The sequence below is a fragment of the Lichenostomus cassidix genome, chromosome 3 (assembly GCF_008360975.1).
Source record: "Lichenostomus cassidix isolate B80296 chromosome 3, HeHo_3.0, whole genome shotgun sequence".
NCBI lineage: Eukaryota > Metazoa > Chordata > Aves > Passeriformes > Meliphagidae > Lichenostomus > Lichenostomus cassidix.
The window spans coordinates 97,375,670-97,491,659 of NC_139483.1; the positions used below are offsets into that span (position 1 = coordinate 97,375,670).

Consider the following 115,990-nt stretch of genomic DNA (forward strand, 5'->3'; position numbering starts at 1 on the left):
GGAGGGAGGGAGGGAGGGAGGGAGGAAGGGAGGAAGGGAGGAAGGGAGGAAGGGAGGAAGGAAGGAAGGAAGGAAGGAAGGAAGGAAGGAAGGAAGGAAGGAAGGAAGGAAGGAAGGAAGGAAGGAAGGAAGGAAGGAAGGAAGGAAGGAAGGAAGGAAGGAAGGAAGGAAGGAAGGAAGGAAGGAAGGAAGGAAGGAAGGAAGGAAGGAAGGAAGGAAGGAAGGCCTAGAGAAAAAATAGTAGTACCACATTCTGCACTAGCAAGCTTTGTTCACAGCTGTCTCATTGTCAAGCCATTCCCTTTCAATACTTATTCACGGGTTCAAAGAATGGGGTGTTGAAATTACGTATCACTCATAAATACCTAAAGGCCAGAGTGTATGGGTAGGTGAGCCTGAATACGATACAGGGACAAGAAAGCCTAATAATACTCTTGAATATAACAATGAGGGAGTAGAGAACCAGAAGAATAATTTATTGAGGTGTTCGAACTATAAAAATGATGGAAGGGCTGAGAAAATAGCCTTTCAGTCAGAGACACAGGACTCGCACAGACTAATAAAAGTGTTACTGCAGAGTAACGAGGTGCAATGTGTCAGCTGACTCACAGTCACCACCTGGATACTCAGGCTCGGTTTGCGGCCAATGCAAAGCAGCTCAAATTAACTCTGCCCTCTATAGAAGGGGGGAGCTGTTCAGTTTGGTATATCAAGAGATAACACTGGGAAATTATTTCATGCCTGTGTACAAGAATGCTTATGGGGAAAAAAGTCTGAGTACCAAACAGTTTGTTAACTCCTGAAAAATTGTATTAATAATAGCCGTAGATATGATTACCTGATGTTTTAAAACACAAGAGAAGCAGGGCATTCTCCAAACGGTTGAGTCTTGATATCAAGTTTCTAGATACCTTCTAGAAGTTCATCCAAGCACAAGTCTTTAGCTTCATATGGAGAGGAGCTGAGGCAAATGCACAGTCTGTCAAGCAAACAGGCCTTGCAGTTTCTTTGGGATGGCAAATTTTTGAATCTATTTAAGTTAAAGACAGAAGGAGATCAGATACCACTGCAATAATCTAACCTAACCTGCTGCACAAAATAGAATCTGTAGAATGTAAAGACTCATTGCATGATGGTACTGTCTGTCCTGTTTTCAGCTGGGATAGAGTTAATTTCCTCCTTCACAGCTGGCACAGTGCTGTGCTTTGAATTTAGTATGCGAATAATATTGATACCACACCAATCTAGTTGCTGCTAAGTAGTGCTTATTCTATATCAGGGACTTTTCAGTTTCTCATGCTCTGCCTGCAAGCAGGTGCACAAGAAGCCAGGAGAGTGCATAACTGGGACAGCTGATCTGACCAAGCCAGAGGAATATTCTGGACCATTGAACATTATGTTCAGCACATAAACTGGGGTTGGCTGGGGGAATCAGCCAGTGCTCAGGTTGGGACAGGTATCAGTCAGTGGGTGGTGAGCAACTGTCCTGGGTACTGCTTGCTTATGTTTAGTTTTAGTCTTTTCTCTTTCTCCTTCTCAATAAAATTATTATCATAATATTTTATTTTGTTTCCATTATTAAACTGTTCTTAGCTCAACCCACTATTTTTTTAACTTATTTTTTGAGTCTCCTCCCCACTGGGTGGAACAGCAGCAATGAGTGTCTGTGTGGTACTTTGTTGCTTTGTCCTGGGCTGGAATTAAACCATCTCAGTTGTATATACTCCAATATCAAATTGAGGATGCAGCCACTGGAGGCTGCATTATTATGTTGCAGATTTGGACTACATCTGATAGAAGAGCTGCTGCAAAACCTTAAAATCTAGTAGTATTAACCTTTCAGACCCCAGGTTTTTCATCCCCTTCAAAACACCTAAATAAATATGCCACACTGGACGATATGGTAGGCAGTTTAAGAATGCTAATGTTTGCTCAGTTTGGGTAATAGAGTGATAACGGTTGCTTTAAACGTACCACCATCAGCTGATGCAGATGCAGAAGTTAAAAGCAAAACAACAGCGGTGACTTTCACTGGAGAAAATAAGGAATGAGAAGGATGGAAAAACTATTAAGAATTAAAAAAAGGAAAGAACATGCGGACAGTCCCTATTCATTCATCTGATTTACTACAACCAATAAAATAAATATGGTTGACAAGCTTTATTATTTATGCTAAAGCATCTAGCAAGGATTCCAAAGGGCAGTAACATCTGGGCAGGCCTGCAGTTATTTATTTGGACATTTTACAAATGGCAGCACAAAAGTACCTGCTTACTCATCTGAATTCCCTAAAGACTTTTAAAACAGAGTAATAAAGAATCACTTATAGAAAGCTAATAACTGTATCACCAGAGGGGAGTGAAAGAGCCACAGGAGAGTTTCAGGGCCAAAATCCAGACTTCCGAAGCTTTCTGAAGGAACCAGCTAGAAGTCCTAAGGGCTTTGAGGCCAAAAGAAACCACTGCCATGGATCACATCTCTGTATTCCCAATGCAAGCAGCACCATGCTGGTTCAGTGACACCTTGCCAAGGTCCCTTCTGCCAGTGTCCCTTCTATATCAGTCACAAACTCCACTCAGCTTGGGCTGAGTTTCGCCCTTTTTGCCTCCAGTAATTCTTGTGGCTTTATATTCAAGAACAAAGCACTTCCTCTGATAGCTCTTCCTCTTTAGGTACAGAAAAAGCTTTCTAAGAATTTAGATTTAAACCTTACTTAGCCTAAAAGTATTTTTGGGTGGACCTCTTGGGAACGACAGCATTTCTCTTTAGCTCCCTCAAAACTACACAACGAACTCGTAAAACGGATTAAACTGTTGAAACATAAATCATGAGCTGTGAGGGAAGAGACTGTCCCTGCACCTGCGGGCAGTCCGCGAGGGGACAAGTGCGAAGACCTGTCCTGTGGGCTTCAACCCACTCCAGGCAGGCACCGCGGCTCACCTTCCCCTGCCCTTGTGTTTTTGTTGTTAAACACTATCCGAACCACACGGCTGGATTTGTCCTGCTTGTCGCTGGGATTACCCAGACGGCGCCTGCCATCTCCTCTCCCCTCGGGGCTCGGGAAGGACGGGCGGAGGGAGGGAATGAGGGAGGGGGCCGCCATCTTCTCAGGGCGGGCGCCGGTGGCGAGTGCGCGGCGGCAGGTCCGCTCCGGGGGCTGCAGAGGCGTCGGGCGGCCGCGCCCCCGCCCCGCGAGCGTGCGAGGGAGAGAGGGAGGAGGAGGAAAGCGAAAGGGAGAAAGCGAACGGGAGGGCGGGGTGTGGAGGCAGCTCCCGCGGCTGGGCGTGTGCCCGGCCCCCGGTGCTGCGTGACCGCGCGGGAGGAGCAGGAGGAGGAGTGTGGGTGCGGGGAATTTCCTTGTGTGGCGGCGGAGGAACAACACCGCTCCAGACGGCGGGGCTGCGAGGAGGGCGCTGCCGCCGCCGCCGGTTGCCGAGCGATGTGAGGGGGAGCCCCCCCTGCGCCCTCCCCTCCCTGCCCCTTGGAGCCGCCTGCTTTCCCCCTCCCTCCCCTCGCTCATCCCCGCCCCGCCATGCCGGACCAGATCTCCGTGTCGGAATTCGTGTCCGAGACCAATGAGGATTACAAGTCACCCACCGCCTCCAACTTCACCACCCGGATGGCCCAGTGCAGGAACACGGTGGCGGCCATCGAGGAGGTGAGCCCGGGCGGGGGGCGCGGGGCGCGCAGCCCTCTCTGGCCTGGCTGCAGAGAACAAGGCGCTACCGGTGCTGGCTCCTGCCGCTCCCTCTCCCGCCCGGCCCCGAGCAGCGCCCTCGGCTGCCGCTCAGAGGAAATGGGGCTCACCCGAGTGGAGAGGGGAAAGAAAAGGAGCGGGGGAAGGGCCGGGGCGCCGCTCCCCCGGCCCGCGGGGCTCACGCTCCGCCCGCCCCTCAGCGCACGGCGGGGCAGGGGCGCCCGCCGCCCTCAGCCAGGGGAGACCGAGCCGTCGCTTCTCGCTCCTCCTGGCGCCCGAGGAGCCCCAATCCGGGTGGTTCCGCCCGCTTTCCTCGTTCCTGGGGGGGAACTTGAACTCTGCAGTTTCCCCCGTCGGCCCCTTCCTTCACAGCGACACCTGAACCGCCTTGGCCTCGCTAGCTGCCGTGTGGGGCTTCGGCTTTCCCTGTTCGTCCTTTCCCTGAGTGTGTGTCTGCCTGCCTCCGGGCACAGGTGGGATTTAATCCGCTTTCCAGTTCGCGCGCACAGAAATTTAAACGCACTCCCCCGGGCATACGGTTTAAGGCAGCATTCCCCGGGGGTCCTCTGGCTCAGGGCCGTGCTCGCCCTTCGGTGTGCGGGATCCCGAGCTCCCTGTTCCCTGCGTCCTCTGGGACAGCCGGACTGCGGGTGCCTGGCGTGAGCCGCTTTTGTTTCGCCAACAGCCGGTTGTTTCTCCGTCTTTAAAGATACTCGGAACGTGCTGTTGAATCTGATGGTGAAAGCCCACCCTCTCTCCCACGGGGTATGTCTGCCAGCACTCGGGAGAGGGAGGCTCTTTTCCCTCCTGTTTCAAATCAGAGGGAAATCTGGGACAGGTCTGAACACAGTGAGAGCACATTCCACATCCCAGTCATACACGCACAATGAAATGAGAAGCGTCTGTGTATCTTGACTCCTCTAGCAGCTTCTCTGAAGTAACTTGTAGGAGGGGGGAATCTTGTGCTGCAGATTAATTTGCTCCATCTACCTGTTACATCAGTTCTTACAGTGTATGTTTAGTTGATTTGTTTTGTAGTAAGCATATATTTTAAAACAGCCTCTTCAGCAAAAAGAATCTTGTCAGTAGTTGATGTCCCTTCTTACAAAAGAACTGCCACTAGCAATGGATTATTAACGTGTCTTAAGTGAACAAAACCTAGGTTACGTGTTTAAACACCCTTTTCAGGATTTTCCTGTTTTGCCAGTTCCCAAAACCACTAAAGCAAGGAGTTGAATTCAAAATAATCTTGTTCCTGAGGTAATTTTCTGCCCTGCAAGCTTGCACTTAAATGCCTAGATTTAATTGTGCTATATTAACCCGATAGTCTTAAGATCAACAATTCTGTAACAAAGACAACCTCTTCTTGAATATTTATAATAATGAATCATTTTAATAGCAAGGTAGAACTGCTTAGTAATTGATTAATACAAGATTGAAGTTGGTGTAAGCATTTGGGTCAAAAGCAGTTTTGTGCAATTTAGGGATTTTTATTACAGTTCTGAAAAGGATTGTTTTTCTCGAAAATGAACTTAGTGGATTGGTGTTTGATTTTTAGTGGAACTCAATCAGAATGTTAAATCTTCCCTTGTATCGGCATATTTCTGGTATTTGATGCTGTCTTCTAGCTTAGTACAAAATTATCTTTAGTAATAATGATGATAAAGAGTGGGCCTAGTAAAGTTTGCAAGGCAGGAGGTGAGAGATTGCAGAGACTAGCAGTAGATGTTAATAGTATTGATCTATCTGGCACTTCTGGCAAAATATCAGCCGTTGCTGCCTGTTTGTGCTGCTGTCTGAAAGCACGTGTTGAAATGACTACTGAATCTTTTTCTCTGTGATTTGCCATGAACAACAAACAGATTTTCATAGTTTCAAAGTGGTGAAATCTTTTTTCAGGCTTGGACTTCTTTGGTTTGGAAATACTGAGGTCCTTTGGCATGATATGCCTGGTTTTTCAGGTTAAATGTGATCCTTGGATAAAAAGCTGTCTATAAATTGTGTAATAGAGAAATCAGGGCTCAGCACCTTTTTTTCTGGAAGGCTGGATGAGAAGTAGTTCATCAGTTTGTTATGAACTAAAGCTTATTAAATAATGCATCTAAAAATGTACAGTGAATACAAAGAACGTGTGCATTTCCAGTGGCACAGGTACTGTGAAGCATTAGTCTCCAGAGCGCACTGCTCTCTTGCAGCAGGCAGCGTAGTTCTGGAAACTGGGAAGTCTGGCTGCGTATGATTGAGGGAATGTGTTACTCAAAGCTGTTAATAGGTAAGTTGAAACTGGCTGACTGCTGACTTTGTGTATGCATTGATTTGAACAAGCGATTGTAAGAGCTAGTTTATTAACTGAAGACACATTTTTGCTTCCCAGGATATTGCATACATTTATTAAATCAACAAATTAAGTGGTTAATAGTGATACTTAGAGGATGTTGCTTTACTGTTACTCCCAGAAACTCTGGCTCTGGAATGGAGTATATAACTGCCTGCATGAAGCTGTAGCCTCCCAAGTCTGGTGTTCCCTTGGGAGCTGGGGAGGCAGTGCAGAAGCACGGGAAGGGGAGCCCATTGTGACTTGTTAGCCTGATCTCAACTCTAGCAAGCACAGATACATTTTTGCATCACACTGGGATGTCTTCTGCACTTAACATTGCTGGCTACTAGTTTCCCAATTCTGGTCTTAGTTAATTAGCAGGTATCTAATAGTGTCTTAAAAGTTTAGTTAATGAAGCTTTCCGTGGAGTGGAAGAGGCTTGTTAAGTGAGGAAATCAATAAGATGTTGGACAATTAAAAGTGTATAATTTATCTATATGTCTTTGTGGGCAGTGGTATTGCCTTAAATCAGAACTGACCTCTGTCAGTTTCACAATATGGTTGATACTTAGTTGAAAAATACTTTTAGTTTTACTGCTATATTTGATTATTTGATTATATACACTGACTATAGACCATGGATCCTGGCATTTGAGATCACCAGAAATGCCTGCATTGCAGTTTGGGAACTGGTGCCTGTTCAAACACTTGCAGAGAGAGAATCTGATTCTTTGCTGAATATGTTTCTTTGCTCTCAGTAGTGGAAAAGGGATTAGGAAAGGCATGCTTGTGGGACACAAAGTGATTTCAAAGGAAAAGAAATCATATAATTTCTGCATTGTTCTCAGATTAGGATGTTGCTTAGCAAAATGTTGGGAATCTTTGGCTTCTTCTGAAACAAAATTACAAGTGAGCAATATGTCACAGGCCTTTACAGGTTACTGTTTAATATTTACATGTGTGATAGTGACTAAAATTAAACAAGTTTTAATTGATAGAGTGCAGAGCATATTCACATGACTGGGGGAGGGGTTGCTTGAAATCAGTAACCTGGTCTGACAACTGCAGCCTTTTTAGTTGTCTGTTTCTATTAAAGGTCACAGGATCCGAAAATTTGTGATGACCATTCTTAAGCTATGAATGCTTTAAAAGCTGGTTTTAGTACTGCCGTTACTTAGAACACACACTTCTCTCCTTTATATGCTGTAAGTTAAATAAAATAGTTCCTAAACTGTAGTGAAACCTGCAAAGTGGTCCTAGTAGCTGTGATAATTTTAAAGCTTTTTAGGCATTATTTTAAAGAGTAATTTAATTACTAGAATCTAATTGTGTCACTTTTTTTTTTTTTAAGCATGGGTTAAGTTTTACAATAAAGACCAGAACTGAAGCCCATATTTCTGTTCTGACTGTTTATCAGGGTCCAGTGCTGGACCAAGTAAGTAGGACAGGGACCTGTTGTGCAGGCTAATATGTAAACAGAGTAGCAGACAGTCCCTGTGCTGAAGACATTTCCATCTAAGTCAGGACTTGAGGTACAAAGTTTACCCACCTACTTAAACTTTATTGCATGCACAGATTTCCCTGTGAAAAGAGGAGAATGGAAATATTGAGAGAAGTTTAATGGGTTACTGGAACACCTCTACAGCACAGTGGCACTTGCTGTGTGTTCTAAAAAGTAGACAGGACAAACATGTGGTGGAAATATGTGAAGTGTACAACCAATAGAAACAGTATCATGGTACCAAAGATGGTCTTAGTTCTCTGGAAATAGATGTCAGTTGTTTACAGTCTATTTGAAAAACACTCTCAAGGACTTTTTGTAAAAGCTGAAAAATTAATGTTAAAGGCATACCTTATAATTTCAAGTCTCTACTTGCCTTTGTTTTGTAGGTCCCATTCCATGATTATTATACCTCAATAATTCTCTTATTTTACACCTTTAAGAGACTTGTTTTTAAAATTACCACTCCTACAAATGCAGCATGTCATTCCAGTATCAAATGCTTTTCTTCCTCACTGTCGTTTATAATGTGAGGTACTTTATTTATAATGCAAGTATTTTCTATCAGAAACAGCAACGTCTTCTTGCCACCTAAGGTAATCCACAGTTTTCAGCTGGCTTGGAGAGGTGCAAGGGATCTATGCTTATTGAATTTGATTCTCTCTTGTATGGTACAATTCTGTAATTCCCTCTTCTGCATTTTGGTTCTGAAAAGCTAAAAAGGGTGAGATGTAATAAGAGTTTTGTAAAGTGGAGGAATGTGAGCCTGGATACGTGGATACACCTGTATGTTTACTTTTTCCTCGCTACATTTATAGGACTGGATTCTATTTTTCTATAGTTGATGATTGGCTTTTAAAAGTTACATGAAGAGGGTGTTTCTGTATAGTTTGAAAAGCACTAGGAAATATCATATACTGTAGTGCATTTTGAGAAATTTGCTACTGTTTCTTGTATATCTTTTTTTAATAAAATATATATTTATACCCACTATAGCATGCTCCTTAGTAGAACATATTTGCACACTTTTCTTACCTCATTACTAAATATGCTTCCATAAATACATGTTGTTTAAAACTCTTTGTGTTCCACTTCTACTTCCTTTCTGGAATCATGATTCTCTGTCATCAGCATCCAAAGAGGTTTCTGGAAAAGTCATTATAACACAAAAGGCATGATGATTTCAAAAGGAGTGTGGGAATTGTTTGCTTTTTGAAAGGAATATAGAGGATGAAAATTGCAGAAATACAGGAGCTAAACAGTACATCTTCAGCTGGAGCTTTGTGCATATTTTCAAATAGTCAGTTTAAACCTTAAACCTTTAAAGTCAATGTGAAGTCAGTTAAAACAATGTCAAACCACATAAATAGATTTCTGTGCACCTTATCTTGGTGCATTTGCTGATGCATCTGCTTCTTATTACCAAATGCTCCCATTCATCCTAGGAGGATCAACGAAAAAGATGTGTCTTTCTGAAGTATTTTACGAATTATGGGGTTTGTGTTTTGATTTTTCCATAGTGTTGCTGTATTTTTCAGAACCATCTTATCTGAATCTAGTGTACTTCATGCTAATATTAGAAGAAAGTAATGTAGAAGGTGGCTACTTCTGCTTAGGTTTAACCCACTTTCACTTCCTCTTCTTATCTTCCTGCGGTTCTCTGTGTACCATAGTATGCAGTAATGTTAGGTAAAGGTGAGGCCTTTATTCTGTAGGCAGTGCAAAGTCACAGGACAAGCCTAGTCCCTGCTCCAAAGTTCCTACAGTCCACGTCAGGTAGACATGGCTGATGAATACAGGTGGAGAAATGCAAGCAAACTTGGTGCACCTGACTAGTGTAGTGTGTTAGTAGCTGAACCACTGTGAAGTGCTTTGGTTTTTTTCATATGCGTTAGAGTAGTGGTTGTTAAACACTTAGTTCAACTCTTAAATCTATTATTTTTTTATAATTTCCACCTTCCATGTGTATGAGTATCTGTATGTATTACATACAGCCATTCCCTGTGTAAACTCCTGCACTGCACCCTCCGAGCCTCACTCTTGATAACCCTCATGATCTGTTTGCCCCAATTTCCCAGAAACAGCCTTTCCACCTAAAGCACCACAAAAGCTGGGTCTAGCCTTGTTTAGGTTAACTCTTCCCTCCCTTGTCTTGGATATCAAACTTCTCTAAGGTTTCTAAATGTTTACAGTCTCTTTATTGCTCTTAATTTCTTGAAATTCCTTTACTACAGCGATTATTGGTGCTTTGTCCCACCTCTGGGGAGGTCCATGCCTCGACAGGGACAGGCCCACCCCTGTCCAAGGTACTGGAGCAATGGCTGGTGCTCAGGTTGTCTTGACGCTAAGATGAAATGCCTCTCATGGATGGGCCAGTGGCAAGAGCCTTCACTTGTTCTCAGTCCTTGCTGTCTCTAAATAAATCTTAGATTCTTCGTGAAGTTGCTAGAGAGGGAAGATGCCGTATTATAGTCAGGCATCTGTGATGGCAAGCCAAGATGCTGACTTTTTTATGAGGAAACAGACAGAAGCAGGAGAGGCTGATGTGAGAATCACTGATTCAAAGGCAGGAATCAAGTGGATGTTGTGGAAACAAGTGAAGTGTTTGTTGAATAGTTGGGGCTGGATTCATTTTGTACTAAAAACAAAACAAAGAAATTAAAAGCAAAACATATATAAATAGGGAAAAAGTCATTAAACTGAGAGCTGGTGACGTTGATAGAACTGAAGAGTTTATGTACTAAAGTGTAAAAAATGTTCATTAAATATGCCAGGAAAGGGGAAAATTATGGGAAAATACACAGACTTGAAACACCCCAGGAATAATGTCACAAATGATCTGAGTCAATCACACATGGGAAGAAAAAGCCTGTCATTCACAGTAAAGTTTTGTATTAAAGAACATGTGTAAAGATAAAAGACAAATTTACAAAGGTCAAGTTTCTTTGGGAATGACAGGAGACAGAAAAGAAAACAAAAACACTCTTGAGCACATAGAGTTGTGAGGAGAAAAAGAAGAGACAATATGTAGTTAGAAAACAGTATTATTAAAGATAACGTAGGTATTGCCAAATCTAAACAAGTGCTTTGATGCAGCTGTTGAACTCAAAGTGTGGGAGAAGGTAGAATGGATAGCAACAATAGAGATGCAAGCACACAAGGCAATAAACAAAATTGTGAGCGTAAAGCACTCCCTTTGTTGAGGCTGGTTAACTTATTTTCCAGGATTCTCAAAGAACTAACATGGTAACTAGCAAATACTTCTGACAAATCATCTGAAGACTAGGATGATATCTGATGTAGCACAGAGGGTTAAAAAAGCAGGGATGGAAAGGAGAAATATTTATATTTAAAAAAAAATCATTGCCATGAATGCAGAAATGCAGACCATGACTGTTAAATTGAGGGGAGGTGTTCTTACTCAAAGATTGCAAGTATTCCTGGATGAGTGGCAGGCAAGTAACCTGTTCCTCTCCTGCTTCCAGAAATGCTTGAAAAACACTCTAAAAATGCATTTACGACAATTACCACTGCTATGCAAGACAACAGTACTTTCACGTTTGTAGCATAGTCAAATGTGCAAGAGGGTTCACATTAGGAGAAATTGTGTCTCCTTGTTTATTCTTTCATCAGTGCTGGAAGTTGTATATAGGAAAACAGAATTACTGAGAATCATACTTGTAAAGCTGTACAAAGTGGTTACATCCAGGTTTCATGTAACATTAAAATCTCTCCTTTGGTCTGTTTTAACTGAGGCAGGTTGTTTTCTTTCTTTAACCCAGCTGGAAAATGTAGTTGTAGTTATGAGACAAGCAGAAGTTTGATATTTCTAACTATTGACTTTATTGCAAATTGATGGTAGCACTTTTTCTCTTTTTTTTACTAGCCTTTTCCCCACACAGTCTCATGTTGGTTAGCACGAAGCTCAAGCTCTTCTGTATGCAAAATGCTTTCTGTGTGTAGCTGCTTTTGGTGGGGACAGAGACATGAGCTCAAGGAGTTTTGGTATTAGAGATGAGATTTTCTGGGATTAAGGTGACCACAAGCTTCTTTTGTTTGGGCTAAATCTACACTTCTTTTCTGAAGTTTACATCAGTCAAGGAATTAAATGGACAAGTAAATTTGGCTGGGAAGCAAGAAAAGGAAGACACACAAAGTAATGGGCACCTGAAAAGTTTAAAAGGTAACATGAAGATCAGTCAAATGTAAAGATGAAGAAAAGGAAATTCGAATTAAAAACAGAGATGAGAGAGTTATCCAGAAGCAGAAGTACTGTGGTGGCATATGAGGAATTGAAGGGTCAGGAATTCCCACTTGGGCAAAAGCATTGAGGAGGGGATAAGGAAATACATGAAAAGTCTGAGGAAGTTCAGGGGAATTGGAATTGACAGGAACTGCAAAGGAAGAGGGAGTGTGGCAGCGTTCACACAGGAAGTAGGGTGAAAACACAGGGCTGAGAACGTGGGGGCAGGGCTAATGTGAAAAGGATCAGCATAGCAAGGAGGCAGGCAGGAATATAGGGAAGGGATAGTGGTGGAGGACAGCAAATAATGGTGATCTCTGAACTACATCCTACAGTGTAGTTTAGGAGTGGAAGAAGAGTTCTGTATGCTCGCCAGAATACAGGATGTAATACTAAGAATTATGCAGACTGTATGAGATATTATACATATCTCAATTTTATTTGGAAAGAGAAAATAATTTACCTTACAGGGGAGAATTTTTTTGATGGAGGAACGAAGAAACAGTATTGTAACTGAATAGGCTTTTTCTTATGAGCAATGCTACTTTGCAGGAAATTAGCTCGGGTGGTGTGATTCAGTACTTTTCATCTCAAGTAGTAGGCTTTGTTTTCAAGTGAGTAGGTGTTGGACAGAATTTGAAAAATTTGCTTCTTTGTGTGTGTGAATTCTACTTCACAAAAATATTTACTATGTAAGTGACATACTGTGCAGTGAAGTGTATTTTCTTTGGAGTATATTTAAGAGGTGGCTGTAAAAGTTAACATGAAAGAAGCTATATTACAAATTCTAGCATCTGACTTGTTAAACCAAGAAGAAATAGAGAACTGAGAGAGGAGGCTGAAACTGCTCCTTGTTATCTTGGAGCAGTGTGGTGTGTAGAACCATCTGCTGTTTGTGGACCCCTCAGCTATCCCTGATTAAAGATCAGATTATCAATGTAGTTCTAGTCTGAAATCTATAATTCTGTCTAGGCATTATGCTAAGTATGCGTGTAGATAGATCAAAACAGCTGAAGTGATTAGAGCTGAACAAATTACTTTCACATTCCTGAAAGCTTTGTTCTACATTTAAAAGGCATATAGGAAAGGAAAATATTGAAGGGATGTGCATTCTTACAGATTATTTCTCATGTTTTGTAATTTCTGTTCATTGTTAGTGAAAGACTTCTTTCCTAGAATATGCAATTTCAAGGAAACTTAGGCTGTATTCTAGGGATGTCAACTCAGAAACAAATGCATTTAGTAATCATTTTAAGCCCCTTCAATCAAACAGGATTACTGTTTGGCTGTTGCAATAGGAGTAGAAATTTCCTTAGCATTTTCAAACACAGAACCCCTGCTCTGTAGTCTCATGCAAAACATGCAGTATAGAGTCTTGCAAAGCATATGTTTTTAATAATTTGTTTATTTTCCAGCACTGTAGGTGTATGTTACACAACAATGGAAAAAATGCCAGCAGAGTCCTCCTACATTCTGAGCTCCATGTAGGCTAGATGCTGATTGTGCTGATGGAAATAGCATTGAAGAAACAACAAAGTAGTAAATCTTTTGTAAGCTGCTTTTTGTTTAGTTTCATTCATTCTTCTGCTTAGTTCACTTTCTTCTGTTGCTTAAATGGTCTGGTTGAAGACGACAAGCTTTTCATGTAAGTATTTCCAGCCCAGTCAGTTCTAGGGATGGAGTGGTCATGTTTGCCACTGCCTTCCCTGTCCCCCAGGCCGTATGGATGTGGCGCTGGTGCAAGGACTCACTTGATGCTTGGTTGCATGTCGATTCAGGCGTTTGTCTCTTCAGCTTCAGTCAGTTGATTCAGGAGCTGTTTCCTATTTCATTTAAGAACAACAAAAGTTCTCATTGGCCTGGACGTGCTTCTGTGTTCTAAATTGCTTCAATTTGAAATGCAGAAGTTCTTTGTCTTAGGTAGTGTTTTGTCTTAGGTAGCAGCTGTGTATGCATTTACCTTCCAAATGCTTCATTGATGATACAGGGAAGTTCCGTCTGTTCTATTTGATAGATGCCTTTTATGGCATGAACTCTAATTATTTTGGAGAAGTCCACTCTGGGGATAAAGCTTTTATTTTTGCATCAATATTATGTAAATGAGTATTATATATCTACTGTTTGATACACTAATAATTGCGTCACTTAAGATTCGCTTACACTTTGAGGAAGCTGTCTCTAGTGACAAGAGTGTCTGAACTGTTAATTTTTGTTATACTTAAAGCTACTGAAATTCCAGTAGAATTTAAGATCATAGCTTTCAAGACTGTAATAGTGTCCTGTAGTTTCTGTGTTGGGCACATAAAATGAATGACAACATATGACAGTTCAAATGCATTCTTTCATTTGAAAACAAATTCCTAAGTGGAACTTCATAGAATATTATGTTTATGCATTTATACAAGAAGCACTTTACAGATAGCTACATCATGACAAAGCATCAACAAAATTAAATAAGTACAATTTCTTGGTTCCATTTAACGAAAATAAGAGGAAGATACTGATGTCATCAACAGTTTGATTGCCATAAGTTGCAAATCATATATTTGCATTAGCTGCTGTTAATTATACCATCATGCAGTTGCTTTTTAATGGGTTAAAATGTATTGACACTGGGAGACCGTGCAGAGATTTTCAAAGGTATAGTGAATTACAATGAAGTTGGAGTAAAAATCACAGGCTGAAGTCTGGAAGCTACTATAGAACAGAAATAATTTTGTAGTGTTTGAAGAGAAAATGAGTTTTATCATTTGGCCCTGAGTTTTATGTATAATTAATATACCATTACTATTATAGGTAGATGCTATTCATAAATATCTTCGCTAATAATAAAGAGATGGCATCCAGTGTGGCTGCTTTACCTCTGATTAACCTTATTTTGACAGCTGGTTCCGTGTTTCTCTAGGAGTAGTTGGTTCATTTGAGGTGATTTGTCTCCCTCTCCTGAAGTCCCCTCTAGACATCTCTGCCATTATTTGTAGTGGGAATATGGTGTCCTAAGAGTTTCAGGTGTATCGTAAACTAGGTAGAGTTTGTGTGCCTTCTGTTCCCTTTCAGAATGGACACCTTATATGTGTCTGCCAGAGATGTTTGTGACACCAATCTATTATTTATTTCTGTCAAGAAGCTCTCAGAGTCTTGTTAAGACTGAAGTTTCATTGTGCTGTGTTGCTATAGGCTCTTTTCTTTTCTAGGCTAATTTCTTGTCCCTGGAATTATTGGATACATAAAGAAGATAAAGTCAAAGGAGTGTTGGATGGGGAGGGATAGGTCAGTTTATGGCATCCAGTTTATGCATCCATCTGTGCACACACTACCAAGGTTTTCATTTTTAGCATAGAGTAAGTCCATCATATGTAGGGGAAAACGTCACTGTTTATTTTTTCATTGTTTTATAGAGATTGTAACAGGTGTGTCTGCCTGGTTCAAGTAGAGGTCTTGAAGACTACAAATACCAAATTAGACCATTAATATGAGAACTTTTTTGAGTATCTGGAAAGTGTTTTAATTTGTTAATTGCTCCCATAAATAACTAAAAATTCTCTTTCAGAAAGCTTGTCATATGCAGAGTAAAAGGGCATTATGTTCTGCAAAGATTAATTCTTGTTGGCTCTGATGGTGCATAAAAAGATTTAATACTAGGGAAAAGAGTGACTGAACTGAAAAATCTGTAAAAGGAAAATCCCATCAGCCCAGCTCATCATAATGCTGTTGAATGACACAGGGTGAGGATCAGCCTCTCCCAACAGCTGGACTCCAAACCATGAACGGCTTTGATGGATGCTGATAGCTGACAGAAATGCAAAAACATGAAGCTAGAGAAAAGTCTCTTGTAGGGTGAGGACTAGCGAATTTGACATGGATATTGAGTTGGCAAAGTTTTAAGACAATATTCATTGTCTTAAGACAATGTCCTTTTAAAACAATCATCAGTGGAACTTTAATCCTGTTGCCTATGTTACTTTATTTTACATAGTGATAGGATGTTGAGGCATGTAATATTAAACAAATGGAGATGGATATCAAGAATTGTCTACTGCAACTGAAAAAATAAACAACAATTAAATATTAAAGAAGGGAGTTTTATTTACACAACTTCTGTTTAAAAAAGAGTCACTGTAAAGAGTGAGTGCATCATCTATTACATTGCTTATGAGGACTGTATTTAAAGTCCACTCATCTTGCCTTTGAAAGCAGGTAGCTGCAATGTTGGGGAAGGAAAATATACTTCTCAGTGTAAGAATTGGTTAATGCAGGAGGTGGATATGTTCTGGAGAAATAGTTGGCATAAGCTGCTTCCATTCTTTCTCTTAAGCAAGAGATTTTACTTCACAAAAATGCTTCATCTCTGTCTCCCAGTTAAATATCTGTTGCATTTCTAACTTTTTGTAGTGAGGGAAGCCTGTGGAAATCAACACACAGATACAGCACCTGTTTTGTTTAGTGTGAAACAGTCTCATTTAGTGATTTAGGAATTCATGTAGTAAAATTTTGTGGCTCTGAAACTCTGATTTGGGATTTCTCTTCTGATAGAAACAGTCTGTTAGAGAATTCTGGTCTTTAGGCATCTCTTCTTTGTTTTAATAAATTCATTGTACAAAGTCATCATGCTCAGGTTTTATGCACAACATAGAGCAGTGCCAAATTCTCCCATCATTTACTTTTCAGCAGAATTACCTTGCACTTTCAAGTATTAATTTCCCAAAGCAGTGGTATTACTTTTTTCCACCATGCATATCCTTAGCTCAATAGTTTACTACATTCTTCTGCCAAATACACCAGTGCTTGTTTAAACAGATTGCCTTGGCATTGATCCCACAAGAACCAGAAACCCAGATGCTAGAGAAATAATGCTTTTGTGGAAAGGGACCTTTCTGAGACGATTCTGCCATAAACTCTGTCCTTTTTATTGCAGGTCTGTCTCTGTACCTTCAGTCTCTCTAGCTGACACGTTTCACACCAAAGAGCTCATTTATACAAATCAACTGTCATAGCTACTGTAGTTTTTCACATGCATACTCCAAGTAAAGCAATTGTCCCAAATTAAAGGTTTTTGGATTAGCATTGTTCTAGGATACATTCAGAAGCTACAATGCCTTGTCTCAGGCTCCGCCTATGCAGGTTTTTTCCCACCCTTTGTATCATTGCCTCCATGTATGTGCCAGGTGATCAGTGGAAGGAAACTGGAGAGGATTTAGAAAAGAAACTAATACATTGAAGGAGGAAATGACTTAACAGCAGGAGAATGGAAAGAGGATTCTGGAGGGGAATAACATAATTTAGGAAGTGTTTTTACCACCCTCTGTAACAGAAAAGTGGATTGAAGCCAGCAGTGTTGACAGTCCATTTCTAGTAGAAAAATAACAAACTGAGACAGAATGTCTGTGGATATCTCTGATCTTTTGAGTCAGCAAGGATTAATTACAGCAAATATCAGATTGCCTGTAAAGATACACCAGAAAAGCCAAACTATCGTGCTTCCTGGATACAAGTATAAAAAACTTGCTGTTGTTAATTTTTAAACAAGACCAGTCCAGTGAGGCACAAGAGCCGATTCTTGTTCTGCTGTCTCTACAATAAGTTCTTGATTGCCTCTCTTTTCCTTAACTGACCGAGTTTCTTCCTGTGCCCTTTTGCTTTTGGGAAGGATGTTCCTATACGTGTTCAGCGTCTGCAGCAGCCTCTGGCATTATTACTTGTTCTGAAATACTGGAATGGATGAAGTACAGGATTTATGGCTGTTAAGCAGCCTGATGTTTTAAAGCAAAGTGCTAAAGCTGAGAGTGAGATCTGATTTTGTTTTAAAGAAATGATGTTAAGGTAACTGTGTATAGTGGATCAAATGTCAGTGTGTTAATTTTTTTTGTATATTTGTCTGTTAGATGTTCAGTGTAGGGAGGAACACATAGGTTCCTGGCTCCAGGATTATTGTTCAAATGAGATGAGGATTTATTTCCCAAGACTTTGTTACTGCTTTAGCAGTACTGCCAAGCATTTGTTGTTGTTGTTCCAATGGACTCTTTATTTTACAAAAATGGTAACCTTGAGACTTTCCTCAAATTCAGATCCAGTTCTAGAAATACTTTCAACAAAACCCCATCCAAACACCTGAAAATGTGAAATAGTTACTTTTATGCTTTCCAAAAGGAAGCTGCTGTGGCTAAGAAGGAAGGAATGTGTTAGAGATTTTGAACTGTTTTAAATGCAAAATAAAGGTGGTGGCCAACTCCTTCCTCCGTCACTACTTCCCATGTAGGCTGTCAGGTTTAGTTTTTTTCTTTCCCTTGTCTGGAATTAGAAAATTTGGGCTTCTTGTTTCTCTTGAGAATAGCCTGTTGACTATGTGGTGTTTCTGGTTGAGAGTCTCTCAGTCTTTTGTTTTTAACCTCATTATTGGAAAATGGGAGATTATCCTGGGGAAGGATGTGTACGTGCTTTTCTTTGCTAGCTGCCCTCAACATCTGCTGTTGGCTGCGTCTGTTAGAGGATATCAGGTTAAATGGAGTGTTGATCTGATCCAGTATGGCTGTTTTTCTGTTCCTTCACAGATAAATAATAATTTTCTGGGCCACAAAGGAAAAAGACAGTGGTGTGAGGACACTTGTGTAAAATAAAGACCCAGACCTCTGCTGTAAGTTTGGCACAAAAGTTCTTTAATGAACCACTAGAGCCCGGAGGCTCTCCACTTATGCTGCTACTGCCCTGGTTTTCCCAGTACCCTTTGGTTCTGTAAAAGGTGACAAAATCATCTCTGGGATGTTCGGTTTCTGAGTTTCTGTCCTGCTTTTTTCCCTCCCTCAGTTAAATATGTTAATAGTAGAACAGTTTGCTTTTCCTCTGTCCACTGAAAAGGGGCAAATAACACATTCGTCTTTTGTGCCAACCATCTATATTGCACAGATCTATTTAGACAATATAGATTTGGGGATTGGTGCTAACTTTTTTCTTTTTGTTTTTTTTGGGGGTTTTTTTGGTTTTTGTTTGTTTGTTTGTTTGTTTGTTTTGGGGGAGAGGGGGCAAAGCAGCACAATTAAATGTTTGAAAATTGTATATCCTGGTTGGATTAAATCTTTCTAGTCAATGTGAAACAGACTTAAACAGCACTTTTTTTTTTTTTTTTTAATTAGATGTGGCATACAGAGTAGCATGTAGAATAACATTTCAGGACATTTCAGTGATCTCAGACTGATTTCTTCCTGATAAAATGGATTTGGTTCTAATTAGTTGACACATTTTACTGTTCAAAGTAGAAACCTTTGAAGCAGCAAAAATGGAAATTGGCCTTTGGCAAGTGTAACTGGACCTTGTTCCTGTGGAAACATGGAAAAAGGCATGTGGGCACGTGGGAAAAAGCTTTGCTACTTATCACTGGTAGCGAGTCCTCTCTCGTGTGTTCCTTTGAAAGTCTGCATTTTCTTCTGTTCATTTTGGTATGCTTGTTGCCCTCTCTAGTATACCTCTGACTAAAGTGTAATTTACGTTAAAAATGGTTTCTTCAGATTGACATCAGAAATCACATAAAAGTAAATGAACAGAAGGCGTAAATACTGTGTTTGGAAAAAGACTGCACTGACAAGGACACATTCAAGGAGGTAATTTTCAAGTTTCTGTTTCAGTTCATGTGCATAACACCACTTCCACAATAATATGACTTCTTATGTGCTGTAGAGAATTTGGCTCACCTCCCCACCCCGTTAAATCAAAGCTCTATTTACTGTTTTTAACAGTAGAGAAGTCTTGAGTGCTCATCAGTAGAAGCCAAGTGGGACTGTGAAAATTATTTATATGGCCTCATAGACTCAGTTGTACTGAAACAGGTGCTAAAATAAGCAGTCATACAGTAGGATTTTTCGAGGCAAATCTAGAAACATTACATGAGAGGACAAAATGATCCCAGCATATGAAATACATGGTCACTTTTCTTCTTGTTCATGAGTTTACTGGGTGTTTTAAGGGCATAAGAAGAAATGATAGAATATGGAACATCTGAAGCTATTTTAAAGTTCCCTGCTTCTGATACTACTGAGAATGTACAAAGAAGTTGCATTAGGGTGCATTTTGATGTATGTGTGTGCATTGGTGTAGTGTGTGTATGTTTATGAAACAAACACAGGCTTAGAAATGTAAAGTATAATAAAGCTACAGCTGGATTTAAACTGATTCCCAAGTGCTAAGATGTGGGCAACGAAAAGGACAAGGAAATATGAAGAACAGTACTAAAGAAGCTGACATTTTCAAGTTTTGTCCTGAAATGACTCCTTTGAAACACTAGCTGTGAATAAACACCAATGCTATTCAATTAAACAAATGCAACTCCTCCTCTCTGTTTTTTGGTCTGCAAGCAAGACTGAAATACACTATTAAAGATGCAAAGCTTTTCAGTATTTTGCCCATTAGTTATAGGCATACATAGCCACTCTTAAATATCACACACTACGAAAATGTTGCACCAAAGAAGGGAGGAACAGACAAAACTTCCTACAGCACGAAGTCTAGTTTTCTTACCACAATTGGAAACATAGTAATTGTATTTCATAAATGTATCCAGGTCCCTCTTAAAATGCCTAGATATTTGTTATCCTTTATTTCCTGTTTGGAAAGCTTTCCAGAACTGATTTTTCCCCCCCCCCCCCAGTTTCTAGTCACAGTTTGTTCAGGTACAGCTTTGCACTTGCACAGCTCAAAAGACAGGCAGTGGATGAAAGGAGGACCCAAGAAAGCCTGACCTGTACGGTTTCAACCCATTAAGGTTTTAGGTTTTGCTTGTTGTGTTGTCCTTGGTACTGTTTGTGGGATATTTTCCCCCTTATCCTTTGTTTTGAATTTTTATGTGGACCAGCTGTCTGAAATAGGTTGATGCTTGAGTTATCACTGGTGAATTAGGGGCATTAGCAGCCATTTCTGTTGGACTGGCTATGCTGTGCCTTGTGGGTTTGTTCCTCTACTGCCTGATCCTGCTGAAAGTGGAAGTTGGTTGAGACAAGGTTCAAACCAAAACGATGACTTTGGTTGAGGATTTGAGGTTTTTCCTTACTGGGAGTTTGTGCTTTCTGACTGAGGCAGTCTTTGGCCAAAGGATTTTATGAATCCATAAATCTGTCTGGATCCCTGCCCATAGTAGTACAATTAATCCCATTCATTTATCTTTCCAACACTTCTCTTCCTTAAGAATTATCACCCCCAGACTAAGGTGCAGAGATTTAAATATTTTCTCGGCTGCACACACAAATCTAAGACTTAGTTTAGAATTGAATTTGTAAATTTTAAGTCTCTGGCTTTTAGCATTCTCTTTGGACTGTGGCTTGTAATGCTTATAGTTGGAGACATTCCTTCCACTTTGTCGCCAAGAGGGTGATCACCCTTTGTCGCAGGCATCAATGAAATTATCATTCCTCTGTAGTCAGCTGATCAGAGGGTGCTTTTCTGAGGCTGTTTTTAGAAATCACCAAATATACAATGAGGGAGTTCACTTCATGTACTCTCATCCAAACAGGTGACTAATCTAACCTTGGAGATCACATTAGATACAGATTTGTTGTAGTGGATGCAATTCAAATTGCTGAAGAGAGTTAAAAGAGCCGGTGTGGCTTTTATGGGCTTTCTTATATTGTTTTATTTTCCCCTTCCTCTGTACTTCAGCATTCCAGGTGAAAAGGCCTCTGCACTTCTGCTAATATGTTTCAGATGTGAACGATAAAGATGCTGGAGGTAAAACCTCCAATGGATATAGCAGTACTGTGATACTGTAACATTAATGTTGGGGTATTGTCTAAATTGGTTGGTTTCCATGGAATGCTGTGAAGATTTTGTCCAGCTTTGTTGTCTAAATAGAGTCAGTTTAAGAATACTCCCAAAATCAGGGCTGCTAATATTTCTTTTTGCATTCTCTGTGTTAAAATAATTGGATAGTCCTAGGGACTGACTTTTTTGCATTATGTCTCTTACATAAATGATTAACAAAACCAATGGTAGGTCAGATGTGTAGCTGCTGCAATTAACTGAAATGTTTTGAATGAAAAATTGAATTAATTTGGTGGGGTTTTTTTGCTTTATCATGTATCATGCTAAACAGCTCTTGACCTAGTACAATTTGTAGTATTCAGTATTGTTCTTCCGTGGGGTCTAAAGACACCACCATGTCTGGAACACATATTTTCTCCAAGTTTTTTTTTTTTTTTTTTTTTAAATTAATTTGTATAGCCATAATTCTGCTTCTTCCTTCTGGAACAATTCTACATTTTTGAGTCTGCTCATGTTTCACTTCAGTAAGCAAAATGGTTGCCTGCTTCTATGTCTTTCTTTGAAACAAATTGATTATAAGTGCTTGAGCATTCTGGGCAAGATTTAAACTGGAATTTTATATAGTGTTGGGGAGAGCTTTGCGTAGTGTTAAACTGTGTGAAAGATATTTGAGAGATATGCAATTTATTTGTGCAGCATAGCAGTGAGAAAGTTCATATAGTTGGGAGTGCAATTAACTAAATTATCCAGGAAAACTGAAATTAAATTCCATTTTTAATATTCTGCCTGGGGAAGTGATATTGCTCATTTCTTCAGCAATGTCAGAACATATGATGGGTGAAAACTGTTTTAAACTTCTTTAATAATTTAACATGGAAAGATGATATTGTGTAAATCGTTTCCTGCTGAGTTTACATGATGCTGGTCACCAGCCAGAGATGGAGGATGTGGTTTTTTGGACAAGGGGACAGAATAGGTTGTATGGATAGGGGTGAAAGCAAATGGCAAGTAATTTATTAATTACAGAAATAAAGTTAACTACTGTAATAATTATAATTACTGCAGGTTTCCAGGGCAGAAGTTTGCCAGAGGACAATCCACTGTTATATATTTTTATCTTTTTTTAGGCTCTGGATGTTGACCGAACTGTTCTCTATAAAATGAAGAAATCTGTCAAAGCCATAAACTTATCTGGTCTGGGTAAGTACATGATTCCTGTTAGTTTATACTGGTGAAATTGGAAGATTTAAGCAGTCAGATGTCGTATTGAATGAGAAAGAGTTATATGGGTAACTCTGAGAAGAGAAATATATACATTTTAAATGGCAGTCTTGTGCTAGCTGCTTGATCAAGAGCTGAATAAGGATGAGATGTTGTAGGGTAGCTGAACCTCTCTTGCTGCCATACTGGTACCAAGTGGTAAATCTGTGCTGTCCTCTTTCCACTGGGTATGGGCTACCTGCTCCTTCTGTCATCTGATCTTTGCAGATCCCCAGATGAGATTTTAAGCTTGTATAAAGCTGCATATGCATTGAGATCAACTTAAGTGGGATTAGATGAGCACCTGAAGTGGTAGGGCCATGTGTATCATCAAGAGATGAGGTTGTGGGAGGGGTCAAATTACTCTTCTACGGCAATAAGAGGCTACATTGGCTCTACTGCTTTGTGAAACCTCAGCCTCCCTCGTGGCTTCCAGGTATGTATGTTAAGAATTTCATGACAAGAAAGAGCTGATGGGCTGCAACTTTTTATTGTCACAATGTAAAAAAAATCAGATATTTTTCTTACAGTGCTGAATAAAATAAAAAGAGCTATTGCTATGTGCATTTTTAAATGTGTACCAATCTCTTGGAGTTGTGTATGTTTATCTTCTTTGAAAAAAGTAACTGAAGCTTTTGTTTTTGTGGATGAGCAGCATTTTGTGAATAAGAAACAGCATTTGTTTTTGTGGATAGGAAACAGCATTTGATTGGCTTTTATTCTCACTGTGCAGATCATAGCAATTAGAGCTAACAAAACCTGTATTAAATATGAAATAGATAGACCTGTCAACCTTGGAGAGCCAGAAATATCTGACAGAACTTGTGGCTATGTTGGTGTTCAGACACAAAGTTAGAACAAGAACTGCTGTGGTGGTCTAATTCTTCTCAGCTAATTGAAAGGAAGTTCCTTGTTGTCAAATGTCGTGAAGCTGTTTTCTTTGGATTGTGGAGGGTCCAGTTTAAGATTCATCAGGAGCTGTTTCATTGATTTGGCATCCTTTTTTCTTTTTCTTGCTTGGCCTTTCTTGTTTGGCTGTTGGGGTCTTTTAAATATTCTATAGTGCTCATAATCAGAGTACCCGTTAGAGCATTGTAGCAAATCACTAGTCTTTGCATAAAATCAGTACCTTGACCACCTTTAATTTATGCTGCCCACTCAATCTTGACAAGAAATGTTTGGAGGCATTTCTCTTCCACCAGCAGAAACATCACTAACCCAGCCACTTGCCAGCCCTTGTCTTTTGACAAAACAAACCCCACGGTCCTACCCGCATAAGAGCATAGTGACTGGATTTTTAGTATAGGCTCCCAGATATTAAATATACATGTTTTGTCTTTCTTTTTTAATGTGAGAGTTTACAAACCATTATTAAGAATTACATAGTGTCTCCAAATTTGTCCATAGCTTAGGTTCTTACTTAAAGAAATCCTCTAAGCCCTCAAAATTGGATCAAGTTTCTTTTTTTGATAGATTTCATGCATTTCATTTGTAGACAAACTTTTAAAATCCATCAGGAAAAAACATGGGACAGGAAGAGTATTTTGCAGGGTTCCATGGGAGAAATAGATTTTTGTGTTCTTCAGAAGCACTTGGGGAGTACCAGCTCAGTTAGTAGTATTGCTGCAGTAAATTACCATCAGCATTCTGGGGAATGTCTCAGAATCCACAATAACAGACCTTAGGATGCTGGGGAATAGCAGACTCTTGGGGATGCTGTGTAGAATGCATGCTGTGTATGTTTCGTAAGGTAAAAAGCATTGCCCAGCTACTGATTGCCCATAATGCTGAATGATAGCAACCTTTTCACCTTGCTTTCATGCAGGGGCAGATTTCTCTTTTTGCTGTAGGAATTGTGGCCTGACCTCTTCTCTTACCTGGGTTCACATAAACTAGGCTGGGCACAGGAAGCAGCTAGAATGCAGAAAGCAGTATGGAAATAATTCACCTTACTGGGTAGATGTGAGATCTAGAGGAGTTGTGACCTGCCACTTCCTCGTTTTTCTGTCTGTGCCAGCTCGTTGAAAGCTTGTTCAGGTGTATCTATATCACACTATAGTATTAGATGAGCATCCTTACTTCATCCAACAGCAAAACTTTTGGTAAGTGCTCAGGTCTTGTTGTTGATGCTGAGGAAAATAAGTAAATATCAGTGCTAGTACTCAGTTTTTAAATTTAATAGCTATCTGCAAACTGTCTGCCGCGGGCTGCAGATTCAAGTGCTCAAGTTAAAGACTTGTAGAATTAATGCTGTTTGTGTAACTTCAATTCTGCATGTACATTATGTCAGTCTTAAATCACATGGTGTTATACCACTGCTGCATAGGGGTTTATTTTCATATATTGGAAAGTAGAGAAAATTTGTAGCTATTTCAGAACAAAGTTCTTGAATGACTGTCCAGATAGGACACATGAACAGACAGGCTTGTTTTTAGTCTGGAGCATGATAAATTTATTGAACAGGTTGTATAACTAATTCATAGAAATTTGGGTAAAGGACATCATATTAAAATCCTTTGGAAATTAAATATGTTGATGTGTACAAATGGGCTTGAAATGAAACTGGATCATTGCTTGTTTGAACAGATTAATCCTCTCTAAATAATCTTCAGGGTTTATGCTAGACTCATGTAATGACTGAGACAGTCTTTGTTCTTATTAATGCATGATTAGTTTTCTAGGGTGTAAAGGTTTTTTTCCCTGGCTTTCTTTGAAGCTTTAGAAATTATCTACAGCTAGAAATAGGCAATGTAAATTTTCTCACGTGGTCAACTTGATGTACTTTGTCCACATGCTCAAGCTTGGCCTGGTCACTAAACTTGGGTTCAGAAAAACTTTCTGGTTTATTCCACAGGTCAAATTGACTTTTGACAAAGGGACTTTTTATGCCTGTCTATATAGGCAAGTAACCTGGTGACCTAGGAGTAAATCGCTTGGGCAAAGTAGTTAAGACTGGAGCCTCTCAGATTTCCTTTATGTTTGAATCAGGGGAACTTATTTTATGCCTAGATTTCCTCTCATTTCCTGAGCTGAATAACTCCCCAACACGTGCAGCTCAACGCTTTCTGAACATCGGTGATAGGTGTGTGCTGCATGAGTTGTACTGGTGTAGCCCAGGACCACTGGGTGACTTCTAGGGCAGAGCTTCTGGTTTTGTTGTCTCAGAAAGGAATCTGGTTGTCATGAACTAGAACTGCTTTCAGAGCTCACCTGGCCTGTGATAAATGCAGATTGCTAGGATTTGCTTCAGATCCCCATTGCTGCCCTGAATCAGAGAACTAACATGGTTGTGTCCTCCTCTGTAACGTAGTTTGTAGTCCTTTTTCCTAAGATGACCCCAGAGTCTTATTTGATCTATTGCCTTCTATTACAGAGATCCAAGACTCTGCCAGCACACTTTATCTCTTCTGTTTCTTTGTTCAGCACACAGTAAAACATAACAGCACACAGTTAAAATTAGAAAGTGTTGATAAAAGACTCTAAAATCTGAAAGTTCATTATAGGAGTTGGGAGTTGTTAAGTGGTCTCTGCTATGGTGCAGAAATATTGTGGGTCCTTCTAGACTGTCAGGTGTTTTTGTTGTCTTGATGGCACATAGTCATTTGTACAACATGTGGATAGGTACATGCAAACCAGAATTAGTGAGGTATGTAATATTTCTGGCATATCAGTGTTAAAATGTAAGTAATAACTGGTTTTTGTGTCAAGTAAACATTTTTAGCAATTACTCTGAATTTTTTTTTAAACCCTCAGTTGTGATTTCAATAACCTTTTATCTACTGATGACATCTTCATGTTTTGCTCTTTTTGAAGCTCACGTGGAAAATGAAGAACAGTATACACAAGCACTGGAGAAGTTCGGTGGCAACTGTGTTTGCAGGGATGACCCAGATTTGGGAACAGCGTTTTTAAAATTTTCTGTGTTTACAAAGGAATTAACTGCACTCTTCAAAAATTTGGTAAGAATTATTTAAGAAAAACATGTTGAAATTTTAAGGCCATTACAAAGGCTGTATTTCGGAATTATAACAGCTATAACAGCTCTTCATATTGAAGACAATTTGTGTTTTAGCAACCACAGTCCTTAAAAAATTCTCAGCTTATGAAAATACCTCATGTCCCAGCCTTTCCCCTTGCGAAAGTCAAAACTCAACCCAAACCAAAGAAACCAGAAAGGAAACCACCACAGAATAGAAACATGACAAAATTGCCTCTTTCCAACACTTCTCACATCTGAAAGCTTCCCACAATAAAGTAGTTATAACATGCATTATAAAACACACATCTCGATTTACTTTAAAATTCTGAAACCAGCAAAACCCAACTTGATTTACTTATGATCATGAGGTTTAACTTTACTTTTTCCCACTTTTCATTTGTATTTGTAAAGGGAAACTTTAATTGCCCTGGAAAAGAGCATTCTTGCTTGTCAGGGAAGTGAGTCAGGGAAACAGAGTCAAGCAAAATGCTATAACAACAGTAGCGTCCATTGGAGACCAATCCTACAGCAGAAACCAGTAAGTCTGAAAAGCTCTTGGTGAGCCAAGTGGGATAGAGCCAAATGGAAGAACAGAATTTTTAATTATAAATGGAGAATTTTCAGCCTCAATTTCACATTAATCAGAGGGTACAAAAAGGTCAGATTCTGATTACACCGTACTAGCTAGAGCTTTCCCATATCTTAAGTCCTAAATTTACTTGAATTCACAGAACTCTTACACCAGGGGCTAGGAGGGGGAAATGACCCAGATTCCCAGGAGCATTTAAAAGTCTGTGTCTGCTGAAATCAGTGGCATGGAGACACATCAAATGCTTTTGTGAGTCTAGACCAAATGTCTGTAGTTTGCAGCCAGCTGGTCATAATCACTTCTTTGGGGAATGTTTCCAGTTGATGGGATTTAGGGCAGTTCCATTCGCTCTCTGATGCTGTCCTCTCTTTTTACCCAATCATGATATTGATGAATACAGCCCCAAATGTATTTATCAACAATGAAATGTATTTCATATTGGTCATATTGATTTGAACTTCTCTGGATGTACAAATATTGTCTGAGATTATGTATCAGAAGAGGCATCCTGATTCAGTATGAGTCAGTTATCCCAAGTCTCTCCTACAGAGGCAGACAGCTCCTATGGAAGGGAAAATGGAATGGATCTTCTAATTGATACCTTCTGTTGACTTAAACCCCCTCTCTATCATATATTAATTGCAGTATGATAAATTCATTAGGCAAATGGATCTGGGAAATATGATGTTTAGGTGGTTTTGAAAAGCAATCTGCTAAAAGCTACACCTCCTCCCCAGAAAAGCCTTTTAATGTATTACATTTCAAGAATACTTCTAAAAGCTAGAAGGTGTTGCTATTTTACCAAAAATCTTAGCTATTTGTTCTCTTAAAATCAGAAACTATTATTTCTACAAAATGTTTCTGGCAAGAATAACTTTTCTTCCACACTTTAAAAAGGGAAAAACACCAAAATAAATATCTATGGGAAGTTGGAATGCATGTTTTTGTTACCTTTTGTTATCCACCTAAGTGTTTTGTGTGTCTTCTCCAAGGAATATTTGTAGTTCTTTTGGCTGTATACTGTATTTTTCAGTAGCAGCTATGCACTTTTGCTTCAGTTTGTGTGTATAAGAGGATATGTCATGGGAGAGTAGCTAAGTCTTCAGTTTTTCTCAGTTTGTGGTTCTGATTTTCCCTGTTTTTGAAATGAGTAATTTTGCATAGTCATGGATGTAATTTTTTTTTAATATTGCAATAGCATAAGCACCTTCTCTCTTTAAAGTTCTGCTCCTTCCTAATATGCTTCACAATGTTGAGGTTTGAAGATTTTTTTCTCCTGACTAGCAAAGGAAACCTAATGGTCCTTGAATTTAGTGTCTCACTAGGAAAACAGTTTCCTCCAGAAGGAAATACATATGAAAAAAATATGTGAACTTCATTATTACTTTCAAATACCATATTTATAAACAAGAAATCTAGAATTATGAAAAATTATAGATTTATGCAGCTTTACCTATTAGAAGTCAATGCCACTAGAATAAATATTTAGTAACTGGTCACTTTGAAAATCTGTTCATAAATTCACTGATGGAGGTGTAGTTTTCTAACATGTTAAAAGGGTATTGGCCAGTGTACAAAGTCCTGTACAGTAATTAGAAATAATTTGGGGTGTATTTTGTTAAAGTCATAGCCATATGCGCATTCTCGCAGTGAGGTGACGTATCCAACTCTGAATGCTTTCGACATATTGACATTAAAAACATCTCTCTCCTCTGGTGTTTCCTTGTAGCATTCCACATGTTTTGGTTGTGAATATTTTCATAAAAAATACAGCCAGGGCCATGCAACCTGCTGCTGTTAAAAAAACATCCTGAAAGGTACTCTTTAAATAGGTCTGTCTCTGGAGTTTCACAGGGTGCTGAATTTCCACAGAAGATTTTAACTGAAGTGAATGGGGAATGTGCAAGGAAGTGAGAGGACATGTTCAGACTGGAACAGATGCCAAAGCTATTAACACTGGCAAAGCTTTAGGGCTACTGTCAAGTTTTGCTTTGTCATATATTTTACTTTTGTTTCTAGAAGCTGATGTGTTCTGTGAGCTCTTGGCCTGGATGGCATTTAGAGCTGTAGCTCTAAAGTACTTGTGGAAAAAGATTTTCCTTAAACTTGTCCTTAGTAAAGTAGAGGAAAGCCATTATAAAGTTGTTCTGCTTTAACAGGAGTTTTAGGTGCTTTTTTTGCCTAATAATTTTAAAAGTTGCCCAAAAGACTTTGAAGTTTTTATGGCTTTATCAAGGCATCAGTGTTTTAAAGTATTTCAGAGACAGCTGAAGTGTTTTTGGTTTTAATCCAAAAACCTGTAAACTTAAGTTAAAGTTTAGGTCTTGCGGTTTTTATAAGTTTCCTATGCTGCTTTTATGTGTGCACTTTCAAATAGTACATAAAACTCAAACCCCCCCCCCCCCAACCTTTGTAGTTTTTCTTCACTTTTGAAGTGATTTATAAATACATCTTCAAGAAATGAATTGATATTTACTGTGTACAAGATCCTTGTAGCCACTCATTTTAGCCATTCTAACACAGTTTGCATTATTTGGATCACTTTGTGGTATATACTGTACAATTCTTTTCTCTGCCCATAGCTCTGATATCAACTTACAATTTTTTCTTCAACTTCTGTTTTTTAAGAAGATTGAGCAATCAGTTTGTCATTTTGGTAGTGAAAGATCTCAAAATACTAGAGGCCATTTTCAGAGGTAACATACTACATTTTTGTAGCAAGTGCAACATTTTATCTTGATGGCAACCTTGTTACTGATTCCTAATGGAATTGGAGCATCCACTAGAGTAGTGGGAGCTCCTAGGTAGGTTAGGTCTGTATTGCATTTGCTTGCAGTGTTAATTACTCTGTCTTCCTAATTATAGTGCCAAGGAATAAAGGTGTGAGTCTTAGTATGAAAAAGATTAGGACAAGGAAAGGCTCATTACAATATGTTTGCACTTTAAATATTTTCTCCTTTAAATCCTATTAAATTGCTACACTGAAAAGAAATAAAATCTACTTGTGCATCTTTGTCAACACTCCTTGAAAAGAGGTTTGATCTGTGAAGATGAAGTAGCTGTTTAGCAAATACCATTTTCTATATTTGTTGTTTCTTGTCCTTTCTTTTTCATTTATATAAAACTTTAAAGCTAATGAAACAGGCCAGATTGAGAGGAGTGGATCTGATATTTCCACTCAGTGGAAGGTAGCTGGGAGTAAGAGATTCTATTTTCTATTAATAATCCTTGGATTTTTAGTTATAAAAAATGGAAGAACAGTAATGATATTTTTCTGACCATATGCTCTTGTTCTACTTAGTTTTTTAAATGTAAGAAGAAAGAAAATCTGCTTAACTGTAAAAGGTAACAATAAAACTGAAGGACATATATTTTCTGTATTACATAATGAACTTGAGAAATTTATGTCCAGAATTTTCTTTGTTTGAAGGAAGGTTTTAAAAACCAGTGTTTGGTGTCTGAACCTTAACAAACATATTTTTATTTAGAAGGACTCAGTTAAGCCCATGAAAAACTCTACAGGTGTACATATTTGAGATTGGAGTATTATATGTGGAGCTTAATGATTTAAGTTGTAAGCTTTCTGGTTTTCACTGGTACACTTGGGGAAAACTTGGCTAATGGTGAGAGGAAAAAAATAATGAGTACTGTTTGATGTATGCTTGTAAAGATATAAACCAAGATGTAGTAATTCCTCCTCAGCAGCATGGGTTCAGCTCCACCTGGAATCACACCTTTGTGTTTTTGCAAAGGGTATTCATCCAGCTGGAGGAAATTTGGAGGACAGTAGCAAAACATGATTAGGGCTACAATAGGTTGATTTATGAAGAAAATTTAGAAGAATTTTAAGTGTATGGTTTGCTTCACAGGTAACTGATTGTGGAGAAGGAAAATAATGAATTGCATCTCACTCTGAAAATATTAGGTGAAGTGTCCTAGAGTTCTAAGTGTTAGTAGCCTACCACTTAGGTCATTTAACCTGGGTTAGAAAATGTGTAATCTGGAATTCTCCACTGGCAAGGAAGAAAGACTAGAATAATTGCAAGTCACTTCCTTCCTTTGCTTTTGCAACTCTTCATTTTTTGCTTTTGAGGTTTCCCGTGAAATTCTTCCTAATAGAGAAGTTCCCAGCCCATAATCTGTGTATTGGTGGTGGTAATGGGACTGTGTCTAAGTGGTACATGGTGGCAGCACTTGGTATCTTGTGTGAAGGCATTTTTCCAGGCAGCTGTGCCAGCAGCTCCATGTGGGCACTTAGTGGTGCTCAGCTTCTCTTTTGCTGGAGTAATTTTCCCTGTGGCATAGTGGCTGGTGGGTGATGTCCCAGCACAGCCACACCTGTGCTGCAGGGGAGAGGGGGTGAGGGCAGCAGAAAGGCAGCATTTGTCCTTGTGTGTGTGGGGATGGCACAGTGCAAAGGTGACTGCTGGTGCCACCAGGCTTTGTTTCATGTTTTGCTGAACTCTTGGGAGTGCATGATAAAGCTTAAAGTTTAGACAAACGGTGTCTCATCCATAGTGGATGCTCTGATTTCCAGTTGCTCCCTGCTGTGTTGATTGGCCTTGTCCTACTAATGCTCACATCACTGGGAAAATTCTTAGAAATTAGTAAATCCAATAGCATTTGCCATAAAGAAAGAAAATAACTTAAACGATGATTTGTCAGCAGGCAGTACTGCCATCACCTGCCCACACCCAAGCTCGTTGATGGTTGAAAAGCCCTCAGCCAAGTACCAGGACTGCATCTAAAGTTTAGTAATGGCAATAGGAGATATATCATACTGTTCAACTGCCTGAATTTTAGTTTAAACTGAAAAGGTTTTAAGTTCTGCATGTTAAGAAAAGTATTTAATTTCTGAAGTATACTGAAAAGGTTGGTTTTTTTCCTTTCTTTTTTTTTCCTTTCTGCTTAGATTTAGAGAACAGAACCTATGGAAGTACTGCAGGCACCAGTATCCAAAGCTCATATTTAAAAGAGCTTTACTTTAAAGAAATCAGGAGGGTAATTGCTGACAAACAGCTAATTTAAATGTTTAGCCATAGACCCTTAAACCACTTGAACATCTTTCCACTTCACAAATGCTGGCTTGCTTGTTGCCTCTGCCAGCACTTCTGGCAGCTACATGTTTTGTTTATATGTTCTCTCCCCTGCCATTTCTTCTACTCTGAGCCTTCTCCAACTTAGGAAGTTTTAATTTTTTACCTTGTCATCTTGTTGGAAACTGTCAGAGGAAAACTGCAAGTGCCAAAGGTCAACTATTTTTAAAATTTTTTTTCTTGCTTTTTTTTTTTTTTCCCAATCTGGAATTTGCTAGTGTTTCTCTGAGACAGGACGAGTTTAATTTCTATGAAGCTTTCCTGCACCTTCATGCATGTTTTTATTAAAGAATATTTTAAAACATGAAGTAGTCAAAATGTAGAGGCCATTGCATACATTCTAGCTCCTTGTACTCTGCGCACAGAGTAGGAGCTGTGGCATATTAGTGCTTCTCTGCGTGCCAAAAATGGGTCTATATTTTTAGATAGTTCAGCTTAAGCTTCTCAGAAAAGAGGGGAAAAAACATGTAAAATCTTTCATCTGTATATTGCTTGCTGACTTATAGATATGAGGGTGTATGATTCATCTAACTAGGTTAATAATGACAAGTTCATGCATTATGTATGTTTACTGTTGTTACAAATAAAATAGGAGCCTAGGGAAGACAATAGACTGATAGTAATGAACAGGTGATAGCACACGGAAGGAATTAATTTGAATAGGCAAACATTCTCTAAACTTTTAAAAAGAATATAGAGTTTTTTCTCCTATTTTTTTTTAAGTTGCTTTGGACTAGAGCGACTAGAGCTTGTGGTGTGAAATTCTAGCAAATATCCGTAACTGTTTTGGAGTCTGATTGATGTTTACATGAGTACGTCTGGGATAGTACTTCAGATATTTTTTCTTTTCTGACTTGAAGTAAAAACAATTGTCTTGAGTCTGCTTTTGAGAAATACTTTGTTCTTTATTTCTGTTTACTGAATTTGAAGAATGATTAAAAGGAGGCTATGAAAGTATTGATCCTTAAGTTAGATATTTGACTACATCACACATAAAATAGAATAACAAAGCAGAAAACTTTGCATGGAATGATATCTTGGAAGAGAATTCTTATGCTTTTCCACCTGGATAACCCTTCTGGATGTGCACTTGAAACTTCTAGAAGTTTTGGGTTTTTTTTTCCTAGGTTTTGTGTAGTTTAAACTTTTTCACTTGTCTCCTGTATCTAAGACATATAATTTTATTACCTTTGGAAATGGTCATGTTGATATGCACATGTGGTAGTACTGCTGATGACTTGGGAGGTGGATGGTTTCCAGTACTGCCAGCTAAGCATGCATACATGTTGCTCATTCAATTTTTACAGGAAGTACTTAAATAAAAACCAACACAGCTGAAATTTAACTTGTTGATTCCAAAGGGCTGTGGTTGAGTCCTGCAGCTTGTTGGGGAGGAGAAAAAGTAGGGTGGAGGAGGGGAAACGTGATTTGTGTTAAGAGTTCAAAAGACCTGATTTTCTATATTTCTTTAGTCTTCCCATGCAGAGACAATCTGTGTAACCTTTAAAATTAATTAGGTTCACTTTGACTGCTGGCTGAAATTTCAAGCCCATGCAGTAAGGTAGTTTCTTTGGGGAGGAAAGGAGGGGACTTGGGGGCTTTGCTTGTTTATTTTAATAACAACTGTTACATACCACTGAGTCTATTCTAGTGAGGCCACCAAGTAACTACAGGGTGATAATATTTTGAATTTTTCGATTCTGGGGAGACTGAAGGAACCATAATTGGAAATTTTTTTTTCTTGAAATTTTAGTATTTCATCTCTGGATGGGTTATGCCAAAAGGGATTTTGATGTCCCTGACATTATTCCTGAAGAAATAGAAGCATTTGTTCCTACATGATGCTAAGGTCTTTCTGTAATTTGAACATTTGAAATCCATCTTCATATAGGGATTTTGGAGCTTCTTGAAAAAAAGGAACTCATCCAAGGGCAACTTTCATTGAACTGCTGCAAAAGTTATTGGTTGCTCCTCAGAGCAACCAATCCATTTGAATTGTTACAGTTTAAACTCTCCGCCTAGATATTATGGCCCACACCTTGAATGTTTTCCCTGAATCATAAGGGAGTGGACCTGCAGTCTTTTCCTAGCTGTATTTATGCCTACAGTCTTTCTTTGTTCTTTTCCCTTATCAAAATATTACCATACAGATACTTACCTAAAACCATGCTTATTTTACCATTGTCTTAATTTGAAATAATTGTACTTATCTTCTCTTGAATTGCTTACATACTAAAGACCTCATAAAATGCTTCTGTCAAAGTTAGCATGAGATAAATAAGGTAGATGTATTGTTTTTGAAAAATAAATGGAAAATACTGGAATGGTGGCTGTTTTGGAATATTGGAATGGCCAGTATTCTTTGTCTTTACAACTTCTGTCAGAATAGGATGGCATATGTTTTATAGAATAGGTCTGAAGAGGCTGGAAGGTAAACAAGGTTAATATAAAATATGCTCATGAACTTTAAATTATCAGTGCTAAAAAATTGTGTGATGGTTTTCATATAATTTAAACAGGGAAATAAGGCAATGTAAAAATTAGTGGTCTTATTTTTGTAGTCACTGTTGGATGAGACATTTATAATCAGCAGTAATTCTGGCGGTTTCCTGCTGGCTCGGGTCGTAGTGTTTCTGGAGTGAGTTTCATTAACTCATGTTGCTTTCATCTTTGATTACTGGCTGTGCTGATAAACATCTCCATAAGGTAGGGATAGGAAAATAATATGTGAGCTTTCCTTGTGAAACTTTCTGAAATGTGTGTATTAAGACAGTTGATGTTCTGTGTCTAAACATATTAACTAATTTAGTGTAACTTTCTTGTTACAGATTCAGAATATGAACAACATAATCACTTTTCCATTGGACAGTTTGCTGAAGGGAGATCTGAAAGGAGTAAAAGGGGTATGTTTTTCTTCCTATTTATTTATAGTATTGTTGTTGGTACAATGGATACATTTAGTGAATGTATTAATCTTATGTGTTGCAAGGCATAGGGTACTCAAGTAACATATTAGCTCAATAAACAAGACTTTGATGTTTCTGTTTGTTTTTGGGGGGTTTTTTGGTGACTCGAGTAATCCCTTCTGCTTGTGGTTTCACATACCACATGTTCTTGACTGTGTATACTAAACAACATTTGAGAAGCTTTAAAAGCAGGCCTGAGATATAAGAAGATAAGCAGCAAAAGAGGTGTGAGATTTAGATATTTACTCAGTTGAGTGATGGGTAGCGCTATATTTTAAAGGATTATTAGTAGTGTGTTTTTTAGCCTTCTAAACTTACTTGTAACTATACAGATAACTAAAAACCACACATTAGACTATATGAGCATAGGATTTTTCTTAAAGAGGCTGAAATCAGTCTGTGCCCCAAGGACATTTACTATTTGAAATAACAGCAACTTAGGACTCAAATGATGATATGTTTATAATAAATTTCAGAGCCTATGGTGAGCAAACTTACTTGGCTTATGCTTTGTTTACTAGTGAGCAAACGGGAAATGACTGGTAGCTATTGTTCTAGGACATCGAAGGAAGGAGAAAAATATGTACATAGACTAAAAATGGTTTCTGTAAATTACTGGAGGATAAATAGATCATTTAGTAAGATAGGCTTATTATCTTTGTGTTGTTTGCTTACCACATTTCACTCTTGTTTTCCTCTATGTCAGAATAAATACATATATTACAATACGGTGTTGCCCCACTGACTTGAAAATGTAAATGCTTTAGTTAATTAAATAAATGTCTAAATAACTAACTACCATGTAAGAATTAGTTCCTAATCCATAGTTGAAAAGTGTTTCTAGTGTCTGACAGCTAACTACTTTTTTTGGTAGTTATCTGATCTCTTGAACTTCATCAGAATTTCAGCTCTTGCGTTTTTAGACATCAGTGAAATAACTTTACAACTTGTTAAGGTAATTTTGTCCAAATTACCTTATTCAGATGGAAAAAGATAAAGGAATTTGGAACATAAATAATTCAAAATTCTCACAGAATTAGTTATGCTGATCTATATGGCCTATACTGTTCCCATTAAGTCAGTGGAAAATTGATTTCTTCAACTTTAGTGCGATGAATCAAATTCTTAGCCAAGGGTATGCTGCAGCCTTGGAATAGGGACTTCTTTTCAGTAGAGCCAGGGATAGAATGATGACAAAGTGACTACTTTGATTAATTGCATAGTATGGTCTTGGGATAACATGTTGTTATACCTTTTAAGGAGTAAAATGGAGCTGTAAAAATTGTAGTAAAAAGCATCCTAGAGATGCTTTAAGAAACATGACTGTATTAATTCTCTTTACAAGATTTTTTTTCCTATGTGCAAGACTGCTTTTGCACAACCTTTAGGTGAGCTGTACAAGAAGGAGTGAAGTCCCTTATTCTAGTAGGCACTGCTGATGCCTAGATGGGCTTACCTAAAACAGAGGCTAGACAAAGCTAAGAGAATAAAAAGTAGTTATATTTATTGAAGGGTCTTCAGGAACATTTAGGGCAGTCACAGCCCACCCAGGGGCTACATCCAAAGTGGGCAACAGGTCAAGGGTTTTTCATACTTTATAAGTTTTGTCCATTTGCGTATCAGGGGTTAATCCTCCAAAACAGCTTCAGGTAATGAAGTCAATTACTCCAAGTTTGCTCCCCCCAATTCACTGTTGTTTATGTGTCTTGGGGCCTGAGACAGTAAGGTGTCCTTGAGTTTTGGGCTTAGAGAGGAATTGTTTTGTCTAAAAATGAGAGAACAGTAGCTTAGCACCCTATATGGAGCCTAGAGTTATTACTAAAGAATTACAGGATTACAGATACATGAAAAATATAGAAGCTTAAATCCTAAGGCATCACTGCAAATGGCCAAAGTGTGTCTTAATTGTTAGGGCCACAGTATTTTTTATGTAAATAGCTGGCTGTAATTTTTTCTCTTTTCTTGACAGGACCTGAAAAAACCCTTTGATAAAGCTTGGAAGGACTATGAAACAAAAGTGTATGTATACTTTAAACTTTTGTTTAAGAGGGAAGTGTAACTAAAATCTGTAGTGGTTATTATTTCATGCCAAGTTTGGATGCTCTCAGCATGTGTAGCGTGTACTAGAAGTGGATGTACACCTATCTGAGGCTTGTAAGTTGTGTCTTATGTCATGTATCTAGCCCAACTTACCATAAGCCACTTTTTTGAAGTTACCAGATACACTATATAGCAGCTATAAAATAAGTTTATAAAAAGTGGAATTTTATATCCAGCTAAATAAATTGAATGAGTCAGCAAAGCTCAACACCTAATATCAGACACAATTGATTCTGGCTCCTTGTAAATCTTAAATGGTTCAGTGCCCTACATCAGGGACAGTTGTTTCCAGAGTTGGCCAGGTCAATTGTATCAGCACAGCTGACAGTTTCTGAAGTAGAATTTTGTAGTGAGTTTTATTCCACATTACAGTTTTACCTGGATTATGACTGTCAGTTTTGTCACATGTCCAGTATCTTTGTTCTTCTGAAATAATGCTGCCTTGCTTCAGACCATTTCTGATAATACAGGTCCAGAAGAATCACATATGATGACACTATTTAACACAAATAACTTGCAGATCCACAGCCAACTAGACTGGCTGAAAATCTAGCACCATTTATATATATTTTTTAATTGCACAAAATTATAATGATTCTCTGGTGCCCACTGAGTTAGTCTATCTGAAGTCTTCAGAAATTATTCCTGTAGCTGGTTTACTCACCAAAGCAACAAGTTAGTGAAATTCCATTATTCCTTTTGTGAATAACAGTGAGAATGGTCTAATTATTGCTTTCTAGCATCAAATTGTGAGGAGGACCTATGTGGCTTTTAGTTTTTGAAACTGCCTAGCTACAGCTGGATTTTCGTAACAATACCCTCTGAAATACTAAGATAAACCTCTGGTCTGACACTGTAAATCCATGGAAGATTGTGAGGGCTCCAGTGTTTTATGTTCTTGATACCAGTGAACAGTCTCATTTGGTGCCTACCAGTTATTGACTGTTGAAGTACTTAAGATTTCTGCTCATTGCCTATGGCAGTAGTTGATCTCTGAGGACAGGCCTCAAAGAATAGTCCTATAATTTAGTCTGCTTGGTTGCTAGATCTGAAAACTTGTTTACTTGTATATGACTATTCATAGTGATATCCCACAATGTTTGTGTGAAGAATTTAGAATAGATTTGTGTGTTGCTGGGACATACACCAAGAACACTATTACCACTGGACCAAGATCTCTAGTGCTTTTAGGATTTCTGATCTAATATTCGCTACGATGGGTGTGTTGAAATGGTGTAAACATTTGTACTTGCTCATCAGTTTGCTCAGAGCTGGTGTTTCAGAGTCAGATACTCCAGGGATATTATCAGTTGTTATTTGATTAGTTAAGTACTTGAGAAGTAAAAAATTCCCTTAGAAAATGCATTTATATATTTGGGGATTCTCATTTGAGGTTATGGACCTGTTGGAAATATTGCTGTGTTTGCTGTATCATTCAGGAACCTGAAAATGTGATGCTGACGATGTGGTTTCTGTCTGTGGAATTGAATCCATTGCTGGTTGTATGATATAATGAGATTTTTTTCTTTTTCTTTCAACTGGCAATCCTTTAGAAAGCCTGTTTTATGACTTCACTTTCAAGTAAGACACTTGGGTTTTGATCTGAAACGGGTTTCTTTTTCCACTTGCAGTTACCTCTACTTTCTGCAAGATTTTTTAACAAATGAAGCAGACAATGCTCATTTCTAAGCCATTTATGTGTCAGGTTATTCAACATGCAATAGCCAAAGGTAGCACATATTCATCAGGAGATTCTTTCAGATCCATGAACCATTTTTGGGGGGTTTCTAAGTTGTGAGCTGGTACAATTGCTGAGTGCTCTATTTTTTTAAGTGGTTAGATGAAGGCTCCACATCAATATTCCAGAATTTTAAGCTCTTGGTCCAGCCTGTTGAACTCCTTGACTTTGATCAAGACCAAAGGATCATCTGCTTGAAACTCAGGATAGGCAGCCTGGGAATTTTGTGTACAAGAAAATTCTTTACCACAATGAGCTGGTTTTGGTTTTTTTTTCTTTTTTTGTAGGCTGTTCTGCAACAGCAGAAATTACTTTTCATGGCTTGAGGTTGGCAGTCAGGAAATATTGTTTTTCAGTGCAAGCCATGTTGCTTATACCAAGGAGCAGACCAGTTTTCCATGTTTCTGTTGAGCGAAATTCAGAGTGGAACTTCCCTGAGACCCCTGCCCCTGCAGTAGGACTGTGCAGTTTATCAGACCTCTTGTGCATAATACGAGTTCCCAGATAGGTTGAGATGCTGCCAGCTGTCATTATGGAGCATTGGTCTTTACAAATCAGAGATGGGAAGTTTAATGATGTGATTTGGAATTTAGGATGAGAATATTAATTTGAGCCTGAAACTGTTCAGGTCAGCTTTTTTCTCATACTAATTTTTGCACATAGGAAAACAGTGAGGTTTCTCTGGGTTGCTATTATAGATGCTGCTGAGGTTTCTTAAGAAAATAATTCTTCATTCTGTGACTGTGTCAAATGGATCTAAAGTTCCTTAGAACTGTGTGTTTTGGTCATCTGTAGCAGTGGATGGATGCAGACTCACCTCAAGAAGTCTTGATTGTGCATTTTGGGGGTTTTGTTGTGGTGTCTTCACACTCTCTGCTTTAATAAAAAAGGTGAAGGAACCAGGAGAGGTAACCTCAGTCTCACCTACAGCTTGTATTGCCAGAGCAGAATGGTGGATTTAGGTGGTGATAGCGAGAGGTTTGCTCAGCCTGCTTCAGTCTGTTACTTTAGATAACTTCTTGTTTAGATTGTGCCTAAAACCAATTCTAGGTGTATGCTTAGTGAGCTTTTTGCGGGGATATTTCTTCAAATATGTGAAGAACTCTTTTTTAACTTTTTTTTTTTGTTTGTTTCTTTTTCTTGTCCCTTTGGGTTAACAAGCCATTCAAGGCTGCTAGGCTGCTCTTTTTCTGCACATGCCTTTAAGTATCATATGCTTAACATCATATCATTCATCTACATTTCCTAGTCACAAGTACACCCTGTGAAGCTATATGCCAGATAATGAAGTGCTATTTTTGTAGTCTGTGGGGAAGTGACAGTCTTCATATTGATTGCAGTCTTTATAAGGAAAAATTTAAGTTTATTTGGCACACTGCCTTGTCTCTCTTACTTGCACCTTTGTGATGACCTCTTGGGTGCAAATATACCCAAGTGCGACCTATTTGAAAAGAAATAAAATTAATTCAAAAATGTCATCTGCTTTGCTTTATTCCCATAACAATTTTTGAGCTGCTGCTTCAACCTCTGTATGTAATTAAGTGTGTTTAAAAATTACTATCTATGTAGTTCTTGTTTGCGAGACAGATATTAAGATCCATTCTGGTGCTCTTGGATCACCGTCCATCATTGTTGATTACTATGCACCTTTGCCCCGTAGCCACTGAACTTCTCAGATTATTTTCCTCAGGATCACCATAGCTGAAGTAACTGAGGGAGGCTGGATCCATATTTCTTTGTACTCTGGGGCTGCTCTTGAATAAGGTAATATGAGTAGCAAGTAACCTATAGCTTCATGCAGATGTACCTCAATCAAAAACTGGGACTATCCTGAGGTGCCATTCATGAATGATTTATCTTTTCTCACCGTCAATTGTTAACATAACTCAGTTGGAGCCATAAAGATTTTTAAATGGTTTTAAAGCTTTAAAGCAGTGCATTTCTCTTGGGACCTCAGTTACAGTTGTTGTTTCCCACATAAGATCTGGGAGATGCTGCTGGCCGCTACAGCAGCACAGTGGGACTGGTCCATGTCCTTTGGGAGAGCTGCTTCAGATTGGGCTCTTTTTGTTACGAGGCAGTTGCTCTCCCCCATGTACTTAAACACTAATGGCAGGCGTGCCGGGGGACCATATGGGGAAGGAGTACACATGTCATAAAAACTGCTCATTCTCCCAGCAGACAGATCGGATTCAGCAAGGAGCTGAGCCAGATTTCACCCACATGCTTCAGTTTAATCTGTCCTGTTGTGGTAGATTCCGAGGTAAAGACTTTGTATCTGTTTTGCACAGGAAACAGAAGCATAAACTTACTGAAGCATATTATTTACAATTTTTTTTTTTTTAGCAGCATATGTCTGTATTCAGGACTTATTGAACTTCATACCATTGGCTTTTACCTATTTATCCATCTTGTCCAGATCCCTCAGCAGAGCCTTCCTACCCTCCAGCAGATCCACATTACCCCCCAACTTAGTGTCATCTGAAGACTTATGAGGGTGCACTCGATCCTCTTTTCCAGATGATTCATAAAGATACTAATCAGGACTTGCCCCAACACTGAGCATGGGGAATACCACTAGCTACCAGTCACCAGCTGGAGTAACTCCATTCCTCTGGGCCTGACTCTCCAGACAGGTTTGTTTCCCAGTGAACAGTGCACATGGTCAAGCCATGAGCAGCCAGTTTCCCTAGGAGAATGCAGTGGGAAACAATGTCAGAGGCATTACTGAAGTCCAGGTAACCACATCCACAATGTACTGTTTCAAGTCTAAGATTTCATATTAGGTATTTTTATATTCAAAGATATTACCTACAAATTAAACGGAAAAGTCTGAATGGGTCTGCAGGTGCAGATGAAATGATGAAAATATGTGAGTACATTTTGCTCCTTCTGCCTTTTTCTCCCTTATCATCCAGATCAGGATGCATGAAAAGGAAAACCTTTCCAGCATTTCCAAAAGGAAAAGATGACTTCTCCATTGAGGATATTGAGTGATAGGAGAGACATGGTTTACTGTCAGCAATGACAGGCAAAATGGGTGAAATAAAATGGAGGCTCTTTCACCAAAAAGCTGAAGGGCCAGAGCCTGGAGAGTCACACTGAAAAGGAAGAGTAGACAAAGAAAGGATATTTGAAATGAAAATGTCTAATATTATTTTGTCAAACAAAATAGCCTTCAGAAGCACTTCTTTTTCCAAAGTGCTACCAGTTCAAGTGTGTTCCTTACAGGTGCTATTCTCATTCTCTGCATCTTCATATGCATCTACCCAGACTCACCCCAGCTTACTGCTTGGAGAAGGACAGGAAGAGTGACAAAGTTGTTCCCCAGCCAGCCAGTTCACTACTGCTGCAAGTTGTAGCAATAATGAACTGCTACAGGGTCCTCTGGTGGTTTACCCTTATTCATTGGCAGAAAATAAATACAAGTCTTTGGTGTTTATTTATACCATGATCTGAATGAAAAAAATTATTTATTTGAAATACAAATTATAATTTATATTATAAGATGGTTGATTTTCAAATTGGAGCTGAAAAAATAGTTTTATAGTGGAAACTGAATGGGTGAGACCTTTCACTTTGTATCTCTTTGACTTTACTATTGTAATTCTTCATCCTGTATTTCAGCTTTGCTTGTCTGTTACGTCTGAGCTCACTGTATATTATTTATGTGCAGCTGTGTTGTAAATGGAGTGACGCGTGCTCACATTTTAATCTTAGTCAGCAAAGTCTGTATATGTGATATGTGCTGCATGAGCTTAAAGAACAGCAGCATTACAAAACATTTGCTGCTTTCTTATTGCTTCTAGGGTATTTTTTATAGTTTTCACAATTTTCTTAGTAATTTGGGTTAATTGATCTGCCTGGAAAACCGGAATACCCTGCAACATTTGGAAATCCCACAGTGTTATGTTACAGGACTGTCTTTGCCAAAAGGATTTGGTTAATGTCACAATAGAATGACACTTGAAGCTGAGTTGATGCTTGTATTTGGATCGGACACACAGTCAGCCTTTAGCATGCAGAAGATTTACGAGCAACACAGCTGTACAGGGTTTCTTTGTTTCCCTAGAAGCAAAATGTCCTGTAGTATCAGTCAGATAGGAGGTAGCATATTACTGTAGCAAAACAGCAGGATAAATTCAGAATTACAAAGATGAAGGTGTAGTTTGATATTAGAAGCATAAACAATGGGGAAATGCAAATGTGAGATCACTGTCATGTATCTCTGATACTTGTCCCAGAGAGATGATTTGGGGTTTTTGGTAAAGTATCTTTTTGAGTTTTTGAAGACATGTAGCCTGAAGCTCCACCAAATGGCTTCAAGGATATCTTTCTCTGAATTGCATGATAGAGGTCAGTATATTTTCGTCTTGGTTTAACTATTTTTTCACCTGTGGAGTATGATTTATCTTTTAAAGAGCAGAAAGGACTCTTCCACCAAAATCTTATTTTCTTTAGGAGGAATACGATGTATGCAGTGATATTATGCATAATGTTTGACTCTTTGGCAGTGTTAGCTGTCTTTTGGTTTAACTAGCATTTAGAGATACTTTTTGGTATGCTAATAACCTCCTAAGATTTTGGAGGTGGTTTCATTATCTTATGTTTGAGTATAGTTCTCTGTAAACAATGAAAATACTATACAATAGTGATTGATAGTTACTAGCCTTCACACACTTGGTCACATGTCAGTGAGTTCTCTGGCCTCAAGAATTGTGCCGCTAATGTGGAAATTGGGAGAACTGAAGCATCCTGGATCTTTCCTCTGAGGTTTTACTGGTTTAGAGCTATCAAGTATGATGTAATGTAAACTCTTCTAGAGTGTGTGCATATTTGTAGTTTTCTGTGAATCTTTTTGTAATGGGTTATCTCTCCTGTGCAAGATTGTCTGGTTAATTCCTGTGTTTGGACTCTTGTTTTCTGTGTCTACAAAATGGCGTAATTGGCAGTAATTGAGTAGGAGTACAGACTTATTTTTCATGAAAACAGAACATTCTGGAATTGAGTTTTAATTCAGGCGACTGAAGGTTTTCAGAATATTTATTTCAAAGGAGAGGAGTTTCCTTCCAAACGTCTGTTTCTGGCGGGATGTGATGGGCTGAGGAGGAGCACAGTGCTGGCTGGATGTGCTGGCTGCTGGAATGCTGCGCAGGGCTGGCTCTGCTGTGCCTGCCTGTGCTGAGAGCACAGTGGAGCTTTTTGAATTGCTGCTCAAAGTGCTTCCCAGTGGGAATGTTGAGGGGTGGGATTAATGGAATTCATTCTTGTTTTCCCTTGCTGCTTGAGGTGTAATAGGAGGCAGTTCCTAATTCTTGAGAAGTATAAGTACAGAATATTTTGTTGATTGGAAGTCCTTAGGCCTTCTAGGACGTTTTCCCATAAGCTATTAGGGTAATGTTAACATCAGGTTAAGAGAGTACTTGAGACATATCGTGTTTTCAGAGAGAGAGCTGAGAGACTCTTGACTGCCCAAGAGGAGGTAGGACAGTTGTGTGTGTTATTTGTTCCTTTGATCTCCTTCCTGTATTCCTGTGTAATGCTTCCTCTTGTTCAAAAGCAGTATAGCATTTCCTCAGGAAGCTCTTTTCAGAATTCTGAAGTTCTAAATGGTATGAGTGGCAAACAAAAAGTCTTCAAAAAGTGAACACCCTCGTGTATTTTCTTTCCTTTATATCTTTTTTTCCCTATATTTTACGCTTGTCTAACTGGGTTGTCAAATTATGCTACTGCATTTAGGAATAATATGGAGAATAAAAATGCAGAAGTGTGCTTATGGGAATATGCCAGGCATTGGTTATTCATTTATATTCTGCAGGAGAACCTGTTTTATTCAGAGATCTTGGAAAATGTTCATGGAAACTTTTAGGGAATTAGGACAGCTGGTCTAGCAGACTTTGAAGTCTGTAACGTAGCCGGCTGGTCGGCATTCCCAGTGCCAACTGGCTCAGCAGCAAGTAGAGACAGCAACTGTGATTTTGGCTTAGGAAACCCTGTATATATAGAAGATGACTTGATGACAGGCAAGACTCAATAAATCTGGTGACATAATTGAACTTTGTTAACCAGTGTTTGCTCAGTTGGGATTAAACATCCCCTTATGTTTTCAATTAAAACTCTTTTTTTTTTTTTTTTCCCCTGTATTTTCTTTCTTTGGAGCAAGAGCTTAGTATCTTCTTCTCATTTATTGTCTCCTTTTGGAATATCTGTCAGAACATTATTTTAACAGATGATTAATTAGATTTCAGCTACTGTATGTCATTGCTGATCTTTAGTCATTGTCAAATTTCAAATGAAATGTCATCTGGAAGTAAGTCATATGCAAAGCTACAGGAGTTTGGCTCCGCATCTGTCAGTAGATTTTGTGAATAATCTGACTTCCTGAGAGGCTGTGGATTTCTCACTTCATTGACTAATTCTTTTTGCCTTATAGTACAAAAATAGAGAAGGAGAAAAAAGAGCATGCTAAGCTGCATGGGATGATTCGAACAGAAATAAGTGGAGCTGAAATTGCAGAAGAGATGGAGAAGGAAAGAAGGTTCTTCCAGTTACAGATGTGTGAGGTAAAATTCAGTGTGAAATTCATATTGTTCTGCTGCTGGTTTTAGGAAAATTTTGAAAAATGCAGTTGTTCGACAGCAGCTGTGACATTAAAGTGAAATGCCAAGTTATTTGTTGACTCCATTTGTGAAAACACATTTTTTTATTATCCTAATGGGCAAACTTTGCAGGGAATTCAGTTATTTTCTAATTTCACCGAACAGGTCAATTAATACAAAGCTCAGTAAAACACTAAGAGATTATAATAAGTAAGTCTTTACACTATTACTTCACTAAAAGTTATTTTAAGCCCTTGATCATTCTCTGAGTTGTTCCCTGTGCTGACAGCTGTTGCGTTATTATGAGGAGACGCTCTAGTCTAGCACTGCTGGGCTGGTGCAGAAAAAAAGTGCTAAGGATGGAATCCAGTTGTCTTTCAAGTTGTTTCAGAATGTTTCTCCTTTGAAATCTCTGTGATTTTGCAGTATGTTAAATCTGATGTGAATATTTTTGGTTCGAATGATTTAAGGCTATGTCTGGTTCTGTGGTTGGGAATTCAAGTTGCTGTGTTCTTTTTTAGTATGCATTAGCCCAGAAATACACCATGGGTGTTTCTACTGCTTTTACTGTAATGATGATAGCTAATTTGACTCATATGCCAACATAGCATAACTGCAGTTTTCCTGAATATCATTTTTAGTAACTGCATGCACTCATACTTAAAAGAAAAGTTCCATATTCCTGTACAGAGTCAGACTAAAATGTTCAAAACTGATAAAGGGGTTTGAGTACCAAATAAACATATGGATGTTGTCTGCTAATTGCCCATCTGTACCCTTCCTAAGAAACAACCAGGAACAGATGCTTCTCTCTTGCTGTGTCACAAGAAGAGAGAAGTAAAGGAAGAGTTCACTTTTGTCAGTTGTAGTGATAATGCAGGGTGAAGTCTGTGAAATTGGATCAAATTACCTTGAATGTGCAATAGCTGAAGTGTATCCTGTATTTCTCCTGATTTTGAGGAGAAAAGGTTTATACTCGATTACCTTTGAATAGTTGTAAAAGAGGACTTTGGTTTTGTTTTGATAGTAAGTCAGAGGGGTGACATATTGAAGTTTTATCATAAGTACAGACTAGTTCTCTATGAGAGTGAACTGAATACCATATGCCTAGAACTCCATTTTAAATTAACAGGAGCTGGAGAGGTGATTGTTGTAACTAAATATTCTAGACAGTGGACATGTCTACATAAGGCTCATCATTTGTTCACCTGAACCAGCATAAGAAGCTGCAACATTGAAAGCTGGTACTTGCATGCTGCTTTACTTTAGTTGTTTTAAAACATTTAGGGTGTACTGTGGGAAAAGGAAAACCAGATACATTAGAGCATCATTAAGAAGACATTCAATCCTTTGCTTGAATGTCACTTTCTAAGATGGGGTTAAAATTTGTTTCATTCAATGGACAGTTAAAGACTTTGATCAACTGTACTTCTGCTTGCATGGCTGACATATTTTATGCTATGGTATTCAGGGGAGGAGCTGCCACTTAATATGGACTTTGTGCCTTATGCAAAAGGATGGTAATTACACATTTTTTGTGCTTGACAGTAGGTTTTTTGAAAAATCTGTAATTAGTTGTAATTACCGTGTATAAGGATTTGATGAGGAAAAATATAAAATCAGCAGGCAGATTTAAAAAATTCTTAAAATAATGCCTCATTTATTTTTTTTTTAGTGAATTGCTTTCCTTCTTAATGATATCCACTTAGCAATGAATTTAACTAGTGAGATATACCTTTTTAGATATGCTGCTAGGTTTAAGATGGGTTCCTAAATGTGCTACACAAACCCTTTCATGCTTTCTGTAACAGAAGATTTCCTTAGAGCCATAAAGGATATTCTAACAAGTTGAACAAATCATAGTGAAATATCCTCACAGGATATCAAAAATCAGCGGTGACCAGAATTCCATTTGTGTGATTTAACTCTTGAAGCCATTTTTTACTGCATTTTCTTCTAGGTCTTGTAAATCTGCAACTATGAAAACTTGTTGAAAAATAACTGAAAATAAAGTGTTAAAAAATACCCTATAGCAGTAATAATTAAATTCTTTTGTGAATGACTGTTTTAACAGTACCTGCTGAAAGTCAATGAAATCAAGATTAAGAAAGGAGTGGATTTGCTTCAGAACTTGATCAAGTATTTTCATGCTCAGTGCAAGTATGTTTTAATTTTCTTTGTATCTACTCTAACTGGAACAATGTTTTGTTTTCAACTTCTGACATCATCATAACAGTTTTCTAGAATTTCCAAAATATATCTTAAGATTTAGCTGTTCTTGTTGATGTCTTTTGATAGATTGCTTTTGTTAGATCAGTCGTTGCTTTTGTTACTATATTCTGAAACATGTAATGAGGTTGAGCTTGTTGCATTGAATATAATTGTATGCTCCAAAGGGGTGCCAAACAATAATTTACTGTGTTTATAAACTATTCTTGAAACAGGGCTTTTAATTTGATCTGTTATTTAGTGGTCCATTAGTTTTGATGGACTTCTTTGAGTGTATCTAGCAATGATCTAAATTAATTCTGTGCTCAAGAAAAATAAGTTGCATAAGCAGTGGAATAAAACTATATTGAAAGAGTCACTCTTTTTCTAGTTAATTGGAGGAGGACCCAGTAATACAACACATAGTTCTCATTAGAATTATGTTCTTTTGTTATGATAGTCTTACAAATCTATCATGTAGCAATGAAGTCACAGCTATAAACTTGAAAGAGCCACTGCTAACCTGTTGAAGTCAGTAAGTTTTCATCTTAAAACACCCATCTGCATGTATGTATTTTCCCCTAAATAGCTGTGTTGCTTTTAAAATCAGTTTCACTTGTAGTATGTCATTAATCTGCTCTGTCCATTTAATACAATTTCAGCAACATAAATGCTGTGTTTTGTTGTCACTTTCGTGACTGCTTCCCACAGTGAAAATACTTTGTGTTGCAAACAGTACAGCAATATTTAATCAAATATGCATATAATTGTGATTATTTATTAAAAAATAAATAAAATTTATTTTTTAAATCTCAAATTATTTTATTTTAAGTTCTGGAATACTTGGCATAGATAGCATTACTCTGCCAATACAAAAGATATGTAATACAGAAAGATGTAGCATATTTGGTTTGCATATAGACCATAACTGGTGCTGGGGAAACAAAGGGGTTTTCCTTTAGTAAAAGCATAGGGATGAGAACCTATATTTGAGGTGAGAAGGAGGAAAATATATATGGCAGTGGATTGTGGCAGTTCTGAATCTAACTGGGGATTTTGCATGTTAGAATAAGCTATGATGGAAATAAAGAGGTGAATCAGTCAAAGATGGATTAAAAAAACGTTTACTGTTTTGAAGTTTATGGCATGGCGTAATAATATGCATGTCTTCCTTTGGCAACTTTCTAAGCAGAAAATACAAAGTAAACTTTCATAACAGCTTGCTTTTTGCTTTTCTTTTCAAGTTTCTTTCAGGATGGGTTAAAAGCAGTTGAAAGTCTCAAGCCTTCAATTGAGACACTCTCAACAGATCTTTATACAGTGAGTAGCAACCTTTTACATTTGTGTGATAAATTAATTTTTTTACAGTAGAAGCCTGATCATTTTGGTTCAGGTTGCCTGACTGTTTTAATCGTCAGCATTTAAGGTTTGGAGTAGATTGTTGAGTAAAATCTTGTTTTAATACAGCATTCAGAAGGCTTAATTTCAGTTCAGGACCTCACTGTGTAAAATGTTATGAAAATAGTTTTTGCTCTTAAGTGTTTATTAAGTGGAAAATAACATGTGGTTTCAAATGGAACACAAGGATATTGTGAGGCAATATCAAAGTCTTAACCCAGCAATGGCTTAACCGTTACCAAGTTTTCTGAAGATACAAAGGAAAATAAACTGATCACATTATCTTTTCTCTTTGCTTTTATTCTCACTGAACATGAAGCAATTAAGCAGCAAATTTGAAAGACCTGCATTGAAAATGAAAAAAAAAGTTATTTTTAACCTGTGTTTTTCTTCACTCAAGATCAAACAAGCACAAGATGAAGAACGAAGACAATTAACACAGCTCAGAGATATTTTAAAATCAGCACTCCAAGTTGATCAGAAAGAGGTGAGCATTTAAGGTGGTTTAACTTTGGAATACCTATTTTATTTACGTCTAATTTGATGTTAATCTTCAAAATAGAGTTATTTTAACTTTTATCAGACATCTAATTTCTTCTGTTCGTTCATCTTTGTTTTGATGCTGATACTGAATGTTTCTGACAAAGGCATTTTTTAAAACATGAATGCCTACTAAAAATATGAGACTTACTGCAAAGTAACTTATTTTTGTTACCAGCATTGTAAAATAATTCATATGGTGCACTGTTGCTCAAACTGAGAATGAAAGAACTTGAGCAGTATCAGTAAGACCCTATTCATAGAACTGTATCTCATGATATTGTTCCAAACTGTACAAAGATTATATAAAACTGAACTTCAAATCCCCAAACACCTCTGTCATCATCTGCAAAAATGACAATCAAGTTTGCTACTTTGCTGCAAAATGCCAGTGTTCAAATGTGCAAGAGCTGGGTCAATTTGGCAATCTAATAAGTATTTTTTGAATTCCAATTACAATGGCTGTTAGATTTAATGAATTCTGGAGTAGTTTCATTTAGCAAACTCTGATCTGGAGGTAAGCATCTTTTGTATAATGCAGTCCTAAATATTGGGTCTACTTTTGTTACAGATTGCTAGTGCCTCCTCTTCATATAAATAAATGCTAGCCAGATTCCTTTGTGTGGCTGCTTGGCCATGAGTAAGTGATGAATGAACCCCCTCCCCCTTTTCAGATTCTCTTTCTGAGAGGGATCACAATGAAATAGTTTAGTCAATAGAGCTCAGACTTCCTTGATCTTTTCCAGTCTTGCTTTGATCTTCCCATTAAAGTTATGGTGACTCCTAGCTTTTATTGGTGACAAATGATGGTTGTTGAGCAATGTAATCTAGTGAAAGATGTCCTTGCCCACAGCTGGGGGTTGGACTCAATGATCTTTAAAGGCCCTTCCAGCCCAAAGCCATGAGATTCTATGACGTGCTGGCAGGCGTTGGGAACGTTCTTGAACACTCTTCACTTGAGGTGCTGTTTGTTGCCTTGGGAAGTTTATGATAATGACCGTTGTGTACAAAGTCCTGTAAGATCAGCAGGCACTTCCTTAGATTCTGCCAGGCGTTCAGGACTCACTGATGTGCCAAAAACTTCCAAATTTGAGCTTGGTAGAATGGGAGATTAGGGATCCTCATGGAAATGGTAACTGCTTTGGGTTAGCCATTGACTGCCCACCCCCAAGAAGGAGTCTTTGCTGTTTAGGGTGTGTTAGCAGGCATCCTCTTTTAATTGGGTCTGTGCACAAGAGAGATGCCAGAAGAAGTTGGCTTTCATGGTTGCTGGGAATTTTTATCAGTAATACTGATACTAAATGTATATGGAAGATGTGACAAGTACACATCTTTTCACAGACTCAAAAATTAATAATACACATAAATATATTATTTCTACTGGGTTTGTGACATTTAAAATACAGGTATAAAAAGTGCTTTATGCTATAGTCATTATTTATTAATTCTGCAAATTTAGATATAGATGCTTACCTGCAGAGCATGAGAAGTACTATAATTATTTTTAAAGTTTTTTGAAAACATCAATTAATCAGTGGGTTGCCAAAGAGTTCTTGTGTAACTTACTGTACAACCCTCTAATATTATTCTTGTTGCACTGTAATTTTCTTTACTATAACTGATTTCTTTTTCCTTCCTGAAATGCATTTACATTTTGTGACCGAAGTCTAGGAGAGTAAGTGTTACTATGTTTTAATGAAAATAGTGGCATGATTTCCATTCAGATTTCAAGCAACTGGATTTTTCCTCTGAGCTTTTGTTCTGTTGGCATGAAAAGACTGGTTCTTTCTTTCTCCTCTTTGGTGTATTTTATTACAAAAAAAAAATTAAAAAAAAAAGAAAAAAGAAGAAAAAATAAAAACGTTATAAAAAATTTATCATGTTTTTCTTGGGAAAGAAAATTGTTCTAAGAAAAATAGGCGATTTCCTTTGTACTTTCTTTTGGATATTAAATCCAGTTGCTTGATTTGATGTTCTTGCAAGATTTTGAAGATATATATATTTTTAGTTAAAAGTGACTTCATTTATGAAATGGCAGAACATTGACAAATATGGTTCCTGTTCCGTTTAAAAAACCGAACACACGCAAGCACTCTTAGTGAACCTTTTTTCGTTGTGCCTGTATGCATTTCTTCCTGCACAGAACTTCCTCAAACCTGGTTTGTATTGAAACTTCTTTTTGAAATGTCATTTTGTGTACACCTTCATAATTTTTAATTTTTAAGCTTTTATTTTTGAAATGTATAAGTTCTGCAAGTTTCAGAGTCAACCTTAGAGCCTTAACTTGTTCTTGTTCCCATGACCTTGGATGAGGTCGCCTCCTGTGACTGTAGTGTTTAAATTTGTTTCTGCTTCTTTGGTAGAACCTATAATCTATTTAAGCCACTGCAAAACAGGATAAATTTTGTGTTCCTTGACAAAAATTATGGTAGTTGTGCTATAGGAAAGGCTGTCTGCAGAGGGTTCTGATAGATACATCTTTTGGAGACTTTGTGGGGATGTAATAGATAAGGGATGGATCTCTGAAACATCCTCTTGACTATGGTCCTGCAAATGTCAGAGAAACTGAGGCTCTGGGAGAGCTATAAGAGCTTTTTTGGCAGCTTTACACACAGAGATGATGAAAACAGTCTAACAATCCTGCTCCGTGGGAGCTGTGGAATGGCTAGCCAAAATTTGTTGTGTATAGGTTGAAGCACCTTGTATGAAAAGTTCTGTTGTGTTCACATAGTGGAGCTGATAAATAGGATTTTAGAATACCTCTTATTAGTTGTTACAGACCATCTTTAGACAATGCTGTTTTCACATTTCTTTCATTTTTACTTCTGCTATTCAACTTGACTTAGAAGTCAGTATGTCTTTATATACTTTGGAAGACAGAATTTCAAACCTTTCTATGGTCAGTAAAATGATTCACTAAAAACATGCTGCAAATTTTAAATGACTCACCTTTTTATATGCCTACCTGCATTTCAGAGTTGATAAAGTGGTCAAAGTTCAGTTCTTTAGGCTTGTGCACTTCAGCCTGTTCTGATCTTACTATGTTCAAGCTATACTTAAAATGACAATACTCTGAGTTAGGTGTGTGTCCTCTATCCTGAAATCATGATCCATTTCCTCCCATAGGTAATGTACATTGTTCCTGCTTCTCCAATGGAGTCGTTGGGTCTGACCCTGTTATCTGTGATTTGTATCTCTGTTTTGTGCAGTATGCAAACCAGAAATAAGGGAAGATCCTTTGGAGAGTCTGCCTATGGAAAAGGCATGCTGAAATTGCCTGGAAGGATGTTAATTGTGGTGGTGATTTGTGGGATGGTATCCCGCCTCTTAGGACCTAGATCAAAATCACAAACTTCTTGTTAGAGGGCTGTGGAAAACCATCATTTGGCAATCACATCAGACAATATTGAACTGAGAATTTAGAATGGACAATATGTTTGTCCTTAAATTCTTTTCATGAAATAGTATTAAAATTTTTAGATACCGTTCATAGTCATGAATGTGTGGAAATACACGTCAGCTGCTGCAGCTTCCTCTTCTGCTGAAATCAGGCAGGAAGCTTGTATTATTGGCTTGCCAGCTTGGCCAAACACAGCAGCTGAGCATAAACAGATGAAGGGAGGTAGCTGAAATGAGGCAGAAAATAATGCACAAAAAGTAGCAGCACAGACTAAAGCAATAGGAATGGTGCTATGAGCAGGTGTTGGAGGTCATCTGTAATCTTTACATAATTGAGGACGGGGAGAACTGAAATTAATTTCCTGTAAGGCCTCTAATCTTGGGAATGGAGTTCCTTTACTGACTAATGGGAGGCAGAGATCAAGGCATTGGTAGGGCACAATAGGCAGTGTCAGATCAGATTTTCTTCAGAAGTCAGTAAATGTATGCGTGCAGTGGTTTTTAATGAGTGACAGGAATATTTTAAAAATGTTGCTCTGGTTTTATGTTGTGCAGTCAGAGTGTAAAACCAAATAATTCTAGGTAAACAAGCTGGAAAGGAACGATAAACAGACTGGTTTAAATCTGAAGGGGTGCTTTGTCAGGCACAGACTGCTAAGTGGTAGTTTTGTAGTGCCTTTAAAAGGCTCAGATGATGTTGTAGCTACCTGGTATGGTCTCCTGGATCACTTGCTGAGAGGCAGGAAGTGGGCACAGGTTGCTTCTCTTGAAAGGGAGCACTGAGGAGTGCTGCAGCCTGTGTGGAGCTGAGCTCATGGTTCTCAGGACCACTGAGCTCCAGCAGTGTATTCAGGATGAGCCTGAAATTCTGCCATTTGGAGGTGTGGAGTCCTAAGTGCTCTGAACAGGGGTGTGGGTGGGAGCTCTGTCCCAACCATCATGTTTAGAATATCTCATAGTCATATAAGTGAGCTGCTTTGTGGCTTTTTTATTTACTGTGCTTGTATTATATGCCATATATAGCACAAGAGTAATTATGCCCATAGAGCAATGACAATAGAAAAGAAAAAAATCACAATTTTAAGTAATAGTCATTGTTACTGTATGCATTTTGAAGTCCATTCTGTCATGTTACTGCTGTTAGTATAGTGTGACACATCAGGTTCCTCATTATCAGACTCTAATTTTTTAAGGAGTTGGACTCTTGCAGCAGTGGGTCCTGCCTCTTGGTAGTTCTGAGAGCAGTGAGAAGGGTTCATTTAATCCCTGTCTCTTCCTGTCTCAGCATTATACTTTGTTCTAGATATTTTGCTTTAAATTATTCCTTTTCGGAAATGACTTTTCAATTTTCATGTATGACTCCTGAACTATGTTTCCAGGAGGTCTCTTCTGCTTTTCAGCTAATAACTAGACTCAGTTTCCACAAAGAAAATAACTTCTTCAAATCGATGTGTGTAATTATTTTTTCAATGGAAGAGTACACTAGCAATTGGAGGTAATAATAATCTTTAATGTTTGTACCCTACAATGTTTACATGAATTGGAAATCTCACTGCTCAGTTAAGTTTTGGGTAAAAACCGCTATATATGAAGGCCAAGGGTAAATCTAAATAAAAGCAAGTAAAAAGATTGGCAGGTGCTGATAATGGATACATCTCAAATGTTTTTTGTGCCCTCTGAAAAAAGAAATGGATCTTGTTCTCTCTCATTGAGGAGGAAAAGTGTGCTTCATTTGGCCTGTTGGATTAGAGCAGGAAGGAAAAGCTCTGGAACTCATTAATGGTGGGGGGATAGTTTGGTTGAAAGTGTGGAATGCATTACAAATTGCTGTTGATTATTTCAGGATTCTCAGATTCGTCAGAGTACAGCTTACAGTTTACATCAGCCTCAGGGAAACAAGGAACATGGCACTGAGCGCAGTGGCAGTCTGTACAAGAAAAGTGATGGGTAAGTACTGCTGGAGTCTGCTGGGAAAAATGTTAGGTCCTAAGAGCTCAAGCAGTGTAATACAAAATATATTTAAAACTGTCACCTTTTTTTTTTCCTCTTTAAACTAGAATCAGAAAAGTGTGGCAGAAAAGGAAGTGCTCAGTTAAAAATGGTTTTCTTACAATTTCCCATGGTACAGTAAGTATTTGTTTACAGTATTTTATGTACATGGTTGCTAATGCAGAAAGGCAAGCTATGCTGGTCTATATTTATAATTTGGAATTAGCTAGATTCCTGATGCCTTGTTTTGAATATGAGTGATATATTTTTTTAAGGCAGCATTTAGAAATATATCAAGACATACACAGTGTCTAAAAATACAGCTATTTTAATACTCATGACTGTTAATAGGAAAAAAAGGTTTTTTTTAGTGACCCAGTTCATGTAAATGTTCATATTTTACCAGGCTACTTAAAAATACAAATTCTAACTTCTTTCTTTTTTTTTTTTTCCTTTATTTTTTTTTCTTTTTTTAAAGATATGCTTGGGCATTAAGCAATCTTTTAGATGTGAGTTAAACAACTTTTTATATTTGCAAGATAAACTGAGAGTATGCTGAACCTCTTTTCTCCCAGATTTGCTGTTGTATGGCAGTCTGTTAGCTCGTTAGGAGTAGCTGTTGGGGCAAATCAAGTCTAGAAACAACTTCTACCAGAATGACAGGATATGGAGAGTTACAAATTCCTCTTTATTACGGCTACCAATATTTGAACATATTAACTGTAACTATTAAACATTTGTTAAAATTTTAAAACTTTATGCTTTCATGGTTTGGACCTTTTGCAGTTGGCTTTCAACTTGGTTTTGCTTTCCTGTAACATTTTTTATATTGTTGTCTGAAAACTTTTAAGAAAGTTTCTTAAGGCAAAAAATAACTCAGTGACAGTATTTCCCATTCTTGGTCTAATAAACAATCCTGTTTCTTGGTCCTGTTATGAACTGTTCTGTTCTTCATCCTGTTATGCCTGTTGCTATGACTACAAGTTGACCCTGGCAGCAAAAATGAATCAATCTCTCATTTGTGCATCTAACCACAAGCTGCTGCCTTTGGAATTGATAATCAGGAGTTAAGGAGGAGTGTTAAGTCAAGCCTGCAAAGCAGAGTTGTTACTACAGTTTTGGAATTTGTTTATCCCTCTTCTCATTTGGGTTTGTAGAAGTGTGTCTTTGTCAGAGAGGTCTGTTGGTTGTATTCTGTGCTGGTGTCTCTGTATGCTGTGGTTGTGCTTGATGTTGGACATGCTGTACTGGTACCAGTAGGAGTGTAGTTGGGGCAGCTCAGAGCTGGCAGAGGCTACAAAACACGCTTGTGGAGCAAAATTTGAAAACTTTCACATGCAAGTACAGTTACTGAGTCTATCAAGGTACTGTTTTCTTCTCTTTTTGTAAGCTGTCTACCAGATGGTCTGACATTTTTAGAAGCAGTAAGTTCCCTCTGAAATCATTGGAGCTGTAGCTGGAAATCAGTTTCTAAGTTAGACACTCAAATGTGAATTTAGATAGGTGGGTTTCACAGGTTTGGTCTTGATGTTTTTATATTACATTAGAAAAGTCCCTTCTTGTTTTAAAATGTACTCCTAAAAGGTATTTTCACTTATCTTCTCACTTCCTCATTATATATTGATGGCAAGTTTATGAAAAAAATTAATGAATGTTTCACAGACACTGAAACTGGTAGAAGTGATTTTTGTTTGTTAAAAATTTTCTGGGTTGCTCTGAATGTCTTCTGAGAATTTGGAAGGAACAACATTGATTTCCAAGCTTCTCAGGGTTTATATCTCCTGGTCTCTGAAATATATGTTGTTCTCTCATTCCAGCAGTTCATCAAAATGTCCAAAATTCAGTTGTCAGTTTTGTTTTCTTTATCAAATGCAGATTTGTAAATACTTTTCCTTTAAAGGCTAAGTATTCTTCATGGATTTCTCTTCTTTGGTCATGCAGCCTCTCTTTATGAGGGACTACTTTGTGAGTTTGTCTTTATAACAGCTATCTTCAGGCAGTTGCAGGTGCTTAGACTTGCCTGCCAAGTGCTTCCCTGATGGATGGAGAGAATCTGTTTGGTTCTCTATCAGTCACTGAGCTGTGACACTGTATGTGCCTGCCTGCACTGGCCTATGTGGAGAAATTATGCTTTTAGACAACTAAAAGCTTCAAAGAAATCAGCATTTGTACATTTAATGTATATGGATGAAAAAACAATGATAAAAGCCGATTGAACCATGTAATTAGGAATTCCTAAATGCTTTCCAGATCAAGAAGTCACAAGGCAAAAATATTTCAGAAATAACAGGTTCCTCAAAGTTGGATTTGTGTTTAAAGAACATTTGCTGGTTGTCTGCTAAGAAAGATTCAGTAATGAGTCTCTCTTATATTCCTTTCTTTGTCGGTCTTTCTTTACTGCTGGAAACTTTACCATGATGATTAACGGGACAATGCGAAGGCAAAACAATCAGATTTCATCTTTTTATTCTGAAGTTCACTGATATCCAGAAAAAATGCATGATGAAATCAGCCAGCCGGTCTTTTAAGTGGACTTATTTGCTCATGCCTTTCGTAAAAATCAGCTCTGTGTCATGGTACTCTTGTATTGTCTCAGAGGCCTAACCTTTTGATTCCTACACTTCTGTTTGTTGCAAGAACAGGTTGTAAGTCAGTTTTGCTGGATAGAGGGTGGCTATTTCTGCAGGAAGGAACATGAATTGATGCTCAAGTCTGTGTATGGCATGAAAGGTGAAAGCACATCTTTTCATGGTGTTCGTATGTTAACATGGGTGTCCAAAAACTTAGCAGGAGTCTGAAATTTAATTGTTTAATCAGGAAAGTGGATCTCAGAGGTTTCCTACAAGTAGTGTAATAGTAGTTATACATTTGTTAGTATTTTCCATGTCTAGTGTCTCCTAATCCTGCCAAGTGTCTGAATTAATGTGGCTAAGGAACTCACACAGCCTTACCTCCCTTAGTCTTTAAGCTTCAACTTCTCCCCAGGCAGCACCTGCCATATGATGGAAGTGTGCTGTCCACAAGCAGCAGGCCAGCGAGGCTGGTGGAGATAAACTGTTATTTGGCTGCAGGATGGAAGCATGAATGAGGTGCCATCAGCCACATGCAAAGGGTTTTTAATACCCTTGTTAATGCTGACTTCAGGTTAGGAGTTCCTCAGATAAAAGCTCAAGAATATGTATGGATTCCAAGATCACCAGATTGGCCCAGGATGTGTTCTTGTTGTAGCCATTTCTTTGGGCTCTCAGATGCTGCTATGGAGTTCTTCTGCTGCATTCTCCTCTTCAGAGGGACAAGTCCTGTGTTCATTGTCCTTCAGACCTCTCTGAAGTATTTTACTGCCTTCATTTACAGCTTCATATTTCATAAGTTAGAGAAAACTAATTAGGTCCCAAATGCACTTCAGATCCAAAGTCCTGGGGCGAGGGGATTCTCTCTTAACTTGAATTGGATTTTTATGTTCTTATAGAGCCCATGAGAAAGATATATATGAGTTGCCCAGTGTCTATATAATTAATAATTTATAAATATTTATATATATTTATATATAATTTATAACTAAATAATGAAAACTATATGCACTTCTACTATTAAAAGAGCACCTGGAATTTGAGAAGCTATTTATTAAGTGGAGAATACAATGTGGTTGTCAATAAATTGTCATCTTGCTGCCTCCAAAATCTCTCTGGGGTATAATTTGTTTTACATTGCCCAGCAAGTGACCTGCAGGTTTATTGTTTCAAAGCTTGCATGACTTTGTTTTGTCTGCTGCTTATGCTGGGCAAAGCATGAGCCTGCTATTTTTCAAGGACACCATGCTTCTTTTTTTTTTTCCCTAACAGGAAAAAAATACATAGTTGTTTCCTTTCTTATGTTTGTCCATGGTTTTGATTTTTTTTAAACTGGACTTCAGATATAATGATACTATTCTTTTTTGGTCAGCTACACTGTTTTATCAGATTTTTTCAAGGGAATTTGTAATCTTTTGACTTGTTGTCCCTTGTTCTTTTGAATTAAATATTTTCATGAATAATTTAGAAGAGATTGTGAAGATATCTACATTTCTTGTGATTCATTGCATGTTAATTACATAATGTGATAGCACAGTTTCATTTGGTAATAGTTCTTGTTTAGATGTTTAAACCTTATTTTAGAAACTTACTCTATTAATATTGTTAGAATGCAGGAATTGTGGTAATGTGTTTATGAATACTGCTATCTTTATAATCGTATTTTCTTAATGGTTTAAATTACTATTTTTTAGATATTATTGTCTCAAGCAAAGGTTCACTAGTTAAATCTGCTTTCTGATTTAATGATTCTAAAAGAAGAGTGAACCTAGTTATCAATTATAGGAAGTGAAAGCTATTTGTCAAGTCAAGGTTAAGCATGTAAGCATGTAAGGCAAGCATGTCTTTCTAGGTCCTACTCCAGGTCTGTAGAGCAAGTAGGTTAAGGGAAGTGGTTAGTGCAGAGGTGCTATTTGAAAAGTCTTTGTAGCATTTATGAATCTTCCAAAATGCAGGTTCCATGTGAATTTTGCTTTTAGTAGAACATTGTCACCTCCTATTCAAAAAGGAACTAAAATAGCTGAGAGGAACTTGACTAGAAAACCTATATCATTATAAAATATACTTTATTTCAGTGGATTTTTTAGTAATCAGCTATCTCAGTTTAGTTTTACATGTGTTTGCTGCATGACTTCTCTGTGCAAACTTCTTATTTTCCTTCACTTGTGTCCCTTTACTGATTTAAAAATCGAGCATTTGTTCTAAACTGGTTATCTGGGGATCCCTTAAAGACATTAGCAGGAGTCAAACTAGTTAATTATTGAAAATTAAACAAGTAATTTTTTTTAACTGAATGTCTGAGTGTTAGGGGATTAAAAGTAAGGATGAACCTGTCTCTTTTTCATGCCCAGTTCCTTCAGGTAAGTGTCCTGGTTAGTGGTAACTGAAGATATTCTACTCTTCTTCCTTTCAAAATTCTAGTGTCTATCCAGTTACCAGGAAATAAAATAGTCAAATACAAGTGGTTTACAAACCACGATACAGAAGGAAACATGAATCAAAACCTGGGTACCTTAAAAATTAAACAGCCATTTGTTGAGTCTTTTGGCCCATGGGATGTTCTCCTGTGTTTTCAATCTGCAGGGCTCAGTCAGTATTGATATACTAAAATGTTTATGTTTTGTCTTCAAATAGGCTAACCGACCTCCAGCAAAGCTTAATCTCTTAACCTGCCAAGTGAAAACAAACCCAGAGGAGAAAAAGTGCTTTGACCTCATATCACGTAGGTTTGTTGTTCAGGTCTTTTTACTTGCAGCTCATAGCAGAATTTTGCATTATTTCTGTAGATGTGTCAATACTCCACTTGAACATTTGCGCTATTGTAGGATGCTTTCCTTTATTAAATGCCCTTCCTATGACAATTTGATGTTTCAGTTGTTTTAGCACAATGCAACTAACTGTGCCTGTTTCTTTGGAAAACCACTTGTTTTTAAAAGCTGTGTTCACTCTTTTTTTCTGTAAAATTTTTTGCTGTCCTAAAGTAGAGTATTTTTTGCTGTGACATCACTCTTCATACTGAAAATGTGCTAGCTGATCATCTTGAAAAGTTGCAACTTTTGCATGAGATCGAAAGATGCTTTTAAAACTTTTTAAAATTTAGGTCTGGTGGTTGCTATGCAACTGTGAACAAAATACTGAAAACATTTTTTCGTTTTGTTGTCTCATAATAGATATAAAGGTGAGATAAAGAATCTACATGTTAAACCCACCAAAACTGAATAATTTTGGGATTGGAATGGGATGATATGAAATTGTATAATCCTTCACAAAGGAATGTTTCCTTTGTGTTCTCACTAGGATATTTTATTGAAATATGTATCTCAAATTATCTAGGGAGAAGAATATAAATGTATTCCTCATTTGTTCCTTTATTGAAGCATAAAGTTCTTCTGTATTTGTAAATGTAAGCTATGCTGCTTATGTGAATGGACTTGAATAGTTGTGTGCAACATACAGCTAATTCATTTCTGCTCAGGCAACTGGGTTTCCTTGTTTACTTTTGCACTTTCTTTCTTTGTTGATGACCACATCATGTTTTGCCCAGTATCAGCTCACTGCAATGTTATCACACACTTGACAAGGCATAACTGGCCTCTTAGCCTTCTCCAGATGATTTTTTCACTTCATTTTACTACAGAGTTTAAAAAAAAACCTCCTTGTTCTTTATGAAATGCAAATTGCTGTATCATGTCAAGATAAAATCTCTTTATGTAGCACTTTCCTTTCTGTTCTTTCATATATCTTTACTCTCTTAATATTTTCCATGCTTAAGGCTATCTTTTAATACCTTTTAGCCTGAATATTTTTCAAACTTTAGAAATTTTCATCTTAGAATATCTTTTTGCAAGTAGTTTTACCCTGTTGTTCTCATCAACTAGTCTAACTCCATCTCAGTCATTAAACTATATCATATCTCATTTAGCTACGTAGACTTAGTGTATTATGCTTTTTTCTTTAGTAGTACACTATGATAACAATGCTGAGAATTAAAAAAGTGGTAGTAAATTGAAAATTGTGATTTAATTGAAACAGCTTGAGGCTTATGCTGGTTGTAGTTTGGACTTTGTGTCTGGCAAATTTGTTTTGCCGTTTGTGATTACTATGGGGCTCATTTGGATTCTTAAATCTTTCTTATGTACACAGATAAACTCAAATATGGACTCTATATTTTACTCCCCTCCCTCCCAGCAGAGGTTTATATTTGTGATTACTGGGGTTATATCCAGAACATGGAACATTTCCTTTGTCTCCTGCTGCTCATGTGATAAAAGCACAGCACTGAAGAAAACAGCTTCTGTTTAAAATGCAACAAGCCACCTTGTGTAAACTTGGATGTAATCATAGATGAACTGTAGGTAGTAAGAGTGAAACTTGTTAAATAGACTTTTTGTCTGTCAACACATTCCAGTGATGAGACTAGAGACCTCAGGAATCAAATAATTTTAGATTTTGTTAAGAGATTTCTGCAAGATGAGTCTTTCAATAATTTTTTTTAATCAGTATATGAATTATTTATTGTGCAGACGACAGAACATACCACTTTCAAGCAGAAGATGAACAGGAATGTCAAATGTGAGTTACTTTGCTAATTTTATTTTTGACACTGGTGTTCTACTGAGACTTACTTTGAACTTCAGAAGTGCCAAAACACTTAATAGCCAAATATTACTGCCATTTTAGATGGACATCTGTGCTACAAAACAGCAAAGAGGAAGCTTTAAATAATGCATTCAAAGGAGATGATAACACAGGAGAAAATAATATTGTCCAGGAACTGACAAAAGAAATTATATCTGAAGTCCAGAGGATGACTGGAAATGATGTTTGTTGTGACTGTGGAGCACAAGGTGACTCAATTAAGCGTATTTCTAATTGGTAAAAATTCTTTGTCTCATGAGAATATTTAGGCTAATGTTTTATGCTTTCACTTTTACTCACAAAAGTTATACACATAGTAGAATGTGCTAACAATTTATTGAAACTACTTTGGTAAGACTGATTTGCTATATGCTTATTGTCAGCAGGGAGAAAAGTTACTAAGAAGCTTATTTTTCTCCCATGGATTCTGCTAATTGTAGCTTTTTTTTTACATAAATCAAAGTAATGTATATGAAATATGGGTTAATAATGTAAGATATAGGTAAAACTGAGCAGCCATAAGTTGCTTGAAGCACTTTCTTAATACACCTGTTTCCTTTTTTTTTCCTATTTTTTTTCCTTATGTTTGACTAAGTGAGAAAGGGACTATGTCTAAGGCTGTACTCATTTTGAGAAGAATGCACCTGCTGACTATGCTTTGCAGTGTTGGTTTTGCTGATCAATGAATTTCAACTTTAATCCTCTTCAAATTATTTTTAAAATCCTGCTGTTTCCTATGTTCTTTTATGTTACAGAGAAACTGCAGGACTTAAGGTTTTTTTGATGTGAAACTGTAGCTGAAAACATCAGATCTGATGCTGTATGCACTTTATAAATCGATAGTTACTTCCAGCAATAGATATTGTATAAGAATACGGGAAAAGTCAATCCTGCTGTCTTAAAAAAAGAGCATGTAAATGGCAACTACCAAGCCTTTATCAAACAAATGAATTACTAAGCTGTCTAAAACTTCAGAAATTAATTATTTGGCTGGAAGATGAGGGAATGATGTACTAAATGCAAAATACCAGGAGAAAAGACAGTTAAGGGCCATGAAAGGAAAGGGATGAGCCTTAGTGTCTTTGAAGTAATTGAGTGAGAATCTTGTACTGTGTGCACTATCTGTATTTCTGAATCGCTTCTACTTCACTTAGTCTAAAGTCTGTATCTGAAGTGCAAAAGAACCCCAACCCTGAAAACATTGTTATTTCAGTTTAAACTGCGCCTGTACTCCCAACTGAGAATGTGACACTGTTATACTAGTGGTGGAAAAATGCAGTTCCTGAAAGTTGTTTGAACAATGACAAACCAATGGAGTGGTTGAGGAGTTCCCTTGGATAGCAATGTCCTTCACAAAAATAAAATAAAAGTTTCCCTTTCCACTTCTTTCAGCATTAAAAAAAAAATTAAAAAAAAAAATCCTAGTTTTGCTTCCAGGTATAGTAAATGTAAAGACATAAATTAAAAAGAAAATAATGCACAAGAATCTTATTTTTCAGAATTTCATTTCTATATACTACATTTTCTAGAATGAAATAATTGCCTGAATAAATTTTAATTCTGTGAGTGCTTTCTGTTTCAGATCCTACCTGGCTTTCAACAAATTTGGGAATTCTAACTTGCATTGAATGCTCAGGAATCCATAGAGAACTTGGTGTTCACTATTCCAGAATGCAATCACTTACATTAGATGTGCTGGGAACATCTGAACTTCTGGTAATCAAATTGCTTTTATTAACTTAAAAATAGTACTGTAAAATACTTTTAACACAAGTATATTTTTGTCACTTTAGCAAGATGTTCCCATCCTGAAGTTGCCTCTGGATAAACATAATTTAAGAAAGCTTAATTCTTGAAGTTTGATGGAACCTGCTGGAACATAGTGTCCTACTGTAAACTTTTTCTTAGAATTCAAATTAGTAGAGGCTTCATATTTTTTGTGTTTTCAAGTATTTTTATCCTTGGTTGCTTTTTAAAAGAACACAGCTGTTTGACATATAAATGTGCCTCAGATTAAAAATTGAAGGGCTTCACAAATACCCCATTAATTATTTAGCATTATTTTAGAAGAGAACTTTAATCCCCAAAGGAAGAAAATGTATTCAGCTTTGCTGTGAACTTACACGAAGAAGTTACCACTTATCAGCTGCTCTGTGACAGTTCATATGTGTATTTTGTACCCAGCACAAAGTATTTGCATTTATTGTAAGGTCTGGTGTCTTGATGGATTATTCTGCAGTTACTTGTTCATGTATTAAATCCCAGTTGAAAATTCACATCCAAAAAAGTACCTAATCTGTTCATTATCACTAACATAGTAGCAAATCAAGGAATCAGAAATAAGGGGTCCCAACTCTCATTTTCCCTTGTCCTCTCATTGTTATATGTGTGGCCAATAACTGAACATGTTTATTAAGTGAGCTGTGGGGTTTTCTTTTTTGACAGCTTGCAAAGAATATTGGGAATGCTGGATTTAATGAGATTATGGAATTCTGTCTGCCAGCTGATGAGACAGTGAAACCTAATCCAAGCAGCGATATGTAAGTAAAGAGGCACTACTTCTGAGAAAGGCAAGCATTTGATTTAATATTGCTAAGGGTCTGTGCCACTATGGTTTGCACTGGCAGGCCATGGAAGATGTGTAATGTCTTATTTATGGTCTTATAGCCGAGGAGTAAATATTTCTTCTGGTGCTTTGCGTGTCTGTTTTATTGAGTTTTTTCTGACTGTACCTTCCCTAATAGTAAGGAATATCTTACCAACTCTTTGAATCATGGTTTGTGGGACAGAAACAAATTAACCATGACTTGTTGGGAACTTTAAAGACATACAAGGACAGGGATTCAAACCAAAGCAATTAATTTTGTGCTATTTAAAAACGAAATAGAAATTGTAGTGAGGAGCACATTTACCTGAGACACAGAAGAGTGTTTAGGAACTATACCCAGGACCAAAGTTGGTAACTGTGTGGAATGAAGACAGAACATTTAACTGAATTCCTCGAAAGCACTGAACAGTGATGGCAGAGATACAGCAAGGACAGCTGCCTACTTGGCTGGATACTATTCATCATAAAAGAGCCAGTAAACAATGCAGAAACAAATCCAGAAGAATTGGCTCTGGATGAATCCGATTTCTCATTATATGGACTTTCAACAGTCTGACAAAAACAGTGTTAAACAAGGCAGTTTAGACTAATTTTTGACTATCACTATCAGTTATAATGTAGAGTATTAATATTAATAGTTTAAATTACTAATAATTTTACCGTATGCTGAATCAATATAGTAAGAACACTTCTAAACATTTGTATTTTAAAAAATCATTTCGTTTGATACCTCTGCTTATGAAATTTGAGGCTATTTTATTGAAATGAGAACCTGAATACTATCAAATTCTTTATGAACAAGAGTTATCAACTGATCCAATTTATTATTATTTATTGGGGTATTTTACTTGCCCTTACATAGTATACAGATTGTAAGATATGACTTTGTTAAGTGCTTTCTGTGCAGTGTTGTGTACATCCCAAGAGTTGGTAAGGAGCTACGCCTTTGGGAGGCATGCAAGCTCCTGTCTTGCTGTGATGGGGAGTAGATATGCTACTGGGCATCAATAGCAAAAGTGGTAACTCGTGCTGATTCAGGTGTACCAAGTTTTTATCTCAGTTTAGAAATGTAACTAAAAGCTCCAACACATCCTCCCTGTTACACTTGTAGTGAAAAGTTTAAAGAACATACTCACTGCTATGAAGGCAAATTCAAGGCTTGGATAGTCTGTGCAGAGGTAAACAAAAGCCTGCAAGGCAACATAAACCAGCATTATGAAGCTTTGATGTATCTTCTGCACATAGAGCTGGGTAGTCTTGATCTCATCATCATCACAGAGTTTGGAGGTAGAGATTCATGGTCTGTCTTCGTATTGGATATTTGATTCATGTTCTGTAACTACATTTTGTACTTGAAATATGAGACTGCATGGTTACATGCATATTTAAAAAGAAAAATTATCATAATAATTTCAAATTACTTGCATGTATTTATGGAAATGCTAATGTGTATCTTCTGCAGAAAGTTATAGAAGTAAATCATATTCAATTTCAGGAATGCAAGAAAAGATTACATTACTGCCAAGTATATTGAGAGAAAATATGCAAGGAAGAAGCATGCTGACAATGCAGCTAAATTGCATGCTCTTTGTGAAGCAGTCAAATCGAGAGACATTCTTGGATTAGTTCAAGTGTATGCTGATGGTGTGGATCTCACAGAAAAAATTCCACTGGCCAATGGCCATGTAAGTGCTGTAAATTTTATTAGACAAATTGTTGTAAAGGCAATATGCATTCATTAATTAAAAATTATTTGAAAATAACATCTGAAACACTGTTCTGAATGCATGTTCTTTTAATGATGTACTTTAACAATAACAAGATACTAAAAAGTTTAATCTAAAATTGTTTCTAAGTGCTATTGTATTTTAAATTTATTAAAACATTAAACATTAAATAATTTAATAATCTGTTAGTTTTCAACTGATTTATTTATATACTTTAAAGGAATGAAAGGGACACAATAAGTCTTCACAGATGTTTTAATGGTAGCATGTTTGAATAGTTTGAATTTGCATGTTTTAATTGATTTAATTAATATCTTACTAAAATTTCTGCTTCTTCTTTAGAGGAGACAAATGTTTTTTTTTCATTTTATTCTCAGGAGCAAGATGAAACAGCGCTGCACCTTGCTGTTAGATCAGTTGATAGAACATCCCTTCATATAGTTGACTTTTTAGTGCAGAACAGGTAAGTGTATGGAAAGCAAAATATTGGCATTGCTTTTATGTCAAGTAATACAAATACTAAATAAATACAAATACTAAAGTACTAAAGCTTATTTACCAATGTAATTTTATTATTTGAAAATCTTCTAAAGAGAGCGTTTTAATAATACAGAGTAGGAAACAAGTTTAATTGTCTTTGTTCTTTCTTGTACTCCAACAGTGGCAATCTAGATAAGCAAACCTGTAAAGGTAGCACAGCCCTGCATTACTGCTGTCTAACAGACAATGTTGAGTGCCTCAAACTGCTGCTGAGAGGGAAGGCTTCTATTGAAATAGGTAAAAGGGTAATGTGTACTTCAATTTCCTATTTGTCATTGCTTCAGATAAGAAACAGTGAAGTTGGAATAAGTGCATTTTATAATCTTCATTATTAAAGAATTAATATGTAGTGTTTATTCCATGTTTAAAATTGACTTAATTATATTACACTTAATTTTTAAACAGATTTAGATTTTTAACTGCTGTTTGGTTTCATGGCTATCATTCATATGTATGTGACATCTCAAACTGCTATGGCTTGTCATGTGCAGAGGGTTGGTATGAGTTGAACCTACATATGAGGGAAGGAGATGAGTTTTAGAGTGTGTTGGCCTAGTACTTCACTATGTATCTGCAGGTCTTTAGAAATGGACATGTTAATGGTGACACCTTTCATCATGCATTTCTTTTTTTGCTGTAATATAGCAAACGAAGCAGGAGAGACGCCACTTGATATAGCTAAACGTTTAAAACATACTCACTGTGAAGAGCTGGTGAGTATTGTGTCTTTCTGTGTGTGCATTTCCTGTCTGAACATTTAGCAATTTACAGTTGAATATTCAGTGAATATATTCCAGACGCGATAGTGGTGTGCTAGAAATAGTTATATCCTTAGAAATAGTTATATGCTTTATATATAAAGTTGTATGCTTTTAAGAAGAAAACTCTATTTTTCTTTAGATGCATCAGAAATGCTAAAGTTTTTGAGGCTGGGGGGTGGATTTTATTGAGCTATTAGTCACAGATCCACAACTAAGATTCCCTGAGTAGGTTTTCAGATGGCACTAAGTTGGGTGTGAGTGTTGATCTGCTGGAGGCTAGGAAGGCTCTGCTGAGGGATGTGGATGGGCTGGATTGGTGGGCTGAGGCCAGCAGTATGAGGTTCAGCCGAGTCCTGTGTCCAACACTGGGTCACAACAACCCCTGCAGTGCTACAGGCTGGGGGTAGAGTGGTTGGAAAGCAGCCTGGTGGAAAAAGACTTGGGGATGCTGGTCAACAGCAGCTGAACATGAGCCAGAGTGTGCTCAGGTGGCCAAGAAGGCCAGTGACACCCTGGCCTGTGTCAGGAGTAGTGTGGTCAGCAGCACCTGGGCAGTGATTGTCCCCCTGTACTCAGCACTGGTGTGGCCACACCTCAAATGATGTGTCCAGTTCTGGGCCTGTCACTTCAAAAAGGGACTTTGAGGTGCTGGAGCGAGTCCAGACATGGGCAACAAAGCTGGTAAAGGGTCTGGAGCACAAGTCTTATAAGGAGGGGCTGAGAGAACTGGGGTTCTTTAGGTTGTTGTAAATGAGGCTTGTGGGACCTTATCACTCTCTACAACTACCTGAAAGGAGGTTGTAGACTGGTGGGGATGTCTGTCCCTTCTCACAATTAACAAGCAACAGGATAAGCAGATATGGCCTCTGCTTGCACCAGAGGAGGTTTTGATTGGATAGCAAGAAAAATTTCTTTTGGAAAGGGTTGTCAAGCATTGAAAGAGGCTGCCCAGGAGAGTGGTTGAGTCACCTTCTCTGGAGGTATTTAGAAGTGGTGTAGATGTGGCACTTAGGGATATGGCTTAGTGGTGGATATGGCAGTGCTGGGTTCATGGTTGGACTTAATGATCTTAAAAGTCTTTTCCAACCTAAATGATTCTGTGAATCTAGGAGTCTGACATGTCCTTGAAATCCAGTTACTAAATGGATTTTTATGAATGAAGGCCATGTGTGAAGGCCTTTGAATTTTCTTGTTGCCCAGAGAAGTTGTGGATGCCCCATCATATTAGTGGGGTCAAGGCTTCTTGATAAGTGATTCTGATTCAAGAAAAAATTGCCATTGCATTTAATTTCTTTGAATTGCAATTTCTAAATCAAAGCAAATACTATGTGGTGCTTCTTGTCAGAAAATGGAGAATGGATCTACAATGATTAGTGAAAAGTCTACTTACTTTTGATTTGTTTATGTTGTATTTGGTAACACAGCTTAATTCTTTAAACTTAATTCAGTGCAATTACTTTCCAGATCACTGAAATCAAGATTCTTCTTATATGTGAGAATTGGTTTGTTTGGTTTTAAATATATTGTTTTAAAATAAGTGCTGCACATAAATGTCAACAGTCATCTTTTTTTTCCTTAGCTTACCCAAGCACTCTCTGGAAGATTTAATTCTCATGTTCATGTAGAATATGAATGGCGGTTACTTCATGAAGATCTGGATGAAAGTGATGATGATGTGGATGAAAAGCTGCAGGTTTGTATCAACATTATTTTTACATACACAGTACATTACTTACACATATGTATGTAAGTGTACTGTTCATAGTTATCTCAGTAACTTTGCTTTTCACAATAGGTATGAAGACACTGTGAAATAAAGTTCTGTAGTAAAATGCAGTATCTTAGATTTTTGTTTCTTAAATTATAAATAGTTAGTCCTCTTTTTCCTCTTAAAATGTGACCGCGTGGTGCCAAATTATAATTAGCCTATGTTATATCTTTTTTTCAATGGAGTCAATAGTTGGTTTTAATACATCATGAGTATTTATATCTGCTGATTGTGAAGCAAATCTAACATGAACTGGGAAAATTGCTCTGTTGCAAAATACCATTTTTACAATACTGTGTATGCAGAACATTTTTACAATAGTGTGTGTGATTCTTTTCCCCATTCCCTGTCTCCCTAGTCCAAGATAGCTTTTACCTCTGTTGCTTGACTTGAGCTAGCTAGTAACAGAAGGTGTCACAGGCCATCCCTTTCAAAGCTACCTTCTGAGACTCCTGAGATTTTTCCTTAGTGTTTTGGTATCTGTGAAAGAATCTGGAATCTGTGAGCTGCTAGATCTAGTTCTTCTGCATAAGCTTTCATAACTTCATTCCCATATTTATGTATTCCTATATATATTGTCACCCTCCAGATCATAAAAAAAAATAATGATGATCATTTTGATAAAGCAGATTGATACCTTTAGAGGTCTCATTTTTTCCAGCTGCAAAAGTTTTTTATAATTCACAAATAGAAATCCCTTTCTGGCATGCTCTAAATTTGTTTTTTGATTTGTTCTTTTCCTTCACTTTCTGCATTGTTGCTAGTTGCCTTCTGCAGTTGAATGTTCTTTTTTTGACTAGTCCCTGAGCTCCATCTCATACAGGAAGGTATCTGCTGCTCAGCAGTGTGGCTAAAGTAATGAAGCTCCTACTTTGCTGCTCACTATTAATAGGTTTATACTGCAGGGACTTTTGAAAGGAGATTAAAGACTATTAATCACAGAGTAGTGTCTGTGACTGCATTGTTCACACGGGTGAACACTGCTGTTGCTTAGGATCACATCAGAGTTTTGCTTATAAATGTCAATCTATTTGGTTTGTCTTGCTGGTAAGATAACTGAGTAGATTTTGTATTCAATGTCAAAAAGGGTCATGCCTGAAATTTAAGTTCTTTTAGTCCAGAGTATTTAATATAAAAGAGAGTCTAACAAAAAAAAAGTTTAAGACAATTCAACTGATTCCTGCTGTTGTACACCGGGGCTGCCTGGTCCTACCTCAGCTTTTGCCTTTGGCACACATTTGTCCCTGTGCTGAACTGCTTCACTTTGGTGAACCAGTAAAAAGCTGAATCATCACCATGGAAAAGAATTTTTTGCTGGTTTAGAAAGCAAAAGGAAGTGTGGGCTGAGAGTGGAGAGGTCAGGGAATAGAGCGTTTCTGCCAGTGAGGAGTGAGGCTGCTAAGCCAAAGTAAAGGTAGGGACTGTCATGTACGTAATTGTGATAAATCTTGGAACTTTAATGCTGTGCTATAACTCATCCAAAGGCCCTACCTGACCAATCCAGAAGTAAGCATTGAATGTATTCAGAGGAAAATCAATTGCTTGTTAGTGATGCTCTTGATGTAAATCTTTATTCTGCCTAAATGTTACTACTATTAATAGTTATTTTAATTTCATACAGACAGTATGTCAATATGGCATGTTTATCTAGAACTATTTCTGAAGGTATATTTATGCTCTCTGGGCTGTGGATTGTTAAAGCCCATTCCTGTACTAGCCACATGAATTTGTAACTCCAGATATTTTAATTATCATCTGATAACAATAATGACTCTGCTTGCTGTTGAAACAGGAGGAGTAAAGCTAAGTGCAGATGATTGCTGTAAATCTCAAAGACAGCTAATTAGATATCATTTGATAATGTGTGTGGGATGAGCAACATTCCATCCCAGCTGCCAATTGAAGTAATCTCCCAAACTTATCCAATGATACTAGTGAGGTAAAAAGAGTTCATGAGAAGTTTTGACAACTCATTCATTGTAGGCTGAGCTACAGGTAGAAACCTTAGAAGAAACTGTGTATGGGTTTTGAGGTCATGTTCATCTATTTGGGATTTCGCTCTGCTGGACTTCAGGTGATGCTTAGGACCTTCAGTTGTTTATTTAGTTTTAAAAATATTGCTGGATATTTTGATGCAGGGAAACTTTACTTGATCCAGTCTGAAAATCTGTATTGATCATCTATAGAAGTATAGTCTTGTGTACATAGGCATGCAGTATTATCTTGTAGAAGTGTGCTACAGGAGAAATGAGAATATATTAATTGTTTTGAAGTACAATTCACCGTTAATCTTTTGTTGTTGTTAATGTGCATAGTTACTTCGTCTCAATGAGGGCAGAATGTAGGTTTTAGGTTACGTATTAAAAGCAACAAAGTGCATTTTAGAAGCCATTTTTTCTTTCTAGAAACTAATAACTTTCTATCAATTAATTGAGTGAATACAACTAATGTGGTAGTGATGAGTACTTCTGTTCTTCTGTTTAAGCAACCCAGTCCCAACCGGAGAGAGGACAGGCCTGTCAGCTTCTACCAACTTGGATCAAACCAACTGCAGCCTAATGTAGCATCCTTGGCAAGAGATGCAGCAAATATTGCTAAGGACAAGCAAAGAGGATTTATGCCAAGTATATTACAGAATGAAACGTATGGAGCAATACTCAGTGGCAGTCCACCGCCCATTCAGCCTGCAGTACCTGTTACAAGTAGTGCACCTCCTCTACCTCCAAGGAATATTGGCAAAGGTACTAGAAAATATCATTCTATAATGAAGGAATAAGATCATAACTTTTTTTTTTAAATCATTAAATTCTTAGATTTTCTCTTACAGTTATTTTGCACAGGTAAGTATTGAGACAGTTATTGGTGACCTCATTTTATATCCTTGAAATGAGTCTCCATAACCTGTTCTGAGTTTGATTTTTGGTATCAGGTATTTTTGGTATTTGGTATCAGGTACCTTGCAGGTATTTTGGTATACCTGCAAGACTGTACACAATAGTGTTTGGGAAAACAATACCCAAATAACCTCACCAGAGTTAAACCATTTATTAAAAGGAGGGCTGCAGTCAATGTAGCTCACTTTTTTTTTTTTGTTATATTCAATCTTTTCATACTTCTGTTCCTTAAAGATGCCATTGTCATAGTTCAGTGTAAAGATACAATTTCAATAGCATTTGTCTGCTGTGAAATTGTTTAAGACCTCAGAGAATGCAGAACATGAGATTTTAACCTTGCAAAGTCTTCTCGTAATATGTGCTTCAGGGTTGTTGAAATAAAAGTGTAAGTGTTATGATGTGGAGAACTGGATGATTTTAGAGACCTGATAGCTGACTGAAAATATAGCTGCCAATTACTGGCTGTCCTCAGATCATTAGAACAGTGTAAAAGTATGTGTCTCATCCTGATTCAGAGGGTTGTGTGCTTGCAAAATCTACCATTAAAGCTGATGCTGTGAACTTCATTCTTATCTTTGTATGTAATCTGTTTGCATCATAGTAAAGAAGTGTACAGAAATCTGTGTAGGTCCTATTTGTACAGGTCATATTCGGTGTGTTTAATTGTTTTAATACCTTTATTAATCCACCAGCTTTCCTGGAGGCTAAATTTATGTAAAGGTCAATTAAAGAAAAGTTATTATTAAGCACATGGTTTTCTATGGTGCTGTAATTCAGACTCCATAAGAGGAGATACGATCAGGAAGTGTTCTAAGCACACATGGGTGGCTTTTGCCTTTGGGAGCACTGTGCAGAGGTCAGTATGCAGGACTCCACACACCAGTGATTGTGCCTGAGATGGCAAACTGATCTTCCGTGTAGTATGAAAAGTCAGGTATGGAATGCCTGCAGCATAAAAGGGGCAGAAAAACTGAGCAAAGAAAAGCATGGTATTGGGTTACTTGAAAAGGGTAGCATGGGACCGGGGGAAGCTTAGTAGCATGTAAGACTTAAATCAAGGTGGGATTACTTTATTCTAATGTTTCACATGAATTCTAAGCTTAATGTCTAGACAACATTTCTTTACTTGATGGAAAGGAATGTTTTCCCCACCAAACAGAAAAATTGACACAAGGAGCTTGCCTGGTTTGTTTAACTGTTAGATTCTATCTCTGAATTAGTAATGCAGTTTTACTGTTTTAACCTTTGATATTATTTTAATCATGGCCAACCACACTGCCTTACCCACAGTAATGCCCTTGATTAAATGACACATTTCAAAAAGTGTCATTTTAATTTAATTCCCAACCCCAAACTTCTTGGCACCATTTTAATACTACTCATGCCATGAAGACATGCTGCCTGTCTTAAATAGCTCATATTCTTTACTCTAGCAATGTATTAGCCTATTTAAATACTTAGTTAAAAGCTATAATAGTATCATTGATCTTAGCTTCTTGTTGATTGCTGATGTTGTTAATGTTATGCTTATGGTGTGTTATTACTCCTTTATCCTCATAGCTTTAGGCTGTTCTCCAAGTCTTCTGCGCCTTTTATGCTTTTACTTGCAACCTAATATTTGTTCATACCTTACTCTGTTTCATCTTTTCTTAATATGATGCTCACGTGCTGAGTAGGGAGAAATGGCATAATATGTGCAAAATACTGGCTTTATGAAGAAAACCTGTAGAGTGTTTTTATGAAATGAGGAGGCAGCTCTTCTGAATGAAGTAATTTAGAGGGCTCTGAAGAAGTACTTTGTGACTGTTTCATGACTAGTTATTATAGCTTCTTGTTTGAGTGAAATTCAGATCTACAGTTTATGTGGTTTCTAAGTCAAAACTGATATTTCACTTTGAGTCAGCGGTGTGGGTTCATGCTCGTGGAAGAGTGAGGTCCTTTTCTTGCAGTACCTGAGAAAATTACAGTTATCAGTCAGGGATTAAAGAAGGTGGCAAGACTTGCCTTCTGTCTTCTTACTGAGAAATCTACGCTTTTTCAAGTATTGACATATTTTAAAGTAATGACTGGAGACAAATTTTGCTTAGGTAAAATGTTAGAAGTTTCTGGGTGAAGTCTTGCTGTGTAGTTTTTAAAACCAGACTGATTTCTGCTCTCACATTCCATCAGGATGCAGTGAATATAGCTGTTGAATATAGTGTTCCTGAATATAGTGGTCTAGCCACACCATTTCTGAAAGCACGGGTGTGAATATTAACACTTTGTGCTTAGGGTAAGCAATAATAATAATGCAGTATTTTCCTCTCTTTTTAGTTCAGCCTTCAGTTCTTGGCAGTGGTATTCAGACAATTTCTTCATCTAATGCAATGTGGAAGACAAATTCTTTAGGAGTGGAAAGTATAAGCAGGCAGAGGTCTTCATCAGATCCACCAGCTATTCATCCCCCTGTGCCGCCATTGCGTGTAACATCTACAAGTATGTTTCCACTTTCCCCTGTTTTCTCTTCTACTGTATCTAATCATAGTTGGCTTATTTTTCCATTTCCACAACTCATACTTCCTCTTTTGGTGACTGTAGCTTTGGCCTATCTTTTCCATCCAGCAACAAACTGTCTTCTCTGATGTTCCAGTGAGGATTGTACGGCATAGTGTAGGGTCAGCAGGAAACACCATCTATCACTAGAGCTAAAGAGCTCATAATTTTATATATATATGTAGTTTCAGTGCTGAAATTCTCACTAGTTGTAAAGGTGAGTGTTACATGTAAGCCTGGGGCTGTGTCCCCACATTGTGCTTGATTCTTGCAGACTACTGGAATGCAAAAGGATGTTTTCATGCATTGCCAGCTGCTCTTGTGGTGAATTCTTGAAATCAATAGCAATTTTAATTAATTGATAAGACCTAGTGTGCTGTTAGTTGTTAACTGTAACAGGATTTTAAGAAAAGGTGTTCCTCTAAATAAAATTTGTGAGACATTACTCACTTGGTTACTTTTCCATAAAACACGGACCGAAGGCCTTGACTGAGCAAATAATATTAGCACTTTTTAAAATATATTCTGATCTACTGTTTTCAAGAATATGACTGACTTTGGTAAGAATTTTCTTTGCTTGCACTTTAATGCTTGAATGAATTTAAGTGCTTGTGAGCTCTCCAGCTGGGACTAGGTAAAACAAAACAAAAGGTAAACCACTTTCCAAAGAGCTCCTCCTTCCATTACATGTAGTAAAGCATTTTTCTTAGGTGAGGATAAGTCCTGTAACAGGAGAAGCTGTAATGAGAACCCAAGAAACAAAATGGTAAATAGAAATTTAATTCCATGTTGCTGTCTAACTTTCCTCTGTAGATGTACTTTCTCCAGCACCACCACCTCCAGTGGCAAAGACAGCCAGCATTATAGAAGCTTTGAACCAGCAATCAAAACAGCAGCCAGCTCCTCCACAAACCAAGCCAACCCCACCACCACTGCCCCCACAACCTCCTAGCAGAATCTCTCAGAGAAAGCCTGTTTCTGGGTAACTGATGTCATTTGAGTATTTTATATACTTCATCATTTTTAGTAACTTACCGATTTTATATGTCTATAACATGCAAGTCATCAATAAAGCATGCATACTTTGGCCAATGATATGTTCTAGACTGTGGACTGAGCAGAAGGCAGATGCTAAGGAAGCAGATGACAGGGATTCCTACGAGAAAAACAAGACAGCCTAGTGATTTAAGGTTATATGACTTGCAGAATATCTCCGGAATGCTTAGTTATGATGGAAATAAGAATCCACAAAAAATATTCAATTCCTAATTCTGATCTAGTAACAAATAGGAGATAATGGGATCTAATATCTCATTGTGCCATTTATTGTTCACATGCTTTGCGTAAGTCTTGTTCCATTCAGTCATTTCATTCATGGCAGAGGTAGAGAGATCTGGAAAAGAAAAAAAAAATTAAATTTGTAGAAACCTAAGTTAGGAGAGACAAATGCACAGGGAGGGAAAACAGGATCATATCCAAAGCAGCCTTGAGAAACTGGAGTAATAGTCAAGAGAGAAGGGTGTCATTCAGTAAGCAGCCCTTAGTAATTAAGAACAGTGAGCTACAGGAGTGAAGCATGGAGAGCAGAAGAGTATGGATAAGCAAAAATCCTTAGAAGAAGGATCTGTAAGGAGATAGTAAGTCAGTCAGACAAGTTAGTGCTGTTGTGGAAGAATTAAAGAGAAATAGTATTGTTTTACTACAGCCTGCAAACCATAGGAATTGATTCTCCCAACTACTCAACATCAGTGGTGCTTCAGCAGGACTGCTGTATTCAGTTTGGGGCATTGCAATAAAACAAAATACTGAGGTGGGAACCAGGGCAGATCAATAAGGTAAGGAGAAGTCTAGAAAATAGGGCATTTGAGAAAATTTTGGAAGAAACTAGGTTTCATTTGCAAATCGGGACTGAAAGATAAAAGCAACCTTTGGCCTTTAAGCTCCTTTCTAGCCCTTTTGTTGTATGACCATACTACCTAAAAGGTTGACACAACTTATTGCAGCTTGCTATAATACACAGACTAATATGGATACATAATTTTAAGAAAATAATTAACAGTGAAAGGAACTTCAAAACTCAGGAAAAGACACAAATTGCAATAACCAAATATGTATTATTTTTTTGCCTTACTTTTTAAAAATTAAGTGCAACTTTCAATTGGCTTAATCAAAAATACAGAAGAAAAGTAGTATTTTTAAAAGCTAAATAGCTGTCACTAGAATATACTGAAGACATGCCAAGACTTTTGTAATTTGGAAAGTACTCTGTATTGTTGCTTTTCGAGTTCTTGTTTGTTTTTGAAATGGATCGATTTCTCACTTTCTGCACAGGACTGAGAAGTCATCTGGCTTAACTAACAAAGGGCAGACCAGAGGACTTGGGTCTCTACAACAGCCTGGTAATTATGGTTTAGAGATTTATTTTATTGTAATTAAGCTATCATTATAACAGTCAAAGGGAGAGTGTGGGTTTGTTGAGGTTTTCTTTAATTTGCTTATTTACATTGTACATTTAAATATAATCAGTACCAACATTATTCTTATTTCTCTTCATGGTTGTGTAGGCCCTGATGCCTCAAGTTCTTTAGCATGAACAGAGTTATGGGCCAATTAAAGTCAATAATGGGGCCATGTAATAAACAGAATCACATAATGGTTGATGTCAGGAGGGACTTCTGCAGGTCATCAGATCTAACTCCTCTCCTCAAGCAGGGACAAAAACAGTGGATCATCCAGGGCTGTGCCCAGCGGGCTTTTGTGTTTCTCCAAGGAGGGAGACTCTGCAACCCCTCTGGGCAGCCTGTGCCAGTGCTGGGTCACCCTCACAGTGACAGTGTTTCCTCACAGTAACAAGGTGTTTCCTCATGTTCAGACCAAGGCTCCTGTGTTTCAGTTTGTGCCCGTTGCCTCTCGTCATGCTTTTCAGCCAGGTGGCCACCAACATATATTGGTACATGGCCTGTTTGTCCCCAGGTGCAGGACTTTGCACTTCATTGGTCCAGATTCTCCCCTGACGTCTGGGACCAGGATTCCTGAAGACCTGTCTTGCTAGTAAAGGCTAAGGCAAAGAAGACATTCAGTAGCTCAGCCTGTTCCATGTACTGTGTAACCAGAATAGCATCTTGTTCAACAATGAGTCCACATATTCTCTAATTTTCCTTTTGTTACCTATGAATTTATAGAAGCTCTTCTTGTTCTCTTTGACATTCCTTGCCAGATGCAATTCCAGTTAGACTTTAGCTTTTCTAAACTTACCTTAAAACCCACTCAAAGGATGAATTTCAAAAATTTTTGTTTGCACTGTTGTTTGCATATGTCAGAAACGAGATGTCAGATACACATTTTAGAATAGAAAAATGTGTTTCTGGGTTGAAAATCCAGACCTTATATAATGTCACTTTTAATTAAATTGTAAATTGGTATTTCTCTTTTCATGTTAACAAACAGGGTTCATTATTCATTTTGTGGGTTTTTTTGTTCAAAGTAACTACTACTTTGGGACATGACAATAATGTAACCTCCATAAAATCTCTGCAGTAAAGTTTGTGCAGATTCTGTGATGCTTGTAGTGGAATTTCTCCTGCCTGGTTTCCCCTTCTACTGCATATTTTATATTCATTTGTTCTTCCAGTGATTCTTTTTTATTTCCTCTCAACATATCCCAGGAGAATTTGCTAATGGTTACCTGCCATCCGAGTCAGGAGTCTCCTGTGAAGGATACAGCACCTTGATAATGGTGGCCTTTACTAGGAAATAAAGGTTCTAACAGCACACAGTCTGTAGTGAAGGAATGAGGGAATGAGATACTTAGTTCTGCTCTCACCTATTTTATCTCTCTTAGCATATCTTCAGTGTTAACCATCTTAGGTAGTTGTCTTTGGGAAATAGCATTTTTGGTAATGAAAAGGATAGAAAAATTCTGTTCAGTTATTCAGAAAGAACCAGTAAAAATTAAATACTTTTGGATATAAAATGATTTGTATACTTTTGGGAGTAGTTAGTTTGGTTTCAACTGACACCATCACTCTTAATCTTTTTTTGAAAGCACACCCAATATTTATTTGGTTTACTTACCTTAGCAGGAGAGTCATCTTCTGTATGTGAAATTCCGGGAACACAGACTGGTTCTACAGCAAATACTTTGTCACAAGTCCAGCCACCAGCACCAATGCCAAGGAAATCACAAATAGTAAGTACAAAATTTGGCGTTTGATTTTATTAATCTTCTGCATTCTATCAAACACACTGTAGACATGTTAGTGTGTCCTGCTGTGGAGAAAGTGTGAGAGCCATGAAACATACAAGGCCTGTATCCTGTGTGACTTGTACTAAATAGTTATGAAAACTTTGTATTTCTTGAATTTTGTATAGGATAGTATGTGATTTTAAATTTAAAAATGCAAACCAAACCAGTTGGATTCTTTGCTCATGTCCAAATGTGATCAATACAGTCCACAGAATGTATGATTTGACTTATTGAAGATATATAAGCTCGATGAATTAGTGACTTACAGGTGAGTTTGATGAGTCACTTGTAAGTAACACGAGGCTTCATTCTCAGTCTTCAGTGAAGTAAGTAATGAGGGAACTCTTGTCCATTTATAAATGGATGCAGATATACTGACAGTTGTTCAAGTAGGTAGGTGAAATGACTTCAGACAAGACTAGCAGGAGGCAAGCTCAAAACAAAACAAAACTGATTCTTTGTACTGTTGGTTCTCAGCATTTACCTGGTGACAGGAGAGAAATGTCTTGGTAACCATATCCCCAGTGGAAGGTGGTTAATTCTGTATTTTTCTTCTCCACCCTCCCCCAACCTTACAGGGAGTGTTAGAAAAAGGATACTGGATTTAGATGGGCTCTTGATCCAATTGTGTGACCTTTTTATACTCTTTACTTATTATTTTTAATCTAGGACCGTGAATGGTAACACATATTACTGTCAGTACCTGTAATCTTATACTAGAGTAGGTAAAGGGATGTATTTCCAGATGTCAGTGGAGCTGTACATAATGTGTAGGTAGCTTGGTCTTTGGTCCTTGCTTCAATTTTATGTTGCTTTGTTGTGTGACAGATGTAAAAGATCCATATCCTTGATCATGACAGTATATTTCTGCAGGAAGCAAATCACAATATGGAGAGCCTGTATGTGACTAGGTGTAGGCTGCTTCAAACATTCTGTGTAGGAGAGTGGTTCAGTGGTAAATGATAAACAGAGAGGTAGGAGAAGTGCTGTTCCTGGCTCTGGAATGGTCTTAATGCAGTGGTCTGCAATGGACCTGCTTTCTTCAGTCTCTGTCTTTCTCCCTTCATCCATTTTTTCTTAACCATATCTGTGAAATAACAACTCTCCAGGACAGAGTTCAGTGTATTTGTGTGCATAGCCTTTCACATTGGTCTTGAGCTCACCAAGCCCTATTAGCTGTTTCTCATCTGATAATGCTGAAAAGCCTCAGAGACATCATCTTGCATTAGTTTGGAGTATAAAATTTTCTGGTTTCTTGCCTCTCCCACTCTTGTTCAACCAAGATACTGTCCATGTTGCATTAAAATAACCTTCATGTTTTAGGCCACAGCAAAATGAAATGGTCTAAGTAGTGTAAATTGCTTATGTTGTCATATTGACTTTGTGAAGCTATTGGACTGTGATCTTAATTTCTGTTGTGTTTGCTGGGATTCAAGTGTGAGCACTGGTTACATCCTTTCAGCACATATGAAACAGCTCCTTACCTGACTTCCTGTATAAATTGAAGTTGTGCTTTCTCTATGTTGTTCTCTTCTTTCAAATTTGTTTTAGGACAAATTGATTTAGCTATGAAGGAATGGGCTCTCCTGGCTAGTGTTGGGGTCGGTGTCTTCAGTGTTTAATATTAACTGTACATAATATGAAGAATATATCTGACTCTCCAGCTGTCTCTAGGGCTTCAGTAAGGTGAATTCTGTGACTGAGCAAATCACAGAATTTTCTTCTGTCATAGGACAGAGAAGTAAGGGAAAACCTGGCTCAGGAGTGTGTGCTAGTTAAGGTGCTTTAGCTTAGTCAATCTAGCTAAAGCATCTTAGCTGAGATTTAGTCAAGGGCCCCTCAGCTAAAGAGCTTTAGCTAGATCAGTGTAGCTAAAGTTCTTTGGCTAAATTGCTCCATTTAGCCTTGTATTCTAGGCCTTTTTGCTAAGTCTTTACTCTGCCAGGGAATCCAGAGGCCAGCCTAGATTTAGAAAAGGATTGCAGAAATGCTCCTTGAGTACAGAAAAGACAGGTCTAGTTGTACATGCACATTTAGCCAGCGGCTATCTCCTAGACAATGCATTTACCCAATAACTTGTTTATCAGGTGGAAATTCCTGATTCACCTTTTGTTTTCTTTTTCCCCCCCAATGTGATATTTAGATTTTTGAAACCATATTGTAGGTACATGGGAAACTTCTCTAGAAGATTTTGTTCTTCGGGGAATGAGATCTATTTGGATTTCCTTGCCTTCTAAAAAATGAGAAATACCTGTAATTACTGCCCTTTGAAGTTAGTAATTGTATCACTTTTGTACTGATGTGAAGGTTTTTCCTTTTGACCTAAAAGGTGGTTGCAGTTCAGACTGTCATTTCTCTGAGAGGGAACGTCTGGAAAAATTGCTCTACTGCCATGTTGGGCTGGCAGCACACAGGGGTGGGAGAGCCTCAGGGTGTGCCTCCCCTGGGCAGGCCAGAGCTTTATTTATATTAGAGTTTATACTAGAATGCAAATAGATGCTTCTAGAGGAGCATAATCATGCTGCCTCCATCCCTCCCCATCCACATTCCCTTTTTTCTCCACAAGGTGCTCAGCTCTAGCAAAATGGCACAGTAAGAGACTGTTGAGCAGTACTGTCCACAGCAGAGCATTTTGCGGATGGAGGGTAGGAGAGTTGTAAATGGAGTCTCTTGTCCCTTTGCAAACTTCCTGCTCCATGTCTGACCTAACTAGAGATTGGGACCAGATGGGGACTCCAGAATGGTGATGAGGCCATCTTTTCCTATCCCATGTGGAGCTTCTGTCCACTGCCATTACATTAGCAGCCATCTCAGACCTAAATGGCACTTAGAGTTCTGCTCAGACATCTTGGGGTAGAAAGGAACGATTTTTGCTCTCTGTGACTGGGAAAAGCTTGGACTCATGGTGGAAAGCTTTACACCCTGCCTCCAGGTCCTGAGCCTCTTCACTTCTGCTGAGTTGTTTTGCATGGAAACAATGTGCAGGCAGCATTATTGCTGGTTTGCAACAGAGAATGAGGAGCTGAAAAGAAATGCAGCAACAGACTGGTTTGCACTGGAAAAGGTGTGAGATGAGGATGGTGGATTCTGTGAAATCTGAGCAAAACAATTTCAGTATCATTTCACACAGAACACAGCTATACTGGAACTCCTTACTAAACTTTCCCTTTGAAAGAGCTGCCAAAAGATTACTGTGGCTGGCAGTCCTCAGAGCACTGCTGGGAGGCAGAGGATGTTTTGGTGGATTCGTACATGACTGAAATGGGTTTAGCAAATTAGGAAGGAGCATATTGGCAGGTGGCTCAAGCCTCCCTCTGATAATGCTGCTGCTGTTACATTTGCACAGAACTTGATCACCCCATCTTCTCAATAAAATCATGTTCACTGCAGTGATGTAGAGCTCTGAAGACAGGTTTGGATGAGCCAAATGGAAAATTGCTAAGGGAAACACAGCCTATGTTATTGGCACAGTGGTTCCAAAAAGCTTTGGGTGGTGCCAAATTCAGCCTCAAGCATGAGCACCGAGCATAAAAGATGTAGCTGAACTCTAACTTATGAAAAGTAGCAGTTGAAAGCAGTTCTGAAACTTTCTTTAGATAACTCCAAGTCTACTCTGTCTCTTCTGTGCTGTATTATTTACATTCAGGGCTTTTTTTTTTTTTTTCCAGTCAAAAACTAAACCCAAGAGAGTAAAAGCAATTTACAACTGTGTAGCAGATAACCCAGATGAGCTGACTTTTTCAGAGGGCGATATTATTGTAGTTGATGGTGAAGAAGATCAGGAGTGGTGGGTGAGTATTTTGCATTTTCTGTCAACACACTTTGAAAGAAAGGAATCTGAGAGGTTGACACTCACTTCAGAAGATCCCCTGCTGGGTTTCCAAATAACAAGAAAAGTTTAATCTCATGGAAACCTGAGTTGAAATTTCAAAAGTAAAACTTCAGACAAGCTTTAAGCTTTTTTATTCAGAAAAAAAAAAAAAATCTGATTAGTAGGGTTCACAATACACTGGGGACATGGTCTGCAGGATCCAGAAAATTTTTTGTGGGGTGTCAGCAATTTAAGAATCTGTTGTTACAGATGCTGTATAGTGGGCTTCAGAGGAGAGCTTTGTATTGTCCTGAATGTTCAGATGATTAGGACTGAGTCTGTTTAAGCTGGGAAACCATCTCAACTGTTTACATTCCAGAGTCTCATTGGCTAAAGTAAAATCCTGGAAATTTACTGTCCATGGAAACACTTGCCTTAGTCTGTTAGCTAGCAAAGAATAGAGCTTCAGATTGCCTCTACTTAGACAATAATGCTGTATAAAAACAAATAGATTAATGTAAAACCTTAAACTGTTAGAAGCTTGATCCATCCTTTTGCCTCGCAGTGGTTGTTAAACAAGGAACTCAACACAGGCTGAATGTGGGCTGCCAGGCATTACAGATTGCACTGGGATTATGCAGCAGTGGTACTGCAGTAAGAGGTTTTACATTCAAAGAATTGGGCAAAACTTCTGCATTTGACAAAAACAAATGCACCCTGTAGGACTGAATTTTTCCATTGGCAGAAGAAAAATACCACTACTGAAGAAAAGATTTGGTGGGAGGCTTGCTGTACTACAGGCAGGAAGGTCACTGGTATTCATTTTGGTGATACTGAAGATGTCATTTTCAGATTTAACTTGAAAAATATCTGGACTCTTTCAGATTGGTCATATTGATGGAGATCCCAGTCGGAAAGGAGCTTTTCCTGTATCATTTGTGCACTTTATTGTTGACTAGATTGCTACTGATAAGTGGAGACATTTCTCATTTCCAGCAGTCACAGAAATAAGTTTTGTTCTATTTCATTTCACCTACCTATCTGCAGCCACCTTGCCAGAGCACTGCCCAAGTCCTAGGTACTGTAGCTTACTTTTTTATTGCCATTGTTCTGATTTTGGGACTTTTAGAACTTTTTTCTATGTGAAAACTTCTCATAAGCAGTTTACACTTAAAAAAAAAAAAAAACTTTTACTGTATTTTTCAAGGTGAACTGAAAAGCTTTAACAATCAAAATCCACATGTCTGAATATCACGTTATGAATGTTCTTATCAATCGATTTACTGTAATTTTATTCTCCCTTTTGTAACATGACAGTACAACAGTTCAGTGTTGCTTCCCCAGTCAAAGAAATTGTGTGTGCATCTACCAGGGCAGTGAACTTACCCAGTTCTCAACACCATTTGAAGTGTTGGAACCAAAACATGCAAGCTGCTATGTAGTTCTGAAATGGACACATTCAGTATCTTGCCATACTGGCTGTCGTCAAGGATGCCAACAGTTGCAGAAGAAATTGTTTTAATTATGTGTCTTTGGCCAGGTAAAAGTGAAAAAGTATTTCAGTTTACCACAGGAGAAACTTCTTTCTTTCAGAATGGATGTAGATATTTGCTTAAAGTTATCTGAAGTCTGTGTTAGTCGTTGAACTTTCTAGTTCTAATTTTGTGAGCTTGAGACTGTTTTGTTTTTCTATGCTGCACGTGTGTAGAACCTGTTTTTTGAATGTTCTTTATGTATGTTACATCCATTTTGGTCATTTAATGTGACTACTGCTGGTTAACTAAACTATGGCAATATTAATGAATTACTACATTAACTCAAGGATTTGAAAACTGCACTTCCTGAAATGTACTTAACTATGATGATGGATTGCAGAGCATTTCTTACACTCGTCTCATTATAGCATTTAGAATTTGTTTTTAAATTCTTGAATTTTCCTTAAATCTACCAGCAATGTGTTCACAGAGAGAACATATTTGGTGGAACACTTAGGCAATTATCCTTGGTCAATAAGATATCTGACACCTCACAAGTTCACTACGTCATGTTCTGGTTTATGAAATTTGTGTGCCACTACCTTGCAAACAATGCTGGTTTGCCAACTCACTCTGTATTTATATAGTATACCCACATATATGGTAGCTACACTGTTGTTAAACTTGTTTTACTGATTTGTGAAAAAAGCTAGGCCATGGATAGTTCCCAGCTGGATTATGGAATATAAAACACCAATACAGATCTGACATATTTTGATGTTTGCATATGGTAAAATTGTACCAGGTTTTGCTTATGCTACAGGAAACAACTGAGGCATAGGATACAAAAAAATCAATGTCTACGTCACATTGGCTTTGATCACATTTTGTGAACATTGTATCTCTAGATTTGTCAACAGAACTTTGAATTTCTAGCAAATGGTGCTTAAATTGGCCATTTCATATCAGAAGGAATGGAAAACAGGCCGCCACCACCACCATCTGTGCTTATTTGGAGAAAAACCATGTTGCGAAAGTGCTGGAAGAGCAACACTGATCTCACCTGTATCACCTTTCCTGAATGGTACCATAGGTTGGTTGATGCCTCTCGGGCGTGTGGGTACAGCCACGTAGATGTGTAACTTTCACTTCCTAGATGCTGTTGCTGCAGTATAAATGGGGAACAAACTGGAATGTTTCAAGATATTTTTATTGCAAGTTAAAGCAAATTAGTCCGTATTTTCAAAGTTCCCAGTAAAATGATAGAGTAATAGTTTAGCACTACAGTTTTATTCACTTACTGATACGTTCAGTTTGCAACACTATTTTGTATGTTTCTATCCCTGATAGAGTCTAGAGAGTAAATGGGTATATTATTTTGCACAGATCTCCTAATGTACAGTATTTTTAACACAGAATCTTATAGTGTATCTTATGTAACAATTCGTAAAGTTAAAAAATGATGCAAATTTCCCTTGAGTTCTGCTAGAAGAGGAATAGAGTAAAATGTCACAATTTTGTTCACTGGTTACTTAGAAACCAGAAAACTTGTAGACTACAACTCAGTAGCACTAACAGTGCAAACAGATAAAATCCCAAGGACCAATAAAGAGCAGCTAAGCAAAATTTATCCCTTGATTTTCTGTGCTTCTCAAAAGGTTTTCTCATCTGGCAGAGAAAAATGAAATTCTAGAGCCTGTAGATATCTATTTATAATATAAAATTAAGAATTTTATGTCCAAAATTTTGGCATATTTCATACAACTTTTCAAATCTGATTCAAAAAACCTGTTGATAGACAGACTATTAGGTTGCTGTGTTAACTGTTTAAAAAGGAGCAAGTGACACTTAAAATGCAGCTTAGAATGCTATGAGATGTATAATATTCAATTCAGTTGTTTTTATTTTGTTTAGTTGCAGAGCAACTGTATATATTGTATAACCTAAAATCAATTCTTATTTTCAATGTCCTGGATGCAGTGATTTATAATTAGAGCATGATTAATAAATTTTACTCTTGTTAACCAGTCAAATGTCTGGAAAAATAAAACTACTTTTAAAATCACTTTTTCTGCTTCTCATCTGTTCCTTTGCATTGCTTAGGCAATATCGTTCTTTTTAATGTATAAAAATGATAAATACAAACAAGTATCACTTGAGGAAAAAATGTACATCTTGCAGACTTTAGTTGAACAGAAAAACTGTAAATGGCACACCTGAGATTAGAGGGGTAAAGCACCAAAGGACTCCCTTTTATCACTTTGCTTTTGTTTTGTTCTAGTATCTGGGTTAAGCAGAATTAAAGTCTGTATTAACAAATTGTTTCTCAGACACTGAGGTAGAAGGAAGTGTCAGTTTTATTTTACATTTCTGCAATATTGACATTAATATATAAAACGAGATTTAAGAGAAAAAAAATTGTGTTAAATATAAAATTCTGTATTGTCCTGGACACTGAAGATGGCATCTTCAAGTCACGTTTGGGGAATGCCAGAGTACCATGTGCAAGGCCGCGTGGCTCTTCTTGGCACAGTAAGTCTTCCCTAGGATTGTGTGTGGCTCCAACCCCTCCGTGGCATCATGAGGAGCCCTGGTGTCTCCCACACAAACACTGCTGCCAGAGGAAATCAGGACTTCTCTGACATTAGAACTGAATCAAAAGCTGTAGACAACACTTTGCAAATGGCTTGTGCTTGTTCCTAAAAACCCAAACACATGCATTAACACTTTTCAAGAACTTCTAAACTTCCCAAAACTCATTTAGAGCAGAATATGTGCTTCATTTTGCTTTGTGAGACCAGGTTTCATTTTTGTGGCCTGCAATGTCATGTTGAAGCTGTCTTACACAAGCTCTTTTGAACCAAGCCAGAGTTGCTGGCTGTCAGCAAAGCACAGCATTTAGAACTTCCTGTGTTCCCCCAGTGCTGCCAGCCAAGGGTCTGTGTCATCAGAGCATCCTGACAATGAATTCTCCTATTCTTAAGAAGGGATCACCTCCCTTGGTTACAAATATGGTTGCATGCTCTATTACCAGAATTGTTGCTCCATCCCTCCCTGCTCCATATCTTAAAAGGGTTTTGTCCTTGGAAATACAAGTGGAGATTGTCCCCAGGAGCTGCCATAGCACTCTTTAGACTGGAGAGGGCTTTCTCAGGTGAGTACACTCACTGGCAATTTTAATGAATGTAGGTGTTTCCCCCAAAGCTGATCCAATGCAGCCAGCAGGGCTGTTTTCCCCTCCTCAGACAGCACACATTTATACTCTTTTTTTAAAATTAAGTAATCCTCATTCTGCCAAAAAGCCTTCATAAGGGCCTTGGGTTTTAGACTCTCCCTTTACAATCAGAATTCCAACTAATTAAATACTGTAAGCATGAACTCTTACCAAACTATTGCACTGATATACCCAGAGGCTACATTCTTCAGAGGCTGCATCTGTTGTCTTCAAAGCCAGCAAACTTTTTCCTGCTCCCAGACCATCGTCATAGCACACCATCCGTACAATCAAATAGAGGGCATGTCTGTGTAACACATCCTGAAAGCACGTGGCAAATAAAAGTTACTCTGCAACAGTGCAACAGGTATTTCAGTTTCCCATGTTTTTATTCTCACTTAAAAAAGAATACTTCAGATTTATTTACAGGAGAAAAGTATTCCTTGCTTATTTTTTTTTTAAATTTCAGAGTTCAGTCAAGATTTTTAAAAGTGGCAGTTTAGCACAAGTTTAGTTTTAATTTTTGCTTCTATTTTAGAAGTGCATTCCTATGTGGACTATGAAGACAAGCTGAGAGAGCTGGAGTTGTTTGGCCTGGAGAAGAGAAGCTTTTGGGGACACTTTGAGGCACCTTCCCCTAGCTGAAGGGGGCCTGCAAGAGAGCAGGAAAGGGACTTTTTACAGAGGCATGTAGTGACAGACAAGGGATTCGAATGGCTTCAAACTGAAAAAGAGTATGTTTAGATTCGATTTAAGGTAAGAAATTCATTACTGTGGGAGTGGTGAGGCACTGGAACACACTGCTCAGAGAAGTTGTGGATGCTCCATCCCTGTTCAAGGTCAGGTAGGATGGGGCTTTCAGCAACCTGACCTAATGGGAGGGATCCCTGCCCATGGCAGGGGGGTTGCAACTGGATGCTGTTTCAGATCCCTTCCAACTCAACCCCTCCCATAATTCTATGATGACAATCCTGGCCATAATATGAAAGCTCACATTTGCTTCCCACCAGCCCTCACTCACCTTCCACGACAGGTGGGACACACTGTTGTTCTGCCACAGAGATAACTTAAAACAATTTCTTACTTGTCCAGTATTTTTCCAGACAATCCCCTGTCTCAGTTTTGGGAATGAAACACACAAGAAACTGTTCCCAGAAGAGGGTATAGACAAGGTCAGTTGCTTTGGGGAGCAGTAGCCATGTGGCTGTAGCCAGGCTGTTTGTGACCTAAGTCACAGGATGTGTCCTGACTCTCTCACAGATCTCATCTGGGAGAATTCTGCTCTCCATCAGAGCTGCAGGGTTTCCACCATAGTCCCAACACTTCTGATTTTGGCCATTCCAAAAAGGGATTGTTAGAAGACACCCAGTACAAGGTCTCTGCAGCCCTACTTTACACAAAAACTTTCTTCTCCAGCCATCCTACCCCCTGATCATACTCATCTGGTTATTCCAGTCATGCCACCTCCAGGATCTTAGGAATTCAAGACAGCTCTGTTTCCATGTTCATGGCATCAAACACCTGTCCCTGTCAGCTGAAGGGTCTAAAGAAATGCCCACTTTGATACAGAAGCTGTAAAAATGGGTGGTGAGCTTGCTGCCTGCCTTGAGAGCCTGGAGGGAGAGCCCTCTACCAGAGCCCTAAGGTCACCTTGCTGAAAAATGTCTCCATCCCTGACGCTCACTCAGCTCATTGCTCACATTGCTCTCACCATCACCAACTATCACACCACCCTCAGGGCAGCTGGAGCCTGCCTGGAACTTACTGGACCCACCCTCCCAGTTCTGTATGAAAGATGCCAAGACTGTTCATCAAATTACTAATAACTTTCAAGGGTTACTTGCTTGAAACTTCCTACAGTGCTAATGTGCATCTGGATTATCACTAAAAGAGGGGTGATAGAATTCTTTTGAGTACATATCTCCTTGTAAATTAATTTCCTTGCCTCCTTTCAGTATCTTGGAACTCTGTTAAAAGAATTTGGTGGTCTAACATACTGAAGGACAAACTAAATGCCAACAGTGACACAGATGCAAAAAGCCAGAACTGGGGAAACAATGCAATGCAATAAACTGCCAGTGCAAGCTAGCTTAGCCACAAAAGTTTTTTATCAGTTTTTGCATGCTTTCAACTTGAAAACATAAAATAGTCAAAGTCTTAAATTAGCTATTTGATCTGTATCAAAGCACAAAGGAATTTAAATAATAGCGTAACCTATGTTTTTAATGAGAATTAAGAATTTAGAAGGACAGCAAAAACACAATCCAAAAGAATTCAAAGTCTGAGTAACAACTACTACCCTTCCTCCCAGGCACTAGAAACAAGTGTTTTATTCTCTGAAGGGACCAAAAGAAACTTTTTGGCTCTTTTCATAGCATTCAGCTATTGAGCAATGCTATTCTCTGTCCTCATACTTGAGGCTTTTATGAACAGGCATTGCTGAGTTTTTGATGGGTCATGGCTTCATAAGGCCAAGTATTTATGGTAGCTGGGGCTCTGAGGGCAACCAGAAGGAAACCACATGGCTGCAACACAAAGCTACACAAAGGCAACTGGAGGCCCTGGGGAAGAGACCGGATTTTTATTTTTAGCAAAGAAGCTACTTGAAGTGCACTAAAGGAAAATAAACTACATGTAGGAAATGATGCAAACAAAAAGTAGGCTTGATCAATAAAGTGGAATCATGAGGCTTTAATACTGGAGTGAACTCTTAACTCTTGAATTAAGAGTGAAAGGATGGAACCTAAAAGAGCTGGGCAACTCATGTATTCTTAAAAAATCCCCATCCTTTGTTTTTCCCTCTTCACAGAAACACCAAGAGAAACTGCATTACTAACTCGGGCTGAGGAACTTATGGTCTTGGCCACCACAGTCACACTACTTTCCCTCATGAGAAAATGGCAGGACAGCCACAGAGGAAGGAAGGAAGATGTGCCCAAAGAGCATTGCCAAAGGCTCGCTTGCCTTTCATCTGGTGCTCTATCTCAAAAGGAATGGCTTTTTGTCATAAATCCAACCAGGAGAAAACAGACAGCCCTGCGGAGATATGACATGAAGCAGTGCTGCTGTGAGAGTTTGTTTGACTTTTGCTTAAAGCCAGAAATGACATTTTGGTCACACAGATCATCTGCCAGAGAAATAAATGAAAGCACTTTTCAACTCTCATCAGAAAGACAAGTTTGGGTGAAGCACTTACATACTGATCAGATGTGGAAACTTTAATGCCGTACTTGGAAACTCCCATAATAAACTCCTCTTCACCTGGAACAAAAGGTAACTTTCCATCTTGCTTTGGAGGGAAACAAACAAAAGCCTTTAGTGCAGACAGAAGAACATGAACAATGAAGATACATAACAGAAAATATATTCCTCTATACTTGGGTCCACTGGGTGAGCACCACCACAACCCCTGCTCAGATCTTGCTGTGGGATCTTCCCACCTCTCATGCACTCGCCCAGTCTCTTAATGTTTTGTGAAATATATTCAGGAGAGACTGGACATTAGGAGGCATTTCTTTACTGAGAGGATGACCAGACACTGGAACAGGCTTCCCAGAGAGGTGTTTGATGCCCCCAAACTGTCAAGTGTTTAAGAGGCATTTAGACAATGCCCTTTACAACACATTTAACTGTTTGTCAGCCCTGAAGTGGTCGGGCAGTTGGACTGGTGGTCACTGTGGGTCCCTTCCAGCAGAAACACTCTATTCCATTCTGTGCTATTCTACTCTAAATATTACATGGTTTCAGAAAGGAATTTATCATCTCAGGGGAGAGTTGGCCCTGTGGTCAAATTAGGTCAGCTGCAAAATCATGCATGGCCTATCATGCTGCACTGACCCCAGGTGATCTATGTTCCACACTGGCAGTACTTTTGCTGTTTGGCTGCAAAAATAGTTTTAGCACATATTCAGATTCTTGACATGTCAAGTTGCTGCATGATAAACAGACTTTCTGTGCTTTTAAAAAGATATGATGAGCTACCTAATGAGAACAACCAGTTATGGCTTTTATTACAAAAATAAGTACAAGCAACCAGAGTTTGGCAAGGATGACCCAAATATTATTCAGGTTCTTTGGTCACAGGTTCATGAGTGACTGCAAGCAGAAACTTGACATTTTCCTCTATGGGAAAACTTTTACAGTACTGAGGAAATCTGGGGGAGATACTCCTTCCTAGATACTACTTCTAATAGTGCTGGAGACAATGTAACAGCTTTCAGCCGGGACACTTGTTCAACAGAGATTCACGAAAAGGGCCTTGGCTCTGAGCCTGTATCTGCAGAGCAGTTCTTTGGCTGCATTTCTCCACTTACTTAAAATGTTGGAACAGAGTGTTATGGCTTCTGAGACTCACAGCTTAATGGTTAAGTATGCCACTTTCTTCTAGTAAGTCTAAAATTTACAGATGTCAGACTACAGGATAAATGAAAGAAACACACCTAAGCTTAAGGTGTTTTGACATTGTTGGTATTGCCTTTTGTAACCCACTCACCTGTGCAACATCTATGTAATTTATCAAGTCCAGTGGCCCTTCAAGACTTTTGCTCTCATTGTATTTCAATTTTTCAATGGCACCAACATATTTAACTCTGAATTCTGCACATGTATCAGAATTGCTATTGCTTTGTCCTGCAACAAAGTAAAACAAAGCCATTCTGAAGATTTCCAATACTGTAATACTATTTTAACAGCTGTTAACAGGGCGAAAATACCAAATGCCCTAATTTTACAGACTTTCATCAAACACTTATCCTTATCACAGTATATTAACTCCTCTCTAATGAACTGTCTTGGGTTGATTTAGAACAGACCTTGGTAAAGGCAACAGTTTCATATGAATCCATGATCCATGATCCATGAATTCAAGTTTGGAGTTAAAAACCTTGAATCAGAAAATGTAGAAAAGCTGCTTCTACTTTTTGATGTCTGTTGGTTTCTCTTTGGTCCAACAGTGATATACTGCAATCTGGTGACTAAAAACAAGTAAAATCAAATCAGCCATCCAAAAAGCTGTACCATATTTATGCTGGTAAGAGACTGGTAAGACAACTAAGTTTTTCTTCCTCAGACACTTTACTTTGAAAACAGTGGCTTAGTCCTAGATGAATCACTAATAATACTTAGAGGCCTAGGGCTATGCATGTATTACTCACCAGGCTACCTAACAGATTCACTCAGTATTACTGAAAATACTTATTTTAGCTCTTCCATTTTCTGCTGTTTTATACAAACGCACAAAAAGCTAATCCTGCTCCATCCATATCTGCCCAAGCTCTGATAACATACCTGAACTTTTTGTGGAGTCTGTATCTAGGCTGGCCACAGTACTAGACCTGGAAAGTCCCCCGAGACTGGAATCTACAGACTAAGGAAAAAAATCAACATCATCAGAAAGTTACTGAGAATGCGTTAGCAATGCACTTCTAGATGTCCTGCATCAACCCTTTTTATAAAAAGACCCTACTGTTTATGTTCTAGTTACTTCAGCATCACTGCAAAATGGGGAGGAAGAAACAGTACCACTTATTTCTTTCCTAAAGTTATCTTTCTGCCTCAATGCAGACTGGACTGATAAAAGTTCATCAGGAACCCTTGACAAGTCGACAGATATTTTGAAAGGTGGAGGAAATGACAGAAAAAGAGAAAGTTAACCTTATGGTTATGTCCAGAGAAAAATGATAAATTAATCTTAGGGTTATGTCCAAACTTTTCTGGTACTGCATTTTAACCTGAAAAATTCACAACCACATGCTTGTCACCAATACTTGAAATAACACAGCAGTGCCAGGAAAATGAAACAGCAACTTGGAAAATCCAGATTATTTAATTGATCATTTTAAAACCTATCAGACAAAATGAACACATTATTCAAAACTAAGAATAGTTTCAGAGATACTGAGCAACCAACAGGTTCTGAAGAATAAACTCATTCTTGGTACCTAGCACCAGGCACTGTCTTTAAAGACAAAATTTAGGAAGAAATGTACTAATTTTTCTTCCAAACCTTACTATATGCTGCCAGAAAATCTTGTATTTGTGTGTTTCACTGTGGAGTGACTGAGTATTCATCTCAAAATACATGGGCTTTATGATGGATAGGTATTTTTAACTCTCATAACACCATCTGAGGAATGGAAGTAGAAAGTTGTCCTTGTGGAACACAGCATTTTATGGAGATCACATCCTACCATCAGTGCAAGTGAACCACTAAACTGTTAACTTGCAACAAACAAAAATGCTTCACAAAGAGAATAAATACCACATTCAGCTTACCTTGCTTTTAGTGCTGATTTCACTGCTTTGTGAGCTGCTGCTGCTGTGTCGCTTTTTTCCTTTTCTAAACATTTTCTCATAATTGGATCAAGGAAGATCTTCTAGGTAGAAAAAAAACCAAAGTTAAAGCTTGTCATATCATCAAGGGAACAAGGTCCAGGCAAACACCACTGACTGTGTCCAAAGTGGACAAAAAGTGGAAATTTGTACAGAACCCTGGGAGTAGAGGTAGGAATGTTATTTTGGTCCTCTTCACGTGTGACTGGACAAAATTCCTCAAGTTCTCTGCTAAAACTTCCCTGTCCTTCTGAATCGTCAAAAAATGCTACTACCCAGTTTACAGACTGTTGCAAAGGTCAGTTTCTAACGCATATACAGATTTAGAAACAAGGCCAAATTTAAAATTTCTATTCCCACCTAAATACATTAGATTATTTTTATTTGTGATTATGATCTAAGTGCCCTATAAAGTGCATCCAATGCATTCCCTATTCCAATGACTGTGTTTCCAGTAAAACAAACAAACAAACAAACAGAAAAGGCAAAATCTATCCCCCCCACTAAACACACCCACACCCACACAGATACACATCCATAAAAACCCCAAAAAACCCCATCCCTACTTCTGAAGAACTACTGATTGTAATCCTCATGGGACCAGCCCTTACTACTTCACATATTCCTGAAAATTAAAGCAAAACACATGGCACATTTACTGCATTAGAACTGAGTTACTGGGAGTTCTGAGAGCATTCCAGAAGCATTTTTCCTGTTCCTGCCCTACTATTACTACCTTGCTTCACTAAACCTTTTGCTGCCCAGTGTCAAGCAACAGGATGCTGGCTCCATGTCAGGGAGTGCTCAAACCCTATTTCCCAGGTTCAGAGACAAATTATTTTATTACAAAACTTCAGAAACTTGGAGCAGGTGGAAGAAAGAGGACAAAGGAGGATGACAGCCTCTGGAAGACAGCTCACACTGCAAAAAATAATGGCAGAAGCACAAGGCGGAGCTTAGATGCGCTTAGATGCGCTTAGATGCAGCGATGGATCACAGACCCCCGGCCGCCGCTGTGCTTGTCACTAAGCAAACACTGGGCCCATCACGGACTAAAAGGCACTCTCGGCAACCAGCGGTGCTCAGGGCAGGGCGGTTCCCAGCATATCCCGTCCCCCGGAGCTTCCAGCACGGATCTGCCAGCCGCTCCTGCACAGCGCCTGCGGCCGCAGCGGGAGCGCGTCTGCCGGTCCTGCCAGCGGCCTCCAGAAAGGCTCAACACGCACTGCTCCACCAGCGCCTTTAGTGCCCTAGAGGAGCCCTCAGCAGCCCCTGGGCTTCCCGCGGAGCATCTCCGCCCCTACGGCTGCAGGGAGCGGCCCGGGAAGCCGGGCAGGGCAGCACAGCATCCCGCCTCCGCTCCTCTCCCCGCTCCTCCCTCCGTCCGCCGCCGATAACCCGACAGGAGCCAGAGCCACGTCCCCGCTCACCGGGCGCGCCGGGCCCCGCTCGCTGCCCTTCCCGACGCCGTTCTCGATGCTTTTCGGATCCTGTTTCCGTTCCCGCTGCCGCTCCCGCGGCTGTTTCTGCTCCCGTTGCCGTTCCCGTTGCCGTTCCGATGCCGTTCCGATGCCGTTCCGGGTCGCGGGGGCGGGCGCAGGCGCGGGCGGAAGGGCGCAGCGCGGAGCCATGGCGGCCAAGCGCAAAGCCGAGGCGCTGATCCCGGCCGAGGAGAGCGACCAGCTGCTCATCCGGCCGCTGTGAGCCGGGAGCCGCGCCGGGCGGGGGCAGGGGGTCGGGGGGCAGGGGAAGGGGCAGGGGATCGGGGATCAGGGGCAGGGGATCAGGGGCAGGGGCGGAGGAAGGGGCAGCGCTGCCGGGAGTCGCTTCTTTCCCGGATACAGAAGCCGCTGCAGGCTGAGGGTGCTGCTAGCAGCGCCACCAGCGATGCCTTTGGGCAGCTTGAAGATGCTACTTCAGGCTTATTCGGCCCGATTTGTTACTCGGGTGAACTTGCATTATACGCGGCAATAGTTTGAGCCTCGAGTGCTCAGTAAAAAACAGAAGAGGCCAAAATCGTTTCGTCAAACAGGCAGTTTTTATTTCTGCTGCGTTCTGTAGGGCCTCCTTTCCTTTGAGATAAGTACAGCTGTTCAGTTTCTTTAGCTATCCGAGCTTAAGTGGGCTGTGCAGTTGTTACTTCTACACGGAAAAATAATCCCATTGAAGGCATCCAATGTAATTATGTCTGTGTGGTGTGGGTTGTTTCAATGCTCATGACTTTGATATCCTTTTGTAGAGGTGCTGGCCAGGAAGTAGGAAGGTCATGCATCATCCTGGAGTTTAAAGGAAGAAAAATAATGGTAATTATTTCATGAATATATTTGTATGGCCTCATTTGTATGAGGATGTGAACCTGCCTGGAGCCAGTCCAGAGGAGGCCACGGAGATGATCAGAGCACCTCTCCTATGGGGAAGGCTGGGAGTTGGGGCTGTTCAGCCTGGAGAAGAGAGGGTTCTGCAGGAGAACTCAGAGCAGCCATTCAGTACCTAAGGGAGCCTACAAAAAGCTGGAAAGGGGAGTTGTTTTAAAGTAAAAGAGATTTAGATCAAATGTTAGGAAGCTCTTCACTATGGGGGTGGTGAGGCACTGGAACAGGTTGCCCAGAGAAGCTGTGGCTGCCCCATCCCTGGCAGCTCAAGGCCAGGTTGGATGGGCTTTTGAGCAGCCTGATCTAGTGAAAGGTGTCCCTGCCCATGGCAGGGGGGTTGGAACTACATCATCTTTAAGGTCCCTTCCAACCCAAACCATTCTACTTGAAGTCCAATGCTAAAAGTAATGTTTAATGAAAAAAAGCCTTTTTTTTTCATGATTCTAAAAATTACCAGTCATTAATAACTGTATCATAGACCAAAATGGAAGAGGGTTTTTTATATGTTCTGTTAGAAGCTTTAACTTCTTTCATTTTTCAGCTTGATTGTGGAATCCACCCTGGGCTGGAAGGAATGGATGCTCTTCCTTACATTGATTTGATAGATCCAGCTGAGATTGATCTCCTCCTCATTAGTCAGTAAGTGGCACCTGAAAGAACAAATAATTTGAGACCGTGGTCTGAGCTGTGTTCACTTGTAGGTTATTAAGAGAGGCTGAAAATAGGTGTTATTTACATGGTATGGAAAAATTCTAGTTTCCAGATTTTTTAAAAAAAAGTTTGAAGTATCTCCATTTAGAATTAAGGACTGAGTATTAAGGATGTTCATTCACTTTTGACATTACAACTCTTCTGTGAGCTTGTGATTTCTGACTCTTTTATTGGCTGGCCTGCTTTAACACCCTTGTGACAGCTCCTAGAGTGAGTTTTCTACACAAAGACTGGAGAAGAGTACTGGTTGTGGTTTTTGCTCTATTGGCTTTGAATGACAAAAGTAATTTCTTAAGATAGGTTGAACTAGAAGTGTGAACAAGTAATTTGATATTACGAGATCATGTTTTAATCTGTAGTATGCAACATGCAAAATTAGAATAATGTTTTTAGCTTTCTTGTGTCTTTGATGTTTAGTGTGTCCCTGGTTCCTGTTCCTTTTCTCCCTCTAAATTGATATGGAAATTACAAAAAGAAGTGAAGTCTGATACTGTACATGTAGAACCTTGGTAATTAATGGAGAATTTCCTGTATTAGTCCTACCTTTTCTTGGTTGTATTTTAGCCACTAGACTGCAGAACATAGTCCACACAGTTAACAACAAGGTTAAAAATGCTGTTTCTGGATTTTCATGACACACGTTAGTCCAGTGAAGTAACGAATTATAGATATTATATATTAGCCTTGTGTAATATGAATGTATTAATTGGATTTGTGTGTCTGTTTTAAGTTTTCATTTAGATCACTGTGGGGCTTTACCATGGTTTTTACAGAAAACAAGTTTTAAGGGAAGGACGTTTATGACTCATGCCACAAAAGCTATTTACAGATGGCTTCTTTCAGACTATGTGAAAGTCAGGTAAGCTAATGTGTGGGTGATCTCTTCCTGAATGATTTCACCTGTATATCCCATGGGAAACTTAAGATGAAGCTACCAGTAGTTGTTGGATGAACCTGGGTGCTGTCATAAGTAACAACATATATGAGCATATAACCAGATTAGAAGTAATTAATTATCTCACTACCTCACGGATAGCTTGTAGTGAGTTTTAAGGTCCTAAAGATACAAATCACTCTTCAGGACAAGGACAGATTAAATATTAAATATACAAAGAGTGCTCTGTTACTTACATATTGGGGAATTTTTCTCTCTTTTATCTTTTTTTGTTTTCTTATGTTTCATGCCTTGACACATCATTTCCATGTGACTGCAATGGTCCTGAGCATATCTCAGCTCAGCTGTTTTGAGCTGGAGTCAGAAACCTGATCCTCTTTTAACTTGTTTGTTCTGGGCTGGTGGTAAAAGCATGAATCCATGTGGTTTTTGAGCATATTACGAGCTAAGTTGCAGATCTCTGTCCAGGGCTGGGAATCTGTTGGTACTTTGATTCTGAACTGAAAAGACTGTTCTAGCATGGCCTTTCAAAATATAGATGCTTTAACTCTCCTTAGGTGAGCCACATTAGAGTACCTGGACTTGATCTCTGATATAGAAGATGTGCTATTACAGAATGGAAATCTAATTGTCAGTGGGGAAAAATCCAGGAAGTGTTTTTTCCAGCTGTTCAGATGAGCTGATATTTAGCCATTTCACTTACATCCAGTAATATCTCAGCGGATGACATGCTATACACAGAAACAGACCTCGAAGAAAGCATGGACAAGATTGAGACCATCAACTTCCATGAAGTGAAAGAGGTGGCAGGAATCAAATTCTGGTGCTACCACGCAGGCCACGTTCTGGGAGCAGCCATGTTTATGATTGAAATAGCTGGTGTGAAGGTATTTTGTCTTTATTATGAGTTGAAATCAAGCCTGAGTACTAGTGTAGTTGTTAATTATTTATTATTGTCTGTTATGCCCCACCACTGTGGCTGGAGATGTCCAGTAGACTTGGACGCAAGTCAAGGTGAGAGGCCTTGGCTTAGGACATGTATTTTCTCATTAATAAAAATTAGCAAATGATAGATATCAGATCAGGTAAAATGTTTGGATTGTATGGGAGTCTGAGACATGACTCAGACCTGGAGCCATTAAACATGTAGTTTTCCTTGCTGGTCTGATCAGAGGCAGCTGGTAGCTGAGGCAGTTGTGCGGAAGCTGCATTTTAGTAAAATCTGTGAACAGATGTTTGTTTCTGTAAGTCTCATTTACATGTTTGCCTGTCTCAAGTGCTTAAATGGCATTTGTCAATGTATGTAAGTTACATTTTTCTCATAAAGTACCTAAAGAAATAGGACTATCATTGATTTTAGGTACAGAGGGATTAAGTAAGAAGTCATATAATCACAGGCAGCACCATGCCAAAACCAAATACTTGAAACTCGTCTCATGAATTGGAGTTCAGCAGGACAATCACCTTCCAAGGAAAGTTTCACACAGCCCTGAAGAGGGAAGAGAAAAGGTGGTTCTGAGGCTTGCTTCCCAGTAGGAGTTTGTTTGTGATTTATAATGATTGGGAATTATAAAAGTTGAAAGTTTAAAAAAAGCCTGGAAATAGACTGAGTTTACAATAATCACAAAAAAATAAAGATCTCTTAGTGTTTCTTTTTTGTTTTTTTTTCTGATTGAGGCATGGTGAAGAGGAAAATTTCCCTCTTACTATGCATGACTCAAGTGGATTGCGTTTTAACATCCATTATTTTCGTCAATTCCCTGTGAAGCAGTTGAGGGCTGTGATAGTAGGTTATGTGGTAGAGTGCATATCTGCTGTTAAGTAACTAGATGTTATTTATTATTTACACTTTCATCAATGGAATTATTGTTAAATAAAAATATGTCAGTTTTGAAATCATAAATTTGGGTGCAGAGAGTTGGATTCCACCCTGCAGTTAAGAATCCATTAAAAATAAATAACTGTTTAAAATTACCTCTTGGTGTAATGGGGAATATGATTATTCCATTTGGAAAATCAACTAGGTTACAGGCTTTTTTTTAGTATCAGAAAATCTTAGAAGAATTTTTAATAAATTATTTTATTGGATTATTCATTATATTTTGCATTCTCATATATAAATGCAGTTTTATCTTCTATTTACTTCCTCTTAGGAGTTGCTGTATTTTTTGTTAGGTCTATTTTTACTTCTTAGTGGTCAGTGCAAGTGTGGAATAGGCTGAAAATGGCACCTTGATATCTCAAATGAAAAATAAGAGCTTAATAATTGTTTGCCTAGTTTTGTTGGAATTATGGTATTGCTTGAAAAACCTTTACTATGGGGGTTTGAATACTTGCATTGTAGTACTGTTGACCTAATAGTGTAAGCACTGTTCACATCAGAAGAGCCTTATTTAAAGTACAGCTGACCTTTTTATCAAAAATTTCCTTAAAACCATCTTTGCTCAGCTTTTTAAAGGCTACTGACCTGGTAGAACCTGTAACCAGAGTACTGCTTCTCTTTGTCTCCAACAGCTGCTATACACAGGTGATTTCTCAAGGCAGGAAGACAGACACCTGATGGCAGCAGAGATTCCCAATATTAAACCCGATATTCTCATAATTGTAAGTTTTGCAAAATTATTTCTTTCTGTTAGCAATTAATTATACATAGGGGTATGACTTAATTAAAGCCAAAATGGAATGACAAAGACAGTGGAGATTTAGTGGTAGTGATTTGTGTTAAATATCCAAAATGTTTGGGTGTTCAGAACTCTACATTGCTTCCCACTGCATTGAAAAGTCTAATTATAATTTTATAATTCTGATGATGAAGCTCCTTAAGGCTCTAGACAAACCTTTCAGAGATGGGAGCTTTATTAGATATTGACTTGCATTGTACCAACCCTAAATTAACCAAATGTCTCTTATAGTAGATCCTTACCTACTTGCAACTATGTTAAGAATTTGTCCTCGATGGAGGTACCCTCAGAGCTGTTCCATAGTTTTGCATTGTTTTGTTTTCTGAGTGAAATTACTTTATTATATCCCTATTTGGAAAACAGCAGCTCATGGGAAACTTTATAAGTAACAGTTTTAGCTGGAAACAAAAGCTGGTATCTTTCAAAATTATTTCATTTACTGTGTCCCTTTTAGCTGTTTGCTGTAACTGATAATCCAATTTCAAGTCTCATCAAAATCTTGTATTTTGTTTAATGCCTCTATTTTAAGCCAGGGGTTAAACTGTGGCACATGTATCACTATGGGCCATGTCATTGTGATCATCAAAGCACTGGCAGCATTTCCAGTTAGGAAAATAAATGTGTTAAATTTGAAACTTCTTAAAAGAAGCATTGAAATTAATAGCTCTGGCTTTTTTAGTGCTATTAGGATCTATCTGTCTAAATTGCTTGGATGGGTTTGGGAGAGGGGAAGTTTTGGGTATTTACCTTGGTGGGGGTGGGTTATGGGAGTTTGGGAGTGGCTTTGACTTTTCCCTCTCTTTCACCTCTCTCCCTCTTCTCCCCAACATGTTAACACCAGTAGGTTTTTCTGCTTCTTTTTTTTTTTTTTTGTTGGGTTCAGAGGGGAAGATCAGGAATTATTCTCTGTGCCAGTCTTTTCAATACTCTGTCTCTCCACATGTAGGAATCCACATATGGAACTCACATCCATGAGAAGAGGGAGGAGCGGGAGGCGAGATTCTGCAACACTGTTCACGACATCGTGAACAGAGGGGGCCGAGGTCTCATCCCTGTGTTTGCCCTGGGTCGAGCTCAAGAGCTGCTTCTCATTTTAGGTATGTACCATCCCAGCTCCTCTTAATGAAAAAGCACATAAAGTGGTTTAGAATGTTTTCAGATTCCTTGAATAGCTCTTCAGCCATTTTACAGTGTGTTAATTACCTGATATTTTAATATATAATGCATGTTTCTTCAAATGCAAAAAATCCAGTAAACCACCCAGCAGTTCTGCTTTGTGAGGTAGGATGGGAGACCTAGAAAGGAAAAGGTGATGGTGTGGTAATATGTGCATGGCTTTTGAATATTTTTGAATCAGGATTTCAGCAAATAGGGACTATTATTACAAATGGAATAATAACCAGTTATAACAACAGCTGTTTCATTTAAACTGTACTGCTAAAAAAAGGGGTATGTTTTCTTCCAAAGTTCTACTATTTTTAAATTCACAAACCTGTATGAAAAACTCTTTATAGGAAGAGCTTAGAAGACCATAAAGGACACTTCTAACACTTTAAAAGTCCTAATAATAATGAAAAGCAAATTAGGCTTTTGAAGAAAAATGAATGAGAGTTGTACTCGACCGTAACAAGCTAGTTTACATAAAATACATAGATATTGTTACAAGGTACTTTAGATAAAACAATCTTTTAAAGTCAATTATTGCCAGGCCTCTTTGCTTTCTTTTAGCACATTTAATTTGTACTGTGTTATGTGACTTTTCCCTAGTCTTTCTGCTCATTCAAATGGTGGCAAAATCAAAAGATAGCTATCTCAAGCTTAAAATGCTTATATTTAGGGGTGTTGAATATGAAGTGTTTCGTAAACTATTTGAAATTTTTTTCACTTTCCATTTCAGTTTAGCTCAGTATTCAAAAATAGTTTGTTTTCAAAATGTCTTACCAGTCTATTCAAATGTTAAAAAGAAATTTGGATCTAGGCATAGGATAGTATTCAGTGTTGTGGAATTATTTACTACTTCTCATTGATTGAGAGGACTTTTTATTTTATAGAGAACATAAAATCTGAACATTTTCAACCTTTTGTAGCTATTAGGTTGTAATTTGTTTGCCTCTCTTTGCGCTGTGTAGATATTAAAGTGAGTTTGTAAACATAAGCTTGAAAATACATCTAGCAAAGCTAGACATGCAATTGGATGCTTAATTAGCTAGAAAATGCAATTGCATCTCACATGCCTACACAGTTGAGCCTGCAGGCTTCTGTGTTTATTTTTCCTGCTTTCTGTCACTGTATGACAAAAATAAAATACTGTTATGGTGTAGAAAATAATGATGGTGAATTCAGCCTGTGACTGGTTACCTTTTACTGGCTGTTTCCAGCTTACACCTGAGCTTATTAAGGTAGTCATGGCAATGAGCCTCTGAAATGTTGTGAGAAGCTTTGCCTGGAAATCAGAGATGTTAGGGAAAAGCACATTGTAATGTCATTGTAAATGCACAAATACAGCCAAAAAGGCGTACCTCTATTTTTGGACGATTGTGCAACATAAATATCTTTCAGACTAACAGAACTATATCCAAATGGGAAAATAGATAAGTTATGTTTGTACAGCTGCATTCAGATCTCTTCTTTGTGTTTAGGAAAGGTCATGGCTACTGTCACCAGTGATAAAATAAGTTGTGGTTAATGTACATTCTTTCCTTGTTTTTGTTCCAGCTGGGCTTGAAAAATATAACTGTTGGTGGTATACAAAAAGCCAGGCTTGATAAATGAGTGATTCTTCTCACCTTGAACTCCATGGATTTGTTTTACAGAATGGTCATATTATGAATTCTTATGAACAAATCTGTGTGCAGATGTCCCTGGCTCTTAGATATATAATTAATATTTGACAGGGACATTTTGGCTTTGTTGTAAAGGTGTAGTAAAACTTCTTTTGTCATAAATGTAGACTTACTGCTGTGTAGTATCATGTATACTTTATACCTGAAGTTGGTGGTTGGTTGAAATTTTATCTGCCAAAAGGATCTGAAGTTCACTTTTGTCATGTTTGTTTGCCTGTTTGTACTGGTTGCATACAGTTTTAGCTGGTGACTGTTTTAGAAAAGCAGATGGAAACAAAGATGCTGTGATGGTGATTTTCTATAATAAAAATGAAAGAGCCCTCTGGTAAATCTGTTTTAATAATGGAATTATTAAATCTGTCTGAGGAATTAATAATGTGTCTGAGAAGCACACACTTTATAAATAATCCTGCGCATGGCATTTTGCGTTCCATTGTTTGGTGGCTGGGTTTTTTGTTTTGTTCTATTTTATTAGTTTGTTTGTTTGTCTTGGGTTTTTAGATGAATACTGGCAGAATCATCCTGAACTCCATGATATCCCCATATACTATGCCTCCTCTTTGGCAAAGAAATGTATGGCAGTTTATCAGACATACGTCAATGCCATGAATGACAAAATCCGCAAGCAAATTAACATCAACAATCCTTTTGTTTTCAAGCATATTAGTAATCTGAAGGTAAGATGGAGATTCTTACAAAAAGATGAAGGTGACAGAAGAGTTCATATTTGCTGAATAGTGTGTGTGTTTAATATCCTGATACCACAGAATCACAGAATATTCTGAGTTGGCAGGGACTCACAAGGATCACTGAGTCCAACTCTTAAGTGAATGACCCCTCTGGGGATCAAACCCACAGCCCCTGGTGTTTTCAGCACCATGCTTGAATCAGCTGAGCCAATCAATATCCTTAATATCCTAATAGATTGATTAGGTCCAGGCTTATATCTGAGTTACCTGCTGACCCAGTGCCTAGAGTGCTGTTTGAGGGGAGCTTATGCCCCAACATTTCTTGCACTGTAGATCCCTGTGCCTGCAGTTTACTCCTTGTGGACATCAGTAAGAGGAGCTTCCCTGCAAAGGGCACTTTTTGTGAGGATGGGGTATAATCTGTGAACATAGGGCCCTTCTTGTATGTTGTGCAAGGGTGCAACTGGGCTGTCCTCCATTTAAGTGAATTGTGGTAACTGATATTCTGACTGTGTGTCTTTTTAGAGTATGGATCACTTTGATGACATTGGGCCAAGTGTTGTGATGGCTTCCCCAGGTATGATGCAGAGTGGCTTATCCAGGGAGTTGTTTGAGAGCTGGTGCACAGATAAGAGAAATGGAGTCATTATTGCAGGGTACTGTGTTGAAGGAACTCTTGCTAAGGTGAGTTGTTAATGCACCATAACCTCTTAATGACAGCATTCATGTTAGTTTTAAAAAGAATTGGTCAATAACAAGTGTCTTTGATTTACTGAGATTGTTGTCAGGTATGTATAAGTACATAGTCAAAACTGATTGCTTTTGGCTAATACAACTGAAAAGTACAGAAAATTTGCATATAGTAATTTCCAGTGATGTTATACAAAATAATCTTTTCTAGGGGCAGTTACCTTGTCATGAGAAAGAATGATTGATACTTTAGATCTCCCCACTGTTTAATTTTTCAAGAAGGTAGCTCTAATCCTAATTCTACAGAAGTTGATAATAAGTCTAACGCCACGTATGTGTCAGAGATCAGACTGCTTTGTGCACCATGTGCCATTGTAGAGAATGAAATCCTTCCAAATTCCAGCAGCTAAGGGCAACCACAGCATCTAATTTTGCCTTTAGAGATAGAAATCACACATTTGTTACTGTTTTGATGGAAATTAGAGAGATCTATCTGGAAGGATGAAGTCACAAAACTGTTGAGGATGCACGGGATGAAATGGTGTGTGTTGTACATGATTTTTTCATGTGTAAATGTGTGTTTTGTGAAATCTTGTTTTTTTCACATTTTGTATGGTTGCCACTACTATTTCGTTGATTTTTGAAATGCAAAGCATTAGTTATATGGTGTCTATGGGAGGCTTTATTTTTTTTAATTAAGGTGTATTTTTTTTCTAGCACATCATGTCTGAACCTGAAGAGATCACAACTATGTCAGGGCAAAAACTTCCACTGAAGATGTCTGTGGATTACATTTCTTTCTCTGCTCACACAGATTATCAACAAACTAGTGAATTTATCCGGGCCCTGAAACCTCCACATGTGGTCAGTATCCATGCTGCCCATTTTTCCAGAGTGGGATTCATCAAACCAGCTCACAGTCTTGAGTCAAGGCAGGGACTGGTGTGTCTAGCAGTAGCCAGCATCCCTGTGCTTTGAATAATCAAAGGTGGAGATTTTAATCATTTTTCGTCATGTTCCCTTAACAAAGTGAAAATGAACTTGCTCTTGAGTGTCTGCATATGGGATCCCTGGGGATGACTTTCCAGACAGTGTTGTGGTCCATAATCTGTTTCAGCAGTCTTTTGTGCAAGTAAGATACACTGTAGGACTACATTAGGTTGGGGATGCTGGTATTGGAATAATTCACTGGAATTTGTCTTAAAATAAGTAAGAAAACATTAATTGAAGGTATGTGGCAGAGAGCAAAAGACAAAGGCAGCACTTGCAGGGAAAAGCACGAGGAAATCACAGGAAGTAGGAGGTGTGAAGGACTAGCATGTGAAAATCTGGACTGGGGTCTGAAACTGGCAGAGAAACAGTGTGCAAGCACAGATAAGAAAGAAAAAAACATCATAGCAGAAGAAAAGAGGATTTAACTTGGCAAAGAAAATTGTAAACTGTGAAGCATTCTCTCTGAATTGCATGTTTTTTTATGTTTTTAGCTACACACAGGCAAAAATATAAAGCTAGCTAACTTCTGGTGTTGAACTTCAATTAATACTTCCCTTTCATAATACAACAATATGTGTATGAAAACTTAAATGGGATCTCTGTAATGCACTCTGCTTGGTTGCATGGATTTTTCAACAAATGTTCAGGGTCATGAAATCTCAGACTTCAAATAATGCAGAGAATTCAAAGACACAGAACTGTAATTGAGCTCATGTTTCATACACTGTGACGTCATGGAGTTGCATTTTTATAAAGATGAGATAGAATATGGCAGTTTTCTTAGATAATTTGTTTACTATGCATGTCTGGTTGGACAAATAACTTCTGCTAAAAGGAAAACTGTCTTTTTTATAGATTTTAGTTCATGGTGAGCAGAACGAAATGGCCAGATTGAAAGCAGCATTGATACGGGAGTATGAGGATAATGATGAAGTTCATATAGAAGTTCATAATCCTAGGAATACTGAAGCTGTGACATTAAACTTCAGAGGAGAAAAACTTGCCAAGGTATAAAATCAGTGTTTTCTTACCTGTAGAACAGTGTTTTCTTCTGGTATAAAAGCTACATGTGATCTTCCAAGCCTGTATTTTTAATTGATTTCAAATTGCATGTTTTTGAGGGACTCACAGTATGTCAGTGTTTTGTGTTTAGTTGTATTTGGGGTTTTGTCTGGGGTTTTTATTTTGAGGTTTGTTTTTTGTTGTTTTTTGGTTTTCTTTGGTTCTTCACTCTTCCAAACTTTTCTTGTGTTATAGCTCAGAAAGTTTCTAGGTTAGTCTGACCTTTTTTTTTCCGGAGTTAATTTTATACTCTGACTTTTCTGAGAAAACCGTATTTCATCTCCGTAGTTACTTGAAGGTGTAAATACTTCAGATTACCTTATTGCACTATATGTGTTTTTTTCTTTCCAGGTGATGGGCTCTTTAGCAGATAAGAAACCAGAGCAAGGACAGAGAATTTCTGGAATCCTAGTTAAAAGAAATTTTAACTATCACATTCTTTCTCCATGTGACCTCTCCAGTAAGTAAAGACAGTGATGTGATCAGTAGGTAATTGAAACTTACTATGTCATTAAAACATTTATAATTCTCTGGAGTTTTTTCTGCAGTTTTGTGTTTCATAAGCAATTAGTGAACATCTTAGTTTTATTTCATTTAAGTTTTGCCCAAAGTTCTGAACTGTTGTAGTGAGAAGAAAGACATTCAACTCATGTTTACTCAAATCTAAAATCTTCTCTTTCTCTAACAGAAAAGAAGCAAAATTCCATTTCCTTTCCGGTTACCAAAACGTTTTCCTCTGCAAGACTGTGCATAAAACAAAGAGCACCTCAATCAGTTTACCAGTTTCTAAAATGTCATTAGTTTTTAGTGTAAAAAGCTACAGAACAGTGAAAATATTTGTGTAGTCCTCCTATGCTTTTTAGTACTCAAGAAATTGATCTATTCTCAGAATAGAAGAGGAATTAAATCTAAGGTCAGAAAAGCTTTAGGAAAAGCAGTTCTGCTGCCCTAGTTCATTGTTTTTCTCTAATGGGCAGGATAATATCACAAGCTCTTGCTGGTTCCTAACCACAAATGTATTATTTATCTTATTTTAGATGCTCCACCTTCCTCTTTATAAATTTCCCTTTTCTTTCCTCTTGTCTTAAATGTATCGATGCCATTATTTATCTGTAATGGCAATTTTATTTATTAAGTAAATTCAGAGGGCTAGTTTTTAACATGTAGTTTTTGAAATGGTTTCAGATTACACGGACTTGGCGATGAGCACAGTAACACAGACACAAGCCATTCCCTACACAGGCCCTTTCAATCTGCTTTGTTACCAGCTGCAGAAACTTACCGGTAAGTACTGGGAAGGATGTGCTCATGATTTATACTGCTCAGCTTTTAAAACAACTTCCAGTTCTTCAGAGGTCTTCTGAGTGGAAATTTCTTCCTGTTTTACAACTCTGATTAGACTATGCAGCTTCTGCCAGATCCAGTTCATGAGTATGACACAGCTTTTGGGGAGATTCTACTGTATTTATATTAGAAAGTGATGGTTACATAGCAATGTAGAGCATAGGCTGATTTCAGTCTGACAGCCCCCAAAGTGAGTGCTCTGGATACTCTGATGAAAGCTTTTTTAATTGATTTGGTATCTCTAGCCCCAAATAGAATGGGTAATTCCATCCAATTAATAAAAACAAGAGCTCTGCCCTCCTTCATGACAGACAGCCTCTTCTGTGCCTCCCCTAGAGGCAAGAATTGGCTTTTCCTGAATGAGAAGCCATTTAAACCTGACACTGGGAGGATCCCCTGTGCCTCTCTCTGGCTGTACCAAAGATTAGGGGCAGCTCCTGTCCTAGTTCATTGAAGGAACACATGCTTTGCAGGTTCCCTTCCCAGACTTAAACTCAGAATATTTTTTTATTCTCTAGTGTCAGAATCTAATTCATGTCACTCGTGAAGAGAACGCCTATATTCAATTGAGGTTCAGGTCTCATAACCCAAGTGCTGCCAAGCACACAGGTGCTTTTGGTTTAAGCTCTATGCTTATGTGAGCAATGGGTTATCCTTTAAGGGAGTCAGAGCTGGTTAATTCTGTAAATGGAGCAGAATTAACTAAATTTTTTATGTGTTTTCTTTTTTGTTTGTGTACTCACCATCAGCGTATTAAGTTAGTCAAATATGAGAATTCAAAAAAAGTAAAATGGTCAGTATTAACTAATAAAAAACCCCAAACAATCCAGAACAAAGAAAATAATATTGTCAGGTAAGGGAAGAGAGTATGTGAGCTGAGGTTCCATTTTGTGAGCTGCTCTGAGCAGTTGTAATAACAGACAACCCCTCTTATTCTTAAACTCACTTATTTCCTTATGCAAATAAAGTTAGTCTTGCTTCCAGTATAATTTCATTATTGCTAACCATTTGTTGTCACTTCTTAGGTGATGTAGAAGAAATAGAAATCCAGCAAAAACCAGCTCTGAAGGTTTTCAAAAACATTACTGTGATCCAGGAACCAGGCATGGTAGTACTCGAGGTGGGCATTGGTGAGGGAGAAGGAATATTTTGTTCTCCAGTTTCTGCAAAATAATACCATACAGATGCCATGAGGAATTCAATGTTTTAATTAGTTTTCTGTTGGATGACTAGTAGAGTGAAAGCTAGAACAAAGTTCCCCTTCAGCTGTGGTCTTGTGTGGATGTGTGTTATTTGATTTATCCGCTGCCAGTTGCTTTTTTTTGCCACATCTCATGAGTATAATGGCAGATTTGGTGCCCCTTTTCTATTTGGCAGATAGTAATTGGAAATATCATCAAATGGTGTTCCTTCCTCCCCCAAAGAGTTGTGGTAATTATTTTGTAAGTGTGCTCAGAAACATTCAAAACTTTAATTTTTCATGGGAAGTTGTTGGGGTACATCCAGTTAAAAGTAGTTAATTTGGTGTGAAATATATGACAGTCATTTGAAGCTGGAATTCAGAGAAAAGCAAAAAGGAGAATGCAATTAATGTTATATTGTCTTTATGCTGCATTATTCACTCAGCCCAAATAATGAATTTGGGGTTTTTTTGTTTTCCAGTGGGTGGCAAATCCTGCTAATGATATGTATGCAGACACTGTGACAACAGTGATACTGGAAGTTCAGTCAAATCCCAAAATACAGAAAGGTATAAGTTTAGTGTATGCTTATTTAACTGAGATATTTCTTCCTATTTTTTAAACATCAATTTTAGAGGATATAATGCCTTCCAATAGATTGCAATCCCCTTATTGTATTTCCATGCCTTATGGAACTTACTAGGGAGCAAAATTTGCTACTTAAAAACAGAATTACAGCTTGATCTTCATTATTTGTGACATGTTCATTTGTTGAAACTTTCTCTTGCATGGCAGCTGATGACTGTGGAAAACATGGTCTTATTTTAAGTAAATTAAGTCTTATATTAAAAAAATCTAAAGTGGTTAAGTTTTGTATGGCCCAAGCCAGGCCCTTTTCTGATTCTATGATTCTGTATGGACAAATAGGTGTTTCTTTTCACTGGATTACTCCTCTTGTCTTTTTATTACAAATTTTAACAATTTTGTATACTAGCAGTCAGTGTTCCTTACGTGTTTGGTCCCATACGTGACTCAACACATTCATTAAAAATCCTTTCACCTGAGTTTATAAATTCCCATAACTGGTCTTACTTTGTTTGGGAGTAAAGGTTTTTCAGTCACCTGGACCTAAATAAATTCAGAGTGTAATTTTCTGATCTTGGTTGTGATATTTTTCAAAATACATAAGCCCTTCTGGCCATGTCCTCATGTTCTGCATTATGAAACTAACCACAATCAGAAATTTTATTTTTTAATTATACTTTGACCTCCTCTTTTTTTTTTTCTTCCCCTCCTTTCTTTCTGTCTTTATACAGATGGAAAAAAAAGTTTTGCCTTTTTTTATTTCTCATTGTAATATCTGCCTTAGCCTGATTTTTCATATTCTACACTTTCTGTGTATGATTTGTTGGTGGCAGTGTTTAGATTCTCCACCCTCCACCACCCTTCAATTAATTCTTCTTTCTATTTTTATGTGCCTTTTGGCATTATTTCCCACCTTGTTTCATGGTGCTGATTTGGTCAGCTAATCTCAGGTGTGGATTCTTGCAGGACTTTTTTTTTATGCTCATTTGGGGTAAAAACATCCCAAGGAGTTCTTGCAGTTGTGTATTTAAGAGTATGTTCACAGGATCACAGGAGGTTGAATTAAAGTATCTTAAGTTATTGTTGCTTAGCTGACCATGTGCCTGCATTTACCTCATTTCCATGATAAAATTACATCTTGCTTAGTACATTCAGTTACTGCATTTTACCTAAGGAATGGTAAATTTTAATATATTTATTAAGTTTTTATTATTAATATTTAAGCTCAGTCGCTTGCAGTTGTGAAGTTCTTCAAAGAATTTCTCAGAAATTCTAACTGTCACTGTGTTCTGAATTCTTCAGCTGATTTAGAAGTACTGAAATGAGCTTTTTCTAAACACTTACAGTTTTTTGTATCCATCAGTGAAAAAGGTAGCAATTTTCACCACTTCCTATGGACTTCTGAGTCTTTAACAATCAAATACTTAAATAATTATGTTCAAAAGAAAATGAGTTGTTTTACGCTACCTCTTAATTTTAAAACTTGGTCTAAAAAATGTATTATTTTTATTTCAACTCCTCTCTGCTGAAACAAATTCCAGGAATGTCTGTGCTTATTACTACTCATCACATTCACCATCCAGTTTTATTTTATTCTGTTTTCTGCATGCTCCCAGCCTCCATGATGTGGTATTTTCCTGTAATAAGAGAAAATGGAGGGATTATAAACAACTGATGAAAGCAGATTATTTTCTCTGTTAAGTAAATGTGCAAAGTAACGAGTGCTAACAATAAATCAGTTAAATCAATTAAAAAGTGAGAATGTGACTTGCAAAGCTTTCTGTTTTAAAATGTGATAAGTACAGGAATATACAGTGAAATGTATGCATTTCCTTGATGCTCTCATCTTTTTTTTTTAATACATTTTAAAATAAATTGTGTAAACATACATCTTTTATTTAGTTTTTGAATTTTTTTTTAGGAAAGTTAGTTTGTGACTAGGATTGTATCAGCCATTTTTCCCTCCCAGTAAATGTCTGTGAAAGTAAGTTTTTATTTTTCTTTTCAGCTGCAGTAAATAAGATTTCCAAAAAAATAGATATGGATGTATATAGAAAGAGAATGGAGATCATGCTTCAGTAAGTTGATATATATTTTTCTAAAGGAAGATGATCACTGTTAATCATGTAAATACAATAATCATAGTATAAAAGAGTTTAAAGATAGTTATGTAAAAATACTTAATGCAAATTTACTTCAGTCTAATTTCTGTGAAGGCCAGGAATTAAGAAAAAGGTACAGTAAAAAGTTCTCAGCACCATTAAAATTTTGAATATAGAGCCCAGTTATTTCTTCCAGAAGCAGACTTTTAAATTATCTCCAAAAATTATGCTACAAATGGTTAATAAAAAAATAACAACTTTGGATCACATCTCTTTTAAAACTTACTCTGTTGTGTATTCTGTTATTTATGTAGAGATTTTGCCTCTTTTGAAATTAAAGGAATCCTTCCCTTCATTTATGATAAAATACTTACTGTTATTTGATACCCACTGTCATAATAAAGATTGGTATTTTTAATTACATCTGAGGGGGTTAAATAATTGTTGCTGGAAGGTGATACCTGCCAAAATGACCCCAGAGTTAATAGAAAAAGCTAAGTTTGCTGTTTGGCCTCATGTTACACTCATGGGTCTTTGCTTTAGGGATATGTTTGGAGAGGACTGTGTGAGTTCCAAGGATGACTCTGTCCTGTGCATCACAGTGGATGGGAAGACTGCCAACATTTCCCTGGACACTCGGGTATGTGGAGCAAAGCTGTTGCTTTTGTGTGTGTTGTGTTCAGCTGAGCATCCTGTCTGGCACGCAGTGCTGCCTACAATGTCATGTACCCACCTGCTAAGGGGATGTTCTTGTCCTTGATATCAAAACAGAGGGTGTTTGTAATTAAAAAAAAAATGCTAGCAATGTTTATGCAACAGATGAAGCACATTTGGAGAAAAACTCAGTATTTTTCAGCAGCTTGGTTGTATGAAAAAAATGAATAAAGAAAGATTGTAGAAGAGACATTGAGTTAACCCTTTTTTTAATGCTTTTAAAGCATAGCTCTGGTGTGAATAATTGAACAATTACAGGGTAGGAATGATGTTAATAATTTTGTCATCATGATCCTTTTGGAGCTAAATTGAAAGCTGGAAATACTCAACAAAAAGAAGTTCTTCATTAATTTACTAGCTTGGTTCAGAACTGGATGTCATGCATGTTAGAAGGGTAAGAAGCTATCACACCTAGTTATTCAAATAATGTAAAACTGTAAAGAATGGTTAAAACCATGTCCTTCACCATCTTAAGCATTTTAATGTGTTAGCTTTCTTTCATTTTTAATAACATATTAAACGTATATTGTGTATTACCTCTGTTCATAGTAATAATATAATGTAAAGTAATTCTATGGAGTAGCTCACATGTATTCTCCTTAAGGGATCACAACAAATGTTTTAAGTGTTCTGCAAACCCAGAAGAAAAAGTTGGCCCCTGCCAAAAATTTGTTACCGATTGAAACAAAACAAGTTAATGTTAATTATCTTAAGGGAATAGTGAGTTACAGTCCTATGGTTAACACAAAACTTGTTGTGCCATCTCTTTTCAGCTTTTTAATAACAGATGCTAACTTTCAGTTTGTACATAGCACAGAAAAATACAGGACTGGTGAAAGAAATCCTGAAATAAAGAAAAAACTAACTAGACTAGAAAAAATGCATACTGTTTGATCAAGAAGTTTGATTTCATTTTTATATATGTCATTATTATTAAAATATTTGTGTACTGACAGAAACCCCAGTGGCAGCTCAGTTGCAACAAGGGTGTATCTTTGCAGTATTTAATTTACAGACTGTTGGCAATGGCAAACTTGTGCCATTATGAACCAGATTTTACAAGGAAGATCTGTGCTTCTTTATGTGCATATGTATCTTATAAAACGTCATTGCCTTTAAAATAAAAAGCTGCTTAGTGTAGATCTGACTGGTGGGAGGTGTAGATTTCTTTTTTCCATGTTAACACAGTGCTCTCACAGTTAATATGATTTTAACATTGATAGATAACACTAAATGCATGTTTGCTGTTTTAAGTGCCTTTTTTCCTCCCAGGCCTTTATGGTTGGAAGGAGTTACTAGATCAGAAGAGTAACAAGTTAATACAGAATTAAAGGAGGTAGAGTCTTAGAGTCTAGAAAGGCCACAGGACCAGGAACAGTGTTACTACTCAAATGCTGCTGCCCGTTGTTTCTGAGGTAGAGCAGTCAGGGGTGAATGTAGATAAAGTTGCATGTTTGGGGTGGGCATTCTTCTCTAGGAAGATTTGTTTTGGTAAAAAATTGATTTTTTTGGATTATTTTTGTGTAAATGTCATCATGATTATGGGAACATCGGTGTGGTGCCTGTACCTCTGTGGTGAATGCATATGTTTTGCAGTATTAACCTAATACAGTGTGAGTGAATTCACAGATAAAATGAAATCTTGTGTGATTTTATTTGATTTCAAATTAAATATAATCTACAAAACTTAATGCATTTTACATGGTAATTTTGAACATAAGACTCAAAATTAAGCTTTAGCAGGACTTGCTTAAGTCTTTGAACTCATCTATATGGTGGCAGACCACTGAAAAACATACAGTGCTACTCCTGGTAATTTCCATGACTACATTCTCCTTTCCCCTTACAGGCATTCTTCACGTGCTGAAAAGGAGCGTGAAGTGCCAATTCTAACATCCTTTTCTTTTCGTTCCCAGACAGTTGACTGTGAGCCAGGAAGCGAAGATGACGAATCCCTTCGTGAAATGGTGGAACTGGCTGCACAGAGGCTTTATGATGCCCTCAGCCCAGTATGCTGACCTCTGTAGATAACCTAGGATGCCTAAAAAAAACCCCAAACTTTTAAATGTTCCATTTATTTGGGCTATTTTTTAAGAGTAAATAAAAATTTTTTCTTCAGTAAGTCAAACGTGTCAATCCTGTGAATGTGAAAATGCAGAATTATTTCACATAATGGATCAGCAACTTTGTAATAAGTGTATTTGTGCATATAGATCCAATTAAATCAGGCAAAGTGTGCGTATGTTCTTTATGTCATGCTGAAAAATGTCCACAGAACCTGAGTGTTCTACAAATGAACTTTTTCTGATACAAGCTTCTTTCCTCCTTTTGTCAGCTGATTAAATGGCACCTGATGATCTCCATAGTATTAGTCGTATGAGCAGCATTAGCGACGCTTTTCTTCCCAGATTGTGTCGTTAGCAAGCTAAACAGTATGAATTAAATGAGGTAATGCAGTTTCTTAAAAAGGAAGTCTCTCTTTGAAAGTATGAAACCCATAAACTTATGCGCATTGTTCTGGAAGTGCTTCCAGACCGCACAAGGGCTGTGTGAGGGGATGGGTGAGAGGTGTGTGAGGGGCTGTGTGAGGGATGTTTGAGGGGCTGTGTGAGGGGTGTTTGAGGGGCTGTGTGAGGGGATGTGTGGGGGATGTG

General features: G+C 38.0%; 3 protein-coding genes across 10 annotated transcripts; 2 read left to right on the forward strand and 1 right to left on the reverse strand.

Annotated features, from left to right (window-relative positions):
* Positions 1-3,272: 3,272 nt before the first annotated feature.
* ASAP2 (ArfGAP with SH3 domain, ankyrin repeat and PH domain 2) lies at positions 3,273-91,416 on the forward strand. 6 transcript variants are annotated; one of them, XR_014851099.1, is made up of 30 exons: positions 3,275-3,658; positions 22,627-22,699; positions 26,573-26,718; positions 35,252-35,326; positions 37,359-37,408; positions 45,661-45,790; positions 47,901-47,986; positions 49,279-49,354; positions 49,833-49,919; positions 55,215-55,318; positions 55,429-55,498; positions 60,565-60,652; positions 62,454-62,502; positions 62,611-62,777; positions 64,151-64,284; positions 65,014-65,108; positions 66,672-66,861; positions 67,281-67,366; positions 67,565-67,680; positions 68,089-68,156; positions 69,784-69,897; positions 72,458-72,713; positions 75,180-75,341; positions 76,212-76,380; positions 77,730-77,797; positions 79,478-79,587; positions 83,313-83,435; positions 84,340-84,533; positions 88,004-88,084; positions 88,683-91,416. XR_014851099.1 is itself a non-coding variant. In XM_085056826.1 (28 exons), exons 1-28 carry the CDS (start codon positions 3,533-3,535, stop codon positions 84,412-84,414), a joined length of 3,090 nt encoding a protein of 1,029 aa, XP_084912952.1. In that variant the 5' UTR covers positions 3,273-3,532; the 3' UTR covers positions 84,415-86,995. The 6 variants fall into 6 exon arrangements, 3 of the variants coding, with proteins under 3 accessions (XP_084912952.1, XP_084912953.1, XP_084912951.1); XR_014851097.1 differs by having other exon boundaries at positions 88,004-91,416; XR_014851098.1 differs by lacking the exons at positions 88,004-88,084; positions 88,683-91,416 and adding an exon at positions 84,773-86,995.
* On the reverse strand, positions 87,270-96,032 carry ITGB1BP1 (integrin subunit beta 1 binding protein 1). Of its 3 annotated transcripts, XM_085056832.1 has the most exons (8): positions 95,905-96,026; positions 94,418-94,518; positions 93,660-93,735; positions 93,431-93,509; positions 92,637-92,773; positions 91,341-91,433; positions 88,316-88,465; positions 87,270-87,629 (listed from the first exon to the last, which is right to left on the reverse strand). In XM_085056832.1, the coding sequence occupies exons 2-8, from the start codon at positions 94,495-94,497 to the stop codon at positions 87,558-87,560; spliced, it is 687 nt and encodes a 228-aa protein (XP_084912958.1). In that variant the 5' UTR covers positions 94,498-94,518; positions 95,905-96,026; the 3' UTR covers positions 87,270-87,557. The 3 variants fall into 3 exon arrangements, with proteins under 3 accessions (XP_084912958.1, XP_084912956.1, XP_084912955.1); XM_085056830.1 differs by lacking the exon at positions 93,660-93,735 and having other exon boundaries at positions 94,418-94,515; positions 95,905-96,032; XM_085056829.1 differs by lacking the exon at positions 93,660-93,735 and having other exon boundaries at positions 95,905-96,032.
* A 4-nt stretch (positions 96,033-96,036) lies between these two features.
* Positions 96,037-115,458, forward strand: CPSF3 (cleavage and polyadenylation specific factor 3). Its single transcript, XM_085056828.1, has 18 exons — positions 96,037-96,174; positions 96,714-96,777; positions 97,388-97,485; positions 98,288-98,416; positions 99,162-99,339; positions 100,967-101,056; positions 102,080-102,230; positions 104,478-104,653; positions 105,191-105,349; positions 106,073-106,219; positions 107,204-107,356; positions 107,762-107,870; positions 108,596-108,694; positions 109,780-109,874; positions 110,417-110,504; positions 112,529-112,598; positions 113,166-113,262; positions 115,253-115,458. Exons 1-18 carry the CDS (start codon positions 96,044-96,046, stop codon positions 115,352-115,354), a joined length of 2,136 nt encoding a protein of 711 aa, XP_084912954.1. The 5' UTR covers positions 96,037-96,043; the 3' UTR covers positions 115,355-115,458.
* Positions 115,459-115,990: the final 532 nt, after the last annotated feature.

Coding starts and splice junctions, on each gene's coding strand:
- ITGB1BP1 (XM_085056832.1), bottom strand. CDS start 94,497: ATGAGAAAATGTTTAGAAAAGGAAAAAAGCGACACAGCAGCAGCAGCT. Junction 88,466..91,340: donor TTTCCACATCTGATCAGTAT/GTAAGTGCTTCA, acceptor ACGTGCTTTCAG/GATGTGTTACACAGACATGC. Junction 87,630..88,315: donor TATATCAGTGCAATAGTTTG/GTAAGAGTTCAT, acceptor TTGGGTTTTTAG/GAACAAGCACAAGCCATTTG.
- ASAP2 (XM_085056825.1), top strand. CDS start 3,533: ATGCCGGACCAGATCTCCGTGTCGGAATTCGTGTCCGAGACCAATGAG. Junction 3,659..22,626: donor CGGTGGCGGCCATCGAGGAG/GTGAGCCCGGGC, acceptor ATCTTTTTTTAG/GCTCTGGATGTTGACCGAAC. Junction 60,653..62,453: donor GTGCTTTGACCTCATATCAC/GTAGGTTTGTTG, acceptor TTTATTGTGCAG/ACGACAGAACATACCACTTT.
- CPSF3 (XM_085056828.1), top strand. CDS start 96,044: ATGCCGTTCCGGGTCGCGGGGGCGGGCGCAGGCGCGGGCGGAAGGGCG. Junction 102,231..104,477: donor AGAGCTGCTTCTCATTTTAG/GTATGTACCATC, acceptor TTGGGTTTTTAG/ATGAATACTGGCAGAATCAT. Junction 112,599..113,165: donor AGAATGGAGATCATGCTTCA/GTAAGTTGATAT, acceptor TCTTTGCTTTAG/GGATATGTTTGGAGAGGACT.